The 121896-nt window shown below is 31.6% G+C and overlaps 3 protein-coding genes across 11 annotated transcripts; 1 reads left to right on the top strand and 2 right to left on the bottom strand.

Annotated features, from left to right (window-relative positions):
* Positions 1–1667: 1667 nt before the first annotated feature.
* On the bottom strand, positions 1668–110651 carry LOC134720671 (roundabout homolog 1-like). 9 transcript variants are annotated; one of them, XM_063583078.1, is made up of 26 exons: positions 110551–110651; positions 101603–101715; positions 95798–95862; positions 71290–71507; positions 55347–55458; positions 31727–32044; positions 28912–29199; positions 28277–28537; positions 23314–23453; positions 20202–20361; positions 19481–19678; positions 18851–18940; positions 17569–17759; positions 16869–17019; positions 16176–16300; positions 15365–15730; positions 14806–14971; positions 11049–11207; positions 10424–10498; positions 8489–9479; positions 7475–7665; positions 6116–6316; positions 5521–5646; positions 4899–4958; positions 4374–4457; positions 1668–3723 (listed from the first exon to the last, which is right to left on the bottom strand). In XM_063583078.1, exons 5-25 carry the CDS (start codon positions 55402–55404, stop codon positions 4375–4377), a joined length of 4398 nt encoding a protein of 1465 aa, XP_063439148.1. In that variant the 5' UTR covers positions 55405–55458; positions 71290–71507; positions 95798–95862; positions 101603–101715; positions 110551–110651; the 3' UTR covers positions 1668–3723; position 4374. The 9 variants fall into 9 exon arrangements, with proteins under 9 accessions (XP_063439148.1, XP_063439147.1, XP_063439152.1 ...); XM_063583077.1 differs by lacking the exons at positions 95798–95862; positions 101603–101715; positions 110551–110651 and having other exon boundaries at positions 71290–71705; XM_063583082.1 differs by lacking the exons at positions 95798–95862; positions 101603–101715; positions 110551–110651 and having other exon boundaries at positions 7559–7665; positions 71290–71705.
* Positions 73654–77384, bottom strand: LOC134722296 (histone-lysine N-methyltransferase, H3 lysine-79 specific-like). Its single transcript, XM_063585906.1, has 3 exons — positions 77041–77384; positions 75934–76084; positions 73654–74167 (listed from the first exon to the last, which is right to left on the bottom strand). The coding sequence occupies exons 1-3, from the start codon at positions 77321–77323 to the stop codon at positions 73654–73656; spliced, it is 948 nt and encodes a 315-aa protein (XP_063441976.1). The 5' UTR covers positions 77324–77384.
* On the top strand, positions 81090–88744 carry LOC134720670 (uncharacterized). Its single transcript, XM_063583076.1, has 3 exons — positions 81090–81136; positions 85097–85248; positions 86092–88744. Exons 2-3 carry the CDS (start codon positions 85110–85112, stop codon positions 88683–88685), a joined length of 2733 nt encoding a protein of 910 aa, XP_063439146.1. The 5' UTR covers positions 81090–81136; positions 85097–85109; the 3' UTR covers positions 88686–88744.
* Positions 110652–121896: the final 11245 nt, after the last annotated feature.

Here is a 121896-nt window from a genome sequence, read left to right as displayed (position 1 = left end):
TGTAAAATGAACGCGCGTCTGGCAAAAGTTTAAGCCTGGCATCAATGATGAGTTTATTTGGTAAGTGACCTTAACTATTGAATCCGAAATTAATATGGTTCTTCTCGTGTCATATATTTCAAATCTATACCAGTTACAATCCAATAAAACTAGGAAAACTTAAATGAACATCCAGAACCCATTTGTTTCAATTTCTAGTATCAGTGACCGTGACCTTGATCTCATTATCAAATGGCATGTTTCCTTCCCTGTATATTTCATCTGATTTGAATTCCCTTTGCCAGCTTAAAGTTGCCACCCTGAAAACGATTTCTTTTCGATATCTATACGTACAGGTATTTCTATTTTCAGAAAAAATGACCATGATTTTCGTCCCTAATATCAATGGGCTTTCTCCCCTGCATATTTATTCACTAGTTTCGTTCCAATTAAAAAATTGAATGCTCAAATTATAATCAGGAACCATTTGTTTTGGATGCCGCGAGACACACGAAAAGACATACAAAATAAAGCTATAGCTAAATGCACCTGTTTTTTCAGAGACCACAAAAAGGTGCTTAAAATACAGTCAAAAACGTTTCAAGGTCAAGCTTCCAATAAAGTTGGTTTTGCAGGCTGTAAGTTATAGCATCTTTTTTTTGTTACTTTGAACTTGACCTTTGACCTGATGACTAAAAGATCCATATGAATCTTTCTATTGTTGTATGTGACCATATACCTAAGAAAGATAATATTTGAATGAGCATCTGATAACCACTTTTCTGCACAAACTTATGTCTATTTCAGAAGATTTTACCCAAACTAGCCTGTCAGTCTTTTATATGGCGACCTCAAAATCTACAGGGATCTTCCTCTTGTTTCATGTGACCATATTCACAAGGTACGTGTTGCTTAGTTTTTAGTTTTCTATGTTGTGTCTTTTTATTTTTTAGCCATGGCGTTGTCAGCTTATTTTCAATCTATGAGTTTGGTGACTCTCCCTCTGGTATCTTTTGCTCTTCTTTTCAATTCCATGAGAACTTTGTTAACCATTTTTAGCACAACTTTTATTTTTCAAAACAATGGCATTGGTTTTGGGCATTGTTACCTGGAAATCAAAAAGGATCTTCATCCAATTTTATGTGACTACATATCAAAGTAAGGATACAATCCCATATAAAGTAAAAGAGTAAACATCTGGAAATGAAATACTAAATTGATGATAACTATTTACCAAGTGCTTCTTTTTGCTCTGGTATGAGCCCAAGAAAGACATGTACCTGTCCCATGTATAGAAATGTGAGTCTAAAACTTTATATGACCAATATAAACATATACCAGATTTACATACATGATGACCATTTCAATCTACGTTTAATTACCTCTAATATATGCTTTATTCATTGTTATAGACTTTATGATAACTTAAGTCACTAGATGTTTTCTAGTGAGTTGTCTGTGTTGGTACATTGCTGTATCATTGGCATATATCCCCATCTCTTTTCACACATATGTTAAATAACTAATATGTTCAAAGTCTTTAGTTTGTTTTGACAAGATACTGAACCATCCAAAAAAATAGGTGGTGTTCGCCAAAACTCTAACCTATATATCACCATGATAGCACACCAATGTCTTAGGATATAAGGTTAATTATTTTGATCAAAACTAATAGATAAATAGAATAATAAGCTTTCAATTTTTTATTTTATGGAAATTGATTTTTCTTATGACATGATAAATGGTATAACCATAAAATGATCATATACAACAAGCTTCATCTTTACCAAGACATTATTTACAAACATTCTTACGACCATTATTTGAGACATTAATGGGACAACATATATTGCCTATACATTCTCTGGGAATTATATACAATCCATACTTTGGAATTTTCTGCACATTTTTTTTTTATGAAAATAGTTATGAAACTTTTCAGAATTACATCATATAATAACAAATAACTAAATAACCCATAATGCTGATATCTACCATAGAAATATTTATCATTAGCAAATCTTTATGTTGTGTAGAAATACAACTTATCGCTATTTCAAAATATGTCCCTCTTAAACTATTAGACATCCCACAATTACTTTTTCATTGTAGAGTCATATATTTTTTATTATGACATCAAAATTTCACAGAAACCTTTGAGATGTCCATTAATGGCAGACAAACAGGGACAAGGTGTATATTCCCTATTGTTGCTTATGAAGTGAAAATGTAACAAGAAATAATAAAATAAATATAAAATCACATGAACAGTATCAAAATTATTGCACATATATTATCATATCCCCCAACTCTGAATGAGGTTTAAATTATGCTATTACTTAACCAAGGAAAAAATACACAAGTTTTAAACAAACATGATGAAAGAAATAACAGTAACAAAATGTATCTACTCAGATCACTTTATATTATGGCATGGAAAGCAAATGTTAAAATAATCATTAAGTTTGATACTAATAGCAATGTTCTGAATATCTTTAAAAACTATGAATATTTCTACTTAAAATTTAATTCTTGTTTTTTATTATAACATATGTATAAAATCAAATCATTTAAAATCAATATGTTAGTATGCTGTGCTATAATGATGGAACTTTTTATCATGAAAACAACAGCCATTTCAAGTTCTTTGATCTTTTCCAAAAATGAAAACATGTGCCATGTGTATGGTTATTGGAATATTATACTGTAGTACTACTAACACTCATTAACCAAACATTCTTTATAAAGTGTGATACACACATACATATCTCCTTCAAATATTTCTTAAGATAATCTTTCAAAATGGGCGAAATCTATGCAAAAAGGGGGATGATAAAATTGAATGTCAAAAGCACCATCTTAGTATCTACCAAATTGCAGCAGGATGTTTTTTATTACAATCAAGTGCATATCATTCATTTTGAAGCTTGCTTACTTTTTCAAAATTTCAACATGTTTGAGAGCAGGGAAAGATTATTATAATGCATTAGCAATGTCACAATTTCTAAGCTTATTTCAAAATCAATACTACCAATGTATATGGAATTTTGATTTTCTTAAGTTTTCTTTCTCAAATTCAGAAAGTCAAATTTTGTATAAGAACCGTTTCAATGATTCAATTTAGTTAAGATCTCATAAAAATATGACAAGTAAATTTCAACATTATTTCAATTGAAAATAATTCTATAACAATATGAATTAAAACAGACATATCAATTCTTCTTCAATAAATAACAATAAACAACAAACACATAACAAGTCTGCAGTCAATGGTAGATTGTTTTACTATAGGTTGGTTTTAAGTGCCGCAGCAAATTTAAAACTTATTTTGATAGGTTCTACAGGAAGACCACACTGTTTTATTGCTGTTACACAGTTTCATAAAATTATGCACTTAAAAAAAAACACAATGTAAGAAACTTCCTTGGAATTCTTCTTCATCTAGTTGTATGAATAATACATACTATAATTTCTCGTTTGACTCACTGAACATCACAAACTGGAGAGCAGACGGTAGTCATAGCAACCATGTATCACAGTCAGCAAAATAAATAAAACTTTGAACAACAAAGTTTTGGCTACATATGAACTACAAAGTTTGTCTGTAAATGGATTTCTGTTTAATCATGGCTTTCTAGATCCTATTTTAGTTGCCATAGATACTGTTTTTTGGATCACATGACAATACTATAGTCGTCTGACTAGATAAAACCATCTTTTATACTTTCATCAAACCAATGCCACCTGAAAATAAAAACAGTATACATTAAATTTCATTTCAACAGACAAATATATACAAAGTTGTAAGGGAGATAATCCTAATGTATATTCCTTGACTGGTAAGTAAAAAATACATATACGATATAAAATTGATGATTGAATTCCAAAAACTTCAAGTTGAGACTGTTTGTGCTTTGAGGTCATACAAATTAACTTGAAAATATAAAATTCTTTAAAGTAATGTGTTGTTAAAGCCACAAGGGAGATAATACACAGTTCATCTATCATTCTTGAGTATTTACAAACAATATCCAAATTCAATACTTCAAAGTCTTATTCTAAATATATTTCCAACAAAGTCTAATCAATTCAAACATATATATGAAAGCCAGGAAATGTAATTTACAAAAAGAGGGGAGGTTAGTTCATTTTCTTCTTTGTATGAGAAATTCTGAAAATATTTAAATGGATAACCAAGACATTGGTAAAAAGTCTTCAATGATCAACCATGCATATTTGTGCATTCCCTGAGAACCATGTGATAAGTGAAATCCCCATATCTAGCAGTGCAGGTTTTTGTAGCATATTTTTTTTATAAAGCAAATAAAATTGAATTGAGAAGCAAAAGCAAAAGCACTAGCAGAGTGGAAAGCACAAAAGACACAGAGACTTACATCAGATTTTATCCTCTGGGAAGGGGGCCGAATGTTGTGATGATGACGGAAAAGATGGTTTATGATAGGAGGGAAGATCTTCAACTACAAAAATAATTCAATTTTTAAATTTCTAAAATTTAAATGCTTCATTTGAAATAATTGATAAGTTGCACAGTTAAATTGACAAATACTGTACAGGTCTTATGCCATGTTGCCAAAAAATAAATTTTCAAAAAATAAAAATAAAAAATAATATCAAAGTCTGATTTTGTTTGCATGTACATCATCCCATCTAATAATGGATCATGAATTTCCAAAATAACTTTGTACTTCCTAAACTCTCTATTACCCAATGGCCAGCCTTTTAAAATATATTTTGTAAAAAAAATCATTTAATTGGGTCTCTAACACAACATTGTTTTCTGTGAGACTTAATCATCTGTTTTGACAAAAGAAAAAGTTCAGCATTCAGCAGAGTAAACAATTTCATTCAAATGAAAATTAAAAATGAAAACTAAAAAGATATTTGTTAAATTAACTAACCATTAGCAGGAAGATTTTGGGAAGGTATACCATTGGGTTGATCTTTTCTTTGCCATTTCCCTGAAATTACAGAAATTGAATTTTTACTTTTTTGTCAAAAGGGAGATAATTCAATAGCCAAAAAAAATATTTAAAACATCACCAACAACATGGCACACTCTACAATGTACAGCAAAACATCACTGACAACATGGCACATTCAACTATGTAATAATTCTCAGTCACTTGAACTTTACAACTCAATAGTTTTGGGATTAACAAGATCACCATTTTATTTTTCTGAGATATCTGTTGAGTTATATCTTGTTTTTTTTTATCAACTTAAAAGTTTGATTATTCCTTTGGTATCTCTCTACTTCTATTTTTATGTAAATCATACCTCAAAATGGCTTAAAAAATAATGTGGGTTATCTTTAACAGAAAAAAAGTTCTTGCTATTTCGGTTTTAAGAACAAATTAGGCCTCAGATATTATACATATCTTTACTTAATTTTGACCAAAAGCTATATAACTATCATTTCAAAAGAAAAATAACCATTGGGTCTATCTTAAGAGAGTCCTTTGGCCTATTCATTGATCTTCAAAGAAACGTTATCATATCATGTTGACTTAAAAACCATACCTTGCTCAATCAACTGTTTCTTTCGTTGTGACTTTGGGTATGGCCTGTGTGGTACTGCACTAAAGTTACTATCTGTACTATAGGGACTAACTGGTCTAGCAGGCCGAGGACGTCTATGACGCTTCACTAAAATAATATATCAAATATTAAATATTTAATACATGTTTTAGTAGTGCTACATAAATCTATACTGTATATTTTAGAATGCTTGAAAATGAAGGACATTTTACAGGTAAAACACACATAATAGTTGTAATAGTCAGTACAAGGCTCACAGCAAGGTTTTTATCTTTAATAGATTCATAAAACTATTCACAACTCATATAACAATATCTAGACTGTTCAATCAAATCCTACTCATAATTTGATACCAGATTTTTCTTTGCAGGTACCAAATTCTAATGCAGTAACTGCTATAAACTAGTACCAGACTTAACTCTGCATAATTTTCTTTGGCGATTAATAAACCCAATCTTCAGTTTTCTTTCTGCTTTTTATGTCATTCCAATATTTTTCTTAGTTTTGCAGCAGGTTTTTCTAACTTGATTTGCAATGTCGCTGGTATATACTTTTCACTCCCGTACTCGTCTCTTACCTGGTTTACCAGTTTTAGGATCACAGACTGTCGTACCAACAACCGTCAGACCAGACAACTCGGCAGCTTTAGCTACAGCGCTGGCAAAGTCTGCCTCGGTCAGGAATGAAGCATCACTATCACTGGCAGCACTCGACCGATGACTGGAACAATCTGTATTGCTCTGGTCTGTCACACTGGCCCACGATGCCATCATGGAACCTATAAATAATACATTAAAGGTCTACAGGACTGACAATACATTAAAGGTCTAAAAGACTGACAATATCATAAAAATAGCCTGCTTTATAAAACTTTTTTCTATGATGAAGAAAAAATAATTCTTTTGAAAAAAATAGAAGGGAAAACAAATTATTTTTTTTTCGGACATGTATATTTTAATTACACTAATAATCTACCGGTAAGTTGATTTCAGATGATAACCTTGCTGTTAGTAAACTGACTTTTTGCTTCTTTTAAAAAATATTCCTTTTTATATCTAGCATTCTAAAGTATACAGTATATATAAATATAGCACTACTAATACAATTATCTAATTCTATCTAACAAATATAGATTTTCAACCTTATTCCAATATTATGTTAGTGTAAAACCACAACATTCCAAACAGCAAATAACAAAGCAATGGACACAACTATAGAGGTCAAGGGTTAATATATGAACTATAAAAGGGTCATTTGATGGACTGCCCCTTTTTAAATTTACCTTAGAGTTAGCTTATTCTATTAATACTTCTATCTTCATTTGCATAACAAAAAAAATTGAATCTAAATGGTAATTTTCAATAATTGTATTGGAATTTCCTTTGGTTTTTGATAACTACAGGTAGATGAAGAAGCCCTCATCTTAATTATGGAAATTTAATGGACCAATCTCAAGTTGTTTTTTAAGAATGAATCAAAACCAATTGATGCAGATCATCTGTGCAAATGATGTCATTGAACAACGTGTTCTAAGTGTGACTTCATAACATAAGTTAGCCAGAGGGTGGGAAAAATTTGGTTGATTATATAGGGAATCACTGATGCATGACTGGAGCATGCCCCCTAGGCAGTCAGGAGGCCCTCACTTATGAACATTTCTGGATCTGCCACTGTAAGGATTGTAGTAAAGGCAATTTAATGAGATAATGCAGAATTGAAAGTCGTCTAGTATTTTTGTAATAGTATTCATAGCCAAAGCATCTTCATTCTAGATAAAGCCACACCCCAAAACCAATCCTTTAGTTCAATGCCTTCATTCTAGATAAAGCCACACCCTAAAACCAGTCCTTAAGTTCAATGCCTGCAGGTATATATTATAAAAGCTTGAAGTGTGCTAAATCAAAAGCAGTAAGCGATATGACATGTGACTTGTCACCTGACACGTTGCCTTCATCTTCGGGATTTTCATCACCACAGTCCTCCCCATCTTGAGGGGGATTAGACTCGGAATCAGACTCACCAACATAGTCTTGACCACCTGACATTGGTGAGTCACCATTTCTATGGTAACCCTCCACAGCTAGATTCATGTGGTGATGCCCTCCGTCACTCAGTCTACATGGTCCTCTACAATCAAATACAAACATTGGTTTTTAAAATATATTTCTACAAATTTAAAATTTGAAATTAAAATTAAACAAACAATGTAAATATTTTTTATAAATATTAAGAAAAATTAATTGCAATGTTTGTTTTACATGTAAAATCATTTATTCTTCTTTATAAATTGAGCATAAATTTTCAATTAACAGATCTCTCCTAAAGTTAAGACTTCTAAAACATTCCTTACTCAACTTGAATATTTCACTTTATTTTTTCTGCACAAAATTATCCTTGATGATGCTTTTGACAAATTTTAATTGGCTCATACATCGATTTTTCAATTGTTGGCAGTAAAAGCTGATATTGTTTCAATTTTACCATTTCTTTGATGTGCTGCGGTTCAATGGCCTAATGGTTTTTGTTTTTATGTTTTTGCATATTTCCTGACAATTAGAATGCACTGTAAGTGCACTTAAGTTGTTTTTGTAAGTCAGATATAAAATTCTGATGGTGTAATAAAATGAACCATTATTAAACAGTTATAATGAATATAAATTTTCACTTTGGTACATAATACTGTTAGTTTGTTTTGAACTAAAATTAGGGAAATTTAAATGTGTTTGGAAAGTGAGCAATTTGCATTCCATCGGTACTTTTGTTCAACAGAAAGGGAAGCATATAAAACACAATCAAAGGCATCTAACTTTATTTTAATTTCTTTGTAAAAGTAAGAACCCATGCATAGAACTGATCAAAGAATTTTTATAACTTTCAAATAGTTCAGAGAATATTTAAGAAAATAAACACTGACTTGATCAAGATGAAAAAAAGAAAACATTTTTCTTACCGTGACTGACATTCACTAGCAACACTAGGTAATGAAGACTGACACGCTCGGTCCATACAATGTCCATCTACTGGACACCGTGAATAATGTCCACTATCACTAAAACACTGATATTCCCCTCCGCCATCTTGTTCATTATTGTTTATTTTATAATGATGGAAGGGAGGTACATTATTTTGTTCATGATCACTATGACAAGTTCTACTATGACAATACATTTCTACTGGCGCCCTCTGTGAGGGATTTGTACAAGCTATTGTTCGTTGTCCCCACGTATCTGAACGAGGAGACTGCACTCTGTTTATAGCACTATATTGACCATTGTCACAATATTTAGGAGAACAACATCTAACACATCCAGAATCAGAATATGCCGGAGGTGGAACGTTCCACGCCTGGGCACAGCCAGGATGTTGACTATGTGGAGCCGGACAAGAACAGGATGATATCTTAGACATAGGTGACATTGGACTTCTATTTGCAATTGCACGACTCTGATTGACCTCTGCATACTGAAGAGAATTAGCCGGAGAATCAGATCCTACTTCACTTGGTGGTGGGTGCTCGGGTGGGGGAGGTAAAAACTCTGCCCAGTTCACCATGGCTTGTTTAGGTACAATTATCTGTCCTTGTCCTTTCCTTCCTTTCTTTATTAACATTCCATTCTCGTCCGTCGTGTGACTACCGCTGTCACTTGTGGGACTTTGCATGTGATCGCTATGATGGTGTCCACCGGAATCCGTGTTTGATCCACTACAATCATGTTTACAACAGCTATCACCTGATCCACTGTGCTGATTAATCGGTCTAAACATGTGATCCATGTGTTGTGCTGCCCCTGGATTAATCAGGGTGGTTGTGGCATAGGGTGCCACTGGATCTTGTTTGTGGTAGAATGTTTTCATCTGTGGCACATTATAAATATTCTGGTCCTGCATTTCTACTTCCTTGTGACCATCTAATAAGTTTGTGATTTCTGGTGACATATGTTCTACAAAATGGAAGATAAATTGTCTAATAAGACGGATTGTTTTCTTTATTCAGGTTAAAATGATAAAAAAAAGTGTGTGTTGTTGCTTTAAATTACTGTTAGTTGTTGTCAATACTTGATATTTTCCTCATCTTTTTTTAAATTTTTTTATCTTTTTTTCCTTCTTCCATATTTCTTTTATTTTTTTAATCTACTGGCATGCTTCTTGTTATGTAGTATAAAATGAATGTTAGTTTTCAAATTGTTTTTTAATGATTTTCCTTCTATTTCAAGTTTCAATATCTAAATAAACTTGAAAAAGACAAAGATATACTTGAGGATTGTTATGTTTTCCAGATTTTTTAAAATCAATTTTGAATTGCATTTGAGGTTAAAATAATTGTATGTATTTATTAATTTTTCTCTCCAAACCATTATTAAAACAGACAACAAACAGCTGCACCATTGTCGTCATTTTTACGATCGTCAGATCTGTTTAATATCAAAAGTAATAACTATTTTTCTTCACAAAAGCAATGTATAAATTTATCATATTTTGAAAATTTATTAATAATCAGCATACCATTTTTGAAAAGATTCAATAATAACTATTTTACCTACATAAAAAGGACTATAATTTTCCAAATTGCTTGATGGTTTTATCATTAAAAATCTGTCATGTTGTTAAATATGTAACATATGTAAATCAACTGAATTCTGATAACTTACAAATTGAATGACAATCTAAACCTTGGAAATCAATGTTTTTATAATAGGTCTAAATTGAATCAAAAATGTTTTTGAGATAAGTATTTGTGAGAACAGATGCTAGTGTCTGTTTAATTTGCATTAAATAACTAGTTTTAAAGTCTCAGGTAATTGTAAACTTTGAAGTTCAGTACCTATAGCCAGGTGTCAGATTTATTCTTGTATTTTTTTAAATTTTGTTATCAGTTGAAACTTACGAGTATCTTTCTCACCATATCCGTTTCTGTAAAATGTTGTACATGGTTGCTGTTCATTGCCTTTCTGCATGGGTACTAAAATACAAAAAAAACATAATCAGGTTTGCAAGTAAAAAAAAATTGATTCAATCTCTGAGAATATAACTATCTTTTTATCCAGTAATGTTTTGTTCTTAAAGTAGAGATTTTATTTTAACAGTTTAAATATATTTGAAAGCATTCTTTATATTCTGGAATGATTATTTTTTTTTTAAATATTTAAAACTTATTAAACTATTATTATTTTTGAAAAAATTCAAAATTCTGAGATAAAAATGCTAAATTTTTTTATTTGTGTGTTTGGTTTTTTTGTGTGTGTATTTTTTTTTTTTTCTGTCACATTACTTTAATGTTAAGACTGCATAGGACAAATAACAGGATTTCTGTTTCTAATGACATTTTTTCCACTTCAGTAAGAAAATATTACTCTTCAGATATTTAATGCACTTCAAGACGATAATCTGGTAAATGAAAAACTTGTAAGCATCTAGCAACATTATCAAGGAATACAACGTTAACATGCTTAACATCAATATGGTCTTTTATTTTTAAATGTCTCCATGACAACTGTTGTCTTGACACCTACCCGTGTATAATCCATTCTGCATCATCTTCTTTTTACTCTTTCTTTTCTTACACAGCCAGATACTAAAGATACACAATGCCAGCCATAAAGTTCCACCGACTACACCTATTAGTACACCAATAAACCACGGTTCTTCCATCAAACTTGGTTGTTCTGGTCCTGTAATAGAAACAATAGGCAATGTAGGTACTTTAATTATCAAGACTAAAGACAATGGTTGATCCAGCCATTTGAAAAAGATGAGGGGAGGGGGGGGGGGAGTGTTCCAACTATCTTCCAACTATCTATCCCCATTCAAACGCATTGATCGTCCAAAAAAAAAAGGGGATCCAACCCTCAGAACCCTCCCCCTGGATCAGCCACTGAAAGAGAAGCTTCTAAAGCTAAGTTGAACTATAACAAGTTTTTTTTCCATATCTATCTTTCACATATAAAACTTGCTTAATAGAACTGAAAAGTGCAGTTTGGGAAAAAAACCAAGGCGTGGGATAAGTTCAGGTGTTGGTTTTTTCAAATCTATTTGAAATCTGATAATGACATAATTTTTAGATAGATAATTATCTTACACTTTGACAATACCAGCAGGTGATTGTAAGATACAAATACACAGGTGTTTTACAATTTGCATCATCTTTGTAAAATCAAATCTAGCATGATGCAAACAATAGTGAACCAAAAATCTCAAAATTCAACTTTTAGTTTTCGTAAGCAATAGCCAGAAACAACTTGTCTAAATTCATTTTCCTCTTTAAACTTTAAATATATTAAAATCTTTAAAAATTGAGAATTTTGATAAATGATTTTCTACAGACAATTAAGTCATTTTAATTATAAGCCATTTTCAAGCAAATGATTCAGCACTCCATTTCATGAAGGAACAACAAGATTAGAAGTGTTGCCTACAAGAAAAAGGTCAGATGAAATTTGATAACATCACATGCCTAAAAGAACATGCATTATGAAGACAAAGAAATGTTGTAATTTATATTTTTAAAGACCTAGAGGCATGACTAGAGCTTTATAATGTCTTACTTAGTTAGCGAATCTTTAACAAGGCAAGGAACTTTCACAAAAACGAACCTAATAAAACGTCAGACATTTAATGACAAAAACAGCTTAAAGCTCTCAAAAATAAATTGATCTGAAAGCCGTAACGAACCCAATATAAAACCCTCTAGCAAAGTCATTTTTTCTCTGTCGTTTCAAGTTTTGGCTGTAGAAGGTTTTTTTCCTGATGATATTAGATATTTTAGCGTAAAATGTCAACAGCCAGACAGATGTGAAACATAATTAACATGCTAACGAGTCACCTCTTTAACAATCCTTAAGAGAGACGTCATACTACAGTCAACAACCATTGTAGTCTCCTAAGAAATAATGTCATTTTTCACTGCAGCAATTTTACTGATTAAAGACGTGAAGAAAACATTAATAAACTTTACAATTTTTTTCACCATGAAAATTTGCGGTTTTCTAATTAGTTAACTTTTCTAATTAGTTAACGCCATCATCAATTTAATCACCATGGTAATTGAAGTTTATAATCAAATTGCAATCACAGACTAAGAAAGAATCATAATGTTTTATTACACACAAATTTATCACGTTTATTTTACATAATGGAAGCGTTTTGTAGTGGTGTCTTGGCATTGTGACTTGGGGTGAAATATTTCCTTTGTCTAAATCTTTTAATTGCCATGGCATTTGTACCGAGCCATTGACTGGAATAACTTCTGATTACTCTACAGATTTAAAACTGTTTTGTCACTTGCAATGGCCATTGAATAATAATAGCATAACATTAGGGACTATAATAGTTATCAAATCAATCATTTATGTTTCAACGGTTTAAAGCACCTAATTATAACAAAAGAAATTGGTTATTTTCTTAAAAGTGAAATTGATCTAATTTCAAGATATGGAAATTCCAAGTTTTCAAAAAAAAAATTATATGTGCATTTAGTCGGATGTTTTTATTTCACTGCTGAACAGCAATATTTTAATTAGTATAATCAGTCTTTAGCATAAAATCAACACTTTAAAATTAAATGTATTTCTCACATCTGAAACTCTAACAATAATTTCAAAGAGGACAAGTGGGGTAACTGCCCTGAAAATAAATTTAAAGAATGTAACAGATAAGCACAGTTTTCAACAATAGTCAGGTGTGTATACAAACTAGCTCTCAATCACCTCAAAACAACAAAATTGTAAATAAATTTAACAGATACTTTCAAAGTAATGCCATGAATTATGACAAAAAAATCCTTTATATATGACATAAGACAAACACTGATTTGGATTTCAAAAATAAAATAAAAGGACTTTTTATCTACTAAGCTAAAAATTCTAAATTGTCCTACTAAAATGCTTCTGATTTAAACAAGTACAAGTTAAACAGTCCTAGCATGGTGGTATCTAATAAATTTGTCCAGATGTTTAATTTTTGTCAAGACACTTTCAACCAATGCTTTGTGCAATATTCAATGTTCACCCACAAAATATTTAATTTGAAAGTACTTAATGTTCTAAAAACATGTGGTACTTGAGACAAACATCAAATTATGCTTCATATTCTAATTAATTTAAATCAGTCTCTTTTGATTTGTCTTGTTCAATTACTGTCCAAATTATCAAATATCAAAATAAGGATTCAAAAGCTTAAATATTGAAATAAAATGATTTTTTGTATTTAACGTATAATTTTCTCTATTAGTTCTACAAAAAACTGATTACCGAGCACTGACAATCTTAAAATGACAGAAAATCAGTAAATCTGAAAACAATTGTCTCGTCCATTTCTTCAATTATTGTTCAATCGTCTGGAGACACATTTCATTAATACAGATATCAAACAAAAAATAGAATTGTTCATGTTTCTTTGTTAAACCATTAATATGGTTTCTGTAACAGGATCTCACGGAAAAATGAGAATTTAATGTCCGATAATTTTGATAACTATACCACTAGAGTATGCCTTAGGCATTATTTAAATCCTCGCCATAATAACAAGATAAAACGTCATGGTTATTAATGAAAATTAATATTCTTTCATTACAAATAAATAAACACATTATCTTAATGCTATAATGGCCATGGCAATTAGTAAATCAGGACTCATTGTCATTGGAAATGAACATTTTTTCAATGCAATAGGGAGATTACGACATTATTATCGTAATATCGCATCAATCTTCTTAAGTTTAATGAGAAACATTCCATTGTCTGTGTTTTCCATATTTCCACTTGTGATTCCAGATTTTTTTTAAAAATGTTCCCAGTACAATTCAATGAAGACCTTGGATTTGAAACACTTGAACATCTTGTATAACTCCATTTTGTATCGTAATTACAACATTAACCTTGAATCAACCTCTAGGAAAAATAAAAAAAATATTGCTACAACTCCACCACATGATTATTGTAATTATATTCTCAGTGAGAGCAGGTGACAGTCCTTAGGTTTAATAACCGAAAAAAACGAACTCTTCTAATGGTGCAAATTGTGTCAAAAGATTTATTCAATAAGAAGTTGAATTTTCTGACCCAAATAATACATCAGACATATATTATGTTTGTCATATTTTTTTTCAGCCTTGGTGTTTTCATTTTATCAAATTTCGATCTATGAGTTTGCATGTCCCTTTGGTATTTTTTCGCCACTCTTTTAGTATATGAAGAGTGAGTACAGTAATGTGTCATTCTCCTACAAACTGCATCAACCTTGTGTTACCAATCAGTTTAAATATAGACTTACCAATGACATAGGATTGACTCCACACTCCAACACCTTTGGATGTACGTGCTGCTATCTGGATCGAGTAGGTTATGTCCTCTTGAAGGTTATTTATAGTGTACTTGTTACTGGTCCCATTGGTGCTGACACTGCAGTCATGTTTACCATCATCACTCAGACATTTGATCTGAAACAGGAAACCAGTCCATTAATATCATATAAAACATTGTTTTTTCTGAATCCATATCCCCCCTACCAAAAAAATCTGTTTATTTGACGGTTAATGAATTTGTTTTCTTCACACAAGTGCAACATAAATTCTTGCTTTTTTTAAGATTTTTGGGGAATGTTGTCACAGAAAAGGATAAAATATATGCCTGAATATCTGTCAATTTCTTTTTCTGAGACTTCTATTTTGTTTTTTCCCAGTTTTATGAAATTATAGACTGAAAAGAGCATTATCTGTTAACAAATAACTTTCCTTCTTAATGAATGAACATTATAGTTGTTTCTTCAAGGAGTCTTACACGTTTTTGTCAGTCCCTACACTAAAACAAATATTGTCAGCCAAACCACTTACCTCATAGCCTTTGACATCGCCATTTCTGGACTCAACGGGAGGTGGCAGCCATTGTAAAAAGACTCTCGTCTTTCCGTGTTTATTGATGATAATGTTTTGTGGTGGATTAGAGGGAACAGATTCTCTAGTTCTAACTTTCAATGGACTACTACACTGAGATCCTATATCTCCATTAAAGGCTTTGACACAGATCTGGTACCAGGCGTGACTATTGAGGTTGCTAATAGTATGTTTTTCCATATGGTCCTTTGAGGCATGACGTTGGACCAAGACTCTGTGTGGCTGACCAGCAGTCATGTCCTCTAGGTTATAAAGTCTCTTGTACACTATTTCATAATGCTGGATTAATTCTTCTTCTTTTACAGGCTGAAATTAACAAATTTAGTCTATAGATATGATATTTTCTATATTAAGATCTATAGGGAATGAAAAGAAACAAAGCAACTTAACTGGGTATCTTATAGAGATTCTTTAAACAGATGATCACTACTGTACACATAAATGTTAGACTTCTACCAATACATTTTGTATTGATTATTCAACTGTTCACTGTGGATTCATTTATTTTCGTGTCTACTGATTTTCATGAATTGAGGAAAACTTGCATTTTCATGGATATTTGATATTGTGGTTTTCCAAAACTATGCATATAATTATACAGTAAATTTACAATTCGTTGAACATTAAAATTCATGGTTTCCCTGAACCAACAAAATCCATAGAAATTTAAATCAAACAAATAATAACAGTATTCTTTATTCTATTTGTTCTAAAACATGTCAATTTAATATGAAAAAAAAGTCCAACTCACCTTCCATTCAAACATAATGGTGCTAGAGTTGACAGCTTCCCCTCTTTCGATCTGCACCACTATACCACTCATTCTAGTACGGATTTCATCTGCAGGAACGGCAACGGCAATTTCTGATTTAGATCCTAATGGTGTAAATAATCGCAATGTAAACAATTTTTAATGAAGGTATGACATGGTCACTTTTTTTGGACCCTTGAATTTGAAAACACAAGTATACATTTATTAAATAATATGCTTTAGCTGTTATCAAATTTATTAAATATCATAAATATTATAATTGCCTTACTATTACATTACTCATTGCACTAAGGAAAACTGAAAGATACCAAAATTGCTCCATTTTCAGTTCTTCTCATCCGTACTTGGATATGAGCAAACTTGTAAAAAAAAATATTTGCCATTAAAGATATCTGATAGAAAACTGTTGATATATGTCTAATATCTTTTTAGGCAATGGTGTTGTCCATATTTAATTCAACCTCAAAAATATGTGTAACGAAAATATTTTATTACATTTTTTAGTTTTGACATATTAAATGCATTGTTATTAGTAAACATGGCTTTTAGTTTTGATAAATTTATAAAATCTACACTTTTTTTGTTATGTGTTCATTAAACTTGAAACCTTCGTTATCACAGCATTTTTTACTATTTGCATATAAACCCATTAAGACATAAGTATTAACTTACTATCAGTTGTAATAGTCTGACTGAAAAGACTAGGGTTTCCTATACCATGAGAGTTCCGTGCCCTCACTAAGAAGATGTAAGGGGTACCAGGCTTTAGATTTTTGACTGTATATTTGTCTTTCTGTATAGTATCTGGTACTACTACCCAACCCTGTATAATAAAAATATATATGTGAATGATAAAGTAAAGCACTTGCAAAACAATATGGGCATCCTTTCATGTATAATGTTAACTAATGTTGAATCTTAATTTCATCAAGAGCTTTTGAAACAATTGTTACTTAAGCTACTTTGATCAGATGAAGTTGGTGCATTTAGGTAACTTTACTGCATTCAATCAGAGCAATTTATTAGAAATTGAAAATTAAAATCTTATTAAAATTAAACCACAATTGATAACTTACAAGAATTAACACATGTGGTTAGTGCTGCAAGTTTATCTGGTTCTATTATTCCTAGAACTCAGACATTGAAACTAAATTTGAATTTCATGCTTCTCTCTATTCTGACAAGAACAGAATTTTCAAAAATTTCCAGACTCAACAATTTCAAATGCTTGTACGTCATTGCTAAATGTATCAATACTCTGAGAGTGCCAACATGTCTTTGATAATATGATTTATACTTGTTTTGAATTTATTCACATTTTTATTGAAATACTTGCACATGCATGAAATGTCTCATACAAATTGTGACTTACATCAGTGGTCTCATGGCTGAAATACTCTACGATGTACTCAAAAACTGGTGAGGCTCCAGAATTACTGTTGGGTTGCCATGACAGCATAATAGATGTATCTTTGGTTTCTATGGCAACAGGTTGCGACGGTGGCCCAGGGAAATATTTGGAATCTTGTGCTCGATGAAATAGTACAGAGCTGCCATCAGGCACTGCAAATAAATAAATGTCACTGCATTTAAACATCTATTAAAGTTAAGACAGTTATACAATAAACCCATCATAAATACTAGGATTAAAGTTTGCGAACCATTACTAATATAATATGGATAATACCAGATGTATAAGTTTTAGCTAAGGGCTGTTCCAGAAATAAATATATGGAATGTCAGCATGTACTTTTTATTTTATCCGATCATGCATGAAAGTTTAATTAATTACTTCCTGTTCTGTGTATTTCTTAGGGCGGCTTATATTAAGATGATAATTATAGGGATGTGTGTTGCTGTAAATTGTTATACTGTATTGAAAAAATAGACTAGGAGGAGCATATCCAATTACAACATTTTCTCATTATTAGGTTTTTTTTCAATAGAACATCTAAAAGTATTAAAATTTACGATGGGAGTTATATTCATATTTTGATTTCATCATGATTGCATCAAACTTATCATATACCGATTCAAAAAGATAATTAAAAAAAATATAATCATCCCTTTTTTCATTTTAAGAATCAAGAAAACCACTTTTTCCTATATATAAATATATTGAGTACAGGAAATATGTGACGACCTTCAATAAATCTGGTTTATAATTCCATCAAGGTTAAGATACACCTGTTCCCAGCTTAACAGGTTTCCAGCTTAACAGTTTAAATCTTGTATGTTTATGTTGACATTATCTTGACCTTGAGAACATTAAATAAATGTATTTTTAATGTGAAATTGTTATTCATACGGAGTTAGGTTGTTATTATAGCATTCTTGTATATGGCTGTGTAGTCAAGAGAACTGTACTGAACTGCTCTGATAATCATACAAGCAAGAGAAGGGAGCTTTATTACTGCAAATACAGCACAAGTTAAAGTATTGAAATGTTCTTTCTGTCACATGCTTGCGATAAAAAAAAATCAATAATAATTGCTTCATTCTTTCAATGCTTACTATAATTCTTGACGAAAATACTCAAGATAAAACCATTTGGAGCATAATAAGACCTCCAATAAAAAACAAATACAAAAAAAAATCTCAAAACCATCTTAAGTCGCTATTGTTTTTTAAGTTAGAAAAAAGTATGTAACTACCTTCTACAACTAGACTTGCTATCCAAGTAGTCTCCCCTGTCTCACTGCTGGCTTTACAGGAATACATTCCAGTGTCAGATACTCGTAATCCTAAAAACGAGCAAAGTCTATTATTGTATTGTTTTAACATCTTGAACTTTACATTGATTAAGATCCTTAATGTAAGTATAAAATGGAAATGGGGAATGTTTCAGAGACCACAACCAGATCAAAGAGCAGAAAACAGCAGAAGGCCATCAACGGGTGTATGCAGGTAAACTGCATATAATTTTGGGGTTTTCTCTTCAACTTGCAGATTTGTCAATAATTTTTGCTTTACATGTGTATTTAACCTCTTCACACTTTCATTCCTGTCCATTATCAAATATAATTATAATCTCTGATGTAATAAATTATAAATTTATTTCACTGTAGGATAGTTTTTCTTCTTAATTAAAAAAAAAAAACTTTCAATATTCTGATTTTTTTTTAAAATGTCAAAACTTCTATTTTTAAACTGAAGCACAAGCAACAACAACAAAAAAACAAAACATTTTTATTTAAATGAATAAAATAGAGAATGGAAAAGGGGAATGTGTCAAAGAGACAACAACCTGACCAAAAAGCAGAAAACAGCTGAAGTTTTCTTACCTGATATCTGCAGAGTGTTTGAAGATTTCTGTTGTATTCTAGGATCATCAGATGACAAAAGGTTTCCATTCTTATACCACTGTACAATGGGTTGTGGGTTACCAAAGGCATCACAATGAAGAAGAGCTGTTTCATCTGTAGCCAAGGTCTGATTCTGAGGTACAATCCTGATAACTGGAGGGGGTCGAGAATCATTTTCTATAAAGCAGAATAAAAATGAAATGAGTTACTTCCCTTCCACCATATAATTACAATAACTATTGTAATTTAACAGAGGCATGCATATAAATATTATTTTCAATTATGCACACAAAAAAAAAAATCAGAAGAGAAGTGATGGTATTTATAAGAGTAAAATCTGAAGATAAAATAAATAACAAAAAAAGAGAGAAAAGGTTGAAAAAACTTCTTTACCACATCAAATATTTCAGAAGTTAATTCTGAACTTGATAACAGGCAAAATAAAATATAAAGATAATCTATCAATTATTTAAGTTCTTAAGTAATTAAGACCATATTCTGGGAATGCTTACTTCTATATTACTTCTTATACATGTTGTTTGAAGTGTAATTTTCTTGCTTTTTATTTCATCAATAACCGACCAATTTTATGTGCATCATTATTAACTCAAAGAAAAAAATAATGATCACAATGAAGACATTTGCAATACTGGTGTGTGTTAAGTGATGGTGACCTCATTGAACATTTGACTTTATTTACCCCGAACTTTAAGTTGAACAGATGTGGATGCTGTTCCGATTGTATTGAGAGCCTCACACTCGAACTCTCCAGCATCAGCAGACTGAACATGGTCTATTTGTAGAGTACCATCAGGTTTAACAGAGTAACGGCCATCTGGCTTGTAGGGAAATATCAAACTCTGAAAATAAAAAAAGCAAATTTCCGTCAATGATTCAATAATTCAATGGCCCATAGCCTGTGGCTTTGTTCAGTTTTAATGTCTAGCGCTCGTTTTATTGTATTGCTTTTATTACACCCATTTACAGAGTTCGGATCAATAGTCTGTGAAATATCTATTTTATTCTTTGTTTCCTCGATTACTTTTTCCTTGAAAAAAGAAAAATTCTCATTGATAGAATACATGAAATAACCTTTCATTTGACTTTTTCATTTATTTTTATAGGGTGATTTAATAATATTCTCTTCATCTAAATTTTAAAATGTGAATGAAGTCACAATTTCTAAAGGAAAACATTAAGAATGTCACAAATCGTTTTTACAATTTTCAACATCAATTCCAAAACTAATAATTCATGGTCAAACATTTTCCAATTTGAAGCATCAACTTATAACCAAATACCAGCTAACAAGCGATGGCGGGGAAACCACTTGTAACCGTATCTAGAACATACACACTGTTTAAGTGACAAATATTGTTGTTATAATTGGATAGATTTTCCCGTGAAATCTATTCTCAAAAGAAAACAATTCGAGCAATCAATCACAGCATTCTATATGTCATATTTTTCTCTATTTCATTATTTCAGAAGATGATCCTTAAAATTATATCAATCAAGTATAAAATACGACTTTTATAATTTTCTAAGACGGATTAGTATGGAGTCATGGGTCGAGTTCTAAAGATACAAATTAATACTGATATCGGACGCGATACACGTGTGGTTTGTTCAGTGTTAACTAAGATTTCTTAGGACAACATAACGAGATACAGTCGGTAATCAATAAGCATTAGAGTTGATTGTATAGTTGATCCAATTTTTCTGGATGTCTTTCCTAAGGTTTCTCTAATATTGATGCCTATGTTGATTTATATTTCTCTGGATTCTTTTACCCAACGTAGCTAATAACATGTGCAATCTTAAGTCTCTATAGATACCACAAAAGTTTTAAGTTTTTAATACAATCACAGTTCTAGGTTTTATTTGCGTAAGAAGCTTATCAATAAAAAATGATGAAATTTCATCTGAGGAGTAGAGAGACTAATTGGAAATTATTCAATCCAAAACAAAATTGTAAAAAGTAAGACAGGACTATTTTTTACACCAGTGAAGTCATTGAATTTGGGTCCCTAGATGTACTTTTAAATAAACATGACCTGTGAATCATTACTCACAAGTCAATGAAATTTTGCACTTTTAAACGAAACCACAACTGCATCACATTGTTATATAACAATTAAGCAACAGTACATTTTATAGACTTTGCCACATGACCTTGGAGCTAGTTTCTTTTATCACATATCACAGTATCAGATGGCAGAATGATAAATAGTTTATTCTGACCTTGCCACTTGTCACAAGAAAAAACAGGTTTACAATTAAGTATCCCTTTGACACATTTCACATAGTTCATTTAAGTATGTAGTTTTTTTAGTTTTCCTTAGTCTGTCTCTTGTTAGAATATTCAAATCTAAAAAAACTAGTGATAACTTAAATTTCAAACAAAAAAACTGGTCGTGCAAAACCACCCTTTCTGTTGTTTTTCTGTAATTGAAAAGGTAAGAATTTGACAGTAGTTGCCCTTAATACTATTGCACAATAGATAAAGTCAATATATATTGGATAATCATTACCTTCTCTTTGATATTCCTACATCTTCTGTATTTTATCAAATCAAGAAAAAACTGTTTATCTTTCTCCCAAACAGAAAAGTCTTGTTTTATCTTAATTGCCACTCCGTTTACGATAACAGAGACCTATAATTTTTATTAAGTGTTCATCAACTGTAGACCAATTTATATAAAAGCTATGATGAAAGTTAATGAGAGAAAACCGTATTTTATTAGCTACATTTAATAGCTCGAAGCATGCCATGGTTGAAGTCTGTTAGTTCTATTTACAAAGACATACAAAATGTCCCTAGCAGGAATTCTAAAAATGTTTTCTTTGCCTTCCGTTGGATGCTGGTGATATCAAAAGAATGGAACCCCAGTCGTCCCTTAAAAATTTCATAAATGGAATTTCTCACTAGGATCCTTTTCCTCATTTGAGCTCCCTATACTATTATGTGTATTCATTAAGTAATAGATAATGAACTAATTAGAAAGTTTTAAAGTTTTGTTATTATCGTATGACATAAAAAGGCTTTCAGCATGCAATAAATTGTGACGGAAGAAATAGTTTAAGGTTGTCCTGGTACAATATCTGCACACTATGAAGTCAAAACAGGACATTAATTAAGTGGTAATAATATTCCCTTCATTTGGATTATTAAAAAGTCTCCAAGACTGAATCATGCATATCTTACAACTTGAAAGTAAAGAGATCTTGTTATGTCTATGAGCTGCACTTTATAATTGCCAGTTCTAATGTGTTTCCCTCAGTTTTAGTTTGTTACCCTGATTTTGCACGGATGCCCCACTCCCACTATCATTTTCTATGTTTAGTAGACCATGAAATTGGGGTCAAAACTCTAATTTGACATTAAAATTAGAAAGATAATATCATAGGGAGCATGTGTACTAAGTTTAAAGTTGGTTGGACTTCAACTTCATCAAAAACTACCTTGACTAAAAAATTTGGACCTGAAGCGAGACAGACAAACGGACGCACAGACCAGAAAACATAATGCCTCTTTACTATCGTAAGTGGGGGCATAAAAACATTTTGAAACAGTATGAATAACTTTCTGTTCAAATTGCAAAAAGCCAGAAACAGAACATTAGGGTGTCATGTAAGCAAAATACTACATAATCCTTAAATCACAATCATTTAAGATACCCACTAAATAAATGCCAGGGCTACAAGTGTGGAAATAGGAAACCAGTCTAGTTAGAAGTATGCACCACTGTTTGTAGACGCTGGAAACCAGACTAGACAATTGCTTGTTTTTCTACTGGAAACCATCTTACCTTTTCTGCACTTGCATGCTGACTTCTTTTTCTCCAGTAGATGGTTGGAGGAGGGTTACCCTCGACGACACACTGTAAACTAACACTGCGACCGACACCAACAGACTTGTCCACTGGACGAACTTTGAACTCTGGTTTATCTGAAAAATAAATGTAAGGAAATACAGTTCAATGAATCTTATCTGACAATGTTTTTATTGCAGTCAATAAAATTAAAACATCTTTTTTCCCCATTCCAACAATTTACTTTGCAGCAAGTGAGAAATAGATAACTATACTTAATGAAATAACCTGAATTATCTGACTTCTGACAGTGCAGTGTACAAATCAACCACTTTGAACTGAAGCAGTTAATGAGGAATCAATAAGAGAACTCACAGTACAAATAAACCAAGAAATTACAAAATTGTTTGTGAAATCTGATAAAAACTACTGTAGACAATTGATATGACCCAGTATGTGTCATCAGAAATCATATATCCTGATTCTAGACTAATAGAAACACATTATAGGGTGTACTTTGCTTATGGAATCATGTTTCCTGATTCCAGGCTAATAGAAACACATTATAGGGTGTAATATGCTCATGGAATCATGTTTTCTGATTCCAGACTAATAGAAACACATTATAGGGTGTAATATGCTCATGGAATCATGTTTTCTGATTCTAGACTAATAGAAACACATTATAGGGTGTAATATGCTCATGGAATCATGTTTCCTGATTCCAGACTAATAGAAATACATTATAGGGTGTAATATGCTCATGGAATCATGTTTTCTGATTCTAGACTAATAGAAACACATTATAGGGTGTAATATGCTCATGGAATCATGTTTCCTGATTCCAGACTAATAGAAACACATTATAGGGTGTAATATGCTCATGGAATCATGTTTTCTGATTCTAGACTAATAGAAACACATTATAGGGTGTAATATGCTCATGGAATCATGTTTCCTGATTCCAGACTAATAGAAACACATTATAGGGTGTAATATGCTCATGGAATCATGTTTTCTGATTCTAGACTAATAGAAACACATTATAGGGTGTAATATACGCATGGAATCATGTTTTCTGATTCCAGACTTATAGAAACACATTATAGGGTGTAATATGCTCATGGAATTCAATTCAGTCGCTTGATGTTGGATATAAAGAAATGTTTGCATAACTGCATGTTAAATATTGTGTCATAATAAGTTTGGTATAAAGTACAGTGACAGATAATTTGAAAGAAGCGACCTTCATTATACCATACAGGATCATTTATTTCATTTGTTAATTCTGTTTTTCTATTCGAGTTTGAAGAACACTTTAAATTAATGAAATCTTCTACAATTTTTACTCATAAACACACCCCACCTTTATCCTGAATATATCATAACCTTGGTGTACAAACTTTATGTAAAGACTTGTTTGTTTTTTTAAAGACAAACTTCTCACCATAGAACATTTATCCCTGTTTTGTTTTGTCACCTCAAACTAATTTAAGTTGTATGTTTTAGGCTTTATTCAAGAGAACTTGATATTTATACTGATTTAACATTTCTGATAAACTTAATTTATTTCCAATCCCATAAATAAACTCTGGACTTAGTGATATATCCTACTTGACCAATATTTCCTTCAGCCCTGTGTCACTGATCTGAAGGGTATTATTCAATGAAGGACATATTTGATAGAATTGATTCCTATGGAATAATAGATGCAGTGTTTTTAAAATATCAAAATGAAGACAAGTCTTATCTGATTCAAACATATAACATTTGATTTATAGACTCCACACACAAGTTACCCCACAATAAAAATAAATCTAAAAACAGTGACAGATCACAGAAAAATTTAAATACCATGTCAAAAATTCCATAAATTAAACTTAAAATAAATTCCTATGAAGTCAATTGGATTTAACTTATCAATGACTGAGCTATAAAATTTCAATAAAAATAAAGACTAAATGTCAAGACAACCATGAAATATCTATAAATTACCATTATATATGATAACACATTATAGTATTGTGATAGGGTGTCATTCTAACAAGACAGTGATACAATTGATGGGTTTTACATATCACAGACTTACAAAACATTATCACATGACTTTTGATCACATGTTCAGTATACACACTCTCTGCTTAGTAAGTAAGTATCTTCCACAAGACACAAATAAAATTGTTCACATTTACGTAGCATCATAAATGTTTGATCACATGTCTTTAATCACATGTGACATGTTCAGTACACACACTCTGCTTACTAAAGAAGGTAAGTTCCACAAGACAAAGATAAAATTTATGGGATAAAATTGGCATCACAGAATTTGATCACATGATCAAATGTCAAATAGCAGATTCCGCTTAGTATTAAAGTATGTATATCACACACGACACAGATAAAATTTCTGGGATTTACATAGCATCATAGAGTTTGATCACATGACTGAAATCACATGTCACATGTTGAGACTGTGCTTAGTTAGGAGGTATGTTGTAGGTATTATGGTATGTTAAGTGATGGACTCCATCACAGAACAGGATGTAATATAAATGTGTACCAAATGCTCTAGACAATGTATGGATGTAAGTAGGATATATGTTATCTCACATCAGGTGTAGGACACTTTGATCATAGTATAGGCTGCCATGTAGTATTCATTACTAGTAGTAGATTCAGAACCAGAACTTCTTAGACCTATTAGAATGACACTGTTTCATGTACAACAGAATCCAACGATGCAAAATATTCCATTGAGATAGTCATGGTTCAAATCTACTTTGATTTCATTTTTGACTCATTTGCAATACCATTGAGTGATCAAAAATGAAAACAAGGCATAAAAATACTTTTTAGAAACTTTCATCTAAGAAATCGTAAAAAAGTCACTCAGACAATGTAAAAAGATTTTGAGGACTGATTTTAATAAAAATTATTTAGCACTTTCGAACAAAATAAATATGTAAAACATTAAAGACCCATTGGTGGCCTTCGACTGTTGTCTGCTCTTAGGTCGGGTTGTTGTCTCTTTGACACATTCCCCATTTCCATTCTCAGTTTTATTAATTACTTTTGATAGTCCATCCAATTTCCAGCACACCATTCCCACATTATTTAAGAATACCATTAAGTAAAAACTGTCTGTTTTGTCATTACAGACAGATAAATGTTTTAATAAAACAATATTACATAACAGGAATTCTTGTCATCAAACAACATCTCTAGTTCCCATCAGTGCTACCACAAGACAACATCCACTGAGACTACTTCACGTTGACATTAATTTTACCCCCTAGTTTTCGTCATGATCAGATAAATTATTTTTGATCTTAAAAATCAGCTGTTTGGAGACAACCACACCATGTCTAGGTGCTTTCTTCACACTTTGTCTTTAAACTTAAAAGATAATATAAGTGTTAACCTTGATAAAGACAAGTGTATCAGAGTATTAGGTCACAGTTTGAGAGCTTTATGGAATCATATTCTTCTCTATCTATGATCAATTTATAATTAAAGACAAAAAAGTTTCCAAAATGTGATCTAAACAATTAGCTAATAGAAACTCAGCATAGGGTGAGACTGGTATCCAGTCCTGGTGAGCAGAACCAGTGTTGACATCAGTTTACTATAAATTTATTAATGGATAAGATATGAGGGGTACTTATAGATTATATAATGACAGAGTTTGAGGAGGAGGAGGGTTTGAGACTGATATGATAAAAGCTTCTACAGACTTCTTAAAGAGACTACAATTTTATAGTCATTATATCTTTACTGATATCTAGAGAAGGTTAAATTCTTTCTAGAAAAGATTTTGTAGTTTGTTTTATCTGCAAAATTTGTATTATCTATCAAAAGGAACTTATTTTGAAGTTTTAAAGTCTAACTGAAAAATGTTGAAACCAAATGAAACCTGAATTCACAAATTTGTATTGACAATGATGAAGTAAAAAGATTTTCAATCTAATGATTTGATTGCATTTGCTCAAATTGAGACTGGAAATGGAAATAAATTTGATCAGTCAGTTTATTGATTTCAAAAGTCCATCAGTAAGCATAAATGTAATTTAAGCTTGAAATAGGTGATATATCAATTACAGATCAATTTGCGGACCAGCATGCAAATAAAATTGCCACTCAGACATGTAAAAAATATCTGTTTTTAAAGCTGTCTAGTATATATAACTTTTGATGAATCGAAACATCGCAGAGACAAGATACAAACTTCAATATGTTTGATGATGTTTCTATAACTGTATATCAGTGATCATAGCTCTTCTATTTATAAAACCCAGCGTGATATAAATGTAACATGCTTTCATTAATTAATGATTAAGGATATCTACAACAGCATATCACTTTAACAATTTATTTTGCTAGGTTTAAAAAGTTAATTAACAACAATTGTCAAGATCTGGTATCCTTTTATCTTACTGATATTGTAACTTGCTCCTAGTACATTTATATTACAGTGGCTCCACCATATCATCTCACCTGATAAGATCAAGGTGAGACAACTCTTTGAAAACTGATGCTCAGGAAATATCAAATTTACACCTATTAACAAAGCATCCTAAAAAACTTGTTAAAAATTACATCTGACATCGAAAACATAGGGGGACAAAAGGTGATATTAATCAGCAGTTTCACTGTAAGTGGCTTATAGATAACATGTTACCAAGGGACATAACTTATACTAGAATACAGAATTATCAGCCAATCCTTCATGAATAAAGAGAGACAAAAGATACCAAAGGAATATTCAAAATCCAAGTCCAAAAAACCTGACAATGCCATGGCAAAAAAGGACAATTCATTGATAGATAAACAGCATTACACAAAAAGCAACATAGAAAACTAAAGACTGAGAAAATTGAAACTCGCCAAGAGCTTCATATTTGTACTGCTCACTTTCATTACAAACAAATTAATTGCTGTAAATGTATTGAAATCTACTTACATTCTACATTAAGACGAGCAACAGCTTCAGCTTCTCCGACCTGGTTTTTGGCGACACACACATAAATCCCACTATCATGTCTGCTGACATCCTCTATACGTAATGTATGATCTCTTAACGTAGAGATACGACCAATGTTTCCGTGCTCCTTTCTCCATGTGACTTGTAACGGTTTATCTCCTACCACATCACATGGAAATTCTACGGTCTTCTTTTCTCTTGTCGTGACATCAATTGGGAAGCGTCTAAAACTTGGTTTTTCTGTTTTAAAAAAAATGTATACGTATATATTTAAACAAATACTAGCGTACAGTGCTTAATCATTATTGTAAATATATTCAACTTTGGAATTATTTTTTTAAAGTACTATTTCTTTCTGTATTTACATTTCTTAAAATTTCTTAGTAACATGATTTGTTGAAGATGTTCATTAATATGTAGTATTTCATATGAGAATGGTCCAATCATTTGAATAAAGCATCGATCAGGGGAGACAACAACTGTTTTATCTTATATAAATAGCAAGTTTTACTTCTTGTGTATTTCTATGCAATCTTTAAATTTTTCGAAAATTTTGTATCGAAAACCTTCTTCTCTCAGTCACATATGACGGAGTTTAAGTCTGATAGACATACCTATAACTCTTAAAACAGCTGGTGCACTCTCTCGTTCTCCAGCATCATTAGTTGCTATACATCTAAATATTCCAGCATCTTGTTTCCGTACTTGACTTATGTTAAGAGCTCCATTATCAGTAACAACAAATCTGGTATGACTTGGATCTTGTATAATTAATTCTGTATCCTTTTTCCAGATAATTCTTGGTTCTGGTTCCCCTCTTGGTGGACGACAGGGAAAACTCACAGAATCTCCGATGGCGGCAGTTACATTTTTAGGTTGTACTCGAAAATCACTTCTCAGGACTAAAATGAGGAGAAAATATTGCATATTAGATGTTGGTAATACTTATAATCATGTAAAACCAGTACACACAAGTTCCTAATCTAAGTCAAACATATGAGCTCTATAGATAACTGTATTGACACCTAATAGGAACTGACAAGATGAAAAACAGCAATAAAGGAACCCTTTTTTGGATGAATAAGTTATTAACTTGCATGATTTTCAACTGTTGTCTCATAGACACCCACCATGTAGCCTTTTTTTCTAATCAATAAAATAAAATTAGTTATCATGAATCTGATTTTTTTAACTCTGTCCTCAACTGGCCGATATTTGCCCCAAAGAACCTGGTATCAAATCTTATAAATAAAAGCTAATGAGATAACATTCCTCATCTTATATTTTTCTAGTTATATGCTGTTATTTTTATGTGCTGAAAATGTGTATTTTTTATATGTAATTATAGTAGTTGGTATATTTTATGTAAACAACTGTTCATTTCACACTGTATGGCTAAGACAAACAAACACAATCAGACTCAAGCAGCTGAAATAACAAGCGTGATTTCCTTCCCTGTAAAACTTTCTATTCAAAGTCAAATGAATGAGAGGTATCAGTAGCACTATCAGAAGCTAAACCATCAAATATAAATATCAAAGTTTTCAATATCTTTAGATCTTATTTTTTATTAATATCTTAGATCGAAACCTTTAATGAGGATACAGTATTCTCACCACACGGATTTCATGCAGTTTTTACAAGGCGGAGTGATAAGGGAAAAAAGAAGCTGATTTGTAAGTTTTATGGGAATCTTTACGATAACTCTGTGACCTTGAATTATCATGATAGTTGAATGATCAAAGAAAATTTGGGGTAGTTTTCAATTAGGCAACAGCAATGGTAAATCCAGGAAAGACAACAATGTGTATCGTAAAAAATATCACTGTATATTTAAACAAAAAATATAACATGAAAATCTAAAATGATTTGGTTTGACGAACATTTCATAAACAAGAGACCAAAAAGTGTAAAATTTTCAGGGGAGGTAATCAGACTGGTTTTACTTAACTATATTGACAGTAAACTTTACAAATTGTGAGTGCAGCCATCAGGTTCTAATGCATGGAAAGTGGATATAATTGTTCTTGACATCATAAAATTGAAAGTAAATCACATTTACAATGTCATTTCTACATTAAACATCTTGAGGTACTATAATGGAGAGGCTAAAACCATAAAATATTAATTCTATTCCTCAATTTGATAATTGCAGTCAACTTATATTAATTGTGGGAATCTGTAATCCACATGGTGTACTGAAGATGGATAATAAATAACTAAAGACCATAGCAGTATAGGTGTTTGGGAAATGTGAAAAAATGTTACATAAATTCATAAAAATGTTACGAAAAAAATCCAATCTCCATATCTCCTCCCAAACATAATTATTTTATAATAGGATAAATTAACTCTGATTTTTCTCATTTATTTTGTCATAAATATATGAATTTTCTGTCTTGAGGAATTGGTTTTACAGCTTTGTTAACATAATATATCAAAACTGCACCAGATTACTACAGATACACCCTTTATTGTTTATTTCGAGCTGGCAGATTCTGAGGAAAGCCTGTCCAAAAATTACTCAAATAATTCATGACTTTCTACAAAATAGATTCTGATTTTTAATCAAGTTTGATTATACAAGTATGTTTGAAGCCAAAATAATTGCTACCAAACTTCTATTTTTTGTGTTTATTCTTCCCTTGGACTAGCAAAAGGACAGTTAAAATCTCATGTATACGCATCTTTTTCTTAGTATTTTCACAGCCAATCCATGCAGAGTCTTCTTTCATTCAAAAGGGAAACTTTTTAGTTTTTTTTCTGGTTTTCTTTTGTCTCAGTCAATTGACATTTTCTTTATTTAATTTTCTCGCATGACAAGAGGACAAAGGATGTGTAATGCACACAAGCTGTAGCTTGATATCACACTGACACCAGTAATGTATCATCTATAAGTTACATGTGCAGGATACATGCAGTTTCACTTTAAAATTTCTTTGAAATCTCTTTTTTCCTTTGTTATGCAATAAACAATTGTCTTCTAATTTCAAGGAAGTTTTATTTATGTTTCCTTTCATTTTGATCTTTGACTATTGTACATTAATTTATAAAAAATTAACAGCTAGATATTGCTGCATAAGTGTAAGTAATTACAATCTTGTTGTTTATACCTGCAGCTTACCTGTAAAAGATAAAATGGCATTTTGTCTAATGGGAGAACCATTTATAGATGGTTGTTGCTTACTTGCTACAGATTTGATATTTTGTTTTTTTTAGCGCCAAATTTATGCACCGATTTTTTGCTATTTCATGAAGGAATCCTGAATGCCCAGGGAAAACCACAAACCTTCAATAGGAAAATACTTTCTACAGAAATATAGCTTTACAACTAGTTGTAGTAGCATGGTCATTTGTTGCCATAAGTAACCCCCTAAACAAAAGTTGAACTTTACAACTAGAGGTGGCTTAATGATATTTGTAGCTTACCTGCAATAGAAAGTGTAGCATTGCGACTGATAGCAGTTCCATGGATGTTTGTAGCGTTACAGTAATAAACTCCAACATCAGTTTTATCCTTTTTGTTGTGAACTACACTTAAAAAGAATAACTTTCCATCTGGGAAGATCATACGATTAGAGAATGGGTTTTCTGGTGTTGTCTCCACTTTTCTTCCATTTCTGTACCATGTTATTTCAGGTTTTGGTTCACCTTCTGCCCGACAGTTTAAAGAAGCGGGTTCATCCTTGGCTATGTAACCATCTTGTGGGTGTTCTACGATTCGTGGGTTGGGCAAACTTGAGGCAGCTGTAAAATAAGAGATGAACTTTATTATCAATATATGGAAAAAAAAAAAAGTAAACTTATATCCTGGAAAAAGGTAAATGTATTTCTATTCTGTCTTTGGAGTGAAACAAACTTTTAAACTTCAATAGACCTTTGGGAATAACACAAAGGCAAATTGTATCACCTCACCATCTTTAGGTGAGAGATGACAAAGTAAATTTTATTGCCTCACCATCTTTGAGCGAAATTGCCCACATGGCTGATGTTCTGGACAATAGTACATTGTGATCTATAAAGTAAATTTTATGGCTGAGCCACTGTACTCTCTGTTTATGGTAATAAGATTACATGTACTATCAAATGAAATGAATATATTGTCTTGTACTTTTTATACTTTTTTTTTAATGTAAGAATTTCATTTATTAGGTCTTTCCACTTTTCTGTGGAAAGACCTATTGTTTTTCTTCTGATTATTTTTTTTTTTTTTTTTTTTTCTTCCGCCTAATTTTGCTCTTGCGATAAACATTTGTTTCGCAATATGTCGCTAAGATATTTGGTATATGATATCGAAGAGTATATGCGCTTTTGAAATTTACCCTGCGTAAACGAATACTTTTCTTTGTAGGAGTTATCTCCCCAAACACTGTTTTCCTTGTTAGCGCTTCTCCTTCGCAACCGTAAAAGATTATGACAAATTTATTTTACAAAATTGCTTGTTATATCCTTCGCATGATTTGTCCTATTTTGACCGAAGCGATATGACTGCTCCATATGAGAGTTATTTCCCCTTATGCATCTGATATAAGTGATATGAATTTCTATCTTATAAATCATAAGTGATAGAGACCTAGAATGTTTTGATTTGAGGTCCTTGGTCCCAAAAAATTAAAATTAGGTCAAGGTCAAAAGTCAAGGTCATATTCTAATATTTGAATTTGACTTATTTTCACTTATATCCAAAGACTGTATAAGATATCAACAAATTATTTTTACTAAATTGTTAGTTGCGACATGTCGTAAGATGTAAATTTTGATTGCAAGCGTACGTTGAATGTAAAAGGGAGTTTTCTCCCCTCTTCTATTTAAAAATACGCGTTTGGTGATATAACTCATTAACTAAATATAATATAGACCTATGGTCTTTTGATTTGAGGTCCTTGGTTTATGACCTTGAAATTGATCTCAAGGTCATAGCTTAATTTGACGTTCTAGATTTTGAACTTTGCTTTTATTCTATATGTATACATGATAAAGATATACAACTTTTAGAAAAAGGTATCAAACCATTTAACCTTGTAAAAAACAACCGGAAATGACCTTTTGTAAACCGGAAATAGCTATTTTTTTGTACTTTATTAATATAAAAGTATATAGAACCAGATATTTTTGGAATCAGTGTCAAGTAAATATTCAAATATAATCGGAAGTAACAAATTATCTCCCTTATTTAAAAAAAAATGTATGGAAACAATATATTTTTGGAATCAGCTTACTAGGAGCTATCATTTGACGATTGAAATGACATTTTAAACTTAGTTTCACAACTTTTCATATCAAAATACATTGTTTTGATGGAAAGACCTTCAATTGTTCTCTGAACAATTGGTTTTTAATTTTTTTAGTAACAGTTTTCAAGATGTTTACATGAAGCCAACAACTGTTACATTTTTTATGACTAAATTTCCAACATTATTACATTAAAATTAAAACAAAATACAAATGTGGAATCATTTGTGTTGCACCAGCTTGCTTTCCACCTCATTCTAGACCAGACACTCCATGTTTTACAATGACATCATCTTACAAAACCTTGCCAATCCAATATGGAACCTTCCCACAACCTTCAAATAAAGTCATCAAACATTTATTGAGTTTGGCTGTCCACTTCAAGTGTATTGATTCTAACTGTCCACCTTCTGGACAACCCTTGAGTATATCCATTTATTGACTATTAAATTTCCATTTTGTTTGATGCTACTATAGGGAGCAATCATTTATAAAGTTATTACAACAAGGGAGCAGTAATTTATGTCATTGTTACATCACAGGCCTCTCAATATGTTATTATCTCATTGAAGTGGCAGGTGGTCACCACTGTAATTATGGATTAACTACTTGAAATAATGGTCAGTTTTCTGGTGGTCAATTCCAAACAGAAAGATTTCTATTATATGATAAAACTAATGACCACAGAAATATTGTCATTAAAATTTTTGAACCTCAACATTTTGATAAATGACTTTTCCCCACTAGTCAAATCCCTTGCACCAAATCAAATCTGTGACAACGTTACCAGGACATTTGTGGTCAAAGTTCGTCCAGTGTAAAGATTTGTGCCTTAAGTCAGTCCGGCTGTTAACAGCAGATACCTATATATTCCAGTCAATAGTGATGTCATGACATTATAGAGAATTTCTGATTTAACATGCTTTATGCCTAGTAGCAACCAGTAATTTCTATTAACTGATAAATGGTCAGATTTCTTTTGCCAGAATTACATGCCATTTTTGATATATTGGTCAGCTTCTGTAGAATTTTTTCCAGCCTTATCTTCCAACAGTGTTAATTATAGTAATTAATCAACAACTGAGCATTTAATTAGCAGTATAAACAGCTTTATATTGGAACTGTCCATCAAAACAAATAGAATTTCATTACCCTTAGACTGGCAGGCACGATTTATTGTTTTAATGGTCAGCTTGTGGTCAGCGGAAGTTGATGGTTATTACAATCTTGCTGTTATCCATGATAAAGAAGGTTTATCCATTTGTCTGGATTATTGTGTCACAACAGTACACAGATTATGTGAAAATCAGTGAGGTAATTTGTTTACTTTGATTAAGAAAATCTGAAAATGTCAACATAATCTAAGTCAGGTGTTAACAACTTGAAAGGACCATTTACTGTCTCTAGATTGTCTAGGATTCACATTATCATTGTACAGTAAATCGGATTTATCTTACAAGTAGTACAAGGACCATACAAAACAAACATATACCTGAATTTCTTAAAATTTTCAAAATCCTCCTTTTGTGTTACGTGGATCAAATAATAACACAGAATGCTTTATTTATAATGATAAAAATAATTCATTTAAAAAACTGTGGTATTAAAACTGAAAATGTCAAAAACAATAACTGTTGTTAGTGTTTAAACTTTTGGGTCTTTTCTGTTGACTTGCCAAGTTTTACATCATTGCTGTGAATTAACCATAACTGCAAACTTAACAGCAAACCTTGATTTCCCTCCAATTCTGACAGAACTAACAAAAATGCCATATTTCTATCATGTTGAAACACACACAACACAGAGGACATTAACAAACTATTTCTTTCTGGTGATATTTATTTGTTTCAGTAAGAAATCATGTAACACTACATAGCTTCCTGTATAATGAAATGCCACATTGAAATGTTTATAGGAGTACCACAGAAAACAATGCAGGAATAGTAATAAGAAGAGTACATAGATTACAGAATCTGTTTGGCTTGGAGATGTTTATGTCGAGTTATTACCGCTTCAAAGAACAGTGTTACTTGGTGCAATAATATCTCAACCATTCCCACAACCCTTAGATAAAATTCTGGCTGATATTTTTGTTCTGCATGCAATGTAAAAGACAAAAAGTTGAAGCATTCAATTTTATTCATTTTTTATTTCCAACTTTGTTTCGTACATGTTTTTTTTTTCCCACTTTCACAAAGACGAATAAACGTTGAATAATAGGAATAAATAACCAAAATGTTATTTTACTATTGAAAACTGGTCACGTCACCAAAACATAAATGTTTTTCCCCTTGTATATCAGTCAACAGATGTATCCATATAATCTTAAATAGTAATTCTCCTACTAATTTCAAGATTTTGTGAAATGGGAAAGCACAATCTGTCAAGTTATTTTGAACATTACAGTTAGAAATAAAGTGTCCAAATGGTTACCCTCTAGTATACTATAGTCAACTGACCATGTAGACTTTAGAGATCTGACTTTCTAGCTAGAATAATTTACCCAACAGACCCAGTCAGGCAGACTTATTATAATGGAAATGACTGTCATCAAAGACATTCTACTTAAGACGGCAAAATGATATCATATTTTATATTTATAAAAGTTTAAAGATAATACATTTGATTAAACAAAATCATCTTCTTGTGAAAAATGAATCATAAATGTTTCAAAACGACCACATCAAACTATGGTCACAGCTGATCTTGATTGAAGGATGGGAAACCCCTTATGTCATTAAAAAAAAACAATTTCAAACAGAGAATTTCCATTTCATTCTTGTTTCATTTAAGTGCAACTGAGGTATCTCGATTATCAAAGGTATGACGTTAACTAAAATGTAATCAATTTGTGCATACAATATATTTCAAGTTCATTTATTTCAACCGCCACAAAAGATTTGAAGAGTCAGGGTATTGTGTTATTGGCACTGACGAGACATAAATAGAAACAGTCAGCTGTTATTATGAAAGTCCCCCATTTTATACCCTGTTTTATACCCTTACAGTTTATGAGCCGATTCCTTTTACTTTGTCATGTTATTGAATAATAAGAGGTATTTTGATGGCCTTTCATCTTTCTCCCATCGAATGTGTTATAGTGCAATAAGAAACAAAGGTTTATTGAAAGCTTGCCTTGTAATAAAAGTTTATGATGTAAATACCAGCCTATGTATTGAAGATGATTATTACATCTGTGCTGATAGTTCTATTATAAACAGTCTGATATACTTTGTTATTGACTGCCAGGGTCAATATAAACAATGCTATCACCCTAGTGTTTACAAATTCTGTATCAGGCACAGTTATCATAATATTGACCAATTGGCCAATGGTCAGTTTCTCTCTGATTTTACTGACCAGCTGATAGATAGATTATAAACAGACTACCTACTGTATATATTACCTAATATAAACACATCTAGATAGTTATCTTGGTATATATCTATTTAACAGATCTAAAACTTTTATTAATGACTATTTCATAACTTTATGTGAAAATATGATTTCAGAAAGAAAAACACTTTGGTATAAGCCTGTGAAATTTTACGTATGAACTAAGATATAATGTTTACTAAATGAGATTGAAACATGGAAAACTAGAACTTTAATTTCAGTGCATGACGTTCTTCAACAATGGGTAAAATAATACACCTCAAACGTAATAAATCAACAGTTTATATAACATGTGCAAGTCAAAAATAAATACTTCATTCATTTTTATGAAAGGGTATTAAGAAGAGGAAATAATTCTTGATATTTTACAGGTTAAAGCATTAATTCCAGCAGTTTTGTGAGGGAATTAGAGCTTTCTTCAACAGTATCAATCATTTCACTTGACCATGACATTTATGGTTTAATAGGCATATTCTTTGATTTACACATGATCTAGATGGCACCACCTTTATGTTCCAGAGATAACAATGAATGTATTATTCCCTGCCAAGTCTAGTACAGTTAAATAAATCTATCTCATCTGACACTAGACATAGGGGAATCAAGGTAAACTTCCAAGACAGAATATCTGAGTTATGTGATAGTCAAGTCAGACGCACCTTCACTCTGAAGCAGATAAATTTAAAAGTTGGATCATATTTCTACCTGATGAAGATGTCCAACCTTTTTATCTTTGAAATGTTGAAAGCTTAAAAGTTTTAAAGGATATCTGTTTAAAGAAAACTCTTTGATTATTAGGAAACAATCTTCCTGTGGGTTTGGACACCAATCAAACAGACCTAAGTTATGGTATGCATAAAAGCTCTGTAATCAAGGTCTTAAAAAGATAATGAAGGTTACCCAAACATTTACAATAAAAGAAAAGATTTATTTGTTTAAGTACTAATTAAGCTAGCTAATATGCTTCACATCTGCAGAGTGACTACTAAATTACAAATACTCAAGCCTATTAATGCATTGCTTCATGTGTGTGCCTTTAGGTTTCCAGACAGATCACGTTGTAATATATATTTTATTGAGTATTCAACAAAGGCACCTGCGAGTGAATTAACCAATTATAAGGTAAAATACACAATCTTTTTGTATTTGAATTCAATCTCAATTGTTTATAAAGTGGCACATAAATGTTGAAACCCAGACATTCCAGAAGATCAATTTAAATTTCTAAGTATGTTTAAGTTAAGAAAGTGTACTTTTAAGTCTGCATTTCGTTTCTTTAAGTTTGACTGCACCATCATCAATATCAAACGTTTGGACAAGGTTTTAACCATTGGAACCATTATATCTAGTATAGAGACCTTAACAGCAAAACAGATGTACCAACTGCTGGGTCAACTACAACATTCCATTAGCCAATCAGATAAGCTGAAACATTCCATTAACCAATCAGGTATGTTGAAACATGCTGCCTAGCCAGGTACATCAGTGATCTTTCAACAGGTATGTTTCTCTGCAGGTTAATGGCCAAAATCTCCATCATCACCCTCTACTTAACTCTCAGGCTAACCTTGACCTTCCGTATCTACCACCCTAGTGTTCACTTATATTGATAGATTTATTTCAGTTGCATGATTTCAGTTTTGTTTATCACTGACAATAAATCTTTCTACTTTAATAAATATCATAAGTTTAAATTTACTTTTTTCAATTCTCAATGAAGACTTATCTGTCAACACAGGAAGGCAAGCTAATTATTTTTATTTTTCAATAGTTCAATTTTAAAACTTAAGTACATCTAGGTTTTTGAAAACTTCCCAAATTATTATCATTTAGTGTACTTAAAGTGAGTGAATTAATCCTCTTCTTATCACAAGAAGAACTGTCACGAGCATCCATGAACTTGTTTTATCTTCAGTAACATTTTTGGCGGTATAAATATGATTGCTTATTTCTCATATGTCTCCAATATCTTAAATTTTCTTGTATATTTTATTATATTACAAACAGATTGCTTTCCTTTTAAACCTTTGTCCCTAAAAAGAAATTTAGTCCCACATAAACTTTCGAAGGCTTCATAAAGGTGTGATGTACCCCTAGTTTACGACAGGCCCTTCCATTAAACATCTGTTCTGATCAAAGCAATCAAGTTCACCCTATTATCATGTACATCCCATTTTATAATGAAGACTTCTGAAAAAGTTCTGCATACGATCACTTGATTAAATCTGGCAATACCCAAAACACATTTTATACTTACGATCGTAATAAACCTACTAGCTTTCACGTGAACAAAATAAAGCCAGTCCCTCCCACAAAGTGATTTTCGAGTACAGTTGATGTATTTTTAACAACTTCTTTGATTCGTTGTTTATAATGCATAAAGTAATAGCACAACATCAAACACTTCATAGAAATCACTGTATATTTAAAATATAAAAACTTTTAATGATACTTGAACCTTATGACATTATTACAGAGAATTGTCTGAAACCGTAGAAGTCTGCTGTAGTGTAATTAAGTTGCTGCACGCAGGTAAGAAAAAGATTGCAGGTAGGAAAAAGATCGGCATCCTGGGTATATTGTCTTGCAAAGTTGGATGGTGACAGACACTTAAGTTTGTATTAATATTTCTAGAACATTACTCTACAAAATCTTCATTTAAGAAGTTAATTTAAGGTCTAAGCCAACCAAAACAAAAGACAAATTTTACAGCTGTGGTGATGCATATTTTAAAGAAAAGCAAATATATCAAAGTTCGTCATTTTGAAATTTCGTTTTGTCTGGAATATTTTTTCTGTTTCAAAATTAAAGAATCCTGAATGCTCAAAACACTTATGTCTCACTGCAGCAGTAATATATGCACTCTATGAAATGTTTAGAAGAGTTACTGTAAACTGGTAACCTTTCCTGGTACAGGTCAGTAAAGATAAGAATGATGAGCAACACTTTTCCATTCATGCATTACCTGTTTCTACAAGTACTGGCAGCAATTATAATGTTTTGATGATGTTTTAAATACTACAGTGTTAACCCTTTCATGTAAGAGCTTTTGTAACCATGAATTAACATCTGTTACCATGCAGTGTTTTCAGGCATTAAAATCTAATGATTAAAAACTTATGTGGTGAGGTTGAATTGCAGAAAAAAATATCTCAAAATGAATACATTTCATAATAAAGAGTATATTTTTTCTTGTGTTTCAGTGTTAAATCCAGATAACATTACTATTTCTAACAGGGGACCAGAAGTGTCAGTACGTCCTGCAGGTGGCTAGTGCACAGGAAACATATTTTACTTACTGTAAATTCATAAATTATTGGTGCATTTGTTATTGCGATTTTGACATGACAGATCAAAATCTGAGGATAAAAACTGTGACAATAAAAAAAGCAGCACAAACATATGTGTCTGATTTTATTATGCAAGCTCTATTACTGGGATACACCCATTAGCATTATTCATAAAATTAAAATAAAAAACTTTTCTTATAATATCTACATTATCCACATGTACATGCAGAGGTCAGTAAGTGCTAAAAGAACGTCTTAAGCCAAAAAAATATATAAATTATCAAACACACCCAATGCTATGTCAATATTGTAAGGGAGATCATTCTTCTTAGCCAACTTTGAACAAAACTTGTTAATTTTGAAAACTGTTTGCAGTTTTAGAATACGTTAACAACAATAAGACATTTGAATATTTAAATCATCCTTTTGGAGCAAAAATATTCATTGAGACAGATTACTTTCAACATTCCTAACAAACTTCTGCCATCCCTTAAATGGCTTCTTGAAAATTGAAAGTACTCAAACTCAAAGTGGCATTAACTATATTTTCTTGAAAGACAGTAAGTTGAGCAGTAAGTACATTTAGAAAATTGAAAATTTGCAAAGTATCATATTCTACCAGAGATACCAAATCCACCATTATCCATAAGTAGCTGACATCTGGTCAACCCATTAAACTCATCCAAATGTACTCATAAATGTAAGTAAAAAGCATAAAGCTAATAGATTCACATGATCCTAAAAATGTTGTAGTTCTAGACAGGAAATCTGCTACTTAAAGACATCTGGGAAATTATCCTCTACTAAAATTCTATAACATACATGGCCGAAATCCTTCCCCTTGACAAGAGCCATGCTTCTGTTTGACACCCACAATAACCAAGGTGATAGGCTTTCTATTAAAGTGGCAAATTGTAGAATAAAATATGCTAATGTTTTTATTAGGAAGGGATATAAACTCAGCAGGTACCCTTTTAAGAAAAGCCGCCAATTATATCAATTTGTAAAAATATAAACCTGATGGATTTATTGAATGTGATGGATTAAAACAAAACTTTGTGTAATGCTATATGCTTACCAGGATGTGTATGTAGAAAACTTAATTCCACATTAATCAACATTTCCATAATTCTCTTATTTAATTATTATTATCTATTTCTGTTTAAGTAGAAATGCTATGATTTAAGACAAAAGCATTGAAGAGAGAACACCATCAGAACAGATAGCTTTTCCATTAGAAAGTAAATATTTTCTGATTTTCTTTAGATTTATCAAAAGGACAGAACCTATTTACTTTTACATATGATAAATATCTTCTATACAATGCTATGCAGATCTAGAGATCGGAAGAGGAAAGATCAATGTCTTCCATGTCTCACGAAAATACTGATGCAGTTTTGTCAATTAATCAACTAAAAAGCTTACACAATATTCTAACAGTAAAAATTATGTGCTGTAGCTAATTGATGATAAGCGTTTGCTTACTGAAAGCGATAGGTAATTCCTTCCTTAAACAACAACAAAAAAACCTAAAAATGGTGAAATTTGACATCACGGAAGTTAGAAACACAAGTAGAAATGGAAAATATAACAAATATCTGACCTGGCTCATGACGGAAGTTAGAAACACAAGTAGAAAACGGAAAATATAACAAATATCTGACCTGGCTCATGACGGAAGTTAGAAACACAAGTAGAAAACAGAAAATATAATGAATATCTGACCTGGCTATCTGTCAGAGTCAGTGAGGATTTATGTCCAGTAGAGAGACCATCAGTCTTTAGAGTTCACCATAGACAGACAATAGAGTCAGACATACCACAACAAAATACTCTAATTAAGCTTTTGACATGTTTTGGGTTTATGTTCCTACTTTCTGTCTATCTTCTGTTTAACAGTAATAAATCAATCTAACACAATATCATTGTACAAAATACTATACATAAAATCTCTCAACATCATTGTAAAACACAAAGTTATGAAGACTGACCGGTATTTTTAATTAAATTTGCCTCAGTAAAATATGTAAAATTTGAAGTGACAAAGCAATGAAACCAAACATAATACATGGATTTTTGCTTGAGGTGGGAAATGGATAACTAGAGTATGAATGTCACCTTACTGTACATCACTTCAGATTTTGGAATAATCATATAAAAACCTGAACATTTACTTTTCTTTGTTGGGTTACAAGACCAAAGAACATCAGCAATATTACAACCACAGATAAACTGTTGAAGGGACACAGAAAAACAAGTAATGAACAATGTCTATGTATATAAAGTAGATAATCACATTATCCTGTGATTCTATAGATAATCTCATCATGTCTGTCTGTGTCCAAACCAATGGACTTTCAAGAACCAAACAAAATTATCTCTAAGTTTTAGTTCACAAATTCTTGTTAGCAAAATGGAGGTATTGGATTTTTAGTCAAATCACCAGCAAATGTTTGAAGATACATATCTATTTTAAAGTTTAATTTATAGCAATACTTTAAGATATCAATCTTTCAATGCCTACCATTGCCAAATTATACATCTGTTTATCTTAGTTTCAATTTTTTTTAAAGCATGTTAACTGATAGGATTAAGTAATTGAAATGATTTACATAATTCTTAGTTCCTCCCCTACCATTAGTATTTCACCATCCACCCTTAAGTGATATCATTTCTTTAGAGTACATTATTGCTCAGTACACAAGAATAATTATGGATCACGAATGACTATCGAGGTATTAACATCTTTCCTTTAGAGAACCTCATCCTATCCAGTTGTTGCTTTCACTTTTGTGCAAGCAGAACAAATTACTTATGTTGTCAAAAGCCACATTCTATAATTGAATTGTGAATTTTTGTTTTCTGGTAGACTAATTTAGAGAAATGTAATGACACCCTGGTATGCAAGCATGTAATTACTTAATGGCTATACAGGTCATGCCAAGTTGATAGATAAAACACAAACACGGAACCAAAAAAATCTCAAGATATTATTGCTCATCATGCATGCAGTCATTTTTAATATTGTGTCTCTTATTGCATGACAGCAATTAAGCTTCATCTGTAATGAATATTACCAGTGTGTACTTGAGAATGTTCCAGTACCATAATAGGTGTGAATACTGAGCAGGAGTAATTTAAAATGCTGAAAACCAGGTTAAGTTTTGTAACGAAGAACAGTAATAGAGACATATTTTTTTTCTAGATTATTGTTTATTCAGATTTTTTTGTTTTGCAGTTGTTAAAAAAAGGACAAAAGTGTGAGATTAGTCATTGCACCTTGTGGAAACGGTGCATATAAGTTGTGCAATCAAATTAGTTATAAGATTTGCTAATCCTATCCAATCACACTTTCCCCAGTAAAAACATCACAAAAAAATTCTGAATTTACAATCTTTAAAGTATTTTACTGAACTCCTCTCTTATTTATAAAACTATTCTTTACAATATCTGTTCTTCTAATTTTAAACCTATATTGTGTTTCTCCAGATGTATATCTTTTTATTTTTGTTTTTTTCAACTTTCTCTCATTTAAAAAAAAAATCAAATAAAGCTATAAATATCAAAAAGTCAGACAAGGTTAAATTTTAATTACTTCAGATTGTAATCCTATTCTCTATGGGTCAAAAAACAGGATTTCAAAAAAGATAAAATTTTATGTCCAAGTCATGGAAAACTGTAAAATACTTTTTTAACACAATCTTAGAGCTTACTGCATTACAAAAATATCATGAAATGACAAGACTGGGTGATATGAGCACAATAAAACTAAGTATTCTGCATATAAATTCATCAAAATAAAATGTCTGCATGTCAGATATTCAGTTTTACATTTCACCACCTTGTAAATCCATGTTCCAGCATGCATGTCTAAAATATATAAAATATTTCTCTCCATGTAACATTTTTGTATAATTTCCCTACAAGGTAACTTAAGTACTAAACTGGGGTTTAAAAAACATCAATAAAAAATGTCAAATTTCAAGGATTTAACATTTCCTGAACAATTAGTGATCATGTAATACAAGCTATTTACACAATGGAATACACCCAGAACTTCTTTTGTTTTATTTGATAAATTTGTATGTACTAAAAACTTACAGATTATATTAAAAGATAAACTAGATATTTTACATGAACCTGTAATTTTAATAGTACCATAGTTTCAACTTAAATAGCACTAGAAATAAAGAGTAAAGGAACCTAAAGGATGACAAAATTAATAGAAAAAGTTATTTATTATTGTTACAACTCCCTCCTGACTAAGTAAAATCCTACCCCAATTTATTTTAAATGCATTTTCTACGCATTCCTGCAGGTTTAATATAATTAACAGTATTATTTGATTCTCCCTCTATTTAACATGACTTTAAGATTTATTTAAGCAAGCAATGTGTATGCCCATTGTAACCTCAGTGCGAATTAAGACTAAATTGTCTGTATCCAATCTGAAATCTAGATTGAAATTAGAAAATGTCTGCACATTTGTAATACCAATCATCAAGAATTTGTAAATTTCATGGTCATGATTGTGAAATGAAAATGGGATGTCAACAATCCTTTGAAATTCTATCTATACTACAAGTTCATTGATTGAAAAACTTGTGAGGTATGTGAAATATATTAGGGTAATTAACTAAAGTAAACAAATAATAATTGTAATCAATGGTCATTATCTAGTCAACACTACCATAAATCCAGTATATATTTCATGCAAATTAGCCTAAACAAATAACTAACTATCTGCACTTCTCAATTTATGGCCTGTTATAAAATTGAGCCATGGGAAAAAATTATTCCATTCAAAGGTTACTTCTAACAGCAATTAATTGTACAAATATTTTGATGATACAAGGGATAATTTATTCAGTTCAATAATGGTTTACATTCTTTTTTATGGAAGTAATATTTCACTGATTAAATAGATTAAATAGATCCAACTTTTTTACATTAAACAAATCATTCCGATGAAACATCTTTTTTAAGTGGCAGTCAGTTTTGGACATAGGATGTAGCAGATTGAAAGGAAAAACAAAATTTTGCCATTTCACATGTTTTGGTTATAACTACTGACTTTGCTGTAAAATTTGGACAAATGCTGGCATGCACATTTCTCAACCTTGGCACCAAGGCATCTAATAGATCAAATCTTTCAAATCTATCTTCAGTATCAAAATTAAGTTCACTTTCCCAGAAAATTAATGACTTTATGCAACTATTAGATGAGATAAATCTATCCAATAATTTTACAAGGAACAGAAAAAAAAAGAAGCGCACTCTAATTATTAGACAAAAAATGAGAGGCATGTATATTATTAAAGCTTAAACCTCCCAGGAGAGATATGTAGAAGTATTTTACACAAGTGAATTCTCAATTCTGCAATAAACACAACAGAATAATGTCGATTTAAACAATTTATGTAATCTAAATGGATTCACCATAGATGTAAGCTTTCTCCTAGTCAATAAAACAGTGTCAGCAGAAACGTATTGGTCTTCAGAATTCAAATCCTTCCATTAGACAAAGTCAAACAGTCTGCATTTCATAAATTTTTATTTTGACCCAGCATCTTAAAGACTTCTCTTATGGTTTGTAAAAAAGCAAAAGTACTACTGTGTGAATAAAAGCTTTCCCAGTCTGTGAGCAAAAATATCTGTAACAATGACTTCACTGCCAAATTTTACATCAGCCAAATAAAAACATGGTACAGTATGATGATCTCCTATGTTTTACTAGTTCACTTCTCTAAGATCTATTCGGTAGCTAAAGTAAGACTAAGCTAACATAACACTCTAAGGTACAACATGGCCTTTCTACTTATACAATAAAATCTATAAACCCATACAATGTTACTGACATTGATCGAAGAATTAAGCTCCTCGCCACATAATAACAGGGGAAATGACTTTAACAGAAACCTGATGCTTTAGAAGCTAGATCAGATGGACATTAATCTTCACAGGAAAGATGTTATTATGTATAATAATTCAAATAAATCTGTATTTGTCAATTATTATTTCTTTAGAACTTATATAATGTATTTCTCAAGGTTTGATTTCGCTAAATGACCATGGTCTTCCTGAGGTCAAATTACTCTTTTATGAGTACACATTAAAAATTGTAACCTGAAAACCATGATATTTAACAAGAATCTATTTCATTATAGTAAAGTAGTCAGTTTTAGTCAAATTATTTCATCGAATAAATATTATCCTTGAAAAGATGATGAGATTCAAAACAAGAATGATGCAAACATTAAACCTCAGAAACAAGTAAAATACGACTTTAAGATTAAGATTTAATTTCTGTGAGAATAATTCATTTAACAGTATTAGAGAAGGGTACTTTTAAAGGCAACAGTCAAATGTGTCTTACCCATAACAGAGGTATGATTCACCACTAAAGTAATATCACTTCGTTAACGGAAGTTTCATTAATAAAACATTCCAAGAAAAAATATGATGTGAGGGGAAAGAGGAATAAATTTTTAAGTCTCTAGCCCATAAACAAAGATTTAATATCATTAACTGACTCAAGTAAGGTTTTACGGAGTAATTAAATATTAACATCCAAAGCTTTTAACAAATTTGATCCTTCAGAATGAGACTTGGCACTCATGTAAACATTTATTTGTGATAATTAAAACACAGCTTCCTTCCAAATATTAATTACGATAGAACATTAAGTTTTAAATGTTTACATATGTAATCATAATTTGACTCAATAAAACCTTGTTAATAATAATGGGATACCTGAAACGAGCTTCATAAATTTAAAATGTTGTAATCTAAACTTGATATTGAATCAAATGGCACCAAATGCTGGGACACATTTAGTTAATCAAAATCTCATCTACTAGTCAACTCTCTTCCAAATGGACAAGCACCTAGAAATTACAAAACCATTTGAAGAATACTTCAAAAAGGATTAATTATATAATGCACATGGAGGGCTGAATTACTCAAGAGCAAATTACCTCATGCAAGAGTTTTTTTCCTGCAACATGGTTAGTCCTGCCATGACCCTTAATTTCTACGCCTGTAACAGCTGATAGTAATTGTTCCCCCTAACAAATGCTTCACATCAAAGGGAGAGAATATCTTTTAAGATGCAAAGATATGTTTTATAGATTGTGATGCAATCATTGTCAGACCAAATGCCAGTATAAAAAAGAAATAATTATCAATATCTGTCTCTTACATGATAAAATGTGGTTATTTCATATTCATTTACAAAGGGTTCAAATCAAAGTTCAGAACATGTGAAAGTACTTTCTTAAATAGCTAAGGCATAGATGTGGTTTTAATTCGGTTATTTGCATGTTATTTGCCAGTTTGGTTATTTCAGATTGCTTATACCGACATAACTTTCAAATATTTGTGTAGTTCAACAACAATCTACCAAAACTTCTCCCTAAGCTATCACACATAAAGTTTTTTTGTTCATGTTGTAAGAACCCTGACAGTATTCATACAAGTCTCACATTCTTACCCACTTGCTAAGATAATACTAATCACGAGTATCAATAACCACCCAGTATTTAAACATATCTTCCACAAAACTGTGAAATTTTACCATTTAATCTAGGTAATTTTGATTAAGTAAAACTTCTTGCCCGTTAGTTGCACTCTAGGGTAAATACTTTAAAAAATAATTAGTCAAATTACAAAAACTTCACAGATAAGTTATCTGTAAACACACTGAAGTTTAAAATTCTGATGTTCGAAGAAGATACCTATGCTATCTATTTCAAAGTGTCAAAACAACTGGCAATACAAAAATTCTTCCTTTTCATTAATTCTCAGAATCCTAAACATGTTTTTCTCAGTTCACATCTTTTCCGTTTTTAACCTAAAAAAAATTTGCAAATTTGTGGGCAATGCATTTTCAAATGCCATCTAAGTGCGCAAATTGTTCATGATAACAAGTGTGTAAATCAGAAAAGAGTGACAACTTAAAACCGATTAAAAAAAGTTCATTTCAGCACTATTTTGTCAGGTGGCCATGAAATTTTCTAAAATTTGTCAAAATGCATAGGGTGTGTCACCAGTTTGGGACAAGATCTATTGTCTGAATAAAAGGCATGTCAACACTTGTCATACTGGGATAAACTGGGCATTCTCTGCTGGACTGGTTTCCTGCTGATTTCAGGTTACAGTTTGACATTTGACTAAAAGATCTCATTTCTCTTTATAATGAACAGCTTTAATTAAAATGTCCCAATAAATTAAACGGAATTTAACAATTCATTTATAACAAAGTTTTCAATTTATCTTGAGAATTTTCTTGACCTAAATCTGCACTCCACAAGATTTTGCAGTTATTATAGTTTGTTTTCTTACTGATTTGAGTGAAGAAAAATTATCAGAAAATATCTTGTACAACCAACTGTTGAGTTTTAGCAAAATTAACTCCATCAATCTGGAATGGAATCACACATTTTTACAAGTCTTACAAGATTCTGATCAGATCATAGTAATCTGGTAGGCAGACAGTCTCTGAACAATTTCACTATTTAACATTTTTATTATAACCATGAAGAAACAATGAAAAAAAATTTGGACTTTGATTCTATAAAACTACCTATACAAATAGAACTGCCCTGAAACTAGTCAAGTGTGTCTAAAATTTACTTGATATTTTCTTTTAAAGATCTAAATTACAAGGTATTATAAAAATATTTTTCTTACAAATGATTCTAACACTAGTATATTTATCTTACAAAACCTTATTACATTAACTAGACTATTGGTTTAATAGTACCACTTTACACCTATGATTCATTGCATCATTTTGTCACCTGGTCACACCTGAGTCCAGCAGTCTGGAGCCCTGTTACACCTAGTCTCCACAGGTAACCTTATTTACTGGTCAAATGTCCACATAACATATCCTTTCCACCTTTAACACCAGAGACAAAAGTCTTAAACAGGTACTTAAATGAGACTATTTACTGGAAGGTAAATCAATAGAAAGACAATGACTTAATCCTGCTTCATAGATGATCATATTATTATAACACAGAGAGACAATGACTTAATCCTACTTCATAGAAGATCATATTATTATAACACCGAGAGACACTGACCATGAGAGGGACATTCAAAGGTGACTCAACAAATCAAATGGTCAAAGTTTGGACATAAATGATAATAATAAACTTCCAACAGAGAATTGTAATGATAGTTATTGTCAAGTGCCCTCACTCTGACTTCATGTAGTGATATACACTTGAACACGACTGATTCAAGAAAAGTGAAAAAACTGCCTCCAATCAAAGCTATAATATAAACTACTTGAGAGAATAATCTTGTAAATTAGACAATCCCCTACTACCCATTTATACAATATAAACAATTGAAATTCCTCATAAAATGATTCACTTATTCATAAACAAGGTACTTTCAATTGGTTTTGCTGTTTATTTTGGCAATATAACCAAGTAATTAATAAGCAAACTAAGTTCAAATCAGAGAACAACTTGGTACATGTATATAATTATATGGTGAACTATTTTCCGCTAGACACTAAGCAATCAACAATTAATCTCCCTATTGCAAGTAAACTTATTTGTTTTTAAATCAAGTACAATCAGCTTGAGATAGTGAAAAGGAGTCTGGGAAAGTTGGATATCACAGAAGAAAAGAATGAGCTTACATGTAGGCTAGATATTCATGATATAACGGTACAAATTTCAAAAATTTGTAAATATTTTCTACCAGCTGATTTTTCTGACTATTTGCCAAACAACAAAGTTTTGTGAACCAAATGATTAAGCTGATCACTCAATAATATCATTTTGACACCTGTGATTTGTGAAGATTTAAATAATACCTGTTATTTATCCATTTGGACAAAAAAGAAAATAAGTGTTATCGATCTCTCTGTAATTTGTACCTTCATAAAAGTTTTGTATGTGTTCAATGTTATCTCTACTATCACATGACATGATATGTATGGGAACAAAGTGGGCTATAACCCTGAAAGTCAGGTAAGGTTTGTACAGGGAACCAGATAGACCCATTATAGAGCCAACGGTCATTACACATCAATTATAATGGGCCCCCAGGACTGGTTACTGGTCAATGACCAATTAAAGATTTATGATACCAAATTTTGCTTCATTGACAAATTTAATATTTGACCTTCAGAGGTTTATTACATAGACAAACTTAGTCTTAGATTTTGACTACCTTACAATTACATAAGTAATGCTATACTGCAGGTATTATGCCACCTGTGCTAAGGTGAAGGCATTTTTTATATATATATATACATTAGATTTCATGAACTTTTCATTTTAAAAATCTAATTGTATTCTAAAATAATTTCTGTAATTCAAAACTTTGATTTTAACAATTGATTCAAAAACATAAATTTGCAATTTTGCAGTTATTTTATGTAATTTAGTACAAATTATACCATTTAGATGGCTATTATTTAAATTAATAGTGATATTTTCCAGCATTTAAGGCTAATGAAATTTTAAACTTTTGTGCATTTAATTTTTTTTATCTGATTTTCTACACCCTGACTATTATCCCTGTTTTACTGTTCCAAGTTTTATCATATCTCCTACTGTAAATCAAGCGAATTAATTACTTGTTTATTCCTCCAGTGACAATTGTTTTGTCATATAATTATTTCACAGCCATTCAACTGTCAAAGATCTCATATAACCCAAAAGATGTCTTCACAAGATAAATCATACAAACATTTTAAGATTATATAATACCCTATAATTTTAATCTGATAGTCCCAACAGTTAAACAAGACAGGTATTTTGTTTAATATTTAAAAACTGCAGAGTTTCAAAATTCTCTAGCATACCACATATTATTTACATGTATTAACCCTTATACATGTCATTTTGACTAACCCTCAAATTTTTTTATTTCAACATCTGAATTTAATCTATACTTTTGTACTAATGTTATGGTTTCTTTTAATTGTTCTATAAATCTATAACAGGTCCATTCAATTATTATTATTTAAAACCATTATAATAACTTAATAGGACCAATCATAATTCAAAATTTGTCTGATGTATTGTATTTATGGTAACTAGGATTTGTGGTTTGTGGGCATGCTTACACTCTCAATAAAGGTGCGTTAGATTGCTATCATTAGACATTGCTCATTTTTTGTCCACATAAATACCTTAAACTTTAAATGCCAAAAGTATTGTTCATAGACTTCATTATATTTGTATAGACACTTACATTCAATTAAAATTATTATAGGAAAAAGTTGTGGTATTTGTCAATTTTTCCCCTTATAGGAATAGAATAATAATAGGCAATTGTGTCAACCAGAGCAATTTTATTTAACACAATTGGAACATTTTGTCATTTATTGTAATATCAATAACTATTATTCTGACCTCTAAACATTGGATGGAACAACAACCCAGTTATATGAATGGAGAATCATTCAGGTGCGTTTGACGTGAAATAAATTGTGACAACAAGACAAAAGGCTGATTACATGCTTATGATGAATGGATCCTTGGCTTGCAAGTTTAAATTGGTTTATTTCTGTAAATTGCGAAACACAAATAAAAGAGTCAAATTTATTAAACTTTCAGAACAAAGCCAAATTTTTATGTTCTGAGAAATGTTAAATACACATTGAGTTTAGGATGATTAAGTCTCGCTTCACTCTCAATATTCTCTGCTGTTTTTCAATTATTGTGAAGATATTGATTTGGATAGAATGCTGTTGACTTCAAATGTGTTGATAATTCCAGTGAAATCAAGTGAATATTATTTTCTTCCCCAATTTCCCCACTATTTAGTGCTTTCAAACTAATTTAACACACATTACACTTCAGCTGAAATCTTTGTAATGTCTTAAAATTAATATTTTGTAACACTATATTTAGACAACTGATGGTGAAAATTTGTTCCTAGAATAAAGTAGAAAACAAATTGTTTCTGCCAAAATGACTAACATACACACTTAGGAATGATAAACGTACAGTGCACTCTTGTTTTTCAGTGTTTGTCCGGAATTAAATTCAGTCTTTAATAATAACCTTATCAAAACATTTATCCATTAGCCCCACAAGTAAAAGCTTTTCTGTCAATTTTCTAAAATATAAATCTATTTTGTTGCAGTCTAATCATGGATAATTTGTTCTTTCACAAATCCAGTACTCTATGCTTCCATTACACAAATTGTTCAGAAAGATTCTGTTTTTATTTGGACGTAGATCCCCCAGCGACCCTGAAGTTATAAGTCCATTTTCCCATAACACTTGGTAGTTAATTGGTATAAAACACATCCTGAACATAGTAATTTAGTATACTGGCATCTCTGACACCGGTCCTATAATTGCTTCTAAATCTATTGTTTAACTAGTAAATGAGCTCTCTGGTGGAATTTATTTTATCAATGGAAAATCAGATGTTCTTTGGCAAAAACATGGCCTCTTAACAGAAATTATCTAAGATATTAGAATCAGCAGCCATAGCTAACAGCATTTTAGAAAGAAAAGTGTGTTTTTTATTTGCATAACCTAAAATTTTCTGTTTATACTGAAGTTTTTACCATTTTTAAAAACCCTTACTGTTTAAATATGTAGCACGTAAAAACTAGAATTAGCTTGCCCCTACTAAATAATGTTAAATTTCCTTCCACTGTGGCTGGCCTACAGTAGGTTACATGCATGTACCGGTATTTTATCTGTAATTGATAAACATCACGAAATAATATTTCAGGGTAACCTAAGACAGGGACTCTAGACACCAATGAATCTAAGGATTAAAACCAGGACATCCACAATATAAAGCCTAACTTTTGCTCCACATAAATAACAGTTTTTAAAACAATTTAGTAACAGTTGTTATACACATCTGCAATGCCCAAAGGTTGTTGTTATTTCTTCTGATAGTGAGTTTTTTTTAGCTATACTTTATCAAGTTGGACTACACATATTTTTTCTACAAGATTTTTCTCAAAATTATTTTTGATCAGAATTATTCTGCCTTGATCAAAATATGATGGAATCCATCTAAGTAACTTGTAATCATGTGATAAATAGAAACTAAATCGTAAGATGACATGGTAAGAAACATCTGTTCAAGACCAGCTTTATACACAACGGCAGATTTCTTAAAATCACAACAGGAAAATTGACAAAAATAAAACATTGAGACAACCACTTATTCCTTTACGGAAAGAAAATTAAATTGGGAAATTGAATTTACATATTTAAGTACCGCCTGATTTTTTCCCAATCCTTTTATGCAAAACTTCCATAAAATATTCTATTTAAATGGTTTTAATAGTCTGGTTTGTGGTAAAAAATTATCTTTCAAACGTCTGTTACGATTGCACAATTATTAAATTGGACTGAATACAGAACTATTATTACGTGAATACATGTAATGGGCCGTTTAGACGCTGCAAGTGCATACAGTTAATTACAAACTAGATTTACTACATACGGATGTAAATATTTCATTTTCTTTTTACAATTTACATTGAATATTTAATTTATTGCAATCTAATGTAATATAAACGTATCACGCAATTGATTTAATAGGTTTTTTTTTATATTGTCTGGATTTTTTTCTACCACTGTTATGGCTATAAATTGAATATTGACAATTTTTTTATGGTCGTGCACTGAGTTACTGCTATTTCAATGAGTTTATTCAACGATCTCAAGATAAATGAATTATGTAGAATCAACAGGATTCGGAAAATATAAATTCAATTATTTATGATTCACTCGTATTCTTCCCAAAAAGACATGAGTCAAAGAGGTTGTCATTCGATACAATGTTCTTTCTTCAATAGGACACCTAGAAAACATATTGAAACAGAAAAGATTGGAATTATGTACGCTCAACTTATCACAGAGTGATGAATGATGTAGGAGCATAGCTTGTGAGATGAAGCTAGAAGGAAGCTTGCTGAGTTCTATCAATATTTTGTCATGTACATGTTTGTATTACAAATGAATCAATGATAGTGTTTGGACATGTTACAGCCGTGGTCAGACCGGCAGAAACAAATTAAAACAGACAGCGAAAAGTACACAAAGGTTGCAACTCTAAATATTCCAAAAGAAAATTTCAATAAAAATGCCATTTTTTTCTTTTTTCTTCAATGTAAAATCAAAAATTATTGCAAAAAAATGGACAGGGTTAAAACACAATGATTTTAACTCACATTTTTAAATTGTGTATGTTATAAACAGGATTTTTCTGGGTATTGCAAAAATATAAAGCTCATTTTAGTCCAAAATTACAAAATCGCAATAATAAATGCACTCAATAATTTCTGAATTTACAGTATTTCAAACTCTTATCAAAACTACATGTAATGTTGTATGATAACAGTTCATTTATTTTTCATACTGAACATTATTTCAAATTCAATTACTCTTTACTTATTTATTTAATCAAATAAACAAATATTTTCAAAAGCATAAGATCTAAGTTTAAGTTAAGACTTAATTTCTTTTTGATAAAATTTTCTTCCAAGCAGAAAGGTTATTGAACATATTAATTTCAATGACTATATAAACTCCTTGTTTTAATTTTGTGAAAGATAAGTCCTTTGTTCAGACTTACAACTTGTAGTAAGCATCAGATATGAGCATAATTTTCAGACCCTTTGAAGTAGGTAAAACAATAGTCAGACCTCCCACACACCAAACCTGTTTCATACATAAAGATAGAATTATGATAGTACATATGGACATAAGTATTTTAATTTCCAAAGTGTGAAATACCAACCATTGTAAAAGGTAGATCTAAAGACCACAAACAAAAGCAAACAATTCTATTGTTATATATATTGTCAAAATACAAAAATGTCTTGTTGACTGTTTATAACACAATGAGAAAAAAACCATTGCATTTCTTTTTAAATACAACTTGCCGATCACAAGATTTTGTATATTTGTTTAGCCTGTGAGAAATTCCAGTATAACATATTCGTCTTTATTATTAAAAAAAAAATCATTTTGGCCTTTTGCGTATTTATGACATCCAGATGCATTAAAAAGATACTGTGTATTAGCACACAGATACAGAGGGCATCGGATAAACTGCAACATTTCCTTCCGGTCCAGTTTATTTTGTCCCCTGATAATTATGTCATTAAAAACACTTACCAAAACAGACTATAGTCCAACTGACAATGGTTTGTACAACAAACTGACAGCCCCTCATTCTGATCTATACCCCACACCCATCAGCTTTCTGCTTAGTCCTTTATCTCATATCCTGCAAATAAAACAATGATTGAATATAATGACTTCTGTCAGATTACAGCAAGAACTTTTAGATTACATCTTGTCAGGTCTACAAAGTAATAAACTTCATTAATAATTTGTTTACAAACAGAAGATTCATTGAAATAATTCTTTTTTAAGGGGGGAGGGGATAACATATTTTGCAGACTTGTGTGAAGTAAATTATGACTGTTTTGAGTAAACTTTCATGCTTTTCGAGTCATTATTGATAACTATCACTTCACAAAATAACATAAATTTCATTGTTCATAATCAGACATCCTGCATCAACATTGATCTTAAAACAAGGCCATAATTTTCCATCAAGTATATAGTAGAAGAAGGGCGAAAGCCAAGAGCATGATGACAATATACTTTGTACTAGAGCATTTCCGCCCTCTGTTCTACCGATCCTACAAGAATCCCCAAAAAATCTTAAAGTCTTTGTGGTTGTATTTTACTGATAGTATTTACCCTTTACATCCTGTGTACCGATGTCGTCTAGTTTTCACAATGATATACAACTTTTATCAGATCTTCTTAAAATACAATTTACTTGAGCATCCTATAAAACCGTTTATAGAGCACTCATCGTTTTATGCAGGAATTATATGAAAATTATGATGTCGCCACTTAAATGATTCACAGCTTACTATCAATGACTAGGATACAGTGCATTTCTTTCTAACTTTCTCCAGGGCAATCAATTTACATTAAGGTATAGACTGCAGTCAGTGTTAGAAAAAATCTATTCTATTTCAACACCTTGTCATTTCTCATTTTTTCACACTCGGATGAAAAGTAGGCAATTGTGTACTGAACAAAAATTAACATTTTACCTTTTCGTCTTAAGCAACCTACATCTTTTTGTGTCATATTTCATAATACGCTTCAAGCATCACAGCAAAGATAAGTATAAAAGCTTCGCCATCTTTTTACTTCACCTTTGACTGTTAAGTTATTAACAGTTTAGAAGCATAGCTTTGATGTACAAAAATCATTTAAGAAATTACAAAATCTGTAGTGTGAAATGTTCAGTTTTCATTACTCGCTATGAAAATCAGCCAAGCTTTCACTACGTTGATTAAAATAACACCTATCGGTTGATCTGTGATATAATAATGATACTATCTTTTATGTGCAGTTAGAGCCCTTGAGGTGCATTCAACAAAATATGATAACCATCGTATGTTACCAAGTTATGAATTTTGTCTGATATATCATAATACTTGACTCTCACCATTTCCGATGACTATCTCTGAGAAAATATGAATTTCATAATGGCCTATAAAATTAGCCTCATTATAACAGCCCTGGATTTATAGACCTTTTATTCAACATAAAATAAGTGTTTGGTGGTCTGATGCATCTTTTGTGAAAACAGTCAAACCTTATGAATTTCAAATTTAGATTTTAACACAAATAAATTTATATGTCTATCAATACATTTAATGATCCATATCAAGAGTGATTGTGATGTTAAAAACCTCGAACATAACATGTACACTTGTATTTAAAATTACATTGATTTATTTTTTATAGAAATATGATTGTTTTGTTTTCTCCTAACTTCAATTCAACTTGAACTCTTTTATTAATTTTAAGCTATACTTTGGAACAGGTTGTCGTACAATAAACTTAATACTTGCGTCTCCTGATTTTAAATACTCCAGCACACGTAATCCCCTAGGATAAGGTACTTGTGAAAATGAAATCCAATTATAACACACAATATCCTATACGATTTCTATAAAGTACTCGGTCTTTGTTATAAACTAATGTTAAAGAAAAAACTGCTCTCATTCATAAAGGGGTATATCTTTAATGATTTCGACCTCAATAACCAATGACTGATTTTGTTGATGCATAACATTAGCTATTAAAGACTAAGGATCATTTAGTATATATCCTGTGCCTAAGCTAACCACAGGGGGCGGGGATTTGTATTGTATATTTACCTTACAAAAATTAAGAAATAAGATATTTGAGTTTGTCAATAGAAAATGACTTAACAGTGGGTAATTCATTTTCTACCCTTTTATGTGAAACTTTCTTTGAAGATTAATTGAAATCAGAATTGAATTTTAGAGCGATCAGCAAATTTCAAAACTGGTTAAGATTTTAATATTATAGTGTCTGGACAAAAATGAGTTCAGAAACCACAAATTCTGCAGAAATTGATTTTTAAGTAACCCACAACACAAACTTTTCTACTAAAAAAAGAATTAAGAAAATGGTTTAATAGATAAAGTGGTATTTAGGCCTTGACCGATTAACTTATAACATGTCTGTATTTAACACACTATAATTATACCATCAGTATTTATCACACTATAATACCATCAGAATTTATCACACAAAAATCCAGCTATATTTTTTCTGGCACTTTTTCACTATTATATCTATAAAATCTACCAGATCAATTTGTCTTAATGTGTAAGTTGGACTTTCTGTCTGGGATGTTTAAGTCTGAGATATTTGTTAGAGGGAGACAGGATGAACATGACATAATTATTTTAACCAATTGCCTGTAACAATAAAGCTTTGTCATTCCAGTGGAGATGATCAATACAAACTAAAGCTGAAAGAAACACAGAAACAACGAATATCCAGAAAATCCATTAGTTAAAATCAAGTTGTGAAAAAAACCACTAAGTGAATAATCACATCCCCCCTTTTTTATATTTATTTTATTTATTTTCTTTGACCTTTTGCAATGGTTTTGTCTACAATTTTTTAACTGATGGTTTATCCGATTATGCATGAACTATTTGCCACTGGACTTTGAACAAACAATAATCAATCAATCAATATTTTCAGACACCCTGCAGAAACAATCTTCTTCAATTCTTTTTTTTTCTAATAAAGATTACAAAGGTTGAAGAAATGTGAATATTCATACTGGTAAATATATTGACTAATCTTTGATTTGTAATGTGGCAGAACTCTACACAATACTGAGCAAGGGATGTTAACTAGCATCCTACAGTGAGGTAATTGTTTCTCCTTCAGAAGTGAAGCAAATGGCTGAACACCTTAGATATAGGTACTGTGTAACTCCTGTGTAAAGTAAGAATAAAACAGCACCTTCAAATCCATTAAGATCTTATTCAGATAATAAGAATTATACATTGTGTCATTTTTACAACTAACAAGAGGGCTTCAAGCAAAACCTGACATCAACTTTAAAAAATAAAAAACAAGTTGTATTAATCTAACCAAGGTGTAAGAATTACCTAACCTGTCCATCAATGTACTAGTTCAAAGGTAGTTAATTACAGGTAAACAGCCCTTTTAGGTAAAACATTAAACATTAAATTGCCAGTGTTCCCCAACTCTCATGCATCAATGCCACTATCATGCCACCCTGTGGCTGATTTCTTTATTAAAAACTCACAACTGTGAAAATTCATAGGATTATCTATATGCCTCTAGATATATGTTTGTTTTTATATAATATTTACAAAAAACTTGTCATTTTTACAATCAAAGATTACAAACTGTGAAATTTATTGTTTGTTGTTTCAAAACCATGTTGTTTTAAAACTCTATAACCAAATAAAAACAAAGTATTCACAATTCAAAACTACGATTTAGTTATACTTATTTTAATCATTTTTCACACTTCCTTTAATTTCCATTTAATGAACTTTACCAACAAATACTTATTATTAAAATTCCAATTTTAATGAATCACCCGGACTGTTACAATACTCAAATTCAAGTTGACAGTTATACAAATATTGAAAATTGTGACAATAGATTCTATAGTACCTTGATATGTAATGAAATACAACAGAAAAACTGTAAGTTTTTGTTCATGTTGAGAGTCAAGTGAAACGTAGTCTGATTTATTCTGAAACAAGAGCATATATATATATATTGATATACTTGTTACTGACTAAACATGGCTATACAAACACAGTTTGAAACACGATGTAGTGTCATATCTAACTTTAATACCACTTATGTAAGAAGTTTGTTTGAACAAAATACACAACAACAAACATTTACAAATTTAATTTCAGATGAAAATGAATGAATAAATATATCACAAGCATGAGAAACACCTTGTTAGCAAACTTTCTACTCCATAGTCGCTTTCAAGAAATCCGGTCAATTTCTAAATGTCAAATCTTTCCGAGGAGTTCCAACATATCGTAAAAAAACCCCATTTTTTGTACATAAATATATAAGAACCACAAAAATATCCCTTAAAAGTTACACAGTACCATTATTTATGCAATTTCAGGATAAAAAGACAACCCAAGGTTAAATCTGAACCAGGATGAAAAGACAACCAAAAGTTAACTTTGAACAAAAGAAATCCTTACATAACAAATCAATGGGAAAGTTCCTGCTTTGCCGTGTACATTCAATACACACACAATCAAGAAACTTCCATTAAGTATTGCCAAATCATGATCTATTCAAATTCTTCCTAAATCTTGACACTTGAAAAGTGAATTACCATGTCGTCTCAAACTAACATGGAGCCCAAAATAATTATCGAAAGTAAACACGAAATCTGTCCACACCGATTCATTTCATTGTAATTTATGCTATGATATCTTTATATTTTTGAATTTTAATTTATTAATCCTTGAAAGATTTTAAGAATCATATATCTAATATTTACTCTCCGATTCTTGACAAACTTTGAAGTTGAGTTCTCCTTTAGGGGTAACGTAATTCAAAGTAAGCTTAGCATCTAAGATTCAAATAAATCAAATATTTACAATACTTTTGTTGTCTTTGATAAAAGAATAGTAGAAAAATCTAATACACTTTAACATAAAGCTTAGTTCATATGGTATAAAGACTTTTATTTACACCATTGAAGTGGACCAAAAACTCAGATCTGTCATGCCAAATTTTAATCTAGGACTAATTAATATACATGTAAGGGAAATTTTGTGTATTGTTTTGAGGACTGCAGTGTGCATATTGAATTCGTAGACCACAGTTTAATGTTCAATCAACTTGTAATATTTCAACTATTAAATATATAGCTGCATTAATGACACAACTTTTAAAAAAAGCCGGGGTACATGTACATAAAATTGACATTTGACTATCTGTCCAAATTCCTATCTGGTGGACTAAATAAGAAGCCTGGCAACTTGGATGAGTTTTCTGGCTGACTAAAATTCAACTCTTTAACTGAAACAGCTTATACTTATTAAAAATACTTAAAAACAGAGTGCACACTTTAAGTCAAAATTTAGCAGACAAGACAATAATACTAAGTGCAGCCCACCATAAATTAAAGGATGACATTGTGACCATGAAGTACTTCTGAGTACTCTTTTAAGGTATAAATTGTATAAAACAATGAGCAAAAGCCAATAAAACAGTTAAAACCTTCAGACATATAAAAGATAAATAGTCCTCGACAAATATGACATATCTTCATAACTGTCTTTAAAATCCATGTTCACATGGTGTTAATCAACTCTACTTCTAGTCAAATATTGATTTCAAGCCATCTTAAAGTCACTTTATTTGGCATTAATGGTATAATTTTCAACTATTTTACTGCTTAGTGTTTTCACACACAACTAAATTGTTTAAATCATAAAATCTTGGCACAGAAAGCAAAAAAGCTTTTTTATAAATCTATCTTAAAAAATTCACTGTCAATTCTTTCTTCAATTATCTGTTTTTACTGTGGTAATAAGGTAATTAGAACCACATTTCTGCTATAGTAACTTCAGTGTTTTTTGTTATCTATTACACATGTACAAAAAGAGACTTTTACATTTCTGAATATTAGGTAACTTCTTGTGAGATTGAAGTTCCATAGATCACAAGGTAACACACCATAAAACAATTTGTTTAAAAAAACACGGGACACACCCCTTATGTCTTCAAACCTTATTTACTGTATTTCGTCATTATACCAAAGCAACCTTCCTTTACCTTTGATTTTCACTCTCGCTACTTTAATGTTTGACATTGCACTAGTTCTGTTTATTTAGCACTTGGTTTCCATGCATTTATAATTGACTTATAAAGCACATGAAAGAGTCCCTCTCCAGACTCACTCCACAGTACCAGACAAATGTAAACTGCTTTACCTTTTAAATACCTCCATTCTGAGTTGTTTAAGGTTACGAATTATTGCTCCACTTGACACTACCTTATTGGACTGAAACGATTAACACGATCAAAAAGAATTAAGATTTACGTACCCTGGTACATTATACCCGAGTGATTCATAAAAATAATTTGATCGTTTACAAGAGAAACAACTAAAATAAAGTTGTATGTGTTCGTATTTAGAACCACAAATTGGCCATGGACCCACGTATGAAATTTGTATGATATTATTTGAAACTTACTTGACTATTAAACTACTTACGAGAGGTATCAGATTAATTAGTATAGTGATACCTGATCATTGACGAATACATGACTCTTTGTTGTTCTTAACGATCAGATTTAAAGATCTATAAAACAAATTACAGGTGTTATTTCGTTAAAATTTGAAGAATTTGATACCCTTTTAATTATATATGATTGTATAAGTGACGCATTGTAGCCACTTTGTAACTATCATAAAATATCGACTTTAACATTTGCTTCTGTATGAAATCGGTCATTTTACATCATAAATACATTTAATTTACATAAACTTTGTAAACCATGTATAAAAGGATTAGGTATTGGTTACGAAATGTTGTCCCGTAGAAGAAAGAGTTATATTTTTTTTTTACGTGAAACCATTTTTTGTGCATTTTCATGCATGGACCAACCGATGAATGAAATAACCACATCAAGGGGTCATTTTACATGAAAAATACATTTAATTAACATATCTTTAATACTGTATTAAGTTTAAAGTACTTTCTACAGACATATATATCATTAGCTGTTATTACAATAAGTACAGTCAATGAATGCCCACTCTACGGTGAGTAAGTGAATTAAAGTTCTGTAAAGAATAAGCAGGGATTGATTCTGTTTTCGTACAAATGATATAAACTAACTTATGTCATAATGGCTATGTACCTAATAGATTGTTTGTTTGCTTTAGTGTACTAAGGGGAAAAGGCACTTTACTAATTTCTTGTTTGAAGACTATTAGTAACAAGTATCTTTTTTTAAAGACATATCATTACGGGGTTATAGAGACCCTTCCTACCTTCACTTAACAACATTAGATTTGGCTTTTGCCATTTGTATAGATATCCACTTCCCCCATCATTTGTTCTTGGAAGAGGAGTTGGTTATTTGTGTTGTGGTGTTGCTGTCTTGATGTCTTCCAACCCAAATAATTCAGGTGATCTATAATTACTACACCTCACAACTAAGAGAGATTGATTTCAGGGGGGGAGGGAGGTGGGCTCGATTATTTAGGTTAAACAACTTCCCACATTTCAGTCAAGTGTACATGTTCATGTTCTATTTTACAGATTAGGTTTACAGACTTATTTCAACAGCTTGAGAAAGCAATTCAAGGAACACACATAAAAAAAATGCTTTTTTTTCACCTAAAGAGAAATATGCCTCACCGAAGGTCAATAATTTCTCACTTTTCTCCAGATAATTTGCTCATCAATTTCTTGTTATAACATGAAATTTAGTATGCTTCAAGGATGGTTTTTAATATAAAGTTTGTTTTATCAATTAGGGAACAAAAATGAATTTAAAACCCAGAAGACTAGTTGTAAAACATACTATAATGATTTAACATGACACATTAATAAACTAATGAATCTTTTCCCTCTGATAAATAGTCAAGATTCTGAAGATGTAAACACGGTGAAAACTCCCAAAGCGAAACCGTACTCTGAAACCTCAAAATCTACATACCACATTGTGTAGTAACATGTAAATATCTTTTGATTTTCACACAAGCTTGAAATATAACAACTAATATGAAAACATAAGAGATATGGGGGTTAACCTCAATGAGACAGCAGCCATATAACAAACACAACCAAAAGACATGCAAGACAGCATAAAGTCTTCAGTAAAAGTGTCTATTGGTTAACAAAATGAAAGTTGTAAAGAGATTTTACACAGAAAATATCAAGACTATATTTAGATTCCTTTTTATAGCTTTTGTATAGTAAACAATAGGGTTTACAACTCTACTTATATTTTTTATAGCTTAACAGTTTTATTCCTTAACATTATAATAAATTTATAGCTTAACAATTTTATCCCAAAACATAACAAAATTGTAAACTTCCAATTTTCAAACTAATTTTCTCTAAACATTACACTAAAAATTCCATTTATTTTTAGCCTTTCATCTCCGGTAACAAAAGAGGTTGAATGTCAAGTATAGAGCTCGTAGCTGATAAGCAATTTATATAAGAAAGGAACAAAGTTGAATGGCTGAATGACTTAAATTAATATGAAAAACCTATAAACTAATAAAACGATCTTGATTCATACCAATAGACACTATTAAACAAACTAGATCCTATTTTCCCAATGATAAATGTAATGTAATTTTGCCTGCATTCAATTCTCTGTCCTACTAGAATCTACAATTGCCGATTTTTATTTGGTATTGATTGCCGATAGGTAATGATGTTTTCTTCTGAACAAGATCTTTATCGGAGGCCCATCTCAGATAGCTTTAACAAGGAATCTATTGACGACTACGACTCTTTCACATGCAATATGGCCATTCTGAAATATTTTATTAAGAAGCAACCACGATTTTAATGCAATTTTCACCATAAAGTTTACTTAGATGACCTAATTGAACTCTTATTTCAGCCATTTTACATTAAGACAGAATTGTTTAGTCAATATGTTCATGTTATAAGAAAGGATGTGGTCTTAAGATTTCTACAATAAAACACAAGTAAAACATGAAGAAAACTCTTAAAAGGGTAATTACAGGCTAAAATATAAGGGTAAAAAAAGAAAGCAAATTGATAATATACATCTATTAGTGGGTAGATTGTAAATGCCTGTCTTTGCTAGCTTTGCAAATTACAATACATGTGCAGATGAAGGTTGGAAAATGGCTGAATTTATGTAAAGTCTGACAATATCTGTTCCTGCAGACCTATCATTTGCTTATTTGATATGCAAGGTAGTAACAATATTCAAATCTTTTTGCTTTTCCAATCTATCATCCATCCTCCCAACCAAACCAAAGGGCAACTGTTTAAGTTTGGATACAGCTTAAATCTGTACTGTTGGGCTTCAGTGCTTCAAGACTTTTATCCAATAAATCTTTTTACTTTAATTGCATCCATTATTGCACTTCTGTATATCATTTCATTCTGTATGTCAAATGTAATATCATTTGTAACTGTAATGCCTGCAAAATGTTCAAACTCTCTATAGACATACATAAAATCAACATTGATGGCTCTTACTTTACAGGATTTCTGAATAAAACTAAAAGTTCTAACATTTGTTCAACAGATGCATTTAACTAAAGATAACATTTTCATTTGCCTACATCAATATATGTTTAATAATATATACCATTATACATTCTCATAGAGTAATAGTGATTAACTCATGTTTTGTTTACCCATCACAATGAAGTGGAGCAAGAACGACTGACTTGTTTAAAATTCATGAGTTTATGTCCAGTTTTAAATGGGAACAGTATTGTTCTGAATGTTTATCGGTACTTGTCTGATTGGTTGACTCTTATTGATCTCTTCTTTTTTGATTAGTCATTATGCTTTCATATAGACTTTATATGATATAAATTGTTAACTGAATTGCATGTGCTTGCTTAACTTATTTAAAAAAAATGGAAATATGAGAAAGTATTTGTTTAAATTAATGTTTAATTGTCAGCTAGTAAACCAAGTTTGATGGCATCAGCTGCACAATTAATGCTATTAAACATTTTGAAAAATAAAAGTTTGATAATTATACATGTAGTATATATTGGGCCATTTCCATGTATGCAAATCTGTTTTGGACCTTTTCTAGACCTTTTCTCTATTACAGGATAAAATAAGTGTTGTCATGAAATTTACCGGTACAATGTACATGATGTGAAGATATTATTACGATGATCCATTTCAGATATATTACAAAATTAGCAATAAATGCACCTCTAATAACAATACAGACAGAATATTAATGGTCTAAAGCCTCATAAATTACAGAAAGAATAGACCAGTGAAAAACGATTCTTGTCCATATTTTAAATACACACGCAAATCAAGGATATCAAGTGACTGAAATCTAACAACAATACCAGTACAAACTGCATAAATTAAATCAAGTTACCATAATCCTATGGAAAAGAAAAGTGGAGCCTGTCTCCCACAGAGTTATCCCCCCTTCATGGTCAACAATGTACCATGTAACAAAAAGCTTCACAACAACATGAAAATAGTGTATAAACTGACTTTACTCGCTTGTAAATACACAAAAGCAGGAGAAAGCAGTATACAATGGGGAACATGTCAAAGAGACCACAACCTGACCATAGAGCAGATTATGAAAGATTATTATCCAATGTTTATATTACATCTCTCCCCATGTGGTCCCAAGGTTGCCTTACACCTTTGGCTGTCTTCATGTCACATGACATAATGGACACATTGTTTACATCAACTTGTTTGGGTCATAATATCTTTCATCCCTGCACTAATTTGCTATCAAATGTTGCTAAATCCTTAATAAAAGCCCTGTCACCCTGAAACATTCCCTATATATACATGATATAATCTTGATATAGACAAGCTCAAATAGTTGATACTTTCAACAAACAATTGTTTAAACATATCAAATATGATCGTTTAGGATATTTAAGAAATAAAAGTGATGATTTAATCACCAGAGAAGTACGAAATAGAATATTTCAAGCTATGTTAATTAAATTAAACATCCAGTTTTCACTACAATTCAATTCTAAGCCAAGTTTTAAGAGGGCAAACCTGAGTACCTTTATTCAATATGAGAAAAAACATACATCTTAGAAAAAATCAAAATAGACAAAAAATGTAAAATATGAGAGCACTCAAAGATCAAAAGAGCAAAAAGTATGTTTCATGTGAAGAGTGCTGACTTCAACTTCTTTTCTGTACTGTTTTCAAGCCAACAATTTAGTATCGTTTTCTATGACTATTGAATATACTGTACATCTGTGCAAAAAGAGAAAGCAATAAATGTCCACGTAAAAATTGCATTATATCTTTTTATATCCTTTAGGATCAAACATGAAAATGATTTGTCTGACAAAAAAGAAGTTAAGTATATAGTCTCTAAACAATATAGATATATCTGAGGAGACAGAAGTTAACTATATAGTCTCTAAACAATATAAATGTTATATAGTCTCTAAACAAAATAGATGTTATATAGTCTCTAAACAAAATAGATGTTATATAGTCTCTTAACAAAATAGATGTTTTATGAATATCTCTTCAGTACTATTGTGTGATGTATCAATGAGAAAACAAATTAAGTTTATAGTCTCTAAACAATAGAGATGTTTTATAGTCTCTAAACAATATGGATGTATTATGAATATCTCTTCATAACTATTGTGTGATGTACAATTGAGAAAACAAATGAGTCTGTCACTAATAATCAACAAACCATTCCACTGTCCCATACATACCATGACAAAACAATGTCTTATTTCATACAAAATCCTTTCTCTTGTCTAATTGCTTACACATTACATGCAAATAATCTACTGCCCTTTTGACCCTCAAAGCAGATGTGCAATGATATATATGCTGGGAAAACACAATAGAATGCAGCTTGAGTTCTTTGACTTCCATTCAAAATGAGTTATAATTAAAAATAGATAATACGGAACTGAACCCGGATTGAAGTGATCATAAATGTTTTCTGAATAAAACATTAAATATGAATGAAGGAGACCAAGAGATTGAAAAGCAAAGAACAGATGCACGTATATAAAAATACTCAAAAGCATCTACACCAAAGATGGCCTTAAAAAAAACTGCCACATCATACATTTCTGATAGAAGACTGAATGGTAAGTATACATTTGTAGAAGATACTAAGTACCATGCTTGATATGTATTTGTCTTTGATAGACACAGAAAGTCAAATGTTCGGAGGACAATACATGAATACTGTTACATAACAATTCAAAAGGAACTGGAGTACCCAGAACCAGATACAGGCATATATGAATTCCTTATTAAAAGATTTCGCTTTTGAAAATACGAACTCCAACTTGAACTTTTAATTTAAAAAAAAGTAATTTTGAAATGGTAATTTCTTCTAGAAATGTTTCTAATTGGTATGCTACAAAGATGATTCTATCTTTTCAATGAATCATTACTCATTCAAATATATTTTGGGGAGAAAACAGCATTACACAATTACAATTCTAAGCTTAACTTGACAAAATGAAATAGATTAGACATGTACATTAGACAAATTAATCCAAGCACTTATCACTTTAATTGTTTCTATTTTCATCTAACTCCAGGAAAGAATTGGTGCACACTTTATTACTAACAATGCACAGTAACCTTGCAATGGAGGTTCACACAACAGAGAAACACAGATCACATCCTGTTCTCAATTTATTGTTATGAAATTCCTGTTTACGAACCCCAGATGTAATCGTTTAAGATGTCATTAGAATCAGAACCCTTTAAGATCCATGCTGAGATAATCTATAACCCCGCTGTAAAAACACCTATTTAGACATGATTCTTAATAACTTTATGAAAGCATTGCTAAAAAAATATGTAAACTTGGCAAAAACCCGCTAAAACTTACAGGAAACTTGGGGAAAAGTAAGACAGGGTGTAAAAAACGTACATGGAAACTTGGGGGATGGTGTAACATTGTGTAAAACGCCATAATTTAAAAATTGTTTTGTTTGTAATATGACAAGGAATCAGAATGCTAACAATTTATAAACAAAACAAATACAGGCTGAACATGTAAAAATATATGATTAGACAGTATGTCAAGGCAGCAAAGAGATGGTCTTGAATGCTTTCAGCAATTACATCCTTATATTGTGCAATTCATTAGATTTATTGAAGATATTTTCATTTAAACACTATAGCTCTATGGTTTTAATTCCTGAATTATGAAATATCTTAATTACCCTAAAACTTGCATCTGATGGTCAAACTTACTGCATGGCATATGACTATTTGCTTTATATTGTTGTTTTCATCATACACTGTACTGTCTTCATTCAGTTTTTTAACATGACATCTGTCATGTCTGTGTAATGCTACTTAGGATTAATTCAAGTACAATTATTAAGTTTAAAATCTAAAATATCAACATTTACAAGTGACTACTTCCTACAGGACCTCTTACCCCTCCCTAATACTGTTATCATTTTTACACAAAATGTCTTTTGTCAATAATTTTTTTTCAATTATCAAAATCCTATTTCCCTCCTAACCACATCTCTAAAATTCTCTGCATCCCATATTTATATATAATCCAGAAAATAAACATTTTGAAGTAATTCCATCCTGTAGTTCCAACTGTTACCCTGTAGTGCCAGGCCGTAAGGTTTTGTTGAAATCCTTTATATACACAAACTATAGAATCAAAATTGATCTTTAAACAAACAACTCTGTCCTAATCTATACTATGATGGAAAAGTTCAATATTTATCCAATTTTTTATTTTAAATAAATTTCTATACACTATTAAATTCACCTTTATTAATCATGTTAATGGCGGAAATAGAATTTGTTATATTTGTTGATGCAGAAAAAAATATAAATTTGTAAGAAATGGATTACTTTTTATAAGAAAAAAATATTTTTTGATACATTTTAATTTAAAAATTAATGGTTTAAAGAGAATAACTATATCTATACCATTTATAAATTGTTTAACCGTTTTCAAAATCAATTTGACTACAGGTAGGTTCAGATGTGTTTTCTTTTTTCTTTACATATCTGAATATCAGGGAACTATCTTATATTTTGTTTGTATTTACTACTACATTGTGTACTAGTATTTTATTTTTAAATTCATTTCCTATCAATTGAATATAATTCAAAATCATTAATACAGAATATTTATAAGCATGTATGAATAAATGTACACAGAAGATACAAAAGTTCATACATGTATATCTTTACATGTACAGCAAAGTTATTAACTGACCCGCTATAAATGGGATTTCACAAAAAAAATCAATTGTTTAAGTGAACAAGCCTCCTATTGATGTTTATATTAAGGAGATTTAAGTTGACTTTTGTCATTGATGATATAATAACCACTGTTATTGTACACTGCGGACATCACTCCAGGGACAGGGAGTTAATGTGGTTCCATATGTCCACACCAGCTGGACAATGGTCACTTATCACATCAAATCATTAATAAATGATAGCAGTAATTTTATTCATAACTAGACTGGCTATGGATATTGAGTAACCTTTTAATAAGGGAATATTTATGAAAACCTAATTACAAATTCTTTTGATGTTACATTTGCATAATCATATCCTCTTTTGAGATACTTTTATTAAGAGTCTGGTTGAGTCGTAATTAAATTGTGTGACAACAATTTTAAATAAGATTTTGTATTGATGTTCCACTGGACCAAATATAAATCGCAAGCTGAGAAGATGCACTTTAGAAAGAATTATACTGCTGTCGTGCTTTGATTTTTTTGTAAAAACTAATGAAATTACTATTGAAAGCCCCTATGGGATGTTTCTTCACTATGAATACGAATCCATTAAATATAGCAACTTCCATACAAGCACACAGTTGTGAATCAAAAGGAAAATTCTAAAAGAAGGTTAATCTTCCACAAAAAACATCCAACCATCCAACTAAAACATTTCATAACTGTCATTTCTTCAACCTAATTTGAAATTCAGTCAAAAACAGTTATAAAAGATTAGAATACCTCTGAACCACATTGTCAATTCTGTGAAATGTCAAACTGAGATTTGAAATAGCCTGGATTGAATCCACTATAATATCTCCACACATTACTGTGCAACTGTTCTAACTGTTCGCCAGCCTAATTGTTAACTAGGGATTTGCAATCAAATATGACAGATATTTTCATAAAAAATAAATATTGCAGTTTTATCCACTCCAATATCCATAAATCATATTGGAAATACCAAAGTGGAGACACTTCTTTAAAACAATACAATAATAAATTTAGTAAATTATTTATTTTAACAGACATGTGTGATAAGAAATATTGTTTTATCAAATTAAATGTTTGCACAGATTTATCATATTTCAACACAGATAAAGCAACTGACTACACCTAGAACCTTGGTTTAACCTCAGATAGGTTTTTCTAGCTTATAACCATATATTTGTAATCCCATCTCGATTCTATACATTTAGCAGCAAAAAGTTTTATAGCTATCTAGTATATTTTATTCTGATTTCCATTTTCCATACAAACTTAGTTGGTTTGAAATTAGTATTTCATTAGAAGCATGTTGTTCTGAATAAAAATTTGTCTGACTTGGAGCATAACTGTCTTGCAGTATGTTGAACACCCTAACTAGCTTATTGGAATACATTTTAATTATTAACTCTAGATGCAAAATTTTAGCTTAAACAACCACCAAATCAATTTACTTTGAGCAATGTCCAGGACGGCAAAATTGGCAGGCTGATTCATATCAACAAAGAATCCATCATCCCTGATGACCCAAGAGATACATCAACATCCCATTGTAATGACCAGAAAAAAATACACAATGTCCAGGTGCATGTAAATCCTGCGCGAATCCACCAACAATAAAAGATAAAAACTCCATCAACGTTTACAATCAATAACTTTTGTCTTCCTGTTTAATTGCATTACTTAATGAGAAAATACAATTTGTATTAATTGGTTTATGGCAAAAATATTGATAAAAGATCATCTTACCTGACAGAAATAAAATGTCCAGTGCGATAACCATAAAAATATCCTGTTATCTCTATAAAGATCTATTTAAATAATCCAATATTTCTTTTATTTCTCAGTGCATGGTATTCCAATATTCAATATAGAAAACAGAATATACTGTAGATTATAAACACTATTGTACAATTAATCCTCAAATATCAATATTTGAAAAAGTCCATTCACAAAATCCTATTCTCCTGCAAGCAAAAAAATATATTATTATGAAGTACTTTTTTCCCCTAATATTTTAGAATGTAAAATCTTAAAAATCCAATCTTGTTTTTCCAATTTTTTTTCTTAAATATTTCTTCTATCTATAATGGCAATAGTCACACATGTGTCTTGATGCTAACACATTCTCTCAGTGTTATCTTAACTCTCAATGTTGACAATGAAGCCCCTCCCACTTAACAATCAATTCTGAAATTCTCAGTATACAAGAATAAACAAGGCGTGACAATATTGTCAAGGAGGTGTGTTTACAGGGTTGATTGACATGATATAAAAAATAGCAGCAATCTCGTTCCTGCTGGGGCCTTCAGAGGGTATAAAATCAATATTTGACAAATTGGCTACTACTAAAAGGCTTAGGATAAAAAATCTATAGTTCATACCAGTTTTATGATTAAAGAACTATAATAGCAAGATTAAGCCTCTGTCCAATTGTAAAAATACTTTTTATTCATTTATTTTGTGGAGAAAACCTCTAAAAATTGACAATTTTTTCCTGCAGTGATTTTTGATTTGAACTCATAACAATATTATTACATGGTACAATAATATTTAGAAGGAGAAAAGAAACAAAATCAATGTAAGATCCAAATCTTGGAAACAGCTGCTACTTCAATACACATTTATGGAAATTGGGAAAGAATTCATTAAAATAGTACCAGAAAATGATTTCTAAATTGTAATGGGATGTTATCGGTACATAAAAGGGATACTTTTGAATGTATTTGTATATTACGAACTTGTGGCAATTGAGTACAAAACAATTTTCATTAGGATCGGTAGAAATACTTCCATTAAAAATATCTATTGTTATATTGAAGTTCAATGTAATTGTTGTTTATTGTTAATTTCTATCGTAAATTTAACATATAAATTCATTTTTATTCCATACTGTTTGTGTATAAGCTATATTATAAGTTTGATTTTGCTTAATAAAAATTGAGAATGGAAATGGGGAATGTATCAAAGGGCAACAACCGGACAAAAGAGCATAATTAAGTTATGGAAATTTTTATCAATTACCCTTTGACATTTATTTTTTTCCTGTTTATATTTTTATAAAATTTCATAATGATTACTTAAATTTCTAAATATTGTTGATTCCAACTAAATTTATTTTTATTTAGAGAGAATCTAATTTTAGTACAATCTAACAGGTAAACCACAAGAACAAATATACTTTACTGTATAGGCTTCTCCAAAACTATAAAAAAAAAAATATCAACTAAAATATGAATATTCCCATCCCACTCAGACGCCTATGACAATAATTTGTTAAAAAAACAAAATTAAGTGGGTAATTATTACAATTATGGTTATAATTTAAAAAAAATCAATTTCTTAAGCATGCTTTTGGATGACAAATATGATGGCTTGTACTAGTTTAATATAAATAAAAAAATTATGTAAAATGGACAATAATGGCAGATTATTAAAAATATTATCCATGTAAACATTGACAATCTACAGAAACATATAAATCATTTCCAAGACAACACTACATGTATTTTATCAACTGATTTATGAGTACAACCCAGGCGAAAACGATGGTCAGTTACCATGAAGTACCATAGTATTTCATGGTTTTTCCATGGTTCGGAGACCATGGTCACCATGGTTGACCATGTTTTGTTAAATGGCACCAAAGAATACAAACCATGGTTAGTGACCATGGTCTTTGACCATGGATAAACATGTTAAACCATGGTTTTAGACCATTGACTACTATGAGTTGTGACCATGGTCAATATCTATGTCATATTACAAAAAATGATCTCAGGATCATGGTTTGACCATGAAATAACATGGTACATCATGGTATGACCATGAAATAACATGGTATGACCATGAAATAACATGGTACATCATGGTATCAAACTGAAAATAAATCATATTTAAATTAAACATATTTTAGGTATCACATTTAAGGTGGACTTTCAGTATCTACAATAAAATATGTGTAATTCCATTTTTCTTTGTGGTGTTGTTTAAATAGAATGTTGTCTTAAGTTCACTATATATACAAGATTGAAAGCCAGAAAACAAAATGAGAATGAAAAAAACATTTATTGAATATGTTGTATGTAATTAAACATTACATTTCTAAAGATTTTATAAAACTGTTTTTTTCTGTAAATATTTCTGCACAGAATGAACTTTCTCAGTGATTTCTTTAGTGGTAGACCCAAATTTTTCCTTAAGTATTTTAACAAAAACTCCATATAGTCTAGAATCAAACTGTGGCTTTGCCACAGTTTTGGTGTTGGCAGCCTTTCCGGAAACAGAATGGGATAAGATGTAGGACTCTGGAAACAGTTGTAACAAAAGTGTTTTGACAGCTGTATATAAGGAATCAATATGAGAGATGAAATCTTCTAATTGTGATCTAGAGTAACTGTTATATAAACTAGAATCTTCACTCTGGCAGCACATGTCAGGGGTGTTATTTAACACGCTTAATGTAGATATGGTTTCCATTTTTGGTTTCTTTTGAGCTACATGCACAGATGAAGATTCTTTTTTCAAACTAGTTCCACAAGTTTCAGAATTAATGTGCCAGTCCAATTTTTTCCTTAGTCGCCGCACTTCCTCATTCAACTCACTGAACTGTTTTGCCGAAACACATCTGAAAGAGATAAATAAAGTTATAGAAAAATGCTGCTACATTATGTACAACAGATACTTGTAGAATAACTTTTTATTTATGTTTTTATCAAACTTGTAAAATGTTAAACACAATTAGATGGTTACTTAAAAGCTGAAATGCTTGCTTTACTGATAACTCAGATGTGAGTCTTCGATGGAGGACAAGAAACAACAAGTTAAAACAGGAAGTAATAAAAATGTTTCATATAGTATTATCACTGTAGCACATTTTAGATAAATTCAAGGCAAAAATCAAGACTGTGCCCCACATAGACTTAAATTTGTGTGATGCCTTCAGGGACAATGATGACACAGATACTGATCTCTGTATGTACCTCTGCATTGACAGGGGACATGATAATTGAATTTATGTTGATGTCATGAAGAAGTAGGTTATACTTCAACATTGATGTAAATGAGGCAAATTAAGGTCAGATTAATCCTGACAGACAGACATTTATACAAATAACAGGCTATAATTTGAACTTGGAATTATTTTTAATTATGGAATTTGCTTGATTTCTAGTGTTTAAAATTTATGTTTATTTGGTATTATAAATCAAGCAAATTCCATAATTCCAAGTTCAAATAATAGCCTGTTAAATTAACTGTACCATACAATCATAAATGTATGCGCCAAATATAGTAAATCAATTTCTTATAGTATTTGAGAAATATTTTCATTGCAAAAATTTCATACATGAATAAATCCATTTCATATTTTTTTAATTTAAAACTGCATCTCTTTAAGTATCAAAGCTACATATAAAGCAGTGAAACCTGTCTAAACCTAACCTCTTTGGGACTTTTAATATTTTGTTGGGTTTAATACGTTTGCAAAGAATTTGATAGTGAACAGGACTGGACTGAAAACCCATGTTCTGTGTAGACAGGTTTTCGGTTTATGCAAGGTTCAATTTAGACAGGTTTCCCTGCTACTGTATTTAATTTTTTTTTTATATTCAGATTCAACCGGTGAGTTCTAAATGACGTACTAAATTTGATCAATTTTGAAGTTTGCCCAGTTATGTATAATTTGTCTTACGTAAGAGCACCTAAAGATTTTGGCCATGTAGACTTATTTGTAGACAAAAATAATTTCTTTTTTGGTTGACAAACCCCATCTATTAGAACTCAACAAAACTTAATATTTTTATCTTGCAATTACAAAATCATAATCATAAAAAGGAAGTCAAAAGTACATTGTATCAGCAGCAATGTGATGTTAAGAGCATTTGTATCTAGTAGACTAAATTTTGTACCAAACCCCATCATAAAATCGAGAATGGAAATGGGGAATGTGTCAACAACCCGACCATGACTGTATTTTCCCACATTTTACACAAATGAACAAAAAAATACTGTAAATTCAGAAATTATTGTGTGCATTTAAACCCAAATGTGAATTTATTTTTTGTGATATTGAGAAAAATCCCTCTTCATTCATATAAAAAAAATCCAAAATGCGAGTTCAAATTATTGCGATTACAACCATATCACATTTTTCATAAAATTTTCTGAATTTAAGAAGATGTGATACGATTGCCAATGAGACAACACTCCATCCAAGACCTTAAGTAGTAAATATAAGCAATTATAGGTCACAATACAGCCTTTAACATGGAGCCTCAACTCAAACTGAAAAGTAAGCTATGGATGGACCAAAAATGAATTGTGAAAAACAATTCATCCAGGCTTGATATAAAAAAATAACGAAAAGTACCCAGTTTACATACATCTACTTACTCTTTGTGATACTCCTTGTCTTTATCTTGGCACTCTTTTTCTTTGGTTTTTTGCATCTCCTGGTCTCTGTTATTGTTTGACTCAGTGCTTTTTAGTCTTTTAAGAAGAATTTCTTCTGCCATAACCTTTTGGGCATTTCTTTTGGCTAATGCTGTAAATAAATGAAATCAACCATTGTTAAGTTATTAAATCAATTGTAATTAACACAGGTAATAGCTCCTTAGCAAGTATACCCAAAATGAAGTTTAAAAAAAATATTAAACTGTGTACAAATGGAATTTTTTTCTTGGATGGGATAAAGTCAAGCCTTTCCCCATTAGAAACCAGTTGAAATTTTTAATAAAAAAACACAGACTCCATCTACCCGCAGACTCTATTCTGCTCTAACCTGTAAGCAGTGCACAGCTATTTTTTTGCTAGCTGTGACAGACCACTGAAATTCTGTGGGGTATTTTTTTTTTTTGGGGGGGGGGGGGTATAAAAAAATGACTAAATATACATTCTCAACCCCCCTCTCCCCAAAAAATAAACAAATGAATTATTTCTTTAATATTGTACATTTTTTTTGTTCTGTCATGCAAAGACTTAAAATTGAAAACAAAAGAAAAAGGTATGCTATTGAAATCTAATTTTTGGTTTACTAATAAAATTTCAAAATTTGGGCCAAGTTAAAATGGTCTTTGGACAGATAATTAACTTGCCCTGCAGGACAATTTAAGTTGAAAAGGGTACATGTAGGCCCTAGTCCAAGATTGTTCCGTCTGACTGCCTTTTTAGAACTTACTGAGCCCATTGGACATCAGAGCACACTTTGTAAAAAAAAACATGGAAATGGATGACCAAAACTTGGGGTGGCGCATATTCAAGTATTAATTAGCTCAGCTGGATTTCAATCAAACCAAAATTCTTAGCAACTAACTATTAATGCTCTATGAAAAGGTTTTCATCTGACATTTTATTTCATTTGTGTGTATATAATTGTTGACTTATCTTAAACAAATGATATATGTGCATGGAGAAAATCAATAAAGATAAAATTGAATGGTATAAGATTTATATGCTTACTGATTTCAAAATATAAATGTGCCTACAAAATATTGAAATTACCATTAGCATCTCGCTCTTCCTTTTCTAAATCTTTTTTTTTCTTCTCCAATTCAGTTGTTTCATTAACAATATCTTTCTTTTTCTGTTTTTTTGGTGTAGGTTGACTAGCTTCTTCTTTTTTTTTCTTTTCTGATTCAGTTGTTACATTGACACTTTCTCTCTTTTTCTGTTTTTTTGGTGTAGCTTCTGCTTGACTAGCTTCTGTATGTGATTCTCGGATTATGAACTGATCTGTGTGGTCCACCATTAGACTATTCAAGTTAGAATCTAACCATTCCTCCATTTTCTTTTTCCCTACAAATTAAAAAATCTTAGATAATAAAATATTCTTTCCAGTTTCTATACTCTTTGTACTATTTATTCTTTGTACTGTAAAAAACTGTGAAAAATATCATTTGAAAAGGAAAAGAGTGGGGATGAGTATCATATGTATTGCCTTTTTTGGATGGAGACCAGCTGACTGTCAAGAGAAAGAAAACAAAACATCATCAGAGTTACAAGATAATGAAGAAGATGTCCCTACATTAGTGCATTTCAATTTATTGCAGTGAAATCAATGGATTTCATCTGGTGAGTTTTCTTTTTTAACAGATAACAGTATTATAATACTAGTTTATGCATAAATATATTAGTGTATGCTTCTTTAGCAGCTGCACTCAGTGGCGGATCCAGAAATTTTCCTAAGTTGGGGCCCACTGACTGACCTAAGAGGGGGCCCGCTCCAGTCACGCTTCAGTGATACCCTATATAATATAAGCAACCAAATTTTTTCCCAAAAAAGGGGGGGGGGGGGGGTGCGGTGCCCCCCTAAATCCAGATCTGGCACTGTCTTAATCTAGTCAGAAGTTATTTAAATTCTTGTTCAATTTAGGGACGACATCAAAAGATCAATGAAGGATAAAAAACTGAATTCAAATAATTTGGGGGTGTGGGGGTTAAACTTGCTGCAGTTTTTGTTTATCCTACATTGATTTTACATATTACTATATGGGGCAATCAATTTTTCCCAAATTAAGTTAAGAGGGGGGTCAGTCAAAAAACTATCTGAATTAAGTTTTTTTATCCTACATTGAACTTTTGATGTCGTCCCTTAATAAGAAATCATATGTTCATTTAATTTAGTTAAGTCCTAATATTCACAATTCAGTTTAATTCCACTTGGTTTAGAAGATTTAGCATGTGTAGGTAAACTATGGTTTTTCTTTTAAATAACTTTAATTACATTCAAGATAATAACCAAAAACTGCAAAAATTTCCTTAAAACAACCATATCAAGGGCAGCAAACCAACATTTACCTGTTGAAATTTTTTACCCTCATGATAGATAAGCTACATTTTTGCTTTAGTTTCATGGAAGAAGCTAAAAACTGCATTTTACCCCATGTTTTAATTTAACCATGGTGGCCATCTTGGTTGGTGAGCAGGTCGTTAATAGACACAATTTTTAAATACTAAATACTTGTACATGTACCCTACGGTTGATTTAGGCAGTTTGATTAAATTTGACCCTGTAGTTTCAGAGGAGAAGATTCTTGTTAAAATTAAAGAACCTTAGTGAGGCCTAAATTAAAATATTGTTTGTTTCCCCAATCCCGACCCTGCCAAGCCAGGTGACGGTAGGTAGGTAGGGAAATAAATTTATTTTCTAAACAGCTTGAACATTATCAGACGATCCAGCAAGCGTGACAATCCAAAATGAATAAAATAATATTCGACTTAGTTTTGACAATAAAATTTTATGAGCAGCACCAATTTTGCAGGGTCGGTCGGGATTGGGGAAACAAACAATATTTTATTTTAGGCCTGAGCACGCTCACATACTCCACTTCCCCACAATGTCATTGGAGAAATTAAATAAGTGTAAGAAAAACAAATTGTATAAGAAAAATTAATTTCCTGCCAATATGCACATCTATAAATAGTCTGTCCTTATTATCTACAAAATTTCATGAAATTCTGTTGTGTGGTTTCAGAGGAGTTGAGATGACAAACTGTCGGAGAAGTACATTGAAGCAAATAAGTTCAAAGGGGCGTAACTCCTAGAAAAAAATTGAATCGCAATTTCCCTTCGATATGCACAACTACATAGTATGTCCTTATTATCTGAAAAGGTTTCGTGAAATTCTGATGTGTGGTTTGAGAGGAGTTGCAATGACAAACTGTTGCGGTAGTACATTAAAGTAAATCAGTTCAAAGGGGCGTTATTCCTGGAAAAAAAATTGAATCACAATTTCCCGTCAATATGCCCAACTACATAGTATGTCCTTATCATCTGAAAAGGTTTCGTGAAATTCTGTTGTGTGGTTTGAGAGGAGTTGCGATGACAAAACTGTTGCAGTAGTACATTAAAGTAAATCAGTTCAAAGGGGCGTTATTCCTGGAAAAAAAATTGAATCACAATTTCCCGTCAATATGCCCAACTACATAGTATGTCCTTATCATCTGAAAAGGTTTCGTGAAATTCTGTTGTGTGGTTTGAGAGGAGTTGCGATGACAAAACTGTTGCAGTAGTACATTAAAGTAAATCAGTTCAAAGGGGCGTAACTCCTAGAAAAAAAATTGAATCGCAATTTCCCGTCGATATGCACAACTACATAGTATGTCCTTATTATCTGAAAAGGTTTCGTGAAATTCTGTTCTGTGGTTTGAGAGGAGTTACGATGACAAATTGTTGCGGTAGTACATTAAAGTAAATAAGTTCAAAGGGGCGTAACTCCTAGAAAAAAAATTGAATCGCAATTTCCCTTCGATATGCACAACTACATTGTATGTCCTTATTATCTGAAAAGGTTTCGTGAAATTCTGTTGTATGGTTTGAGAGGAGTTGCGATGACAAACTATTGCAGTAGTACATTAAAGTAAATAAGTTCAAAGGGGTGCAACTCCTAGAAAAAAAATTGAATCGCAATTTCCCGTCGATATGCACAACTACATTGTATGTCCTTATTATCTGAAAAGGTTTCGTGAAATTCTGTTGTGTGGTTTAAGAGGAGTTGCTATGACAAGAAACAGGACTGACGGACGGACTGACAGACGGACGGGTCAAAAACATTATACCCTCCGCAACTCGTTGCGTGGGGTATAATTAACGGACCAATGCCAAGTGATCAGAAGGGTCAAGTGAGCTATATCATAGTCAAATGTGTGAGTGTTTAAATTGTTTTTTTTTTGTATTTTCTATAAGACTATATTGAGATTTCTACACACTAACTACTAATGCCTCTTGTTTGTCTTTTCAAAGTGAAAATACACTTACCAGGTGCACTTGAGTAATTTTCATAAAGGGGGTGGGGGCACCAATTGCCTAAGAGGGGGACTGCTCCAGTCATGCTTCAGTGATTTCCTATCTAAGCAACAAAATTTTACATAAATAGGAGGGGGTCGGCCTCCAGGCCCCCCTGTGGGGGTATATGTGCAAATATGAACGCAAAATAAAATTACCATTTCACAATGAACCAAAGATGCACAATAAAAAAATGCTTGCAAGTTGCTGTTTTTTCCCATTTCACGAAACATGATGAACAAAGAGCTTCATGAAATAGAAATGGAAAAACATGTTGCACAAAAATAACCCTTTACCACCCTCTTAAAAGGGGGTCTAACACAGGATAAAAAGGAGGGTTAACCATACATCCCCATACAAAAGACTGTTGTCAAATAAAAAGGTGGATTCAAAGTGGCTGGTCACCAACAAAAAAAAATATGAGAGAACTGATCCAAAGGACAGACATTTTTCAGTTTAAAACTTACCACCCAGACACAGGATCCTGTACCTCCATATGCCAGGACTTCCTGGATAGCAAGCATTACCCTCATCTCCTACTGCGTACTTTTCCTTTGGCTCCAATACATATTTTAAATCATGAACAGACACTTTGTTGTTATCGTTTAACCATCGCATTGCTGCGAATCCGGCCATGCTGTTTTAAATTATCCGCGCGCTACAACTTTTTATACGATTTTTTTGTGTAGAATATTTCTATTGGCTGTAGACGCATACTCGCTTCATGTATCGTCCAATGAAAATCGTCGTATTAAATGCGTATGGAATAATCGGCAAGATGGCTGCCTGTATAATAAACATTGATGTGCTAAGGTGAAACATAGATGTTCAATCCCTGGTCTCATTCTATATACGCTTTTTACTGAATATTTAATTGCCATTATAAGTAAGAGATTTATGAAAAAGCCGATAGTTACTTATAATGCTTGTAATAAAACAAAAGCTGCTAAATATCCTCGAGTGACCGGTTTTCGACCTACTATAGGGACCAGTCTATTTTTTCAAGGCATGGGACTGGTGCAAAACTGAAATAAACTATAAAAAAGTTGAAGTCCCATGGTTGTACAAGTGAGGAAAAGGTTATGTCCCAAGCATACATTATTTAAATGAATAAAAATGAGGTTGAGTCCCCCATTAACAGCGCGATTTTTCGTCACAAAAAAGTTTCTGCCCTGCCACTATTCTTAGGAAAAAATTGATTCCCCCCTGCAGAATATACATGTACAGGTATACCGCAAAAAGTATTTGCCTGGCTCTTGTTGTCCCATAAGGACATAATGATTAACTAGAGGCTCCAAAGAGCCTGTGTCGCTCACCTTGGTCTATGTGAATATTAAACAAAGGAAGCAGATGGATTCATGACAAAATTGTGTTTTGGTGATGGTGATGTGTTTGTAAATCTTACTTTACTAGTCTTGCTGCTTACATTTATCTCTATCTATAATGAACTTGGCCCAGTAGTTTCAGTGGAAAATGTTAATAAAAATTTACAAATTTTATGAAAATTGTTAAAAATTGACTATAAAGGACAATAACTCCTTAGGGGGTCAATTGACAATTTCCGTCGTGTTGACTTATTTGTAAATCTTACTTTGCTGAACATAATTGCTGTTTACAGTTTATCTCTATCTATAATAAAATTTAAGATAATAACCAAAAACAGCAAAATTTCCTTAAAATTACCGATTCAGGGGCAGCAACCCAACAATGGGTTGACCGATTCATCTGAAAATTATAGGGCAGATAGATCTTGATCTGATTAATAATTTAACCCCGTGTTGGATTTGCTCTAAATGCTTTGGTTTTTGAGTTATAAGCCAAAAACTGCATTTTACCCCTATGTTCTATTTTTAGCTGTGGCGGCCATCTTGATTTGATAGTCGGGTCACCGGACACATTTTTAAAACAAGATACCCCAAAGATGATGATTGCCAAGTCTGGATTAATTTGGCCCAGTAGTTTCAGAGGAGAAGATTTTTGTAAAAGATAACTAAGATTTACGAAAAATGGTTAAAAATTGACTATAAAGGGCAATAACTCCTAAACAGGTCAACTGACCATTTCGGTCATGTTGACTTATTTGTAAATCCTACTTTACTAAACATTATTGCTGTTTACAGTTTATCTCTATCTATAATAATATTCAAGATAATAACCAAAAACTGCAAAATTTCCACAAAATTACCAATTCAGGGGCAGCAACCCAACAACGGGTTGACCGATTCATCTGAAAATTTCAGGGCAGATAGATCTTGACCTGATAAACATTTTTACCCCATGTCAGATTTCCTCTAAATGCTTTGGTTTTTGAGTTATAAGCCAAAAACTGCAGTTTACCCCTATGTTCTATTTTTTGCCGTGGCGGCCATCTTGGTTGGATGACTGGGTCACGCCACACATTTTTTAAACTATATACCCCAATGATGATTGTGGCCAAGTTTGGTTCAATTTGGCCCAGTAGTTTCAGAGGAGAAGATTTTTGTAAAAGATAACTAAGATTTACGAAAAATGGTTAAAAATTGACTATAAAGGGCAATAACTCCTAAACGGGTCAACTGACCATTTCGGTCATGTTGACTTATTTGTAAATCCTACTTTACTAAACATTATTGCTGTTTACAGTTTATCTCTATCTATAATAATATTCAAGATAACAACCAAAAACTGCAAAATTTCCACAAAATTACCAATTCAGGGGCAGCAACCCAACAACGGGTTGACCGATTCATCTGAAAATTTCAGGGCAGATAGATCTTGACCTGATAAACATTTTTACCCCATGTCAGATTTCCTCTAAATGCTTTGGTTTTTGAGTTATAAGCCAAAAACTGCAGTTTACCCCTATGTTCTATTTTTAGCCGTGGTGGCCATCTTGGTTGGTTGACCGGGTCACGCCACACATTTTTTAAACTAGATACCCCAATGATGATTGTGGCCAAGTTTGGTTCAATTTGGCCCAGTAGTTTCAGAGGAGAAGATTTTTGTAAAAGATAACTAAGATTTACGAAAAATGGTTAAAAATTGACTATAAAGGGCAATAACTCCTAAACGGGTCAACTGACCATTTCGGTCATGTTGACTTATTTGTAAATCCTACTTTACTAAACATTATTGCTGTTTACAGTTTATCTCTATCTATAATAATATTCAAGATAACAACCAAAAACTGCATAATTTCCACAAAATTACCAATTCAGGGGCAGCAACCCAACAACGGGTTGACCGATTCATCTGAAAATTTCAGGGCAGATAGATCTTGACCTGATAAACATTTTTACCCCATGTCAGATTTCCTCTAAATGCTTTGGTTTTTGAGTTATTAGCCAAAAACTGCAGTTTACCCCTATGTTCTATTTTTAGCCGTGGCGGCCATCTTGGTTGGTTGACCGGGTCACGCCACACATTTTTTAAACTAGATACCCCAATGATGATTGTGGCCAAGTTTGGTTCAATTTGGCCCAGTAGTTTCAGAGGAGAAGATTTTTGTAAAAGTTAACGACAACGGACGACGACGGACGACGACGGACGACGGACGACGACGACGACGACGGACGCCGGACGCCAAGTGATGAGAAAAGCTCACTTGGCCCTTCGGGCCAGGTGAGCTAAAAATGAGGTTGAGTCCCCCATTAACAGCGCGATTTTTCGTCACAAAAAAGTTTCTGCCCTGCCACTATTCTAAGTAAAAAATTGATTCCCCCTGCCAAATATACATGTACAGGTATACCGCAAAAAGTATTTGCCCAGCTCTTGTTGTCCCATAAGGACATAATGATTAAAAATGAGGTCGAGTCCCCCATTAACAACATGATTTTTCCTAGTCCAAATAATAAGGCCGTCTAGAAAGGCTATTTTTGATTTTTCTGAAGGCGTCCAAATTTTTTTATCAAAAAGCCGTACTTAAACGGCATAATTATTTGGACTAGATTTTTTCCTCACAAAAAAGTTTCTGCCCCGCCACTATTGTTAGTAAAAAAATGATTCACCCTGCCAAATATGCATGTACAGGTATACCTCAAAAAGTATTTGCCCAGCCCTTGTCCCATAAGGACATAATGATTAAAAATGAGGTTGAGTCCCCCATTAACAGCATGATTTTTCCTCACAAAAAAGTTTCTGCCCCGTCACTATTGTTAGTAAAAAAATGATTCACCCTGCCAAATATGCATGTACAGGTAAACCTCAAAAAGTATTTGCCCAGCCCTTGTTGTCCCATAAGGACATAATGATTAAAAATGAGGTTGAGTCCCCCATTAACAGCATGATTTTTCCTCACAAAAAAGTTTCTGCCCCGCCACTATTGTTAGTAAAAAATTGATTCGCCCTGCCAAATATACATGTACAGGTATACTGCAAAAAGTATTTGCCCCGCCTTTGTTGGCACAAGCCTAGCCCTCAAACCAATATTGAATGGTCCTTATAAAAAAAAGGCAATGTACCATGCATATATCTAAGTTGAATAAAATCCAGGTCCAATGGAAATATTGTTTTTCCCCATGCTAATTTGCACTGGTCCCATGCCTTGATAAATTTTTACCAGTCCATTATGTTTTTCACTGCTAAAAGTTTGCTCTGCCTAATTTTCATTCAATTAAAACGAACCTTTATTAGATATACAAAATAGCTGTATTTTGTACTAAATATATGATAAACTGATATATTACCAGGCTGAGACGAGCGAAACAGGCTCTTTGAGAATTTTAGTTATTTATGGCTAATGAAAATTATTGACCTCTGTTTGTTGTAACAAATTTCTTAAATATTATTTTACAGTTAATCGAGCTCAATGGAAGATAATCCTAAAGATTCTTGCTATTGTAAGCAACTAGTGGATGAAACAAATAAATATGAGTGCAAGATATGTGGACGTTTTCTCAGCACTAAACAGAGAATACTTACTCATCTGAACACAAAGCACCAAAAAAGTAAGAATAAAGTGTAACTGTTAATGTAAATGTTAACTATTAATAATTATCTTTTTTGTTTTTGGTCAGTTTTTTTAATACTAATAAGCAAAAGGTCAACTACCGGTATATTTGGCGTATGGAATGATTGTATGTTGTACATGTCTGTATGGCTATGTTTTTTGTCCCTGACCTCATTTTCATGGTTTGGTCTGTTTCTTGTATATTATAAGCAATACATGTAGGTCATCTATATTTGGTGTATGGAATGCTTGTAAGGTGTACATGTCTGTCTGGCAGGTGTCATTTGTCCTTGACCAGGACCTCATTTTCATGGATCATTGATAGTTTTCAGTTTATGTGATACTTGTAGTAAAACTTTATCTTTAGGACTATCAACATGAAATCAATCATGGTTAGTAAAGCAGGTGAGACATTATGTGCACTTTTGTATTTTAACCATATTCAGGACAAACCAATCTATATCATGTAATTATTGACCAAGCTTTGTACTAGGCCTATGCTCTTATTTGAAAGTTTTAGTGTGCCGACAGGCTTAAAACACCAGAAAAATATTACTCTTGCACAAATGTTGTACATTGTAGTAGTCATGGTAGTCTCACATGTGTCCTCATTTTCATTAAGGCAAAAAAAAATTGTGTTTCTCAATTTAAAAAAAAAGAGAAAAAAAGAGAAAAATAAAAGGACCCACCAACTTTTTTTTTTCCGACACAAGAGGAAACATATTTTTTTGGGCATACATGCAAGTCTATAAAATGCCAAATATTTTACTTTAAATGTCAATATTTAATACCATGCCTTAATCATACATATACATGTAACTCATATTATTAACTTTTACAGGTCCTTTGAAAAGGGTGTACAAGCAATATGAAGATGATCCCTCAGTCCCAGTCCCAAAGAGAACAGCAATGCGACACTCATCAGCAAGACAGGGTCTTTTCATCAGCACTCCTCCATGTTCTACAGATAAGGATAAAAGTGGTAGTGAAACTTGCATTGAGTCTGACAATACACATGGATTTTGTGACCAACAGCATGAAGAATTTTCTAGCAGTGATTTTGAAAGTGACTATTCTGATGAGAGTAGTGAAGTTGCATCAACTGAATCAGATTCATCTGAATCAGACCTTGATTCAGAACTTTCAGATTATGTTGAAGATGAGATTTCCTCTGGTGGACCAGAAATGTCAGTCTATTCAGAAATGGAATTAAATGCTATATGCTTAGTGTCTTACTTTTTACGGCATAATTCATCAGGAATTGCAATTCAAGATTTGTTGAACCTTTTAAGAGTGTTATGTCCCGACTCCAGTCAGTTTAGGGACATCACATATGAAAAAGTCATGTTATTGGCAGGAAATACATGCACAAACTGTAAGACAATTGACTACTGTTCTATATGTGGTCAGAGATTTCCTGAAAATGCTGATTTATTTAGATGCGACACAGTTGGGTGTGCAGGTTTACGCTATAAGGGAAAATTACATGCACAACAAAGTACAAGTCGTCAACCTAAAAACAGTTTTGTTTTAGCAGATGTTAAAAAGCAACTTCAATTTATTTTTGAAAGAAAAGGTTCATGGACCAGTATACAAAATACTAAAAAGAAAATTGGCCAAAATATTGGACACACAGAAATAAGTGATATTTGTGATGGCCAATTTTATCGAACTTTGTGTCAACCTGGACAGTTTTTGAATGACTCCAACAATATAAGTGCTCTATTCAACACTGATGGTATTCCCCTGTATAATTCTTCAAATGTTAAATTGTGGCCTGTCTTTCTTGCCATCAATGAACTGCCTCCATCAAGTAGATTTTCTAGGGAAAACATGGTATTAGCAGCTATTTGGCAAGGAAAGGATAAACCACCGTTCTCCCAATATATGTGTGCATTTGGAGAACAGATGTGCAAGTTGTATGTAGATGGTATGAATATAAAGCCATTTGGTACCAATGCATCTTTAGATGTACGACTTGCTGTCTTTGTTGGGACAATGGACTTACAGGCAAAAGCCTACGTCCTGAACATGACTATGCATAATGGTGAATACGGCTGTTCTGCTTGCGAAGAGTCAGGAACGTCTGTCAGACAAGGAAAAGGATATGCAAGGTTCTATCCTTACCGATCACTAAATGATCGTCCTGTCATGCGTGAGTCAGATAATGTCAAATATGAAAAAGGGCCAAATGCAACATCAACTCGGCGTATAAAAGGCGTTTGCGGAATAACTGGCTTGGCTGCTATGGAATGGTTTGATGTTGTTATAGGTGTTGTGCCTGACTACATGCACTGTGTTTTACTAGGTGTGATGAAAGCAATCATGTATAAATTATTTTCACCTACAAACAGTGATAAGCCCTACTTTATAGGGAAAGATATTAAGAAAATTTCTAAACGCTTAAATGGAATATGTCCACCTGATTTTATTGAGCGTATGCCAAGAGAGTTGGAGAAAAACTACAATCATTTCAAGGCCACAGAACTTCAAACTTTTTTACTGTTTTATTCCCTGCCGTGCCTTAATGGGTATCTTGATGATATTTACTTAAAACACTTAGCCCAATTAAGTGAAGGAATTTATTTATTACTTGGGGATACCATTACAGAATATGATCTCCTTAAAGCTGAAAGGCTTTTAGACTCTTTTTATGAACAGTTTCCAAACCTTTATGGACAAGGAAGCTGTGGACTGAATGTTCACAATATTGGTGCCCACATGGTATTTTTTGTTAGAATGTGGGGACCATTGTGGAGTTGGAGTTGCTTTGCTTTTGAAGATTGGAACGCTGCATTACTTCAGTCTGTTCATGGTACAGGAGATGTTACCAAACAATGTCTGCGCATGATTGAACTTCAACTAAAAATGAATTGCTTTAATACTGACAGTATAGCACATGGAGAGACTCGATCATATATCATAAAGATGAAAAAGCGGTCCAAAACTTGGTCTGTCACTCCTTACAATGAAAGAGTTGCCACAGCAGGTGCACTGAAACCTTTTACTAATGTGGATGAAGATGAAATAAGTTTCATTTTGAAGGAGACTGGATGTGATAGTATTCTTTCTTTCAAGAAGGCTCTTAGAGTACAAGTTGACAATCAAAAACTATATGCAGAAGAATACAATAGAATGAAGAAACGTATCTGTAATGTTGTACGCTGCAAGAATGGTCAACTTCGACAAATAAAGTACTTTTTAATTTGCACCGAATTGAACAGTGTCCTAGCCTTTGCTGAAAAAATTGAAATCCACCATGAAAGCTTTATATGTGTAGAGGATTCTCATCACATCATACGAGTGAATGAAGCTTCAGGGAAAGATATTTTTCCTGTTGAAAATATATCAGAAAAAGTATTCTTTATGAAAGTAGATGGTTTTAATTATGTTGCTTGTATGCCAAACTCTTTAGGTCACAGTATTTTTAAATAATCTGTATTTGTGATGTAAATAATGCAAGTGATATTAAATATCAATATCAACATGATCAATTATTCTCTTTTGCAGTGAATTATTCTCCATTCATATACATTAACCAAAACATTTTTAGCCCATGTATTTTAACTATTAATTATAACCCCTTCTTTCATTTTTCAGGCACATTTACATGTATATATAGTATTAGTGAAGGTCTAAGTTATAATTTTTTTGCAAATTGCCTGTTGTTGGTCCTTCTGAATTTATTGCATTTGTTACACCGCCACAAAGAAAGTTTTTGGGGCTAAAAGGAATCACCCTGTCCTTCTGTCCGTCCGTCCATCTGTCCATATGTCTTTTAAGCATAACTCCTCCTTAACAAATTTACCGAAATGGATGAAACTTCCCACAGTTGCAATACACAACCTCAGGATGTGCATGAACAATGATGAAGGAAAATAATCCAGAAATATTTCAAGGGAGATAATTAAACTTAGTTTAATATTGCAATATGTTGCAACAGGTCTCGTAAGCGCAACTCCCCCTTAAAATGATTAAGGGCTTGCAGTCTAAAGGATTGGCTGGTGTGTCTTTATATACATGTAAATAAGAAGATGTGGTATGAATTCCAACGAGACAACTCTCCATCTAAGTCACAATGTAGTTAAAGTTTACAAGCAATTAAACATGTAGGTTACAGTACAGCCTTCAACACAGAGCATTTGGTTTATGTCCACTTCTTCTCAATGATTTTAAAAATTATATTTTATAATGGTATTATGCACCTTATTTATACCATTTTGCAAACAAAATTTAAGATAAGAAAAAAATCTTGATTACTACAAGTCTTAAGTGAAACATGGTTTACCACCACGGTCAAATTCAAAAGTGTTGTTTCATTTGTCTAGACTATGGTGCACCATGGTATGGCATGGTTGAGACCATGGTTTCTTAAAAGTATTTTAGGGGCAACCATGATTAAACATGGTTGACCATCAAAATATGTGATAACCATGGTTGACCATGGTGTTCAATTGTTGCACCATGGTATGACATGGTCGAGACCATGGTTTCTTGATAGTATTTGAGGGGCAACCATGATTAAACATGGTTGACCATCAAAATCTGTGATAACCATGGTTGACCATGGTGTTCAATTGGCCTGGGAAGTATTTATACAGCAATAATCTGACAGCTACAACTGTAAAAATTATTACCAAACATAGATAAAAAGAAAACTTAAATATTTAATCAGGGTCTTACTTGGATTAGGAGAACTTCTTACTGTAAACAAGTGGACAATAGTTATCTTTAAGAAACCAACACATTTCCTAATCCCTCTCACAATATTAATACCCTTATCCTCACAAAGGTGACATATCAAAATAAAAAAATGATCACTACCCAAACAAAAGACAAGGATAAAAGAGGATTAAATTTTAGCACTCTCTTGAAGCCCTATCACACATGATAGAAAGATAAAAAGACCAATGAAAATGGCTAACTGTCCTTCTTTCATTCTTTGATCTGATGTTGACATGGCTTCATTAATTAATTTACAACATCACATATGTTACACTTTTAGGTTTTTTCTAAAAAAAAAATATAGCCCTTTTTAGTCATAAATTAAGATCAATGCCAAAATTCATATAAAAAGGAGAATTTCATTACATAAAAACCTTGCTTTTCCCAATAAATATCTTTATTAATTGTCATGAAATATAATATACATGTATATTGCAAAAAACACATCTGACGTATAAACAGTGTATGAAATTACAGAAATCTATACCAGTTTAATTTTAAACACAAGGAAAAGAGTTTTTTTAATGTATGGGCCTTTTTAAAGAGAAAATATTAAATTTCTGGTAAGAAGAAAGTGTAAGTTGTTCGGAAATTTTAATTAAAAAGAAGGCAAGTTTTATTTTACATATCCAGAAATACCTCAAAACAATTTAACTGAAATGTTATAATGTAAACTTTGCTCTGATATTTTGTTTTATGGAGATGTTTATTGTAAATTGTATATCATAGTTACCGACATTGATTTCAAAAGGAGAATAAAGATGGATTTTGTTTCAGCTTGAAAATAAATAAAATCTACTTTTTTTTGTTCAAAGAAGGTTATCCTCTTTTAATTTATTGTTTGACTAGGGCCTCAAAAAATCAAGTATTGTTTTAAGGTAACACGATACCGAATGACGTTACGCCACGAGTTATCGTTCCTGACGTTATCGTATAACGTTCAAACATGTATACAAGCCAATGCAGCAGGTTCTGCAATTACAAAGTGATCTTAAATAATAAAAAAAATAATTTGGTAACTATGTGACATTTTTAACGGAAACTTTTTCTAGATGCAGAGTGCCAAGAGTTTTGATGCAATACGTAACAGTTAACTTATTTGACATAGATTGCTTTATCGTTTTCCTGCAATTCTTCTGCTCATTGTTAACCTTTAAAAATGTATTACTTTACTTTTAAATATTCTGTTTCTTAAATATTTAAGCATCTGCACGATTTAACTATATATGTTCTTACGCATAAAGGACTTGAGTTTTGTCACTTTATTTTATTCTTGGTTTATTTTTGCAATAAATACTTATGCATGATGCACGCCGTATTCCCATGAATTTTTTTTTTAACGTAGAATTCTTATCTATAGAAACTTAGGACGATGTGTAAAAAAAACGGAATTGTACAAATATTAATTAATATAAAAATGGTCGTCAAAACACCGCTCGGCCAAAATGGAAAAAAGGTTATCACCTGGATGAGAATTCAAATAGAATTAGGCGAAAAAGAACCATTCATCGTACAGCCAGACTTTGAAACCCATACAGAAAATAGTTTGTTAGTATGGAATGTAAAAAAGTGGTTTAACTTTGATATTTTGCCGAAAAACTTTCCCTGTGTTCCAAGTATAAACAGTCTCTGCAATTCATTGGTCTGTAGAGAGTGAATCCGAACATTTATTATATAAAGTGCTAGCTTTGTAATCATATAGAACAAATCTACACGGGACAGACATCAAATTCGGAATGAGGCTTGAGAAAGTTAACGTAGACTGAGAAATACATGAGAACTTGATTCGGCAAAAAAGAAATTAAAATCAATTCAGGGCTAGTTAAAGTCTGATTAAAGACAGCTCCATGTATCCACTTGCGTATATAAACGCAAGTTTAAAGTCAGGACTGGTTTCTTTCGAAATTTACAAGCAAACGACTGACTAACTTTTTATTCAAACAACAGAAAGAGTCTTGTTCCGTAGTGAGTACAAATACATTTTATTTTTCTGACACTGTACATAATTTTTATATTTTGATTTTATTCTACGAATAACACCTAAAAGGTGACAAAGGAATAGAAATTGTCACTTGGTCTTCTCAGTTCGACCGACAGTAAAATGCTTCCAAAGTGAGGCGTCCATTTGGCGTGCGGGGTGTATCAACTTTGCAGACACATCCGGTCAGAATGGGGACTTTAAATCCGATTCCTCGAATAAAGAGAGTACTATGCTCTTTGAAAATCAAAAACAGTTGCAAAAACTCTTTGAGGTGGCCTGTTGCAAGGTAAAATATCTGTCCCTATCCAATTTACCCTCATTTTCCAGTGTCATTCCAAATTTACTCAACCATAATCCCGGAACGCCTCTATTACATAACCTACCAGAAATATTTATTGATATTTTGTTCTCGCCCATACATGTTACATGCATGATCTATTTGTCACTGGACGTAAAGCAAACTGCAATCAATCCTACAATTAACCACCGTCACTTGAAACTTTAGTTGTTAAATTTCAAATCATTGCCTCTAATTTTTTCTATTTAAAAGAAAACAGTTTACGAACATTTACGCAAAAAGAAATATTTACGTTTCCGCTTGCTCATTATGGAAGTGGGGTAACGTGAGACTAGTAAAAGTACAAGTATAGATAAAGCAAACAATTATATGGAACATTTTATTTTTAAAACAGTTGCCTGTTAAAATGATAAATGGATGATATGGGATATGCAGTTTATAAGAAAGCAATCTGGAGCCAAGACTCAGTGTTGAAGACCGTACATTGACCTATGACGGTTTACTTTTCTAAACTGTTATTTGAATGGAGAGTTGTCTCATAGGCACTCACACAACATCTTCCTATATCTACTTAACGACAACAAAACATCAAAGTATTTGTAGTATAAGTATCACACTAACAATTCAGTCTCTAGTAAATATTTGTTTAAGTCTTAAAACTTTTATTCTTCGGTAGAAAATTCAAACCATAATGAAATTAGGTGGTGCGGGAAAATTGCCAACTTATCAACTTTCCACCAAAGACAAAATTACGGAAATGTTAGTTTGCTTACATTGCTACTTCATTTTAGATCTTCAAATAACTAATTCTTTATATGAACTAGATATTCAAGTATGATGTTTTGTCACCAAAATCCTAATAGGCACGTATCATCATATTGTGTCACTTGTGTCCACTCAACCGTCAATCCCGCACTTGGTATATAGGGTGTTTACGGCTAATTATTTGGCACTACAGTCTTTTTGCTTCGGGTTTAAATTATGTACATGGTGTTACAACATATATTAAAGCTGGGCATATCTTCTAGATTTTCTTTATTTTTGTTCATGGCAGGTTGCTTGATTAGGCATTTTGATAAAATATAAAAGGCACGCGGACTTCAGACTCCGGCTTCTATCTCATAAATGTGGAATTTCAAGCTGGAACCTTTATATTTCGCAGTTTGTTTTACTTATAAAGAATACATAACTGATCTCAAGATTTGATTTGTAAATAATTTTCCACAAATGAAAGACATTTTGTGAAATGTTGCGTACAGTTTGCAATGTTTGTCTTACTTGCTGAGCAACCAACTGACACATTTACACCACACAGTGTACGCTATACTTACGTATGTAGCTGAAATTAAGAATATGATCGAGTTCTGAAATATCCTTTGAGTTTTATTATTTTATTTTTCAGAATGTGTATTTTATCAGAATCATAATTTTCACTCATAATTTTCACAACTAACAGAATGTTCAACCTTTTTTTGACTGGTGCATCAAATGTGTCTTTTATTAACAACTGTTTTCAATATTGTATTGTATCGTCCCGAACATGCATGAACTATTTGCCACTGAATATTAAACAACCATCAAAAACCGAGCAATTATAAAACTGTTAACTAGATCAAATTGTTTTAAGTTCTCTTTTTCTGCATGGATGAAGCGATGACACCACCCTGATTTTAATTAAATTTTAGAATTAAGATATTATTTGAATAATCTTATTTAAAAAAATTACGTGAATTTAATGTGTACCTACTTTCGGTGATTCATGAACTAGTCTATTATAAGATTCACGTGGAACCAACCAGCAAGTTTCAAGTATATATAAAAAAAAAGAAGATGATGTATGACTGCCAATGAGACAACAATCCACAAGAGACCTAAATGACACAGAAATTAACAACTATAGGTTATCGTACGGCCTTTAATAATGAGAAAAGCCTATACCGCATAGCCAGCTATAAAAGGCCCCAAAATGACAATGTAAAACAATTCAAACGAGAAAACTAACGGCCTTATTTATAAAAAAACAATAAACTAGGTTGGTCCCCTCCGTAAAACATTCAGTATGCCTTCGGAATATACAAATGTCAACCAAGAATTTCAATAACGGCCGGGAAACAGACTACACATAAACAAACCACAACCACTGAATTACAATATGCTCGTTTGGTGTGAAAATCAGACAACATTATTGTTAATTCATTTTAGTGAAATTTCCATGAGCGGGACGAAATATTTCATATTGCATTACTAGGAAATTTACGACACCCGACAAGGGAAATGTAAATAAAATAAACACCATTCAGATTCCGACACATATTTTATTTTCCATTTCTCTAAGTAAGAATAACGTTACACTCTGTATTCAATAACGTCACACATTTTCAGCCAAATTCTAAGGGTAACAATCAACTTTGAAGCCATTTATCTAAAAAAACAAGGATGGTGACATATAAGTTTCTATACGTGTATGGATTCAGTATGCAATCCTGAATATTATGTTAGTTTTTTGTTTTTCTCCGTATATCAGAACATAGCCATCCATTGGAAAATCTAAAAAAGTAAGCCGAAAAATAGGCATTTCCCCTATATACCTAAGTAAATTTGTCGCCAAAATTGTCGTTTTCTCATGAAAATACCAAGAAAACAAAAATGGTGACCCCCATTTTTTATTACATATTCCAATGTAACTCGATTCAAAGAACACGTGTGCCAAAAAGTTTGAAAATCGGGAGATATGCCATTCGGTATCGTGTTACCTTAAATAAAGATTAAAAATTTGTGCTAATTATCAGCCTATGAAAAAAACCACCATCATATCGGAATAAAAATCCATGGTTAGATTGGATTTTTGTGTTTTAATGCCACTTTTTAGCACTGCTTTTGGGCTATTTTGTGGTGACCATTTTTTTAGATGGAGGAAGCCAGATTGCTCCGAGAAAACCATGGACCTTCAATTGATATTACAATTCTAGTCAATAAAGATTGGAGTTGAGTGCACCCGCACAAGCAAGGTTTTGAACTCACAACCTCAGTGTTGACTGGCTAGTGATATCAGTCGTAACTACTATGACTATTAAGCCATCAAGGCCCCCCCTAAATTTTCAATGTAATTTACCAGAAATTGATGTATTACTGGGGTGATACAGATGTTCCTTAGAGACTCCTCCTAGTCATGTGACAGTCATGTGTCAATAAGTAAATTAAACACCAAGGTGTGAAGTGATCAGTAGGTATCATCTCATTATCCTTAATTGACTTCACACCTTGGTCAGGTAGAACCTTTCATCTCTATAGGTATCCCCCTTTCATCTTCAGAAACACCTGGGACCCCTATAGGGTTAGTTAGTTTAGTTACATACAAATTTGAATTGAGCAATAAAGTTAACTGGATCAGAGAAAACTTGAAATCACAGTAAATTCACAAATCCATGTTGGAAATTTGCTCTCCAAATAACAGGTGAGATTTTCAAAAGGTTTTATATCTATAAAACAGGTAATAAAAACAATTAACGACAGTGTATTGCATAAGACAAACTTAGTTCTTACCGCCAAAAACTTTGTACACAATTACACCTGCTGTCTAGAAACACATATCTTTTCTGTAAAATGTTCTGGAATGAAAAAATGAAACTAATTATCTTCAGTAAATATTCTCATCATGGCTAGCATTCTTTTATTTTTTATAATGCAAATTCTTTTAATTTTTTGGCACCCTTTTTCTTATTTTTCAGTGCATTTTACTTTCATTCGATTCAAATTTTATTTGGTGTCATTTAAATATATATATTTTGGTGATTTTTATACAAGTATAACAGGTCATATTCTTACAGAAACAGGGCTCTATTGTAAATAAAAAGTGAGAAAATTCATCTGGCCACTTCAAAATTCCCCAAATGCAATTAATTTTGATATCTTAAAATCTAATGCTAATTTATATAAATATTGATAAACAAGCTAAGCAATAGAGACAATACACAGGCATATGACAATAAACAATGATTGAGGGAGATGTGGCAAACTGTGTATGGTTTATAACATGTCCTGGTGGCAGGTCTCAGACCAGATTACTGTCAATGTATTACAAGGATTAATGCCAAACTTAGTACACATGTTAAGGCAACACAACAGTTGACTTGGGATCTCAGTGGATCTCAGCAGGTGCCAATTTCAACAAGTAATATAATTTTAATTCATTTTAAATTCTTTTAAAGAATCTCATTTATACAATGTTTTTTTTAAATATTTTTTTCAGGATTTTGAAAACCTGGTAAAGACTCTGTTATCAATGAAAAGATTATATTAATCTCTAATTCACAATGAAAGAATAATCTTAGAATTCATTGTTCAGTTTGGTATCAACAAAATTACTTCATACAAACCCTTATAGTATTTTAAATCATTTTTCAAACAGGACTTTTTTTCCCAATTTTTTTCTCTTTTTTACCTGTCCACAAGTATCTGTTTAAACAAAAAGTAATTTTTCCCAAATATTCTGCTTTCACTTCCACAAGATCACAATCAGATAGATGTCATTTTAGTATAAGATTTAAAATCTATTTGTGCTACATGTATGGCACTGTTCAGCAATGTATACTAGTATTTGTCATTCTTTTATGTAATACAGATTTATTTAAGCATTTGTTATGGATTCACCATTTGGAAATCAACCTAACTCATAAGATGTTTGGAGACCCAATTGAAAAAAAACCACACACATTGTGCCACATTGAAAGGGGTCATACTCTGTTTTGTATTGTGATTTTGAAAGAATTCTGATATTGATGGGCTGCGTGAACAGAGTCAAAGAATTCAGGAGAGTTAGCAAAAGGATATCTTATCTCTGGCTTTGCCATTATCTGTACTAAGTTTAAAAGCATCAAATGTCAAACGATTCTGAAAGAAACCAAGACAAAAGAGCACCAAGAATAGGAGAGAGCTGTTCATAGGGACATCATATTTTAAAAAGAATATAACATTGAACTGTACATATTTTATCATTTACACATTTTGGGGGTTGGCAGCATATGTTTTTTTTTAAATTATAAGTAAGCTTGCACTTTTATTTATTTTTGTTTATCAAATAGGATAAATCTAACTTTTCTTAAATTTCAAAACAAAATAATTTGAGGACATAGATTTGACAGAGTCGTTAATTCCCACAAGTACAAACATATGTTTTGTACCGAATTACATCACCTGTCTACAACAACTACTAAGGTCTGGTATTGACAAGGTGTGATGATGGCGGCCTGACTTAACCCCTTGTCTACAACAGAATAACATGACCACTGTCTCACTATGATTAATGTACTTTATAATTATTGATCTCTCTCATTCAATTCTGTTTTGTGTAAAAAATGTCATGCTAGTTATTAATCTTTTTGACAAATACATGTGTTATTTGCCTAGATATATGTACCCAACTCAAAAATGTGTTTGGGGTCTCTCCTTTACTAGAATTGACTAGCGGAAAGGGATGATTCTGGTTCGGAAAATGTTCGTCATAGAAATGGTAGAAAGACAGCAAGAGTGAAGAAGGAGCGGTAAAAGTACCAGATAAGAGTTCAATAAAAAGATTTCCAGTTAACATCAATGAGACCGTACCTCAAAAACAAAACTTAAATCTGATAAGTCACGCATCAACTCAAATTTCTTTAGGAGAAAAAGAAAGTCAAGCATCTCATAATCAATGAGAAAAAAATAAGACCAAAAACCAAGCCACTTTTACCATTTTTAATGAAACAAGAACCCTACTGCAAAGACACATCAGCACAATAAATTATAAAGCAATATGACTATTTCAAAGCATTTGTTTCTATGGTTTTCAGATAAAGTTATTTCAGTTTCATATACTTATAAGGATATGTGGTAGGTTGACAATACATTAACAAAGTCCAAATGATATAGATGTAGCTGCAATAAATATTAGAATATTTTCATATACCGTAACTGAATTTTGATTCCAGATTCTAAAATTTTCGACAGGTTACCTACTCAGTGGAATTTTTAAGACATCCTGGTACTGCGATAACTACGAGCAACCAAAAGAAGTAAAATCAAATATATAATTGGTGCAATTTTTGGGAAAAACGTACAATTTTCTGATGATTTAGTCATGTATAGAAAGAATTTAAACAGTAAACTTTCCCATAAATTTGTTCAACTTAAAATCTTGAATTTACTTATTTACATTGCTCTTGCTTGACCAAGTACCAGGATGTCATACCACAGAGAAGGTAACCTGTCAAAAAAATATAAATTCTAGAAGGAATCAAAATTCGTTTATATGAAAATGATCTTCGACACAAGAGGTAATAGGCCTTAATCTTTTTTTCTTTCTCTACTGGATAACCTGCATATAAAAAAGACCAATTTAATTTGAATATCAGAAGAAACTGAATTTGATATTATTTTGTTAAAATTTGACAGATTAAATTACAAATGGTTATATTTGTTGCATGTCAAGGTTTATAATTACAGACCAAAACATGCACTAAACCTGTCTGAAACCACAACCTAATATCACACTCTCTATACTGTATAAACATAATCAATCTATGCTTGATGAAGACCACAAATATTCAATTCAATTAGAGATTATAATTGTGCTAATGGACCAACACCAAGGTACAGAAATGTAATGAATATGTGAAATTTCACCATCAAAGCTGGCCAGCAACTCAGTTCCAATGTGAATTGTGAAAACACATATTGAAATGATAAGATTTCTAACTGTTCAAAGGTAAAAATAAATATAAATTTGTTCAGGGTTTAGACAAAACTAATCAGATTTTGATGCTAATTTACTTTTTAGGTCAAGATGAGCCCATTGTACTTTACAAATCATGCTGACCTAAGTGTTGGAAGAAGCTCAAACCACCTTCTGTGAATGATAGTCAGCAGAGCTGATTCTAATCAAAGTCATTCACACTTCATTAGTCGCAAGTTCTGTTAATTGGAATAATTCTATAAAGTTGTTATGACACATCATGCTTGTATAGATACAAATATCTAACACGAACATTATGGTAAAGCATGGGTTATAACAGGAGGAAAATTGTTCCAACATTTGGTTCAACAGGCCATCCCATCTTTCAAAATAGATCGCCTGAACTAATTTAAACTCTTAATTTTTACCATTTGCTATTCCTTATGAAAGTTTTTCTCTCTTCTTCAATACCGAACTTAGCAACTTACATACAGATATATAGCAGAAGAATTATCGTTATTTTCAAAAAGTAAGAATTAGTTATTTTCAAAGAGTAAGAAAGTTTATATTTCACTCTCATACTGCTTTAATACTTTTATATGCAAATTAACATAAGAGAATTGAATTACCGTTATTTGCAAAGAGTAAGAATAATTTAGTCACTTTATTTTGTAGTTTTTACTGATACAAATCTTGCCATGTATAATTAGCTTCTAAAAGGATCAACCAACATTCTAAGAATCAGATGAAATAACACCTGTGTTAAGGTGTGGACCACAAAATTCACCTGCAATCAACAAAAAAGAACTTAGATGCCAGTTTGAATGAATTCTACATGTATTAAATCATGTAACATTATGACAGCTACTTCTATATAACGTCAAGATGCTAGATAACAAATCAGACAGACATACAGGACCTAGCAAGGTTTAACTAACAACCATCTAAACGACATACATACTGGATAACAGATCAGACAGACAGGACCTAGTAAGGTTTAACTATCAACCATCTAAACGACATAAGATACTGGATAACAGGTCAGACAAACAGGACCTAGGAAGGTTTAACTGACAACCATCTAAACGACATAAGATACTGGATAACAGATCAGACAGACAGGACCTAGCAAGGTACAACTAACAACCATCTAAACGACATAGATACTGGATAACAGATCAGACAAACAGGACCTAGCAAGGTACAACTAACAACCATCTAAACGACATAGATACTGGATAACAGATCGGACAAACAGGACCTAGCAAGGTACAACTAACAACCATCTAAACGACATAGATACTGGATAACAGATCAGACAAACAGGACCTAGTAAGGTACAACTAACAACCATCTAAACGACATAGATACTGGATAACAGATCAGACAAACAGGACCTAGCAAGGTACAACTAACAACTATCTAAACGACATAGATACTGGATAACAGATCAGACAGACAGGACCTAGCAAGGTACAACTAACAACTATCTAAACGACATAGATACTGGATAACAGATCAGACAGACAGGACCTAGCAAGGTTTAACTAACAACCATCTAAACGACATAGATACTGGATAACAGATCAGACAAACAGGACCTAGCAAGGTACAACTAACAACCATCTAAACGACATAGATACTGGATAACAGATCAGACAAACAGGACCTAGCAAGGTACAACTAACAACCATCTAAACGACATAGATACTGGATAACAGATCAGACAAACAGGACCTAGCAAGGTACAACTAACATCCATCTAAACGACATAGATACTGGATAACAGATCAGACAAACAGGACCTAGCAAGGTACAACTAACATCCATCTAAACGACATAGATACTGGATAACAGATCAGACAAACAGGACCTAGCAAGGTACAACTAACAACCATCTAAACGACATAGATACTGGATAACAGATCAGACAGACAGGACCTAGCAAGGTACAACTAACAACCATCAGACTGACAAAGATACTAACATGGATAAAACTGAACTCTTCCAACTTATGTTAGTTATTCTTGATAGGCTTAAATGTCTGTAAATGTGCATTACTTGAACAACCTGTAGATTTACTTTCTTACATGATCATTAATCTTCAATATTAACCTTGAGGCTGCACACATGTACAGTTGGACTATGTAAGCTCAAACACATAACAGCTTTAAGCCTCTTCTCACACTATACCTCATTAAATAGCTTATCTCAAAATGTAAATAGAATTAAATAATAATTTTGGGGTGTTTAAGCTAATAATTTTTACTATAATATGAAGCAGATTCTACATGAAGAGCTAAAAAAGGATATTGTTTTTTTAAAAAGTGGGTTTTGCATGTTTGTTTTACTTTTGAAAAGCCGATACGTATATATATATATGTAAATTTTTGATTTTTTTCTATGTTTTATTATTGAGGAAATTGCAATTGGAAATTGGAAAAATAACACTTTAAATTTCCAATTAGCTGAATTCTTAATAATGAAACTCAAATTTTGTCCTTCTACAATCACTGTCATAAATGCCGAAATTATTGTATCTAAAGTATATAAATTTTCGATAAAACAATACCTCTCTTTTTCAATCTATTTCTATGGTATTTAGTCTAGTCTAACAGAAAAAAAAATACTGTAGTATCTACCTAGCCTATTCCCAGCCTTCAAGCATTAAGAAACATTTGGACCATACAAGGTCTATTGACTAAGCTGTTGGTCTGTTACTGTCTAGAAGATACTGGTAGGAGTCCAAACTGATCTGAAAATAAACAGAAGGTCAACATTGAACAGATTTATACTTAACTTAAAATAAATCTTTATAAGGCCCTGACACATTGACTCTCAGTTCATTATAAGATCACGGTAAACTTGTTTTACACCCTAAATGCTCTATTTATGAATGAAATCTGATTGTAAATTTGTATTTAATACCAAATATCAATCATATAATGTTATTGCACCTGTTGCAGACATGCAGATTAAATCTCTCAAAATCTTGCACAGTTTATATAATTTTAAATCAATGATGCAGGGTTAATTAAATCATAAATCAGATTACACTGACTGACATTGAATACTTGTGCCAGTATACAGTCTGTACCCAATGGAATATGTCCTTATTTCATTTCCCAACATGCCAAGGATTTTAATTGTCATATTTTTTGTTTATTATTTTAATACCATATCATGTGTTGACAGAAAAGAATATTTTGCTGCCAGATTTTGACTAGTTAAAAGTTCAAAAGGACTACCACAGAATACAATAAGGGAGATAACTTTAAAAGTTCAAAAGGTCTGCCATATTTACCCCCAAGGAAGGGAGATAACTCATTAAAATTCATCAACTCTGCTAATCAATTATAAAACTTAAATTGTTTCCACAACCAAATTTGATTTTACGGCTTCCCGTCTCAATTAATTCATGTTTTCCAATAAATCATCAATTCATCTCAGTACACAAAGAGTGTGAAATTTCAACCTCATCAAATAGCTTTTTACCACCTGAAGTCATAAAATTCAAATTTCTTGATTAATTTAGAATAATAAAGTGTATAGATCATGTATCATTTCATGTTAAATTACAATAAGATTTTGACAAGTAACTAATGTAGGATAATTATAATATGTCAGTTGATCAAATCACTGTTAACAAATTGTCTAGAAGATCCTGAACAAACTTAGCATGTGGATACCATCTATTAATTGAAACCAGGTAGAAACTTTGGACCACAAAATAAGATCTGGTTACAGGTATGATGTCATATCATATTTTGATACAAACCACAGCAATGATATATGTGATCAGTGGCAGAGAACACTGACAAACTGTACGTACTTCACACCGAGGGAATATTTGATAAACATGAAATTAAAACTGCTGGGTTTTATAAAGGAGAGGATTTATCAGTTCATTTGAAATGATATTTTTTTTCTATCTAGGAATCTATGGTACTGTCAGTTGTACTTATTCAAAATGTTGAGAGCCCACATGTGATAAAGCTTCCAATGTCATATATTCTTTTTTGTTTTTTTCGTATCGGTCAATGTCTTAGTTCAACAGACTTGCTTCATCAAGAAAAAAAGACCTCTGATCACTATTAGGTTAATGAAATCTCAAACATGATTTTATCGAGTGACTGAAATTATGTGACCAAAAATAATGTTTCAGATGTCCTGATGAGAAAAGACTTACTTTTAGCAACCAATGTATGATTGAGAGGACATCAACCAAAACCTTTTTGAAGATGTTAACAGAGGAAATTCAAAATAAGATTTTGTCAGAATGGTCTTTATCTGATACACATGCTTTATAACTATCATCTTCGCTAGCCAAGGGTTATGATCCGCTCTCCTCCTCTCCACTCTTGGCAGATTAAGCCAACATTTGTGGTAACAATGTTGCGCCATCTATCAGTTATTTAAAGTCACACCAATTCTTTATACATTATTCTTGACTAATGGTAGCACTTCAACTCTCTTCAGTGTGGAGATGAAAACGAAAATACATTCCAGCATTTGTGGGAAAAACATGCACAGGAACTTCTATAGAGTGATTAGGGAACATTTAAATTGTCACTTAATATCGGCGTATGTTTTTTTTGGGGGGGAGGGGAAAAACTTCTTGACAATAAGCATGTGGCAATTTTTTGCCTACCATTTTTACATTTACACATGATCATGTTATAGGCGCTTTTTGATTGGATGCTGCCAGTTACCACTGCAACCAATGAAAATCAGTACTTTGTGCCTCTAAAATTCTATCTCAATCTGCCAAGGATGGAGAGGACTGGGAGTGGATCGTAAACCTTGGCTAGCTAAGATGCATATATACAAATGTGAATTAAGCATTGCTTAGGAATAAGTCTGAAGTGCTGATCTTTGTCTTTGAATTGCTGAAAGTCATGTGACAATACATTGATATATCAATGCCTTTTACAGCTGGGGGCAAAGTTTAAATTGGAAAGTCACTTAGTCAGGTCACCATAAAAAATCTCCTCAATAAAATTGAGAATGGAAATGGAGAATGTGTCAGAGAGACAACAACCCAACCATAGAACAGACACAACAGACGGTCACCAACAGGTCTTCAATGCCTCCTGTAACTAGAAGAGAAAGAAAACAAACAGTCATGTATCATCATACCATGATATTCTTATTGATATTGTTTTTTTATTTGGTCGGGTTGTTGTCTCTTTGACACATTCCCCATTTCCATTCTCAATTTTATAATGAAGAGATAACACTGGAAAACTCATGTAACTATACCATGATATCCTAGCTACCTCCTGCAACCAGATGAAACTATAACACTGGACAGTCATGTGACATACCATGATACGTCAATATCTTTTACAGCTTCAGGCAAAATTCTACCTTAATATTTAGCTCTATATAAATATTGGACCAACAATGTTAGTTGAGATGTTGCCCACCTGTCGATTTTTACAATTTACCATTTTGACAAGCTTCCTCAATAGTCTTATTGTTTAATTGTATGGAGTCAATTAACTGAAAAATTTCAAATGTTGTTCACTTGAAATTCTATACAAAAATTTAAATAGGTTTATGAAACAGACCACCCCTTGGCCAATGATAGCTAGCTATTTGACCAATTTCTTTTCTTTTCTGAATGTGAAATAATTAAATTTAATCATCTGTAAATGGGCTATCTGCACCTTTTGATAATCAAAATCAGGTAAAATTTGGCTATCTGTATCTTTTTATGACAAATCAATCAGGTAAAAAAGACAGGTGAGTTGGATCAACTTACTGCACATCTTCATCAAAATAATAAGTGACCTATAAAATGGTAAAGCTTTATTTAATGCCATGTATTTAAATAAATGCAATATAATTCCAAATCAGGACTACATTATTTCATTCCTTAAAAATAGTTAAGGCCAAGATAAACTTTTATAGCTGACTTTGTGGTATGGGCTTTGCTCATTTTTGAAGGCTGTACAGTGACCTTTTTGTGGAGAGTTGTCTCATTGGCAATCATACCACATCTTCTTTTTTTTTTTATATTTATTCAATTTAATGTAAATGAAATATATATTGTAGACAAACTACCAGTAATTTTTGTGTGGCTTATACTTAGGTGTTATTTTATGAGTAGAAAAATAAAGAATAAAATAACTAGTCAAAATATGTCAAACTTAGATCTTCTCTTTTTTAATATATGAATACACCAGCATGTAATATTATCGTAAAACAGAAAATTATTTGTAGACTGAAAGCAAAAAATTAATTTCCTTTAAAGTAACAGATAACGCCTGATGATCTCATTTAGTTATACAATTAGTTGATCTGGTAAAATTCAACTGATATAAATATTTAACAAATTTCTCATGCATCTCTGTTTAATTCTTTTTTTAATTATGCTGAATATCACAATACAATAGACAGATGTTTAGTTAAATAGAAATAAGAGGATACATGTTTATGTAATAGATCTCACTAGAATTAACACCTATTACAGTCCCCCAAAGTACTATAAACTTTCTACCAGTCATCCTATTAAAATCAGCTTCCAGGCCTCTACAAAGAAATGGACTGGGCAGGAGATATGGAACTTCAGACTGTAACTGTAAAGTTAAAACATATTACCCTCTTCGAAGTTGAGTTAAGAGCGTAATATGTGCTATCTTCAAACAAAAAGCAAGGTCTTAGAGAAATGGACTGTACTGTAGACACAAAACAACTGTATTGCAGTTCATGCCTATACAGTTTTCAATGGTAATATGAACTTTCTAACAGAAAAGCAACTTCAACAATTAACTTTACTGAAAACACAGAATCATTAAGGAACAAATTTCACCTTTTATGCGAAACAATAATGAGTTTCATCAAGTAAAGCAAAACTTAAATGGAACTGGACAGTAAACATACCAATTCAATGTAAAGTAATGATCAGTAATAGGTTTTTAAAAAAGACAAATTTTCCTACAATAACATCACAGTCCTGACAGATAACAAAGTTACCTGGCATTCATTTACAGAAAGAATAAGAATATCATAAGACTTATTTCAATCCATTAGGTATCAAACAAGAGTGCACACACTGAAATGTCTCCCCTTCTTTACTAATCATTGATAATATGTTGATAGTCCTAATAATAAAGCTTTATTACAACTGTCACATAAACTTATCATAAACCAAGAAAACTAAACATTGACCTTTGAAGCATGAAAATGAGGTCAAGGTCAGATGAACCATGCCAGGTAGACATGTACAGCTAACAATTCTTTCATACAACAAATAAAATTGACTTATTGCTTATAGTTTAAGAAAAACAGACCAAAACAAAAAAGATTAACACTGAGCAATGAACCGTAAAAAATTAGGTCAAGGTCAAATAAAACCTGCGCAACTGACATGTAGATCAAGAAATATTTCCATACACCAAATATAATTGACCTATTGCATATAGTTTTAGAAAAAAAATGCCAAAACTCAACTTTGACCACTGAACAATAAAATGAGGTCAAGGTCATATGACACCTGCCAGGTAGACAGACATGTACACATTAAAACCATTCCATAAAAAAATATAGAAGACCTATTGCAGTATAAGAAAAACAGACCAAAACACAAAAACTTAACTATAACCACTGAACCATGAAAATGAGGTCAAGGTCAGATGACACCTGCCAGTTGGACATGTACACCTTACAGTGCTTCCATACACCGAATGTACTAGACCTATTGCTTATAGTATCTCAGATATGGACTTGACCACCAAAACTTAACCTTGTTCACTGATCCATGGAATGAGGTCGAGGTCAAACTGTCTGACGGGCAAGAGGACCTTGCAATGTACGCACATACCAAATATAGTTATCCTATTACTTATAATAAGAGAGAATTTAACATTACAAAAAATCTTAACTTTTTTTCAAGTAGTCACTGAACCATGAAAATGAGGTCAAAGACATTGGACATGTGACTGACGGAAACTTCTTAACATGAGGCATCCATATACAAAGTATGAAGCATCCAGGTCTCCCACCTTCTAAAATATATAGCTTTTAAGAAGTGAGCTAACACCGCCGCCCCCTTATCCGCCGGATCACTATCCCTATGTCGAGCTTTCTGCGACAAAAGTCGCAGGCTCAACAATAAAACTATGTTAATAAACACTTTATCATTTGACTTCAGCTAAATTGATGTTTATTTGGTAGACATTATCATTTCCCTTTTTTAGTGAGTTATCTTTGGTAGGTATCAACATCTCCCTCCTAAAGAAAGGGGATTAACGCTTTTTTATGTTGCTTTAAACAGGAAGCACCAAAGAATAAAATAAAATAGCCTTTCAAGAAAATACAATTATTTTGGCTAGATCCAGTCTACCTATTCATACCTTGTTTTAGTGCATACCCCAAACCACAAGATAAAACAATATAGAATGAATTACTTGGAATAATAAAATGAATTTTAGTTTAAATTGCTGGACTCTCTGGAGTATGCTCAGACAGGACACAATCAGAGACTTGTGAGAACAGAAAGCAGCCATTTATACACAGAACTACCCACAGCTGGAATCCCTTTCTGATCACACAGAAATATGAATAACCTTAGGTTACAACAAAACTCCAATCATATTTAATTTAATAAAACCAAAACAGCAAGTTATCAAATTTTTCAAAGTTTTAATGAAAAACCATTTAAAATTTTCTACTTTGATGCATAATTATGTAATTAATATGCATTTGAATCATGGTATCTTTTGTTATAATTACACTTCATTTAACGTCTTCCTAAAAATCTAACAAAAACACTTAAAATACGCAGGAGGGTATATAGCTACATTACACATGACTAATATTTTATATTCAAAATTGAATTTTTCATCATAATATTTACCGTCATGTTAATATTCCCATTAGGCAAGAATTATTTATTTTAATAACCCATTCAAAGTAATATGGATTTGAATAAATCAGATTTTTTAATAATAAATATTTCCTTTTGAAGAAAATACAAATGTCTTCTTCTTTTAAATTAGCATATTGGTATGAACAAGTGCCAGAGTGTATTATGATTCAAAGAAGTTTTATGAATGCATCAGGGGCGGATCCAGTCATTTTGAAAAGGGGGGTTCCAACTATCTGTACCCATTCAAATGCATTGATTGTCCAAAAAAGGGGGAATTCCAACCATAGGAACCTCCCCTCTGGATCTGCTACTGTGCATTTCATATTTTTATACTTTTATAACTTTTTTTTAAAAAGTAAGTCAGTTCTCAGATTAGTAGATGAAGGATTGAATTGGATTGTAATGGAGAAAATTCGGAAACGGGGATTTAATCCCATTTCTGGAAAACTAAATGTAAATAAAGCATAATCTTTCAAAGATTTTACAGTTACTTATAATATTGGTTGAACTTTTCACAATCAGACATTTAAATGGCTCATTAAGAAATTGATAGGTTAAAATAACATGTCAGGTAAATTATCACCTGTTAACATGCATTTGCACTAAATACTGATTTTAAGATATATCAAAAGTGCAATTGTTGCATTGATAAAAAGAAACAAAATTTAACTATCAAACCGCAGGTTTATTTACCTGTACCTGAACGCCCAATTTCCTTCCAGATGTTAGTTTATGGTTAATCAAGATTTGTTACCTGTTCCACCAAAAATTGGTGCCCCCCCCCTCTTTTTTTTTTTTTTTATCAAATCCTGGATCTGTATCGGATTAATATAGAAGACAGTAACAAATTTATGAAACTGTTTGAAGAGAAACCATGCTAAACACAGTGAAATTTCAAGTGATGCTGTATAGGGGTGAAATACAGTTTAACAAAACTCTTTATATGTCTTTTATTGGTAATTTGACTAAATAAAATTGAGAATGGAAATGTGGAATTTGACAAAAATATGATGGATACAAAACAATATAAACCTCTGATGTGTGGGTTACAAATATGGTAATGGCATATTCTAATGCAACAACGTTTGTAACGTTCATTTTGATTGGATAACGTCACTTTCTTACATGGCATCAATTGACAATTGATGTTATGGGACGTACGCGCAAGCGCAGACGGCATATGACAGATTTTAAATACATGTTTTAACGTTGTTTTCTGTCAGTTTCATTAGAATGGAGATAACAATATTGTCTTTTAAGCTCCGACGGCATCAATTTGGGATTTGATGGTCGCAAATACCCGTTTACTGTCTCCGCTAACGCGTCGCCAGTAAACTTAATTTGCGACCATCAAATCCCCAATTGATGCCGTCGGAGCTTAAAATACAATACAGTTATCTCCTAAATGTTACAAAAATAAACTGAAACTAACAGGCCATCAAAATAGTACTGCAACACGTAGAAAAATTAACAAGATTCAAATTTAAAACTTTTAGATGAATATACCACCAACAGACAAATTTGAAATCTGATTGAATTTTTTGTTTATCACTTTTAGTTTCACTGCCAAGATGAAACAACTGCTACTGACAATTTAATTTCAAACATTTATAGAACTTTCCGCTTGATGAGCACATTAAGACTTAAAACTTTGATTGAAATTAATGTGATTCTATTATTTCACCAAAAAAACTCATAAAGGTTCATTAAAATCCTGTTCTGATGAGCTTACTTAAAGAATAATGACTATGTTACCAGTCTTACTCTGGTAATCAAATGTAAATACAGAAACAGATTTATTTTTATATCATGGAACAAGTATAAAGATAAAGGTCAAATTTGTTTTCTAATTAGAGTAGATATATTCAAAACCAATAAAAAATTTCAATCATATATGACATTGATTTCAGGAACATCTTAAAATAAGGGACGGTACAAAAACCACACCTTTAACCAACACCAGTAAGTGACTGTTCCCAAAAAATAGATGTTGAAACAAAGACAAGCAATACAGGAGGCAGAAGGACTAATAGTTTAACTAAATCTTTATGGTCAGATAACAGAAAGATGACCAGCAGTATTACTGTATCTTTCAAGTAAAAAGATGAATGTCTAAACTCAACAGCAGAAGCTGGATTTGACCTTTATACAAGAGACATATGACCTGGCTGCGTGGCTTCAACCAAGTTCTAACAATAAGATGAAAAACTCTTAGTTAACTTATTTTCTTTATAAAATATATAAAATTGTATAAATGCATATATATAAAATCTGTAACAGATGTATGTGTATTGTACTGTTTTTATGCGCTTGCCTTAACATTATTTCTGTACATGTAACAACTGCTTTATATATGTGCATAATCCCATGTACTAAAACTTATTTTCTCACCTTTTTTCACCTTAACATTATTTTTATCTGTCTTTTTTAATAGAATCCTATATCAAATATGTCACAGTGAAGTCGTTTTGAATACTTAATTCATTTTAATAAACTAGTTTATTCATTGAAAATAGTAAAAAAATCTTGTTAAGAAATGACCATATGTTAACATTGGACTTATTAGCTTCAATTGTCATTTCTACAATAGAAAAATGCCACACGATACATTTCTATATAACATAGTGACCAACAGAAATCATTTCTCTCACTGGACAATCTAATCCTTCAATATTGTACAAAATTAACATGCAACATGCATTATACCTGGCTCACCTGTAATTAACCTGTAATTAACCTGAATCCTTTGATATCAAATACTTTCTTTTGATGTCTCAAATCTGGTTCTTTCATTCACAAAGCAGTTGGGTTAATACCTAGAAATAAAGATGGAAAAAAGTCAAATGATTTGATACATTGCTTTTATTTTCATTCAAGTATTCTCATTAAAAGTTATACAAGTCAGCACAAAGCAGGATTAATTGCTCCAAGTTATAGAACATCTATGGTGTTCTATTTCAGAATAGTTCTGTAATGAAATGTTCTTTAATTTGTGTTGAACATGCAAAAGAGTAATCCTGTTTGAAATGGAGATGTGTATGACCTCATATTAAACTTAAAAAACACTTATACCACCAAATATTGACGAAAAGTACAAAGAACCTTTCATAGACAATAATAACTGCACCTACTTCAAAAATAAATATTGAAGAAATTTTAGTATCCTGATATGCAATACACATCTGGATATATTTTTTTGCTTTGTAACTATGATAAAAATTTTGCTCTCAAATTTTGACCATGAAATACTTTTATAAATTGTGACTTGGATGGAGAGTAATGTCTCATTGCTACTCATACCACATCTTCTTATATCTATAAGCAAAATCAGCTGTCCAAATCTCGTACCAATGTTGGACCTAAACCTAATTTTTCTTCCTAATTTTTTTTAAATAATGATTGTTACAAATTTACGATTTCCTAATGGATACACAGCAGTAAAAAAGGTCAATACCCTATGTAATCTAAAATGTCCCAATGGGTCTAAGGAACGGCTGACATTTTTATAATCATTGCTAAGTGAACTTCAAACTACTTGACGATTCTAACTTTTTATTATTGACAAAAAGCCAATATTTTTTTTCCATATAAAGTCAAGCAGGAAGTGATAAAGCTATCAGAGGGCACGCGACGGAGATCTTAACACCTGTCCTTCACCTCATTACACCCTACTTATTCTCTACATTCACTGAAAACATAATTACATGTATTCAACGCAGAGTTATAACTAATAACAACAAAAATCACAAAACGCTCGACTTTCTCCGTGAAAAAATGCAATAAAGTCACCAATAATTGTTGACTGAACACTCAATCTATGAAAACAAGTCTACCGTTTTCTTTGTGTCTGAGGGCAATGGTTCTAAGTAACCCATCAAACCCTCAATAACCCTGTAATATAATACAGTCATTGTCACTCCGACGGACAAAAGTTATAGCGGGCACAGAAAATAAAATATTACAAAAGATCTATTCTGTTGTCAATTCAATCTTACATGTTATTAACAAATGTTTTCATTTAATTTCAAATCAAATTCTATTATAATTGTTCCTTTTCTGTGCTGCCTTTTTGTGGTTTATAAGTTGTTTTTATTGCCAATATGATATGTAAAAGATACATATACATGTTTAACAGCCTTGCACGCTTTTTACGGCAATTTCCGTTTAGAAACAAACAATCTGTTTACCACTTTTTTAAATGACGAACTTGGGAACCCATAAATCACGGGGGTCATGAAGTTTAATAAGTCGGCAGATGCTTTACAGTGTATTCAGATTGGTCTAACATTTCACAAAATGAAACACGATACAGTTTTAACACTGATCGGACATATGTTTTTTAAATTCCTACAAATTTTGTTACCAAAGAAAACTTGTTAACATGTCCATCAAAGTTGAGGATACAAGCACATGGTCAAAGTGGTAAACCATACTACAACCTATAGACAGATGGCAGGATGTATAACTTCATCCAATGGAAAGGAGAATTTTGGGGTATTATAATTGAAAACTTACATTTTAATAATTTAATAATGCCAACAGCCAAAGAGCTACCCTTTTCCATTTTACATGGTTTTTTTTCTCACTTCAATATCCTCACAGCTCATTTTGCTATGTTGGACATTTTAAGGCCTGATTATATTTGTCATTGGGTCAAAAGTTAGAGAAAGTCAAAAGATCACATGACAGTCAAATTAAATTGTTTGAAAACCATAGAACATCAGAATTTAACATAAAAAGTCATGTAAAACTTCAAAACAGAGATAAGATATTTCACTTGCATACAAAAGATTGAGTTAATGTGACCTTTGTCAGGTCAAAGTAACATTAAGACCAACAAAACTGGACTGACATTTACTGATTAAACATTTGTCCATTTAGACTTATCCATGTCAAAGTCATATAATGGAATTCTAAGATCAAGGAGCTGGACATATTTCAAGCATATTTTAAAGAAACATGTGAGTACCAAACACCTTTCACAGATATGCTTCTGAAAGTTAATATCAATGGGAAAACTCATGCCAAATTGACTAACATTCCACTTCTTCATGGACACATGTTCATGTATCAAACAGGTGAATTATTTAGTTCTGGGTAATCATACAAGTCTCAGTGGCAGATCGAGAATTTTTCATAAGAGGGGGGCCCAATCTCGTCACGCTTCAGTGATTCCCTTTATTAGCAAACAAAATTTTTTTCTAAAAAGGGGGGGGGGGGCAGGCCCCCTGCCCCCCCTAATTCTGCCTCTGAGTCTGATGAGCTTTCAGATCACCATAAATAAATATTATAGCTGAAAATGTTCCCATGAAGATATTCATTTTCATTGTCAGACTCTGTAAAGTTACATTATTCTTATTTTCTGTATTTACTATATATTTAGCTGATGTTATTGGACAGATCAAATCATGTCTGAATGGATAATCAAGTTTATGTTAATTTAATTTAATTTCCATGGTTTAAATAATACTTACATCATTGGACATCGAACCTATCATATTTTGTTTAATTTGAAATGAATCTAATTATCAAAGGTCAAATCTGAGTTTCTGATGACTTCCACCGCCCCCTTTATTTTCCTTGAAACAATTTGTCTAATCAGTCAACTTTAATACTACCAAAGAAATAAAACAGATGGATCATGGAATATTCTTAACAGAGAAACTGACCATTGATTGACCACTACAATTTGACACAAGGTTACAGAAATGTCATGTTGCAATTGAAGATGCAAATTTCCTTACATCCACAGTATAAATATAGTTCAAGGTCGCAGATAAATGTCAGAAGTCCAAAATAAAATATTATAATTTCAGAAAATGAATAATTCAAAACTGTTTACCTTGTAAATGGGCAATTCACCAGGACATAACATTAAATATTAATTGAAGTTGAGATTAAAATGCTGCAATTAAGGGAATATAACTATAAAACTTACATTAAAATGTCAATTCTATATAATACTTGATTATAGGTCATTGTCAGATGAATATTGTCATACCAGTTATAGTTATTTTCAATGTGAAAGTATAATGTGTATCAATTAACCGTTTAATGTGTATGCTGACCAAATATCGGCAACAAACAACTTAATGCTCAGGGTGTAATTATCATTGTAAATCAAATCAATCTTTATTTACTTTTACCATTGTTATGGGTTTCTTACAATAAGACTATATCTTTTATAGCATTAAAATAAATATTTCATGTGAGTTGGTTTTTTTTTGTCATTTCTATATACAACAGCAATGAACACAAATTAATTCAAAGGAGACAAAGAAATAACACTGTTAAACATCAATATCAAACTAACAAACTTGTCCGGACATATATGACACTCCCAACTTGTCCTGGTTTATAATATTCCCAACATGTCCTGGTTTAAATCACTCCCAACTTATCCTGACTTATATCACTCCCAACTTGTCCTGGTTTATATCACTCCCAACTTGTCCTGGTTTATATCACTCCCAACTTGTCCTGGTTTATATCACTCCTAACTTATCCTGACTTATATCACTCCCAACTTGTCCTGACTTATTTCACTCCCAACTTGTTCTGGTTTATATCACTCCCAACTTGTCCTGACTTGTATCACTCCCAACTTGTCCTGGTTTATATCACTCCCAACTAATCCTGACTTATTTCACTCCAACTTGTCCTGACTTATATCACTCCAAACTTGTCCTGACTTGTATCACTCCCAACTTGTCCTGACTTATATCACTTCCAACTTGTCCTGACTTATATCACTCCCAACTTGTCCTGGTTTATACCACTTCCAACTTGTCCTGACTTATTTCACTCCCAACTTGTCCTGACTTATATCACTCCCAACTTTTCCTGACTTATATCACTCCCAACTTGTCCTGGCTTATTTCACTCCCAACTTATCCTGACTTATATCATTCCCAACTTGCTCTGACTTATGTTATTCCCAACTTGTCCTGACTTGTATCATTCCCAACTTGTCCACACTTATATCAGTTCCAACTTGTCCTGGCATTTTTTCACTACCAGCTAAATATCCTGACTTGTATCACTCCCAACTTGTCCTGACTTATATCAGTCCCAACTTGTCCTAACTTATATCACTCCAAACTTGTCCTAACTTGTATCACTCCATACTTGTCCTGACTTATATCAGTCCTAAATTGTCCCAACTTATATCACTCCCTACTTGTCCTAACTTATATCACTCCCTACTTGTATCACTCCTAACTTTTCCTGACTTATATCACAGGTGTTTAAGAGTTTGTATATGTCTTGACTACTCAATAACTCAGCCAAATGACGGAAACATCTCCATACTCTGGGATTATTACTGAATGTTGATATGATTGTCATAACTGTTTAAAAGTAGCCGTGTACAACTTAAGTGGGAAGTTCATTTTTTTTTTTAAATGTTTTAGGCTTCACAAAAGTACTTTAAAAAGTTATTGGTAAATTCAATCCTTAAAATGATGTTATGAGAAAAGAATACAGCAGTTTATTTGTCAAGCTATATGTTAGGACTAAAACCCTTGTAATTTTGTAGTCGTAATGTTAGGGGTTGTGAGAATATGAGATTTTTTAGAATTTTAAAAAGTAGCCTTCGTTTGACTTAATAACATAGATGGGAGTAGATCACAATAATCTCGCCATAAATCTTCCACCCTTTTCTCTGATCACCATCATCGGTGGTCGAAACAATCTAATCTTAGATCAAAATCACTAGAACTCTTTTGTCAATGTAGTAACAAAGTTAAAAACATAGCTTTAAATTGTCACAGGGTTTTGGTCAGCCATTGAGAGACTGTTGATAAAGTCTCATTTTTGTACTTATTAAAATCCAATGAAAACTCAATGGCCATAAAAAAACATAGGAGCCCTTTTGTATTTAACGTTTTTATTCACAAGACTGGACATTTATACCCCTGTCCCATTTGCTTTATCTCAAGATGACACTTGTTTTCACATGAGTTATGGCTTTTCTACACTTTTAATACAAATTATATTTATTCTTTTTATGCATGATACAAGCTACAAAACAGTAATTTGTCAGTTTTATATTTCTATTTTATAAACTGTCAAAAGAAGTTTTTCAGGCCAATTTTTAAAGTGATGGCTATTTCTATTGGTATGTACCATGTTTAATCAACCATACCAATTATAATAGCCTTGCTGGAAATAATTACACCAGGAATAAATTTTCAAAGCTTTGAAATTGGATAATTTATTCAGGGATTAAAAGAATTTTAATATAACGGGACACTTACAATATTTTAGACAAAGGGTTTTTGACGATTTTTATTATTTGATGTAAAGAAGGAGAAGGAAGCATGTTTTGTAGATAAGATCATATTTAGGACATCAAAAAGTCACAATAAGAAACTCCTAACTATTTCATATTTCTGTCCCCTGGACCAGACAGTATATTATATTGTCTGTCTGAAATTTAAATATGGCTTCTTAATAGTTTTCTTTGAAGAAGACTCAATTACTCTTGTTAAAAAATAAATGTCAAATATTATATCTTAAAATAATCGGCACGGGACATTTGCGCTTTTTCATAGGACATTTGCGCTTTTTTTTGTGGACACTTGCGCTTCAAAACATAGGACATTTGCGCTTTTTAAAAATGGACATTTGCGCTTTTCACATAGGACATTTGCGCTTTTTTTATATATATATCTATGACTTCCCTTTTCTTTTATCCGGGCTTGGGACCGGCAGGTTTGACCGGGCAGAGTTAAAGTCATTCTTTATGGTTAAAAGTTTAAAAATCATTTCATAGCACAAACATGTCATATTGTTGATATTTGTTTAAAAGTTTATGTACAGCTAAAAGTACACATTCTTATGAAATAAAACCATGCATGTACTGTCATCACAATTACAGGTCAATTATAGCTTGATATTCGAAGCCCAATGAGTGGACAAATCTTGCTCTTGTTATCTGTCCTGATTGGTACTTAAATAAATGATCGAGTTTCTACTTCTCAATTCTTGTTTGGGGAGCCTGTTCATTAATGTACCTAATCATAAACATTTTTTTCATTTACTAGTCTCTATAACTTTAAACTCCATGTTCAAGACTGTGTAAATGTGAACTAACTATAATGACAAATATAAGTTATTTTTTTTAACTTAATGATTACTTCTCATTAAGATTACAGGTAGACCACTTTAGGTAAAAAGCGCAAATGTCCGGTCAATTTAATACAGGTGAATCAAAATTAAAAGCGCAAATGTCCATAGTATTTGAAGCGCAAATGTCCTATCGTTTTACAGGTAAAAAAGCGCAAAGGTCCTGTGCCCAAAATAATAGAGACACAAACCATCCCAGGTTCATTCAAAACATGTAAATACATATTTGGACAACTTAATTCATTTTGATTTTATAAACCTAATTATTTAACTTAAATTTTGCTTTGTAACCGTGAGTGAAGTTTCAGTGCAGATAAAAATACCCTGCTATAGACTTACACACCTTAAAACATTTATACAGAAAAACGATCACTTGAGAAAAATACATAAATCACTGAAAATATTCTGTTGACAGTTCTAACACAATATCAAGAGTATATTAACATCGTCTTATATGACCTTATAAAAGTTTAATCCACATAAAAATATACAGACAACCCAAATAATTAAGTTGTTTGATATAAAATATAAATATTAAATTTATTAAGTTGGCGTTGTCACACGAGATTGCATGATGAGTGCATTTTAGTCATCCTAAGTAAATTTGATATGTCTGGGACCAAGTTAATATAGTTTCAAACACATTATTTATCTCTCTCTGTCCATTATTTATACCTTAATCCATTATATCAATATATTTATCATTTTCATATACTTTTAAACTCTGTTTTGGTAGTGATTATTTTTTTAAGGAAATTATACAAAATTCAATATTTCAAAAGAATTGTAGAAACTTTAGACGGGTTCTGGATGTTTTTATTATTTTACATATTAAGACAGGGTTCCTGTTTTATTGCCAATTATTATACCCCATGTCTCCTTTCCTTATTATCAAAGATTGGGTTAAATCATATTTTTATATCCATTTCTTTATAAAAGCAGTTTTGCTTCTAACAATAAGTTGACTTTATAATCTATGAAAAATATACGAAATCTGTTTTTTGCTTTTACTATTCCTCTGTCTCATTACAAGACCACTTATTCTGTAAATTGCAAGTATTATTATACATGTAGGCAGAGACATATATACAGTGTATATATGCCTCTGGTGTAGGGTATTATTATAGGTATAGGAACATTTTCAAAAATATGTTTTTCTTATTCTATCTGAAAGTGAAACTGTAAACTGTGCACATGGCCAAATAAGTTACATTGCTCTGGTAGATAACATATTTTCATTCATTATCTACAACATAAATAATATTTGTTAATAAAAAAATTAATACATATTTTTTATTTGAAATTGTACAACAGTTAAGACAAATATGCAATAAAAAAATAAGTAATTTTTGTACATGTAGCAGTAAATTGAAATTCTTCCAGATACATATCTGACAATAATTCAGGAATCTAAAAGTGTACCATGACCAAATATAAAACATTTAAGCTCATGACTATTTTTTGTTATGCAAGCAGATTTCACCCACCTCAGGAATAACTATATATTAAGTATATGTCAGACAATTAGGTGTTGGAGCTTTAAAGGAAGACACCACTTATTCAGAAAAAGGAATATATTACATAGGTCAGACAAAATGGTCAACCATGTATGTTAATGCCTAAGTATGCAGACTTAAATCTCCTATCACAGAGACACAGATGGACTATACTTTACAATAACAGCCTTAGAGAAAGGATTAGAAATGGAAACATCCTGAACACCCTTTCTATGACTTAAATCAACCTCAATACACCTTTTTAAAAGGATCACATTGAGTTATAAATCTACATTTATAATTTGTATTTATTTTTTATGGTTGATAATTAAGCATTGTTTAACCATAAAATCCAGAAAAAAAATACCCAGAAATCACAATTCATATCAATATACTCTTCTCATTTAAAAATACTAGTACAACACATTTCAATTCAATCTGGGAAAAAATTACAATTTGGTATTGAAAGATGTTTTTTTCTGTCAAGTAGGATTGATTGGAATAATAATATTTGTTTATAATTTAATTTTCAAATCAACACCCTACATGCCCTATCACTATAATTGATTATTACAAATAATATTATTACAAATAATATTATCATTATCACTTTAAATTTCCTATATCAACTAAGATTATATTTTTTCAAAGATTTTGAACTTTTTGTACAACTTCAATTGGTTTCATGCTTTCTTCAAGAAACTTTGAAAATCTCAAGTACACTTTCAAGTATCAAAATAAAAAGTAAGTACCAAATTGAAAGAGCTAATACTGGCGTTGTACTTTGTAAAAGTACAGGTATCCCTTCAAGTATCTTAGTACCTATTTCACACCTGGTTTGATAATTAAATAATCTACTAACAATACTTGTTTATTTTCCAATCCCAAAATGACATAATTTTACTTACGCTTGACCTAGAATAAGTATCTGTTAATAATTAATTAATGATGGTCAATTATTTACACTCTATTGTGAAGTAAGTGTTCTAGTTTTTATTGTAACCACAAATAGCTATGAATAGTGGTGTTGGATTTCAGTCCTGAAATGGATTTCCTTTATTGGAAATTAATTGCAAGTAATTAAACAGGTATAAACACATCAAATTTCCTTTCCTCTTTATTAGTGGTGGTCTGTCCAGTTCAATGGTCAGGAAAACCACATATTTCCTCCCGTCCAGTTATGATAAATGAGATGTAATGACATCTTTTAAAATACCCACATGTTCTTTCTTGTCTAGTAACATTGCTGGTTTTTTTTGTTCATTTAAAACATTTTTGCAGATGCTGACTTATGTATTAAAGACTGCTGGCATTCAATACATTCAGAGAATGCATTTTACAGAGGAACCTTATTTCAATTTAGCTACAGATTTTAAACGTACACACATAAAGATAGTATTTTTAAGATTCTGAACAAATTCAGTTTTCAGTATATTATAATAAGACAAATCCATGCCTACCTAAAGTTATTCTACTTTATAGTAGTCATTAAAAAATAACCATTGGAAAAACTTAGTATGAGCCTTCTTGCTTTAATAATGAATCATACACCATTTTTTATATTCTTTATTCCATTATATCACGTAGAAGGCCACTGATGGTTTTAATTATCACTTTGTACAAAAACTGAATTTAAAAGACTTCCAGAATAAACACAAAATTATATTATAATATAGTCATGGTCAACACCTCAACAATAGCACACTCAAATTATGGTAATGACCAAACACTTTTTAGTCACAAAACATGTAATATAACAAAACCATAAAATATTTAAATGACCAATAAATTGAAAATGAAGATCACAATCAAAATAAATTGAAAAATAAACAAAAGGTTGGTAATGTTATCAACAAAATATTGACCAAAGTGCAATTTTCAAAACCAATCGTTAGTGATCTTTATCTTTTTTATAAACAATAAATTAAATATGAACTCGGGTACCCTTTTACAAATATGAAAGTGACCTCAGGAGAAGAAAGACATTTTTGTGGAATGGGGGATGAATCAGCCTAAAAAAAAGAATGCAAAGTTATCCTTTTAATAATATAAGATGACCTATCGTGTGTGGCTGTGGTGTGAAAGAAACCATTAGACAGTGGGGGTATGAGTGGTTTTTATTATAAAAATGTGTATAAACAAATTCCTTCCATGCAATAAATAAGTGTCAATTCTTTGCAACTACTAGTAAGGTATTTTTAGCCTAGTACATCATTCTAAGTTGCCCCTAAAATATTCTATACATCCAGGATGAACACACAGGTCATTGTCTGCTCATTTTCTCGCTTGTATTGATTTACATTGTCTTATTGGGGCCTTTTATAGCTGACTGCAGTATGGGCTTTGCTCATTGTTGAAGGCTGTACGGCAACATAATAGTTGTTAATGTCTGTATCATTTTGGTCTCTTGTGGACAGTTGTCTCATTGGCAATCATGCCACATCATCTTTTTTATATTAGTGCCCTATAGTTGGTAAAGCTTAACTAACCAAAATGGGTTATAATAAGATGCCTTGTAATATTTAATACCTACCGAAATAACAGTCAGTATAACATCCCTGATACAGTTCCTAAAAGAGGAGTTTGTAAATGTAGTGTCTACGAACAAAACAACAAATTCAGTCTTCTAATAGTAAATCCATATACTAGTGACTTGGTACCTTTAAAAGTCAGCAGCATTGGGGGAATAACATATTGAGCTTAGCGGGAGAAGTTAGTTAATCACAAGACTATTGCTTTACAGAACCTATAAATTGTTATAAATCTGTTGAAACATTAGATTCTTGTCACATAATAACTATGTATGTTTGTAAATGTTTTACATCTGGTTAACAAATGCTTCTAATCCAGCTTGAGGATTTTTTTTATTCTGATTTATTAGACAAGCCATCTAACTATCAGTTTCCCCACAAATTTTCTGCTTTTTACTTTTCTCCGTGGGGATTCATATGATCATTGATTACGGAGGTTACAAATCTTAACACTGATAAATAGTCAAGGATTTGAAACCAAACAAGATGTCCATTAATCTATGTTTTTATTACGGACAAACAGCAACACATGCAGCCATAAAAAAAACTCATTCTTAATTGTTTTCTGCAAAATGGGTTAACTCCCCTTGATAAAATATACAATAGAAAGTTACAAATTTAAAAGACATAAAACCATCATAATTTTCTATTTATGTTATAAACACAGATGCTACATGTAAAGAAAAGAGTAAATTATTGGAATGGAAAATTTATATTTAATTAAGGCCTAACAAAAAAGGATGTGTGTTTTCTGTTGTTACCCTACCTACCCTAATTTTTATCACCTACCCTAAAGTTTTTTGGTCATTTTTTATTATTAAGCACATTGTGGCTCCCATAGACTCAATGTAAAAAAATAATAAAAATAAAAAGAAATTCCCTACCTACTGAAGCAGTTTTCAGCA

This window comes from Mytilus trossulus, chromosome 6 (assembly GCF_036588685.1).
Source record: "Mytilus trossulus isolate FHL-02 chromosome 6, PNRI_Mtr1.1.1.hap1, whole genome shotgun sequence".
Lineage (NCBI taxonomy): Eukaryota > Metazoa > Mollusca > Bivalvia > Mytilida > Mytilidae > Mytilus > Mytilus trossulus.
Note: the sequence above shows the minus strand (reverse complement) of the source record. Positions and strands in the feature narration are given on the sequence as shown.

What these genes read in the sequence shown, in the direction of transcription:
- LOC134720671 (XM_063583078.1), bottom strand. Translation starts at nt 55,404, where the DNA reads ATGAGGGGCTGTCAGTTTGTTGTACAAACCATTGTCAGTTGGACTATA. An exon ending in TCAGACTATTACAACTGATA is followed by an intron (nt 16,301 to 16,868) that starts GTAAGTTAATAC and finishes TTACACCATTAG; the next exon opens with GATCTAAATCAGAAATTGCC. An exon ending in GCTAGTGAATGTCAGTCACG is followed by an intron (nt 7,666 to 8,488) that starts GTAAGAAAAATG and finishes ATTTGATTGTAG; the next exon opens with AGGACCATGTAGACTGAGTG.
- LOC134722296 (XM_063585906.1), bottom strand. Translation starts at nt 77,323, where the DNA reads ATGGAGGAATGGTTAGATTCTAACTTGAATAGTCTAATGGTGGACCAC. An exon ending in GGAAGAGCGAGATGCTAATG is followed by an intron (nt 76,085 to 77,040) that starts GTAATTTCAATA and finishes ATTTATTTACAG; the next exon opens with CATTAGCCAAAAGAAATGCC. An exon ending in GACAAGGAGTATCACAAAGA is followed by an intron (nt 74,168 to 75,933) that starts GTAAGTAGATGT and finishes TATCTCTTTCAG; the next exon opens with ATGTGTTTCGGCAAAACAGT.
- LOC134720670 (XM_063583076.1), top strand. Translation starts at nt 85,110, where the DNA reads ATGGAAGATAATCCTAAAGATTCTTGCTATTGTAAGCAACTAGTGGAT. An exon ending in GAACACAAAGCACCAAAAAA is followed by an intron (nt 85,249 to 86,091) that starts GTAAGAATAAAG and finishes TAACTTTTACAG; the next exon opens with GTCCTTTGAAAAGGGTGTAC.